General features: G+C 42.4%; 14 protein-coding genes, 1 long non-coding RNA gene and 1 pseudogene across 16 annotated transcripts; 12 read left to right on the top strand and 4 right to left on the bottom strand.

The window, feature by feature from the left end:
• Nucleotides 1-1327: 1327 nt before the first annotated feature.
• LOC127763451 (uncharacterized) lies at nucleotides 1328-5754 on the top strand. The gene is made up of 2 exons (XM_052288154.1): nucleotides 1328-2961; nucleotides 3314-5754. The coding sequence occupies exons 1-2, from the start codon at nucleotides 1915-1917 to the stop codon at nucleotides 5390-5392; spliced, it is 3126 nt and encodes a 1041-aa protein (XP_052144114.1). The 5' UTR covers nucleotides 1328-1914; the 3' UTR covers nucleotides 5393-5754.
• A 7332-nt stretch (nucleotides 5755-13086) lies between these two features.
• On the bottom strand, nucleotides 13087-14746 carry LOC127761521 (cyanidin 3-O-rutinoside 5-O-glucosyltransferase-like). The gene has a single exon (XM_052285828.1). It carries the CDS (start codon nucleotides 14669-14671, stop codon nucleotides 13226-13228), a length of 1446 nt encoding a protein of 481 aa, XP_052141788.1. The 5' UTR covers nucleotides 14672-14746; the 3' UTR covers nucleotides 13087-13225.
• A 14149-nt stretch (nucleotides 14747-28895) lies between these two features.
• Nucleotides 28896-32159, top strand: LOC127762332 (transcription factor HY5-like). Its single transcript, XM_052286810.1, has 4 exons — nucleotides 28896-29097; nucleotides 29280-29460; nucleotides 30841-30997; nucleotides 31153-32159. Exons 1-4 carry the CDS (start codon nucleotides 28911-28913, stop codon nucleotides 31216-31218), a joined length of 591 nt encoding a protein of 196 aa, XP_052142770.1. The 5' UTR covers nucleotides 28896-28910; the 3' UTR covers nucleotides 31219-32159.
• Nucleotides 32160-34025: 1866 nt separating this feature from the next.
• On the top strand, nucleotides 34026-37023 carry LOC127762331 (F-box/kelch-repeat protein At1g55270-like). 2 transcript variants are annotated; one of them, XM_052286809.1, is made up of 2 exons: nucleotides 34026-34312; nucleotides 35492-37023. In XM_052286809.1, the coding sequence occupies exon 2, from the start codon at nucleotides 35532-35534 to the stop codon at nucleotides 36735-36737; it is 1206 nt and encodes a 401-aa protein (XP_052142769.1). In that variant the 5' UTR covers nucleotides 34026-34312; nucleotides 35492-35531; the 3' UTR covers nucleotides 36738-37023. The 2 variants fall into 2 exon arrangements, with proteins under 2 accessions (XP_052142769.1, XP_052142768.1); XM_052286808.1 differs by having other exon boundaries at nucleotides 35466-37023.
• Nucleotides 37024-38399: 1376 nt separating this feature from the next.
• LOC127762329 (protein FAR1-RELATED SEQUENCE 5-like) lies at nucleotides 38400-41895 on the top strand. Its single transcript, XM_052286807.1, has 3 exons — nucleotides 38400-38762; nucleotides 39145-40729; nucleotides 40811-41895. The coding sequence occupies exons 1-3, from the start codon at nucleotides 38577-38579 to the stop codon at nucleotides 41203-41205; spliced, it is 2166 nt and encodes a 721-aa protein (XP_052142767.1). The 5' UTR covers nucleotides 38400-38576; the 3' UTR covers nucleotides 41206-41895.
• Nucleotides 41896-42420: 525 nt separating this feature from the next.
• LOC127764247 (probable serine acetyltransferase 1) lies at nucleotides 42421-43467 on the top strand. Its single transcript, XM_052289101.1, has one exon. The coding sequence runs from the start codon at nucleotides 42459-42461 to the stop codon at nucleotides 43359-43361; it is 903 nt and encodes a 300-aa protein (XP_052145061.1). The 5' UTR covers nucleotides 42421-42458; the 3' UTR covers nucleotides 43362-43467.
• A 332-nt stretch (nucleotides 43468-43799) lies between these two features.
• On the top strand, nucleotides 43800-47105 carry LOC127761340 (uncharacterized). Its single transcript, XM_052285618.1, has 8 exons — nucleotides 43800-44033; nucleotides 44224-44352; nucleotides 44720-44835; nucleotides 45787-45868; nucleotides 46019-46078; nucleotides 46163-46270; nucleotides 46351-46396; nucleotides 46599-47105. Exons 1-8 carry the CDS (start codon nucleotides 43935-43937, stop codon nucleotides 46814-46816), a joined length of 858 nt encoding a protein of 285 aa, XP_052141578.1. The 5' UTR covers nucleotides 43800-43934; the 3' UTR covers nucleotides 46817-47105.
• Nucleotides 47106-49501: 2396 nt separating this feature from the next.
• Nucleotides 49502-54630, top strand: LOC127763427 (uncharacterized protein At2g34160-like). Its single transcript, XM_052288127.1, has 5 exons — nucleotides 49502-49788; nucleotides 50033-50081; nucleotides 53985-54047; nucleotides 54123-54187; nucleotides 54279-54630. Exons 1-5 carry the CDS (start codon nucleotides 49636-49638, stop codon nucleotides 54384-54386), a joined length of 438 nt encoding a protein of 145 aa, XP_052144087.1. The 5' UTR covers nucleotides 49502-49635; the 3' UTR covers nucleotides 54387-54630.
• A 49-nt stretch (nucleotides 54631-54679) lies between these two features.
• Nucleotides 54680-56951, bottom strand: LOC127763426 (adenine nucleotide transporter BT1, chloroplastic/amyloplastic/mitochondrial-like). Its single transcript, XM_052288125.1, has 3 exons — nucleotides 56355-56951; nucleotides 56117-56278; nucleotides 54680-55741 (listed from the first exon to the last, which is right to left on the bottom strand). The coding sequence occupies exons 1-3, from the start codon at nucleotides 56949-56951 to the stop codon at nucleotides 55223-55225; spliced, it is 1278 nt and encodes a 425-aa protein (XP_052144085.1). The 3' UTR covers nucleotides 54680-55222.
• Nucleotides 56952-61487: 4536 nt separating this feature from the next.
• Nucleotides 61488-83916, top strand: LOC127764401 (nuclear pore complex protein NUP205). Its single transcript, XM_052289285.1, has 45 exons — nucleotides 61488-61774; nucleotides 61888-61983; nucleotides 63009-63083; nucleotides 63171-63275; nucleotides 63361-63471; nucleotides 64110-64269; nucleotides 64444-64526; nucleotides 64637-64759; nucleotides 64880-65104; nucleotides 65918-66007; nucleotides 66105-66260; nucleotides 67100-67216; nucleotides 67289-67495; nucleotides 68205-68306; nucleotides 68385-68516; nucleotides 69185-69315; nucleotides 69384-69503; nucleotides 69769-69889; nucleotides 71567-71764; nucleotides 71853-71971; nucleotides 72094-72244; nucleotides 72330-72442; nucleotides 72514-72595; nucleotides 72678-72764; nucleotides 72852-72929; nucleotides 73004-73186; nucleotides 74078-74170; nucleotides 74236-74349; nucleotides 74432-74590; nucleotides 74676-74731; nucleotides 74818-74890; nucleotides 74991-75181; nucleotides 75287-75419; nucleotides 75490-75567; nucleotides 76023-76187; nucleotides 76912-77082; nucleotides 77160-77294; nucleotides 79698-79841; nucleotides 79914-80036; nucleotides 80134-80226; nucleotides 81988-82113; nucleotides 82310-82410; nucleotides 83069-83188; nucleotides 83281-83356; nucleotides 83642-83916. Exons 1-45 carry the CDS (start codon nucleotides 61625-61627, stop codon nucleotides 83723-83725), a joined length of 5550 nt encoding a protein of 1849 aa, XP_052145245.1. The 5' UTR covers nucleotides 61488-61624; the 3' UTR covers nucleotides 83726-83916.
• A 289-nt stretch (nucleotides 83917-84205) lies between these two features.
• LOC127764402 (SPX domain-containing protein 2) lies at nucleotides 84206-87174 on the bottom strand. The gene is made up of 3 exons (XM_052289286.1): nucleotides 86709-87174; nucleotides 86505-86622; nucleotides 84206-85425 (listed from the first exon to the last, which is right to left on the bottom strand). Exons 1-3 carry the CDS (start codon nucleotides 87006-87008, stop codon nucleotides 84989-84991), a joined length of 855 nt encoding a protein of 284 aa, XP_052145246.1. The 5' UTR covers nucleotides 87009-87174; the 3' UTR covers nucleotides 84206-84988.
• An 8581-nt stretch (nucleotides 87175-95755) lies between these two features.
• LOC127762160 (DEAD-box ATP-dependent RNA helicase 41) lies at nucleotides 95756-98910 on the top strand. The gene is made up of 3 exons (XM_052286547.1): nucleotides 95756-95901; nucleotides 96267-96367; nucleotides 97046-98910. The coding sequence occupies exons 2-3, from the start codon at nucleotides 96298-96300 to the stop codon at nucleotides 98584-98586; spliced, it is 1611 nt and encodes a 536-aa protein (XP_052142507.1). The 5' UTR covers nucleotides 95756-95901; nucleotides 96267-96297; the 3' UTR covers nucleotides 98587-98910.
• A 4303-nt stretch (nucleotides 98911-103213) lies between these two features.
• On the bottom strand, nucleotides 103214-105100 carry LOC127762161 (ethylene-responsive transcription factor WIN1-like). The gene is made up of 2 exons (XM_052286548.1): nucleotides 104849-105100; nucleotides 103214-104727 (listed from the first exon to the last, which is right to left on the bottom strand). The coding sequence occupies exons 1-2, from the start codon at nucleotides 104929-104931 to the stop codon at nucleotides 104193-104195; spliced, it is 618 nt and encodes a 205-aa protein (XP_052142508.1). The 5' UTR covers nucleotides 104932-105100; the 3' UTR covers nucleotides 103214-104192.
• Nucleotides 104565-112476, top strand: LOC127762163 (uncharacterized). Its single transcript, XR_008015397.1, has 3 exons — nucleotides 104565-104703; nucleotides 106835-107038; nucleotides 107674-112476. It is a non-coding gene; the product is annotated as an uncharacterized LOC127762163 (long non-coding RNA).
• A 1610-nt stretch (nucleotides 112477-114086) lies between these two features.
• LOC127761682 (putative CBL-interacting protein kinase 27) lies at nucleotides 114087-121892 on the top strand (annotated as a pseudogene).
• A 3519-nt stretch (nucleotides 121893-125411) lies between these two features.
• On the top strand, nucleotides 125412-130248 carry LOC127764375 (calcium-dependent mitochondrial ATP-magnesium/phosphate carrier protein 3-like). The gene is made up of 5 exons (XM_052289253.1): nucleotides 125412-126083; nucleotides 127579-128364; nucleotides 128449-128539; nucleotides 128622-129056; nucleotides 129892-130248. Exons 1-4 carry the CDS (start codon nucleotides 125591-125593, stop codon nucleotides 128812-128814), a joined length of 1563 nt encoding a protein of 520 aa, XP_052145213.1. The 5' UTR covers nucleotides 125412-125590; the 3' UTR covers nucleotides 128815-129056; nucleotides 129892-130248.
• The last annotated feature ends 1683 nt before the right edge of the window (nucleotides 130249-131931 follow it).

Below are 131931 nucleotides of genomic sequence, written 5' to 3'. Positions count from 1 at the left end.
ACGAATTGACCAACGAAATCCCATGTATTCCTAAGAATCCTTTATATTTGAGCCAGTTGATGCCAAGTATAGCAGAAAACACAGATAAAATTTACAATGTTTGCACGTGAGATCAGCATTATATAGAGATAAAATTCAGTAAGCGTGCGTGTGAAATCTATGACATTCGGAACTAGTAAGGTATGGCAAACTTGGACATAGCTACGTCCGGTGCGCCGTCACATGTAGCCGCACTAGTATACAAGTATATTGTAATAGTAAGTACTCTTTTTTCTACTACTACTAGCAGTAGTTGTACAACTCTTTACAAAACCTTGCGCCAGCACGTGCGCGGAACACCACTACCGTTACGGTGAAACTAGACCCGAAGCCCAATGTGGAGGGGGACACATGCATGATCAAGGGTGCATGGGTGGTGAAACTTCACTGTCAAAAAGTTTCAAAGTTGCATTGGATGCCCTTGAGATGCACTCACTGATATTGCCTCGCTCTTGTCTTTACTCCCGACTACTACTCCTCCTCCTCCTCCTCCTCCTACCTCTTTTCTTTTGCAAGTAAAAAAAAGAAAAGAAAATGAAGCAGCAGCAGCAGCAGTGCCATGCATATGCAGCGTTTGCTGATATGCATGAGGAGACGAGGATCCCTGTCCCTGCATGCTGCTGCTGCAGTCAAAAGATGGCTTCGCTCGCCGTCGGCAAAGCCATCTGAGCTGATCTTTATACGTGGCCGCGCGCACGCAGCAGCTTTGGCTCGCTGCGCTGCGCCGGCCGCGTCGCCGCGCGCTTTTCTTTCTCCCTCGCGCGCGCTTGCGTTGCGTCTCCGGCCACTTGCTTTAGCTTCGCCAGCTTTTATCGTGTCAAAGGCGGCGCGGCGCGGTTGCGAGAGCGATCGATCGATCAGCTCGTTGCTGCGGCCGGTCATTTGCCTTTGGAGTTTGGAGATCAACCACCGTCTCATGTGTATGTGCTTTATTATCGCGATATGCTAAACGACGGTATGTATATATCCCGTTTAAATGGGATGATATCTTTGAGGTAGCATCGTTCGATACCTCATAAATATCGGTTTATATCTCGTTCGAACAGAATGTTATCTTCTAGATATTGTCTGATATCTGGTATATACATTGGTTGATACCCACGTTTTAGACGATACCACTAAGGCATCATTCCGTCCGAATGAGATACCGTCGTAGCATTTGTGCTAGGTTAGCCAGACGGGGGTTGCATATCAGCATGTGTGTGTGTATGTATGTATGTATGTATGTGGGTGGTCCCGTGGGCCGTGGCGGCCCAACAGTTAACGGGCCTCGCACGTGAGCCGGGAAGTCGGTCTCGGCTCGCACGCACGCCGCGGATCGGAGAGCATCTGCTGCTCGCCTCGCTGCACTCCGCCGGCCGGAGACGGCGAGCGGCTGACGTGATGTGGGTGGGAAGAACGCGTACTACTTTTCAAATAATCCCCAAATTCCACCTGCTCTCCTGGTCTTCCTCTCAATCCGCTTGCCATCGATCGGCTACCCACCAAACTCCCTCACTCCGCTGAGTGTTTGACCTGCTTCGGCAGCGGCCGCGAGAGCTTCCTTGGGTATAATCAATTCCCCTTTTCCACTCGTAATTGCTGGCTTCTTGCTCGCTATGAATTGCATGTTCTTGATTGGTCTGTGGTTGTGATCCGTCCGTGTTGGTGGTGGATTGGGAGTTTGGGGGAAAGGGGAATGGTTGGTGATGTCGAGGTTGATGAAGGAACGGGACCGGAGGATTCGGTGTTGGAGTTGGTGGCGGCCAGGAGAACGCACGCCATGTGTTCGTCGGATTGTCGCAGCCAGCTCTGAGTATTGAATTCTTGCTAGGGGAGAGATTGGAGCTTCGTTGCTCTTGCTCTAGTGGTTTGTTTGACCGGAAGCGAGGCCATATGGATGCTGTGAATGTTCTTGCCTCGGCGACCCAGCTGGTGTCCGCGATGCTCACCGCGGTCGGCGCGCTGGAGCAGGCGGCTGCCGACTTCGCCGAGGCTCCCAGGAGGCTCCAGGTTCTTGAGGATTTTGTGTCCGACCTTGGGCTGTTGATGCAGCAATCCAAGCAGAAGCACGCGCACAAGATGCACGCGCCGCAGCTCGAGCGTCAGCTCCAGAGCCTAGGCAAGCTGATGGACCAGCTCCATGCCAACATCACAAAGGCGAGGCGGGTGTTGAAGAAAGGCAAAAGGAAGAAGGGCTTGGCCAGAGTTGTGTGGAGCTCGGTGACAGGGGACCCTCTGATGAAGTATGTTCAGCTGATCAGGGATGATCTCAACTGGTGGCTTGAGTTACAGAAGCTAACAGAGAGTGTGGGCAATGTCATAGCGTCTTCAGCTAAGAGTACGCCATCCTTGGTGAGAGTCAAGTCGGAGCATGGCTATCCAGTGTCAAAGAAGTGCAGCTATGTCAGGGAGCTGCTTATCAATGATGGTAGTCATCGAGTTGTCCTGATTGTCGGGTTATCTGGTATTGGGAAGTCGTGTCTTGCTCGACAAATAGCTTCTGACCCGCCTGGTAATTTTGTGGATGGTGCAATTGAGCTTAGTTTTGGGCGGTGGTGCAGTAGAGCGGCATGCAATGGTAATAGGGATGAATACCACAAGCGTCTTGTTCGGAAAATATGTAAATTTCTTGTGCAGATTGGTTCCATGACTGTCAATGAGGATGTGGGCAAAGATCTTGAAGATGTCTGTTACTTGCTTCAGACTGCATTGGTAGGAAGGAGCATGCTGATCCTACTTGATGATGTCTGGGAGCAAGACATAGTTGATCGCTTCACAAACCTATATGATAATGATTGCCGGTATCTTGTGACAACGAGGGATGAGGCAATTTATGAGATTGCAGAAGCTGAAAAGGTGGAAATATCCAAAGATGATATCAAAGAAATTGGCAAGGACATTCTTCTCTATCATAGCCTTCTTACTGTCGAAGAGCTCCCGGTATACTCTTCTATTTGCATCTTTCATGGTTACTGAATACTCCTGCACTTTAGCCTATTTTAGTTTTACCTGATAAAATTGTTTTGCACCCTGCAGCTAAGGTATCATCTTCATGTGGATTGTATATGTGTTTACATTTCAACATTGGTTTCATTTTAATATCCTTCATGTTTAACATGGAAAGTACACAAATATAGTTAGCCAACTATTTATATTCATGTTAGTCTACTTAAAGTAATTAGTTATATGTGTATCTGTCATACAAGAGATGTTCAATATGTAACTTAGAACTTAGAACTACTAAAGACCTAGTTTTATGGGTTTGTATGGTTAACATTCCTGTTCTTTACAGCCTGTTGCGTACGACTTGCTGGATCGTTGCGGCCACCATCCCCTTACAGTTGCTGTCATGGGTAAGGCTCTCAGAAAGGAGACCAGAGTCGAAAAATGGGATAGAGCAATCTCCAACCTTTCCACATATGCAACTTGTGCACCTGGACCGGTTTCATATGTGAATGAGAAAGAAGTGGAAACCACATTGACCATCTTTGGGTCTTTTGAGTTCAGCTTAGAAGCAATGCCAGAAAATTCAAGAAGGTTTTTCATGGTGCTTGCAGCTATCTCATGGGATGAACCTGTTCCAGAGGCTTGCCTTGAATCCATGTGGTCAGCACTCATGCAGGACACTTTATTCCCCCTCGTGGTCTCGAAACTAGTAGAAGGCTCACTCATTATCAAACTGGAAGACCAATCGATGTATCATATGCATGACATGGTTTCGCTTTACCTCGAGAGTAAAACAGACAACGCTGTTCATACTCTTTTGTTCGGTTCATTTCCTGAATATGCTGCATTGGTGTCTCCTTGGCTTTTCATTTTTGGCAAAGAGAGCGCAAAAGAGCGAGCTGAACAGAAGATAAGATCATTATTTTCTTTGCTAGAGTTCATGGAGATAGAGATTTTACTAGGAAGCACCACCCAAGCTCTCATGGAATGCAAATCCATATCTGAATTTGAGGCTAGCAGGCTTCGCTTCAGCAAAATACTTAGTCCTCGAATAGCGGAGTTAATTTCTGTGGGGTCAACATCTCTCATTGTTACTGTCACCAAATCTATTACAGTAATCTTTTTCCAAGGAGATTATGCTAAGCTTGCCCAGTCTCTTGAAACAGCAGGTTCTGTGGATAAATTAATTCATGTTCTTCGTGGCTGTGAAGATTCTTCTACTCTAGCCAATGTTTCTACTGTTCTTGCCAAGATATCTGAGCATGTTGATGCTACAACTGCTGATGAAATTTTGGCAACCATTCCTATGGACCAAATTGCGAAATTACTCTCTCCTGAGAATGAAGAATGGCACGAAATTGTGTTTACAACTCTAGCATCTTTGATAAAGGTGGGAAAGTTAAGGGCTGTTGAGACAATGATCGAATCAGGAATTGACAAGAAGCTTCTTGTTCTTCTAGGCAGTGGTTCTGAGATCTCACAGCATCATGCGATTATCATGCTAAAAACATTCTGTGAACTTGGTGCGCCACTTCAGGGGTGCATGGGACCTGGAGTGTTGACTCATTTGCCTTGGCATGCTCGTCTCAGTTTGGAGAGATTTGTTTTATTTGACCAAAATGTAACTCCATCACCAAAGCCTCAACAATCTTTTGAGTTGATTCTTCACAAGATACTGCAAAGAGACAACAAAGATAACATTGAAGCGATCCAAGGTTTATTACCTCTCGCTGAGAGGGCTAATGATTCAAGGGTGCAAGATCTCCTTTTGGGAAGCAATATGTCCGATGGGTTGGCACTGCTGCTGCAACGGAGAGACATTGAAAGCAACCAAGTGAGGTCTCACACTGCTTTTCTGGTGATGAATTTAGCCTGCACTGGAGGGGAACCATATGTCCATAGGTTCTTAGAGGCTAACATTGTTCATGAGCTAATTGACATGATGCAGTGCAACATCAACGATCTCCAGGATTCAGCATACTATGCCCTTCACCAGATTATCTTTGCGAAGGGGGGATCACTTGTATTACAGAGATTTTTACAAGCAGGAACCATTGAAAAATTGGTTAACTTGCTTGACCGCAAGTCTTCAAAGACAAAGGAACTAACAATGCAGCTTCTGGTAGACATTGCGGTGGTCGGAACCAAACCTTGCATCGAAAGAATGCTCTCGTCCCAAATCATCGAGAAATTTGTGGCACTCGAGAAAGCAGGTGGGTCTTTCAGTGGAGCGGTATCAAGATACGTGCAGGGGTTGAACATGTGCAAGAACGTCCAGTCTGCTGAGAGATCAGTCATGAAGCAACAGATTCTGAGGAAAGTGAGATCAGAGATAAGAGGTCATGATCTGGAAGCAAGTCTAGTTGCCTCTGTGGAAGCTTGCATTTCTGAAAAAGGAGCCAGCAGCAGTAGGAGGAAAAAGTAGAAAAAATTTCTGCCAAATGCAGCAACTTTAAAAGTATAGACCTGATGGCGCCTGCTGCACACTTAGATAATTTACTCAAAACTAATTCAATAGTGAGATTTCTTCACAGGTTCAACTTTATAGTGTGTGATCGTTGGGTCTTGGACGTAGGTACATCCTTGGTCAGGATTTTAGCAATGACCATCCAAGGAATCGTAAACATCATCAAACCAAATGACACCTGAAGAAGATCCCATTTATATGTATTGCTTTTCAGAAATCCAATCTGATGTAGATGATACTGAAATATCCTTGACTGGTTATACCATCTATGCAGGTTGACAACCATTTTTTTTTAGTGCACCGTGGCAATCGTTTCGCTACGTTCGCAAATCATTTCATGGGTCCAAATGCATTTTCATGAGTTGCAAAAACACTTTGGATAATGTTTGGAATGCATAGAATTTTCTGGATCAGCTAGAGTTAAGCTTAATGTTTACTAAATGTTAAACTTCCGTTAAATTTCCACGGTTTTCCTATATGACTATCGGGTGAAATTCTTTTCATCAGTCATCTGTATTAGTTGTAGCTATTATTGCAGAGATGGCAGTAGATCACATCACAACCACTCATCTTGCAGTTGCATTCCTTTCAGATATAGATCCTCTATAGCACTGATGGTGTAGTAGAGGTGGCTGACATATGGGTCTGGATCTATACATCAGTGTCAGTTATTGCCCCACTAGTAGTACATACAATCCTCGCTGATTCCTTTTTTTTTTTGCCCTCGTCATTAGGTTTGCTTATGCGGAAGTGCTAATGGGCGATCGATCGCCCGGCGACAAGGGTAGCGATCGATCCCCCTTCCCCCTCCCTCCCTCCACCTGGTTTTCTTTTTTTGGCACCGCATTACTTTTCTATTTTAGTAAATTTATGCACCTAAAGTTTATACACCTCAAGTTTACACATCTAAAGTTTATACACCTCAAATTTACACATCTAAAGTTTAGAGACCAAAAGTTTATAAGTCAAAAGTTTATATATCCGTTTCAAATTCGAATTTGAATTCAAATATTTTTTTATATATAGTATTTCTATACATCTAAAGTTTATAGACCCAAAGTTTATAAGTCAAAAGTTTACATACCCGATTCAAATTTGAATTTGAATTATATCGGGATTCAAATTTGAATTTGCATTCAAATATTTTCTATATATAGTATTTTTATGCATCTAAAGTTTATACACCTAAAATTTATAGACCCAAAGTTTATAAGTCAAAAGTTTACATACCCGATTCAAATTTGAATTTAAATTATATCCGTTCAAATTTGAATTTGAATTCAAATATTTTCTATATATAGTATTTCTATACATCTAAAGTTTATAGACCCAAAGTTTATAAGTCAAAAGTTTACATACCCGATTCAAATTTGAATTTAAATTCAAATATTAGTTTATAGACCCAAAGTTTATAGGTCAAAAGTTTACATACCCATTTCAAATTTGAATTTGAATTTGAATTCAAATATTAGTTTATAGACCCAAAATTTATAAGTAAAAAGTTTACATACCCATTTTAAATTTGAATTTTAATTCAAATTTGTATGGTGTAGTAGTAAGAGAAGAAGGGGAGGTAAAGTAGTAAGGGGGAGGGGCGGGTGATCGCTTGGGAGGGGAAGGAGCGATCACCTGCCCATTAGGAGTACCCTTGCTTATGTGCTATTTCATATGTTTCAAATTATAAGATATTTTGGGTTTTAAATATATTTACACATTGATCCATGTATATATTTCATATATGTATCCAAATTCATATTTATATGGATATCAGGGAATCTAGAAGATAGAAGATAGATGAAGAGTCCAAAACATTTTATAATGTGGAGCTGAAAGAGTACCTTGTTTAATGATAAAAAAATCATTTTTAGGACTGATCTTCTAAATTTCCTATATACATATGCTTACTCCAGCATCTTGAGATAACTAATAAAAACTGAACTATAGGAGATAATTAATAACTATTAAGAGTTTTCAATGCTGCCCTCCTGATTCATGCGAAAAATAAAATATACCCCACATGGAGAGGTTGGTTGGGACTAATGAAAAACACTGTTGTTCATTCGACATGTTAAATTTAGGCCAGCTCAATAGCTGACAAATCTACTTGCTCGCTGTTTCTTCTGATTCTCTGGGTCGTCCAAACTTCAATAATAAAAATATCCGTCGGCTACTTTAATAGTAATATATACTCCCTCCGTCCCTAAATATTTGACGCCGTTGACTTTTTAAACATGTTTGACTATTCGTCTTATTTAAAAACTTTTGTGAAATATATAAAACTATATGTATACATAAAATTATATTTAACAATGAATCAAATGATAGGAAATAATTAATAATTACTTAAATTTTTTTAAATAAGACGAACAATCAAACATGTTTAAAAAAGTCAATGGCGTCAAATATTTAGAGACGGAAGAAGCATATAGCACAAGTCAAGATTTATGGTTTTGCTTATGCATGTGCTTATAAGATAAAATTTAAATTTTAAGATGTAATTTCATGGTCGATTTTTTTTTCATTGTAAGTATATTCATAAATATTTGCTTATGAATCGTTAAAAGGGACGTATACCTATAAATTATACTATTATTAATAAGCATTACAGATAGGCATAACCAAAGCGAAACACATTGAAAGCGACAATTGGCTGAGACACACAAAAATCCAAACCAAAACAAAGATCATCACGATCCAACTCTATGTGAACGGTCAAAAACAAACAAGATATTTTTTGTGGAAGACTACAAGAAGTACAAACAAGTGTAGATTGTCCTCACGAGACTGACAGCTAGGGCGTTCACAGTGCAATGGGTTGGCATTCAGCCCAAACGATCCACGTCGGTGAAGCGAGGAGAATCTACTGGTATCATCTTTTCGCTTAGGGTGCTAATCAGCTAATTTGAATTTTTAACCGGTCTCATCTTTTCGCTTATGCTGCTTATCATCCAAAAATTGAATTTTTAACGGTTTTTTCAATGAAGTTTATTTTTCAGCATTTACTTTTAGATCACTATGAAAACGTATATTTTATTCACAAATTTCTTTTCATTTGCAAATATGTCATTATCCGTGAATAAGCCAAACAATAGGGCTCACCAACCTGAAGACCTCGCGTTCAAAAAAGGTCACGAGTTCTTTGGCAAAATCAAGGACGCGTAGGATGGGGAGAGAGCGTCGCCGCTGTGCCATGGAGCAAGTGGTTTCTCCATTGTTCCTCAGCGCGCGCTCGCCCCCGATCCCATATTCATCGCGAGTTGGAGGCATGCCGGCGACGAGGATGGGAGCGAGATTGGTCGATTGTGGAGCGACATCCCAAGTGTATCTCGAGGACAACAACGACGATGCGGAGGTTGCGTCGCCTTGAACTGCTCGTTGCTTGCCGGTATTGTCCCGATCTCCTCGTCCCACTCCACATCTGGCGTCGCCGCCCTGCTCCACGTCCAACGCCGTCACCCCGTGCCTAGGCCGTGCCGCCCCTCGGTCTACTCCGGTCGGAGCTCGTCGGTCACGCCACCCCCTTGATCCGCGTCGACCAGAGCTCGCCGGCCACGTCGCTCCTCAAGGAGCAGCCAGATCCGCTCAGCAGCGGACCATGCCGGCCCAACCTCATCGTCGGAGAGGGTAGGGGAGTGGAGAGGCGAGGAAGACGAGGTGGTTCTGTTGCCCGTGTTTATATTCAGCAGCAGCATTTCTCAGGGGCAAGCGCCAGCGCCGGCGACTAGTACGACGAGGAGGAGGTTGGGCTCGCGATGGCGCACGTCGTGACGACGGTGTGCGACACCAAGGCGCGGCAGCTTCAGGACTTTGCATGGGCGTGACGGCAAAGCTTCGAGGCATCGACGGTGATCGCGGCCGTGCGGCTTCGATGCGATCGATGGAAGAGTGGGGGAACATGAGGTCTCACTGACATGTGGGTCCCATGCTGACTCAGCTGCCACGTCGGACAAAACAGGGTCAACTAGAGTCAATATTGCCTAAGGATCTTGGGTGATGTCATATATCTAATTTTTCGATTTAGGGATGATTCTGTAATTCGGTGAAAAGATAAGGGATCTCGGATATACTTTTCCCTATCCCAGAAATTTTGACCCGGCTAAATTTCACCCATAGTGAATCCCCATAGTGAATTTCACCCTAGCTAAATCGTATAACAATAATAAGATTACAATATCCTTCACCCATTGCAATGCACGGGCATTTTTCTAGTATAAAAAAACAGAAGAGATAAAAGAGGAAAAGAGATATCTATCTTCTAACTATTCACCTGTGTTTGAGAGAAGAGGAAAAAGATAGGATTAAGAAGATACGTAAAACGAAGTGAGCTATTAGCATATGATTAGCTGATTATTAACTATTATAAATTAAAAATGAATTAATATGATTTTTAAGCAACTTTCTTATATAAAAAATTATAAAAAGTACCATTTAGTAGTTTAGTAAGCGTGCGCGTGAAAAACGAGGTACTTCTCTACTCTATCCATCCATCTCAAACCCATATACGTCTCTTCTCGTCTTCTCCTCGTGTTACACATGAAAATATGTAGTTTAAATTAGTGAAACTTAGATACAATTGTTGGATCGAAAAATAGACGTCTACCATGAGTACTTATGAGTAAATCTGTGAGTAAAATTTTTACTCGTGATGACGTGAACATTCCACTTTTTCACCACTTATTTTCCCGAACAATCTTGCTCTATTGCTGCTGTTGTTCCACCCATGCTGTTACGCCTATATAAGCCAGAGAAGGGGAGAGAGACAACCAGGGGAAGGTGAAGGAAGAGGGCAACATCAAAATCTTCTCAGATTTGTATTAGCTATGAGGATCATCGCCTCCCTCAAGGATAACCCTTATAAATGACACTCCAGCCTGAGCTGTTTTGACGCTTTGACACTCCAGTAGACCTGACATCACGCCTGACGAGAGCTGAATTGGACTATCTACGCAACATTTGTAATTCGGTCCAAGAAAGCCTTCAAATTACGATCCCACGCTACTAAAAAATCATTTTCGCCGATGGCCGAAAATTGATTTTTCAGGCGACCAACCGCTCTGCCTACGATTAAAGGTAAGTGAAAATCAAAATTTTAGAACCGTTCTGTAAGTCACCCACCTAAAAAACCTAAATTTTCAGGCCGACAAACTTCTTTTGGCATAAAAATAAGAACAGCATATCATCACAGCTCAATGGACAACAGCATCACAGATCAACAGCTCAAGAAGTGAGGGGAATCAATCCGAGGCCGTCGTCTCCATTGCTGCACCGCCTTTGCCGTCATTGTTGCTCTGCCGAGGTGGCCGGATCTGAAGAGCCGAAGACGACGAGCCCCATTAGATTTAGATGTCGCTGCCCTCCCCCCCCCCCCCCCCCCCCCCCCCCGCGCTGCCGACGTGCCACCCCTTGAATCTGGACAGGGCAGCCACCCTCTCCCCGCACCGTTGCTGTCGGTGAGCCCTCCTAGCCCCACTGCTGCATCCCTTCGCCACTGCCACAGACATGCCCTGTTACTACCAGATCTTGACCTCGCTGTCGCTAGCCTCCTCCCCATCTCCACCGTGCTGTCGGGCCTCCTCCACAGCACCCACCGCGCCACCAGGACGCTTCCCCATTCCTCCACCCTGCTGTTGGTCTCATCCAATTTTCCTCCAGCCAGATCTGGGAGGAGTTGGGAGAGTGGCCACTGCCGCCGCTGGCCCGGGCTCGAGTCCGCCGCCCGTAGCCCACGACCCCGCGGCCCGTGCTCGAGATCTACCGCCGGTGGCCCATGCTCGAGTTTGCCACCAGTGGCCCTCAACGCCCTGGGTGCGCCGCCGCTAGGAAAGGAGGGAAGAGGGAGCAAGGGAAGAGAGGCTGAGGATAAGGATAAGACTTATACGGTTGAGAGGAGGAATGTGTTTTTTTAGCGCCTGAGATTTATTTTTTATAGCGACGGGCTACGAGAACCGCTCTTAGGCTCTTAGCCATCCGCCAGTAAAAATCGTGTTATTTTTACAAGCGGCCCTTTTAAGACGATCGCTTGTAAAAGTAAATTTTCACAAGCAGTTTCTAATCAGGTATCTCTGATTGCCCTTTTTACAAGGGTTTCTTATTTTGTCCGCCAAAAGAAAATAAGGTGGAGCCAGGAATAATCATTTTTTTAGTAGTGCCACAAGCCACCCTCGGCCACGGAGCTTCACCTTCCACACTGCCGAGCTCCGGCGAACGACGGTGGCCGGCCGCCTCTGTCTCCGCCATGACCGTCTCCACTCACCTCGTGAGCTTGCCCGTCTCGAGCACCCTGTCGGCGCCGGTGACGGCACACACGCTGACGCCTCACCATGCGTTCCTTTCAGATGGGGAACTATAAAGACGTTACTATATATTTGTATTCCTTTCGGATATAGTAGCAGTAGTTCAGGTGTATATCTCACGGTCTCAGTGTCTGTTATTATACCAACGGTACTGCAGATAATTCTCATTGATTCCTTTATAGTGCCCACAACATTCATATCACTTTTTAAGTGCCCACAGCATTCATCTCACTGATAAACTAAATACCTTCATATCATCCAGAGATCTATCAACCTCCATTACGTACTCGGAGCCAGAAAGCTAACTAAGGTTCAACTGCAGCCAAGTTCCTGAGGCATTAGTTGCGTACTTGCATAGATAGATGTCACTGTAGGTTCCCAATTATGTGTGAGCGTGGCTATCATGGATTAATGACATGTCTACGCCCTGAAATGAGCACCCCAAGTCTACAAGAGCAAGTTTAATGCTCCTACGAGGGAATTAATGGGATCCCACACCATAACAAGAAATCCATGTCCATGTGCATGCAACTGCAAATTAAACCAATACTACAATGAACAACGGTATTGCTGGTAACAAACAACACTCAATGCCAAATTGCCAATAGTGATGTGATCATGTGAAATACAAAACTTGTCCATGCAATTGCAAACCAATACTACATTAATGAACAGCACTGTTGCCTGTATAGCAAGCAACACTCAATGCCAAATTGCCAATGGTGATGTGATCATGTGAAAGACAAAGTGACAAACCCGGGATCCCATTGATTCCCTCATAGGAGTATTAAACTTGCTCTTTGAGACTTGGAGTGTTCACTTCAGAGTGTAGACCTGTCACTAAGGATATGGATTTTTTTTTCACCTAGGTGCAATCCCACCCAATCATTTACATGTGATTTGAATAGGTATGGAAAAATATGAAAGAAAAAAAATGGTAGTATTGATCACAATGGCACAAGTCTATACACAATCGAGCAAGGCTAAAATCAATCTATAATCAGAAAAACAAAAATAATAAACTATCTAGCACAAATAGAACTTGTTATTTTCTTGATGTGCATGTTTGCATAGTGGTTTATATCATCTTTATCTACCTTGTCAAATTTTATGAAATATTTATTTAATTATATAGGTGACATAGATACACCTATGTCGGATTGCTTCTACATGTAAAAAAATACTTTTCCTGCATGCACAACGACAACCCTCCTGTGTGCACATTACGCGGAGGTTGTAAATTATTTCCATTTTCACGTCAGAGGATTAATTTCTTAGGTTAATTTGATCGATGCCATTGTGACTTAATTAATTTAAAAAAATACTATTATTATTTGTTGATAGGATATGCCACTAAAATTTTACAAAATTAAAACCATATATCGTCGTCACGTACTTTTACCTTTTTTTATTCACTTGAAATGACACGCCAACCTAAGCCATTTTGACACTTAGCCAGACATCATCATCATCCCTGACGAACGGTGAATTGGATTATCTACGCAACATTTGCAATTCGGTCCAAGAAAGCCTTCAAATTACGATCCGACGAGCCGCCCTCGGCGACGGCCTCCCGCACCTTCGCCTTCCACGCCGCCGAGCTCCGGCGCACGGCGGCGGCCGCCTCCGTGTCCGCCATGACCGTCTCCACGCACCTCGCGAGCTCGCCCGCCTCGACCACCCTGTCGGCGCCGGTGGCGGCGCGCACGCCGACGCCCCACCCGGCGACGAGCCGCGCGTTCGTGTCCTGGTCCGACCACTGCGGCACCGCCACCATCGGCGCGCCGCACGCCACGGCCTCCAGCGTCGAGTTCCACCCGCAGTGCGTCACGAAGCACCCGACGGCGCCGTGCGACAGCACGCGCACCTGGTCGCACCACTCCACCACCATGCCGCCGTCGCCGGCGTGCAGGTCGCCGTCGCCGTCGTCTCGGTCGTCGCTGCGCACTACCCACAGGTACGGCCGCGCGGTCGCGGCGAGGCCTCGCCGGAGCTCCTCCTTCTGCCGCCTGCTCACCACCGACATGCTCCCGAACGACACGTACACCACCGACCCCGCCGGCTTCGCGTCGAGCCACTCCATGTAGCCCTTCTCGTCGTGCTTGTACAGGTCGCGCGACGCTCTGGCGGCGGCGGCTGCGCCGCCGTCGAGCGAGGTGGCGGCGGGGCCGATGGGTAGGATGTCAAGGTCAGGGAAGGAGGCGGCGAGGACGTCGAGCTCTAGTTCCTCGACGGTGTTGACGAGCACCATCGGCGGCTTGCTGCTGCTCCGGCGATCGATGTCCAGCTGCTCGATCGTCGTCCGGACGCCGTGGAACGCGGCGGCGAGCCTGGTGTCGCCGAGGTCGGTGAAGAAGCTGGGGAGGTCGCGGATCGCCATCGGCGGGAGGCCCGGCGCCATGGCCACCGTGAACTCCGGCTCGCCGGCGTGCTCCGTCACGAGATCCTCGAGCCCGTGGAGGTAGTGGTAGTACACGGCGAGCATGGTCGCCGGCTGGATCCAGTAGAGCACCCGCGGGATGCCGCGCTCGCGCGCGACGTCGGCCGCCCACCACATCAGGAACGCGTACACGACGCACGTGGCGGGGCGGCCGCGCGCGGCGAGGCGGTCCACCACGCCGGCGAACGCCTCGCGGCCGACGCGCCCGAACGTCTCCGCGTGCCGCCACGCCGCCTCGCCGTCGCCGGCGAACAGCCGGAACCCTTCGTCGTAGCCGTCGGAGTACGGGACGTAGGAGATCCCGCCGCCGCCGTCGGCGCCGGCGTCGTGGACCTCCTCGTCGGGGGCGGCGAGGGACGGGAACATGCGCCGGTGCGCCGACACGGCGGCGGACAGGGTGACGTGCGCGCCGGTGGCGCGGGCGAGGCGCGCGGCGAGGGCCCGGGCCGGGTTGATGTGGCCCTGGCCAGGGTACGCAACGACGAGGAAGTGCTGGCGCGCCATGGCCGGAGTTGGGTAGCTAGTGTTCGCGACAAAGACAAGCTTTGGGTGTTGAGATGTAGTAGCTTTGCACTGCCTTCCAGTATATATGGCTGTTTTTCTTACACCTAAGTTGGCCAAGTGTATGCGTGTGACTTAAGTAGTTGTGAAAATTTTGATAAGATTTAACAAGATAGATTATGATGATTAAATCACTATGTAAATATGTATATCTAAATTCGATCTATAGATAAATAAAATAAAAATAACAAATTCTATTTACGGTCTGAGTTTATTATTTTGGTCTATATAATTATAGATTGAGTTTACTCTTTTATATTTTTTTTATCGACTTATATCATCCTAAAAATTATTACCAATTTATTTTCATTTTTTCTATAGGTATTTAAGTTCTGCAAATAACTGGTGCGAATGCACTAGTCACTAGTGCAGTAAAAAACCTTGTCCATGTGGCTGCATGGTGCATGTTACTAGTACTAGCCATTAGTATAAAAAGTCACACCTCGTGATCATAAAACACGTGGTTTTAGACATTTAGATGGTCTTCGAACTACAATTTTATCGCTAATTTCTATTGCAAATTACTTTTAGAAACTCGACTAGTATTATATATGAAAGTAGTATTATTTTGAAATAAATTTAAATGCACGATTTTCCACACTCCAATCCGATTTATGTTTCTTCTTCTTGTTTGAAAGGAAGGATATCTAAACCAATATGTTTTTAACCAGACACCATAACATTAAAGATCTTTATGTAACAACAGTAGGTTTGATGATCTGTGAGTGGGGTACCAATTCTATGAAATAAATTTAAATGTACAATTTTTCATACATCCAATCCAATTTATGTCTCATGTAAAAGAAATGACGTATAAACCAAGATATTGATGTAATGGCAACTTAAAATTCAAGTTTTTTAATATAATGGAATTACATTACATATTTTGAAAATATTCAACATATTGATGCAATAATAATACAAGGTTTGATGATCTGTGAGTGGGCCTCGTTAATTTAAGAGCACTCTTAGTTTGCTGTGTGCTTGCATGTCATACTTTTAAGGTTACATCCAATGTGTTGCATTTAATTTTGTTCTTCCGGTGAGGCTAGTATTTATCAAGTTGGCACCTGTAGCTTAAACCTCTATCTGAGCAACCACTCATCCCCACGTTGTCTCTAGAGGCAACACGGGCAAAACCCACAAACGCCACCCCCCGTCTCTTCTCCTTCTTTCCGACCACTTACTGCTTCACCATTATCCAAGCGAGCCAGTGAAAGTCCGTGCAGCCACAGTGAAGATAGCGGTAGGGCTTCTCTAAGCCGAGTTAAGTGGCCACCACAACCCTTAAGCTAGAAGAGGGTGCGGGTCGTATGTGGCTAGATATGGCATCGACGCACCCGATTCATCGCACCCATGGTCAGATCCGTCACCCCGGCATCGGGGTTGAGAGCGGCAATGATGAGGCAGCAGGATGTAGAGTGGGTAGCCTTGGAGGCGAGGCAGTGGAGTATGGACATGGAGATGAGGCGAACATCTTGGAGACTCAAAGGCGATGTGCAACCAGTGGCAAGGCGAGGAGGCAATGGGGTGCTGCTGCACCCTCTAGACCCTTGGTGAGATGTTGGATGGTGCACTCTCTTCCATAGCTAGCGTGACAGAAGGGCTGGTGGAGGAGGCGGGGGTGATGACGACGTGCACTGGATCAACGTTGAGGAAGGGTTGGTGTACCTATCCCCTTGGAAGATCTAGCTACAATGATTTCTTTTGGTGGTATGCCTACGATGCTTTCAGTGTGATGCATTTGCAACACTAGCATGTGGAGGCAGGAGGGGGGTTGTTGGTGCAATGGTGTTTACGTGCTAATGGTGGGAGGCTGGTTGTGGAGCTTGGAGTGGCAGAACATCAGGGTGGGCGACATGTGAAATTTAGAATGGTCTTGTTGGGGCGACAATGATGATGCCTTTGGGAGTCATTTTCCGTCTTTGGAGCATTGTCAAGACACCTCTCCCTTCCTAACGGGACATCATGATGAAATCCTTGGAATCTCCTAGAGACCATGAGGGACGGTGGTGGTGCTCCCTATGTTGTATTCTCCTTGGAGACATCGTCTAGGAGGACCCATTATCACCAAATCCCGCTTCACACGGTTATGTGGGAAGCTCTTAAATGGTGGTAGGTTGACGGGTCCATGCAAGGGAAAGGGATCTTTTTTCGCTCCCACCCTCTCGGTGTTGGGTGGTATGGTTGTAGCTCCTTATGCTAGCGGCGGTCGGTCACGTATGCTTAGCTATTACCAGTCTAGTGCTAGTCCTTTCCTCAGTTGTGTGTGTAGGCGACGTCGGTGTGTGGTGGTGGTGTTGTATCTATTTTTGTTTTCCCGAATACAACTTTTTAGGGTTTTAGAGTTGTCATTTTTTTTCATTCTCTATTTAATGAAACATCGCATTGTCTAGTGTTGCCCATTAAAAAAAAGACAAAATTTGCTATAGGACACCGTGATTTCGCGATTTTACCTGTTGGACATAGAAAAATCAATCTTTGGGGGAAATACATTACCAAAATATAGTAATTTGCTGCTAGACATCATACCCATTAAAATATTAATTTCTAATTAATAAAATAGAAGAGAGAAACAACGTGAAAGTCAAAAATACAACCAGACCCGCTTGTCATATTGTTTCTCTTCCACCCTAGTGCCAGCAGTAGTACTGTTTTTTTACCCTTTAACCACGTGCTTTATTAACCACTTGGCTCAGCAATATCACAAGCCACCCAGCCGTTTACAAACTCTGGGAGGGGGTCCAACCATATAGCAGATTGACCCGGGTCCCAACTCCTTCCCACTTGGGCTAAATTATGAGCACACAAATTACAAAGATCTAGGAATAAAAGAAATATCAACCCTGACAAACTCTAACTGGATGAGAAGCTTTTATTTCTCGGAAAATAAGGTTGCCCAGTAGCTTAGGTCTGTTTAGATTCTAACTTTTTTTCTTTATATTTTCAACTTTTCCATCACATCGAACTTTCCTATGCATATAGGGCGTGTTTGGTTGGTGCCCTCGCCTGAGCGCTGTCACTGAGGCAGGTCGATCCAGCCGCAGGCGACCGAAATCGAACGCCTGAGATCGACGCCTGAGTCAGGCGTAACTCTCACGGCAGCATCCAAACACGCCCATAAACTTTCAACTTTTTCGTCACATCGTTTCAATTTTTTCGAACTTCTAATTTTGGTGTGGAACTAAACACAGCCTTTGATCATAGTCCTGACTCCTGCGTTTTCAGCGCCGCGAACAGCAATGCCGAATCGGATTCAATTCCAATACCAACTATAAGTGCTGGTAGTACTGGTACAGCGAGGCATGCTTCAGCTTCGGGACACAATGCATCATGTACTGGTTCCATTCGTCCTGTCCCAGCAAAGCATACAGCATCCACTATGACCACGCACCACAAAACCCCATCCTCCAACTTTCGTTGCTTCCAACTTCCAGGCAGGAATCATCAAAGTTTTAAGCTTCAGGTTCCCCTCCGAAGGTTGTGACGAGCTTAGGCCACGTTTAGTTCCCAAATTTTTTTAAAAAAAACATCACATCAAATCTTTGGGCACATGTATGAAGCATTAAATATAGATAAATGAAAAAAACTAATTGCACAGTTAGAGGGGGAAATCGCGAGACGAATCTTTTGAGCCTAATTAGTCCATGATTAGCCATAAAGTGCTACAGTAAACTATATGTGCTAATGCCGGATTAATTAGGCTCAAAAGATTCATCTTGCGGTTTCCAAGCGAGTTATGAAATTATTTTTTTCATTCATGTCCGAAAAACCCTTCCGACATCCGGTCAAACATCCGATATGACACCTAAAAATTTTCTTTTCGCGAATTAAACAGGTCCTTATAGTCTCATCTTTTCGCTTATACTTATACTTATCAATCAAAATTTATTTTTTTAACCTTGAATTTGAAGCTGATTTTGGGGGTTTTTTCATCGAAGTTTATTTTTTAGCCTTTGCTTTTAAATCATTAAAAACATGTATATAAAAGTTTTATTCACATATTATTTCTCGTTCGCAAATATGATATTTGTCTTATTCCCCAAATAAGCGAAATGATGGGACCTTAATCTCCTTCACCATTGATTTAGTTCGATCTAACATGTGCTCAGATTTGTAATTACATCACTGCATGTGTTATTATAAAAGAAACAATATTCGGAGTCGGTTAGGTGAAAACTGTACTACAGGTTAATTCAAATGCAAGGCTATGTCGGCATCAGGGCATCCACAATGTGTAAAAAAAAAAAAAGTAGGTAGTAAGGAGTCCTGTTACCTGGTTCACCATTGTAGGAGTAGGTAGTAAGGTGGGTAATAGTATCATCCGGTAGTAGTGCTACTACCAGGTAATAAGGAATAAACAAATATTAAGACTCTCTCCTCTCTCATTCCTTCTCTTCTTCAACCATCCATTCTCTTAAATGTGGGGCCCAGCTTACTACCTATACATCGTGTGAACTAAAACAACTAGTAAATATACATTGAGGATGCCCTCACGAACGGACGAGCGTCCTCACCACTGAAGACCGAGCGCGTGCAGCGGGCGGAGAGATGAGATATTAATATGCCAAGTGGGTTTAGGGGAAATTTTTCGGTCTTTCTCCTATTTAACTAGTAGAAATTAATATTTTAATATATGTTGTGTCCAGTGTCAATTGTATTCGGAGATCACTTTTTCCATGGCCGTTGGAATGTTGGATCATCAATATCCAATGTCCAGTTGATACTACTCCGACCCATAGAAAAATAACTCTAGCTACAAATCTGGACACATCCCATTAAAAACTAATCATTGCTATGATTTATAGAACGGAGGGAGTGGATGATATGTGCATTCAATAGGTAGAGGACAAAAAAATTGATCTAGATGGAACAAAAGTTGGCCTGAGATATGATATGCTCGGTTTGGCATGGCTCTGGTTTGTAGATTTTTTTAAAAAAAGACTTTATAGAATTAAAGTTGCTTGATTCTCTTATTTTAATCTATGGATAAAATGTCTCACGTAACAACCTTAATCTAACGGTAGCTCTAACTTCAAGATTTTTTTTAGTGGACTATGTACATACATCTGATGATTAATATGGATATTTTTATTAAGAAACAGTCTATTTTACTCCATGAAATATTTCATCGGATCATTTAACCTTCTAAATGATCTATGGACTCATTTTAAACCTTAAATTATTTAAAATGATTCACTTTACGAGAGCCACATTGAGATAGCGAGGAGGAAGACAAAGGCCTAGTCGCGGACATCAACTCAAGACCTACTCGGTGGATCTTCGCGGACATCAACTCGTCGAGACGTAATCAGTGGATCTTAGTCGGCGTGTTAGCTGTTAGAATATCTAACTTGCTTCCCCATTGTAATTAATGTGATGCTTTTAAGAGATATACACATATAACCGGGATGGAGTAAGTTATTACTCAAACCCAAACCCAAACTAGTATAAAAATCTTTGTCCCTATCTTCTTACTACAATCTTGCATATACCTTGGTACCGATGACCCCCATACTCTACAAATATCGTTGCGTCTGATTAGCTAGTTGGTGAGGCAATAGCTTACCAAGGCGATGATCAGTAGCTGGTCCGAGAGGATGATCAGTCACACTGGGACTGAGACACGGCCCAGACTCCTACGAGAGGCAGCAGTGGGGAATTTTCCGCAATGGGCGAAAGCCTGATGGAGCAATGCCGCGTGGAGGTGGAAATATCGTTGTTGGGTATAACCCGTCGACATAAACAATAGGAAAAAATCAAAAAAAAATTAAGAGGTACTCATGCATGTGTCGATGCTATAAACTTTCAATGCAAAATACTTATATGCATAGAAACAAAAATGAGAAAGTGTTAGGAAGTAAAGTGAACCCTTTTTAATGCTTTTGGATGGAGGGTTAATGTTTCCCGATAAATAGATCAGAGGAGTAAAATGGACCATTTTTTCATTAAGACATAAGTATACGAATTGGAGTAACCTAGCGTTTTCAGTCCGGCACTTCTGGTCCATGTGAAAAAATAAATATACCCCGCGTGGAGGGGGCTGGTTATGATTTGTTAAAAATGTTGTTGTTCACTCAATAAGTAAAATAAATAGTCCCTCCTTTTTGCTTGCAGTTAAATATAGACCATGATACTTAAAAAATTAATTTATGAATAAAACTTTTATACAACGATTTAAAAGCTAATATAAAAAATAAATTATGATAAAAATTTAAAATCAACTTAAAATTAAGATTAAAAAATTTCAATTTTGGTTTAGATGAATAAGCTGAAAAACAAACGGTGGAAGTCTACTAACAAATGTTTTTTAACGAACAGCATCAGATAATGTTGTTCATTGAATAGAGTAGGAAAATATTACAAGACTAGCACTCAAGAAAACAATAGCCAGGAACGAAAAAAGAAAACACCACTACCACGCACTGACAGCGCCTACACACAACCCAGGAGAGGCTAGCACCGGGCTAGCCGTCACTAAGCGTGACCGACCGCCGCTAGACCAACAACGAAGTTATAGTCAATCCGCCCAAAACCAAACCCTAACAGACAAGCACCACACTCAACTCTATCCACGCCTTTAGGATTGAAGGAGAGAGGGTGAGAGAGAAGAATAGAACCGCTCTCCCCCACAAGGCCCGCCAACATGGTCAATTTGCAAAAGCTAGAGTGCCGCTGCAAGAGGACAAACATCTAGAGAGATCACACACAAGTTATCAGAGAGACGTTTTGGCTAGGAGACCTCCTAGATGATGTCTCCAGGGAGAAAAGCGACGATAAGTACCACCACTGCCGTTCGTCGAGGTCTCAAGGAGAACCAGGAGAACGTTTTTACTCGACAGCCCCACTAGAGGAAGAGGGACAACTCGACAACGCCCCCAAGGGGGAGAACGACACCCGGAATGACGTCGTTGTCGGTCCAGCAAGGCCGGGCTAGGTTTTCACCTACTTCCCATACCCTGTCATTCGAAGCTATCACTCCATCGCTCCACCACCCGTCATCCTTCGATAGTGCATGGACACCATTGAACCGACCCCCCTGCTGGCCAACCTCTGCATGCCTATGTTCCATACCCACCGTCACCGGCCTCCCTGCTGTCATGACGCCAGCCTCCCTGTCGTCGTCGCGTTGACCTCCCGCATCGTCGGTCGGGCCAGCATTCCTTCCGTCGCCCACACCGACCTCTAGGCACCATCCGTGTCAGCCTCCCGCAGCTATCACCGACTCTGCCGCGGCCGCTGCTGTTGTCGTGTTTCTACCGCGCCGCTTGGCCAGATCTGTCGTAGGGTTCCCGCGGGATCGCTCACTGCACCGGCCACCCGCCACCGCCGGTCACGCCTCCTCGTCGCGCTCACTAACCGCTCCTCTATAGCCTCCCGGCGAAGACACCGCCGGGACGTCGAAGTCGGTTGAGGGGGGTGGATCCGGCTGCCTTGCCCCCGATCCTCTCTGCCTCGAGCCGCCTCATGCCACCTCCACTTCCATCGTCGACAAGTCCACACCGGTGACCGAGTTCTAAACCTGGGCTGGAGGCACTAGATCTGGCTGGCCCACCGCTGTTGAGCTCGCCTGGGAGAAGTGAGGAGGTGGGAGCAACCACCTCGTAGCCTGTGCGTATTTGCCACCTCGCCGCACGCCGCCATCTTGCTCAGCCTTACGATGCGCATGCGCCATCGCACCGTCTTTCACGCACAAGGGACAACTCGCCAACGAGAAAAGACCTCACCACGACTATCATGGCTCACCGCACGGTTGACCAACGACTTACTCCGACAGCAGCGAGGTGGATGACCGGGGGGAGGGGTGCCGCAGCGGCAGCTAGGGTTTTTTTAGCCCCAAGCCGCCCGCGCGGGGAACAACTCGTGGGAGCGTGGAAAGGTTCGCCCATAGGCCCTGCTGACAAATTTACTTGACTTACTGTTTCTTCTTATTTTCTGGTCGTCCAACCTTCAACAATAAAATCTACTCCCTCCGTCCTAAAATATAAGTATTTTTGGACTGTGACACAGTCTCCGAGATGCTATTTTGACCAACAATATCTATAAAAGTAAGATGTTTTAAATAAAACGAGTTGCATATTATGATAGTTTGTTTAATGATAAATCTAGCAATATCAATTTTACATGATTGATCTTTTTTATATTTTTGCTATTAATAGTCAAAGTTTAAAATGTTTGACTTTTACTATGCTAAAATGTTTATATTTTTTTGACAGAGGGAGTATGTAAGCTACTTGGATAATGCAACATTGAAAACTATAATTGGCTGACACACACAAACAGCCAAACCAAACAAAGATTATGACGATCCAACTCTTCGTTTGACAGTCAAAAAGAAAGAAAGAAAAGATAATTTTCTGTGAGTACTACAGTCTACAAGTACAACTGTGCGAGTGAGTACTTCTTTATGGATAAAGAGACTGGTAAGATGAGTACGAGTACAATCTCGTCAGAACACGCAATTGTTCACCGTACCAAACACTTGGAGTTGGTGACAAGTATTTGTGTGTGTGTTTAATTAATATACGTTGAGATCACGGCGACCGGCGGTGGTGGTTGGCTCGATTGATACTACTCCATCTGACATCGTAGTTATATGAACTGGTGGTTGTTTAAATTATATGTCAAATTTGATTTTGGATTTATATATTTTGAATGAAGGGAGTAGTACCGCGTGGTTCATTTTAATATGGCACGGGTACGCAGCACAAAAGGATCTACCTTTGCCCACCCAGGTTGAGGCATTTTCCAATTTCCAATTATCTTCAGGTTTATTTATCCGATGTTCTGGTTCATTGCCTGACGTGTACGTGGCTGCTTTGCCCTCACCCGTTCACATGCCATGATTTTTTTTTCATTCCCTACCTACACGAAGCTCAAAACAAATCTCACTAGTACAAAAAATCGTTTTCCCAAGCAACCAAAAATCATTTTTTTTAAGGTGGGGGAAAGGCCTGCATGTAAGCATAAGTTTTCGCAGGAGGCATTCACAGACACCATAGCCACCCGCTTGCAAAAATATTTTGGGCGAATAAAAAAAATTGACACCACCCCCACCTCATGCCCGCCCGCCCGCCCTACCCACCTCCAGCTAGGGGTGAAAACGGAGCAGATTCGGACGGATAGTTCTCATACCATATCCTAAACCATATTTTTTAAGTGGATTCGGAGCGGGTGCGGATAGTATACGGATGTGGATGCGGAGCGGATTTTTTCAGATGTCGGAAATGGTGCGGAGTCGGTGCGAAATCGGTTCGAAAACGGATTAAATTTATCGGATGTTACGTGTATATGCAATCAATGCAACATCGAGTTAGCAATCCAAGGAACAGTAATACAATAATCAATAAATGACCCATCGTAATAATTATATAATTAAGTGCTAAACAACATGAATACATGATGTCTATAATATAAAAAATATAGCTACATGAGTGTGACATGCGACGATAAAAGCCTTAGACTAAAAAATCTATGTTTTTTTAGAATTACACAGTACAACGCAGACACTCACAACGCACGCGCACTCACCCCTATGAACACACGCACGCAAACCCTACCCCTATGAGCATCTTCGAAGATTGGGCTAGCTATATGAGTGTGACATGCGACGATAAAAGCCTTAGACTAAAAAAATCTATGTTTTTTTTAGAATTACACATTACAACGCACGCGCACTCACCCCTATGAACACATACACGCAAACCCTACCCAATCTATGTTTTTTTAGAATTACACATTACAACGCACGCGCACTCACCCCTATGAACACATACACGCAAACCCTACCCCTATGAGCATCTTCGAAGACTGGGCCGGCGAAGTCACCACAGGCGGCGTCTCGCTGTCGACGGGTACGTCGCCTACCACTAAAATCACAACAACGGGTACGTCGCCTACCACTAAAATCACAACATCGTTAAATCCTAGAAAAATCGCTCCTATGGGGAGTAGAACTCAGGACCTCAGGTGCTACTGAGGCTCTTGTAACCACTAGGCTACAGGCTCTTTCGCTTAAAAAATCTATGTTAATTGATAAATTTGGGTATTGGATATACCAACTTATGTTATATGCAATAGATAGAGTGGTTATATGTGTTGATAATTTTGGATTATCTGGCAAACGGCTTATCGGATAATCCGATATAAATGTCGAATAATCCACATCCGCCGGATTTTAGAGATACCATATCCGCATCTGCATCCGCCTTGTACTATCTGCATCTATATCCGACGGATTTCTAAAAGCTCATACCATATCCTTGTTTCGGAGCGGATCGGATCGGATATTATCCGATCCGTTTTCATAGACAGACCCTGCAAAAATAAAGGTATTTTTGCAGGCAGATCTCTCCTATGAAAATCTATTTTCACGAGCGGATGATAATTTTTCCCACGGTTGTCATTTACATAGGCAGCCATTTAGCTCTGAGAGGCCTACCCGCATGGGAAAAAATGTCATCGTCTATAAAAATGGTTTTTCTAGTAGTGTCTAACGGTTCAAATTACATAAAATGATATAGTATATACTTCCTCTATTTTTAATATATAACGTGATTGACTTTTTAAGATATGTTTGACCATTCGTCTTATTAAGAAATATGTAATTATTATTTATTTTATTGTGATTTGATTTATTATCAAATGTTATTTAGGCGTAACTTTTTTGTAAAAATTTGTCAAAAAGTTAACGATGTCGTATATATACTTAAAAAACGAAGGTAGTTCTAAAGTTTTTTTTTATGAAAGTTCATCGATAGATGTATAGCAAAATCGTGTTGGATATGGATTCGGTCGGTACATAAGTTTATGACAAACAAATGGTGAAGGCCTAAGATCCATAGGAGTAGTGGGCTGCTCTCCTCCTTCCAGCCCAGCAAAGAAAGAGGTTCGGCCCAGCATCACGGTCGTCGGCTGCCCCAACCAGGCCCAGTGGAAGCCACCGCCGCCGCCGGAGAAGACGAGTCCCGGGCGGGCGCAGGAGATGGTGCCGGCGTGTTCACCGTGGGCTTCGCCGGCGATCGAGTTCTCTGTCCCGGCTATCTTTGCGCGCCACCCACTGGCAGTGCTCTTGCCGCTTGCTCACCGCCGGAATGACACGTCGTGTTTGTAACAGGCCCAGTGTGGATAGACATAGGTAAATTCACATGGAATAAGTCCACTTTGCCTCCCTGAAAAGTGACCCGAATATAATCCATGACCCTAAACCGCAAAACCAGATATCTCGACCCCCAAACTATTGAAACCGGTGCAATTTGACTCCCTTAGTGGTTTTGGAGGGTGGTTTCGCTGACGTGGCGCTGATGTGGCGGTGTTGACCTAGTCTGTGGTGTTGACGTGGCGCTTAGGTGGCATTTGAATTAAAAATATATACTTCCTCTGTTTCACAATATAAGTCATTCTAGCATTTCCCATATTCATATTGATGTTAATGAATCTAGACATGTATATCTATCTATATTCATTAATATCAATATGAATGTAAGAAATGCTAGAATGACTTACATTGTGAAACGGAGGAAGTATGTGGGACCCGTTTGTCGTTCAAACAAAAAAATTTGTGGGACCCACTGACATGCGTACCCCACACATCATCCTCTTCTCTTTCTTCTTCCTCCCTTCTCTCTTTCCCTTCCCTTCAGCCGTCCGCGGGGAGCACGGAATGGAGTGGCAGCGAGCGGGGGCCTGAGTGGTGGCGGCCGGCGGGAGCTAGCTGGAGCGACGGCGGTGGGCTGGAGCTGACGCAGGTGGTGGAGGAGGAGAAGGAGGCGGCACCTCCTCGCGGCGGCGATGCGGAATTGCCGATGGATGCGGGGAGGCGACGGCGACAAGGGAGATGGCGATGGTGCAGTGGATATTTTCAAGTTGTATTTCAAATATTCTCAAGGTGTCACCGAGCTCGAGCGGCGGCAAGAGCATCAACGAGGATGGTGACGCCGCTTGCAACAGCTATAACCCGGTGACGGCTACGTAGCACACCGCGAGCGCGAGTTCCCGGCGGCGTTGGCTTCGGTGAATTCAATGGTCGAGGTAGTAGACCCTCTTGTCGCCGTAACCTGTCTCATTCCAGTCGCCCATTTGGAAGATTGCAGATGCGCCATTTGATCCCTTTCAGTATCAACAGCAAACCAACAACCATACAGTGTCAACAGCAAATCGGCGATTTCAAGAATCATACACATACCTTGAAATCGTTCTCTCTCGCATGGGGAATATTGATGGCATTCTTGATTTCTCCCGGGGTAGCAATTGGAGGCTTGCAGCCTTATTCCACAGACAACAACAGAAGACTTGTGGCTCCCTGAAATTAAGGTTTGGGTTATTCTGCTCTGTGTACCCACGGCCACGGATGTGGCGGTCCGGCAATAGCGTAGGCGAGCTTGGACTCAGCAGTGAAAGAATCAAGCCAGATGCGCAGGCCGCGCAGGGGGCGCGGATCTCCGCCGCCCACTTCTTCCACAACGACGACGATGACACGGGCACGAGGCTCTCCTCGTACAGGCCTAGCCGCCGGGAAGTGCGTGTCCTCAAACTCGCCGGCGGTGGCCTCGTGCTCATCCGGCCGGAACAGTGTTTGCCTGCACGCCGCCGTCGTCGCTCCCGCGTCTCCGTGCCTGCAAGCTGCCGCGCCACGCCCGCGTCTCCGCTACTAGCGGCACTCTCGAGCCACGCCGGCGCCCAGCTCTTGGCCCGCCGAAGGTCGACCGCCGTCCCCCGCTCGATCTCGTCGGTGCTGCCGTCCTCTCCCGCCTCCTTGCCGGCCCTCGAGCGCCTGCTGCCGCTCCAAAATCCGCGTCAGCTCCAGCCCACCGCCACTGCCGCTCCAGCTAGCTCCCGCCGGCTGCCACCACTCCGCCCCCCGCTCGCCGCCGCTCCATCCCGTGCTCCTCGCGGACGGCCGAAGGGAAGGGAAAGGAAAGAGAAAGAAAGAGAGAAGGGAGGAAGAAGAAAGAGAGGTTGACATGTGGGGCCGCATGTCAGTAGGTCCCACAATTTTTTATGTGTTTGAATGATAAACGGGTCCCACATATATATTTTTAATTCAAATACCACCTAAACGCCACGCCAACACCCACTGACTAGGTCAACATTGCCACATCAGCGCCACGTCAGCGAAACCGCCCGCTAAGGGAGTCAAATTGCATCGGTTTTAATAGTTTGGGGGTCGAGATATCCGGTTTTGCGGTTTAGGGTCATGGATTAGATTCGGGTCACTTTTTTTAGGGAGTCAATGTGGACTTATTCCAATTCACTTTGATTGAACGAACTTTTATAGCAGACTCTCACTAAGGCCCAGTTTAGTTCCCAAAAAGTTTTTCTCAAAAACATCACATCAAATCTTTAAACACATGCATGAAGTATTAACATAAAAACAAAAACTAATTGCACAGTTTGTATGGAAATCGCGAGATGAATCTTTTGAGGCTAATTAGTTCATGATTAACCATAAGTGCTGCAGTAGCCCACATGTATCAATGATTGATTAATTAGACTCAAAATATCCATCTCGCGGTTTTCAGACGAGTTATGAAATTAGTTTTTTCATTTGTGTCCGAAAAACCCTTCCGACATCCGATCAAACGTCCGATGTGACAAAAAAAATTCTTTTCGCGCCTGAATTTCGTTCCTCACGCCATTGCCGCCGTGAATGCGAGCCCTGCGACGCATGGCGACAACACGCGCATCTCTCACCGATCCCCTCTTTCCCTCTCCCGCGGCACGCGCGCCAGGTGAAAGCGCCCCGCGCGAGTCGCTGACGCATGGGCCATACCGTACGTGGGCCCCGCGTGTCGGTGTGATCGGCGGGGGCGGGAACGGCCGCGGCGCCTCCACGTAGCGGGCCTCCGCGCCTTTGGATGGTGCCCCCCGCTGCATGGTCTCGCGGGTGGCCACGTGGAGGCGTTCGGGGCCGTCGGATCTTGCCTGGTTCGACGGCTGGGATCGCGCGGCTTAAAACCCAAACCCCACGGACGCAATAAATGCCGTCGCTGGGGGATGGGTTTCCATGTAACCCCTTTATCTCTCGTACAATCATCAACTAGCCCTTTTTCCCTCTCCACTTAGACAACATAAGGACTAGATTGTAAAATTGTAAGGGTGTATATGTAGAGTACTTGTATTTTTAAGGGGGTTGTTTGTGAAATATACATGTGGAGTTAAAGCCAAAAAGCTCTCATGGTCCATGCTTCACGCAGGCAGCAAGGACGAGAGGAGAGGACAGAGTGGGGAAGCTGAAGCTGAAGCAAGCGGAGGAGTGCACGCGAATCCCTCCTCGCCGGCGAGAATGCAGGAGCAGGCAACGAGCTCGCGGCCGTCCAGCTCCGAGAGGTCGTCCAGCTCCGGCGGCCACCACATGGAGATCAAGGAAGGCAAGGAAGCGCCACTTCGATCCCTTCCCCTTCCCTTCCCTTTCTTGATTTCGATTTTGTTTGCTCCTCTTTCGGGTTCGGATTCTTTGGTTGTGTGGACTTGTCTTTCTTGGAAGAGAAATTTGTTTTGGTTTTTTTTTTGGGGTTCTTGTGTGGTATGGGAGATTGATTTGGTTTTGCAGGAATGGAGAGCGACGAGGAGATAGGGAGAGTGCCGGAGCTGGGGCTGGAGCCGGGCGGCGCTTCGACGTCGGGGAGGGCGGCCGGCGGCGGAACGGAGCGCGCGCAGTCGTCGACGGCGCAGGCCAGCGCGCGCCGCCGCGGGCGCAGCCCCGCGGATAAGGAGCACAAGCGCCTCAAAAGGTGCCCGCCTTTATATTTACTTGAGTACTTTTGATAGTTCTTCCCTTTGTGTTTATGTATACAAAATTACAAATACAGCTGTTGTTTGCTTATAATTCTTTATGAGATTAAACCAAAAGGGTTGTGATCATTGGAGTAAGCTGTGTATGGCTATCTATATTTAATACTCAGTGGTTAGATCATATTGAATCCGATGGAGATTAAGATATGAAAAGAGTTAATGCTTGTTGAGCTTGGGCTCATGCATGGTTTAAGATTAAACAATATGGAGCAAGAACACCGAATTTGCGATGATAATCGATCGAACCGGCGAGCTCTTGAAGTATGACGTGTTGATTGGAAGTTTGAAGTTTGGATTTTAGGAGTGTTGAAGAAAAGAGGGGTTGAATTAAAATCCTGATGAAATCGATGGGGTTAGGTTACATATCTCTGTAAAGCATTGCTCCTAGCTAGCTAGCTTTCATGGTGAGTTGGATGCAGTGTACGATCGATGTCATGTGTCGCATGCGTGCTCATCCAGATAGTTAGGTAGGGAAACAAGTGGATGGGAAGAGAACAGTTGTGGGCACATCATATATGATACTACTGATATCTCACTATAAATCGGTCCCCCCCCCCCCTCCCCTCCCCAACCCATCTCATTCAGTGTTTCAAATCGCAATGCATGTTATGCAGCCAATTTTGAGCTTTTGATTTCAATGGGAGTAGTGTTATATTCTTGTAAAAAGGAAAGGAGTGTCACGTTATGTTTGCATCAGTATAATATAATGTGCTTCCATTATATCAATAGTTTGTTACCACATGAGACTTGAGTTAGTTATCTCAGTAACATCAACAGTATGACTGCACATTGATACACTCACATAAACACGTAATATTGTAATGGACAAATATATTATTTTAGCTAAGACTATACTATGTTAACCTGCCGATGTTTATTGTAACAATTTGTTTGAATTAACATAATAAACTTCTCATTATGCCATCCAAAGGCAGGTGACAGCTTTCTTTGTGCTGTATTTGAACTCTATTTTTGAATTGGTTGTCATAATAATATGAATTGTATGATAGCTTAGAGTATATAATCTATTTTTTTTTCAATTGTTTGGTCCTGCAATTGTACCACGAGAGTATGGCCCTTTGATTTGCCTACTGTAACTTCTTTGAAATTCAATACAATCATACACAAATCTTTTGCATATTCCTGAAAAAATCTATTGTAAAATTTATCAATCTCCAAATTTTTATTCTTTGGACAACTCTTTTTAAATTAATACATTTGTGTACATTTTAGTTTAGAATAAAGACATCTGTGTACATTGTTAGTAATCTAGGATTTGTGTCAAATATGGTTTGCTTATTGTGTCTATAAATATTAAGGTTGCTGAGGAACCGGGTATCAGCGCAGCAGGCAAGGGAGAGAAAGAAGGCATACTTGAATGATCTTGAGGTGAAGGTGAAGGACTTGGAGAAGAAGAACTCAGAGTTGGAAGAAAGATTCTCCACCCTACAGAATGAGAACCAGATGCTCAGACAGGTAAAATTCCTAATTCTAATGCATCGGTCGCAAATTCTTTTTCGTGTGGTACAAGTTTTACAAGTTTAAATAGCTGTTTCCTGTTTATTTCTCTCCTTTTAAGCACCATAGAAAATGATTCCTCAGATGAATAATGTTCTGGATTCCTTGTGCAGATACTGAAGAATACAACTGTGAGCAGAAGAGGGCCAGGTAGCACTGCTAGTGGAGAGGGTCAATAGAGGAGAAGATGACAGCAAGTAGTAGAACACTTTATGCTCGAATATGCTTCTGGGTTTGAATTGATCCTAGAACTTGGAACTTAATTTGGTTGGATTAACCCAGGGAAAAAAAGAGATTTTTTACGGTACATTCTACTTGAAGTATATACTACCAGTATATTTGATCTAACGGTGTAAATTCATCTGATATTTCTCCCAATTATTCTGCAGTATAAATTGAATAGGGTATATTTATCTTTTTATCTATTTGCGTGAGGGGTAATTTTGTAAATTCGCGTTTCTCACCTAGTCAGATCTGGCCTTTTGCGCCCAGTCAAAGAGAATTTTTCTTGAAGCCGCGCGCATGGGCCACCGCCGTCGCTGACTGCCTCTGCGAGCACACCGTGCCGCGCGGCCCGTCGACAACCACAATCGGCGTCGCTGCCATCGGGAATCGATTCGATTTCCCTCCCCCCTTTCTTCACCCAAAATCTAGTTCTTCCAAAAATCCCCAAATCGGGTCTGCGGGAGGCGGCGCCAGCGGGCTGCGGAGGTTTGCGGGAGGCGGAGGGCGACGAGCAGTTTGTCCTCAACGGGTTCACCGCCGCGAATCTCAGCTTCGATGGCATGGCGACGGTGACCCCGAACGGGCTGCTCATGTTGACCAACGGCACGAACTAGCTCAAGGGCCACGCCTTCTTCCCGGCGCCGCTCCAGTTCCACAGGACGCCCAACAGCACGGCGATGCAGTCCTTCTCCACGGCCTTCGTCATCGGCATCATCAGCGCGTTCGAGGACCAGGGCAGCGGCAGCCCGGCGGCGGCAGGTGGCAGCGGCAGGGCGGCATAATTAGCATAACTAATGTAATTAGCATGGTTACATACCAATATAACTAATGTATACTAATGTAATTAGCATGGTTACATACCAATATAACTAATGTATGAACAATTCTGTGACTACTATCCATTCAACTCCCACGTTCCCGTCTTCTAGAGAAGGCCTTGAAAGAAGAATGTTCAGACAGCACAATTTTTTGGAGCAATGCAGTATAGAGTTGGGCTGAAATAAACAGCTGTTACAAGCTCAAATTACAAAGCAAAAAATTGCTCAAATTACGTGGATCACGAGATCCAGAAAAAAACAACCGAAGGAATTAAAATTCACCCGATGAAAATAAATCTCTAATTTAAATGACTAAACAACCCTTTTAAGATTTTTAACAAATACCAAATCTACCTATTATATACTGGTATATATACTTACATTACAATGTACCGTAAAAGTTCTCGGAAAGAAACTGGGGTAATTAAATGGGAAATATACTAGGCTGTGCAGATGGTGATAATATACCAAACTACCTGATGTTTAGGACTATTTATGTTACATAATCCAATGTTCAGAATTCCGAAATGTAGTGTTCGATTTGCGTTACATTTACATGACATTTTTGTGACGAATGCATGCACAGTCTACACTGAACTTGATTTCCCTTGCTTCTGCACAGTTTTGTGAGTTCAGTAATTGTCAATCTCTGTTTCATTTTCACCTTTGCTTTGGTTGCATTTTTCACCCAGGCTGATGCGTACTCGTGCTCACAGTTAGCAGAACCCATGAATTTCCATGCAATTATCGCGATTAACACACGAAATTTGCCGGTTTTTTCACGCATTTAACGTCGTTTTAGGCTTTGATAAATCCAAAGTCATGCTGGAACAGTAAAATAAACATCAACGGTCAAGTGTCAATTTAACCAGGCCCCCTTTGAAAAGGTCTCTCGTGCATATGCCAAAATAGATCTGAACCACTCACAGATGTGTCGACACATTTTAGGATGATTTTAGTCAAATTTCTTCTTCATTTTAATCGATAGGCATGTGTTGACACGTCTTGGGATGATTTTAGTCAAATTTCTTACGATGTGAACATCACTAAACCGTGCATGTTGTTTTTTTTTACCGTCCTCCCTGACTCTCACAAATTTTCACTCCCTTAATTCCAAAGTGAATCAACTTCTGGCTACGTATCTGGTCTATCCAACATTTTTTAAAAAAAACTTCTGAATACAAATCTAATATATCTACCTGAAAAATAAATTAACTTAAATTTTGCACAATCAGAACCCCACACATCTGGTGTTGGCAGGTGCAGCCCTGTGACCTGATACCCCTTTCATCCATCCATTCCTCCCCTTGTTTTGATCCCAAGGAAGTCAAGCTGATGGCGTGTGCTTGTTCTAGATCAGTTACAATTTTGACATTAATCTCTTGGTGTTCTTCTCTTTGTCTGCTTCTGCCACCTTTGAAAGGTTCGGTCATCATGCACCAGTTTCTTTGCTAAATGTTCTTTGCTTTGCCATCATCATGCAGAAGGGGTCAATCATGCATAACCAGAAAGTGATGCTACTGGCTAGGAAAATTGCAATCAAGGCCCCTAATAATAAAGAAATCAACTTGCAAGAACAGCAGCAGGCAAACGTACAGACAGCAACAGGAACAAAGAAACTGTCACTACCTAGAGGGGAGTAGAAGCTACTTTAAAAAAAAAGTCACATTTGAATAACAGAAAGGAGAAGAGAGCAGCAAAGCATGTTGTTATGGTGTGCATAAAAAAAATTTAAAAAATAACCCAGGGGATTATCCTGGGAGAGAGAAAATTTAACGAAGCAAACAAACAAAGGTGGTTGACCTGTGAAGCAAGAGAAAGGGTTGAAGATTTGTCCATGGCCGTGCTGTAACCTGAGACTGTGCAGTGGGCCCCACATGTCAGGCCCCAGGCTTTTAATGTGAGAGGTGGTCTCCATTTATTAGTGCCACCACCTTCTCATCTGATGTCTTCTCCTTGACCCTTCTTCTTCTTCTTCTTCCTCCTCCTGATGATCAACCAGCATAAAGGAGAGGCTTCTGGTTGGGAGGTTTTGCAGTTCTCTTACCCTCTTCTATTCATGAATCATGTGCAATGGGTGTTGGAGCTGTAGAAGCATGGTGATGATTTTGGTGTGATTATGTATATATATATCTGGGTGATTGGTGGTGAGTAGTTGTTCTTGCTGCTGTGGTTTCTTGATACTTTGCTTCAGGGACAGGCCATGGACAGAAGGAACCAAGCTCCTCCGGTGAGTAGTCTTACTTTCTTTTTTTTTTTCTTCTCTGTATTTGTTTTGTGTTTTTCTCCATGAAATTGTTGCATGTTTCTGCATGGATGTGCCATCCTAGGATTGATTTTGTTGGTCAGAAATTTTAGAGGGTTTCATGGCTCTGTGTTGGACTGAATTTTTCAGCTTGCTTGGCTGGTGTTTTTGTGTTAGAAGAATAGAAGATACACCATGCCTTGTGCTCATCAGTGTGAACTGTGAAGTTGTTTTGGTTGATCAGTTCACATAGAGTTCCTCAGAGCACTGCATATTGAAAGAACCTGAACTGTTTGTGGATAGGAAAATCCATTTCATACTTCAAATTGTAAATTAATTAGGTCAACAAATTACTGGGTTTGCATGATTGTATCAAAGCAACTTTCTTTTTCTTCAAGGGAAAATCTCTTCAATTAGCCGTGCAAACTCCAAAATTAGCAGGATGGTAACACTAGATTTGGGAATAGTTGGGAGTGCTAATCATTTATTAGAAGGTTAGAAATTGAAACAACAAGAGACATGGTCCCCCACAGGGTAGTTCAACTGTTTCTGTAAGTAGCTGTTGTTTCATGACACCATTGTCTGTCATATGTTCTTGTCTCATCATTCTAGGTATCATTCACCAATTAGCAGTCACTTTTAAGAAATAAAAACCAGGATTTTTCATCCCCGAAAATAACCAAAATTATGACACATACGCATCCATTGCCTGAAAAACATTTTGCCTACCTCACATTGTTTTTTTTCTTTCCAAACACGCAAAAGATTATACGCGACATTGTTGCACTACAAATTTGCATGCAAAATTGCAATATTTGTGTAGCTACCCGAACTCCTTTTCTTGTCTTGTGAAGTTGTGATTGCAAAATGTAAATTATGTAAACAAATTACCAGGTTTGTATGACTGTACCAAAACCAAAAAAAAAAAAATCCCCAAATGGCACAAAAATTATAACACACACATCCATTGTGTGAAAAACATTTTGCCTACCTCACATTGTTTTTTTTTACTTTTTCGGACACGCAGAAGATTTACGCGACATTTTTGCACTACAAACTTGCATACAAAATGCAAAATTGTGATATTTTGTTCAGCTACCTGAAACTCTCTTTTGCTTGTGTTTGTGATTGGATATAGGTTGATAGCTCAGCATGCTTGTGCAGAGTGGAGAGATCGGTCGCCGGCGCCGCCGCGGCGAGGCTGATGCCGAGGGCGAAGGCGTGCGCGCAGCCGAGCCTCAGGGCGTCCATCCACCCGCTCAAGCCCAAGAGATCGCCGGGGCGCGACCACCGCGGCGGCGGCGGCGGCGGCCGGCAGTGCCCGCTCATCCCGGGTCTCCCCGACGACCTCGCCGTGGCGTGCCTCATCCGCGTGCCGCGAGGTGATCACTGGAAGCTGAGGCTGGTGTGCAGGAGGTGGTCCCGGCTGCTCGCCGGCAACTACTTCTACGGCCTCCGGCGGCGGCTGGGCCTCGCCGAGCAGTGGGTGTACGCCGTCAAGCGCGACGGCGAGGGGCGCGTGTCGTGGGACGTGCTCGACCCGGCGCGGCGGGCGTGGCGCGCGCTGCCGCCCGTTCCGGGGGAGTACGCCGGCGCCGCCGGGTTCGGCTGCGCCGTGCTCGGCGGCTGCCACCTCTACCTGCTCGGCGGCAGCGACCCGCGCCGGGGGCCGATGCGGCGGGTGGTGTTCTACAGCGCCCGGAGCAACCGGTGGCACCGCGCGCCGGACATGCTGCGGCGCCGGCACGGCTTCGGGTGCTGCGTGATGGGCAACCGCCTGTACGTCGCCGGCGGCGAGGGTTGCGGCGTTGGCGGCGGTGGCGGTGGTGGCCTCAGGTCGGTGGAGGTGTTCGACCCGGCCAAGAACCGGTGGTCGTTCGTGTCCGACATGGCGGCGTCGCTGATGCCGTTCGTCAGCGCGGTGCACGGCGGGAGGTGGTACGTGAAGGGGCTGGGCGCGCAGCGGCAGGTGATGAGCCAGGTGTACTCGCCGGAGGCGGACGCGTGGTCGGCAGCGCACGAGCTCGACGCCATGGTGACCGGGTGGAGGAGCCCGAGCGCGTCGCTCGGCGGCCGCCTCTACGCCGCCGACTGCAAGGACGGGTGCCGCCTGCGCGCCTACGACGAGGCCGCCGGCGCGTGGAGCGGCCGCGTCGACGGCGGGCAGCACGCGGGGAGCTCCCACGCGGTGGAGGCGGCCGCCATGGTCGCCCTCCACGGGAAGCTCTGCGTCGTCCGGAACGACATGAGCGTCTCCGTCGTCGACGTCGCCGCCGCAAGCCCGCGGTGGGAGACGGTCGTCGGCAAGGGGCAGATGAAGGCGTTCGTCGCGAATCTCCTCTCCGCCATCGCCGGCGGCCGCGGCCGCGCCAAGAACCGCGTCCTCCATTGCCAAGTCCTCGAGGCCTAAGCTTCACATTCACACAGTGATCGATTCTGCTGCTCTCATCAACGTTCAGAAATCAGATTTTTCTTTTTTTTTCGTGTTCTCTGCACATTCTATTGTGGCAAATACATCTGAGCTGAAGAACTCCAAAGCATGATCCGATTAATGTACAGTATTTTTTTCTCTTTTTTTTTGGGTTTCTTGAACTTTGATCGGTGTACAGTTCGTACAGAAATGGGAGTTGTCCGGTGAAATAATCATGAAAAGATCTGGGTTTCTTTTGGGTCCTTGTTGCTGAATCAAGGAAAGACTAGGCAAGTTTGTGAATGTGCTCCTGACCTGACAAGATGTTCCAAGTCAGTTGCAGTCCATGACCACGCAGTGAATGCGACTGACACATGACGAGGAAGAAACTCTTCTATGGATGATTTTTCGTAGGATCATATGATATCATATCACCGTCGACGTCTCGACGGCTAGTATTCTAGAAGTGCGAAAATGACTGCACGAAATGTTCTAACCATTAACAAAAATACTCCCTTGGGGGAGGATATGATGGTGAAATCGTGGGTGCATGACTCCACCAACCAGGATTCAAATCCGTGTGTTAGCGGATAGGGGTGAAAATGGTCACGGAAATTCCCAATCGACCGAGTGCCGTTTTCGACCATTACCCTTTTTGGCTATATATAAATTTTGTTTTTTCTAATTTCTTTCTAAATCATAGTGATGTCGATATTGAGTAGTTTAAATGATAATTATGATCAATTACCGGTTAAATCAAATGTCGTTTCCGAAGAGATGGTACGATTCCGACCATTTTCACCCCTAAGTGCATATGCGGGGTGTGAGTGTAATTTTGCATGTGCAGTGGTGTGTATCCGTCATGTAATTAAAAAAAATACTCCCTCGGATTTTAAATTTGAGAGAATGTCAACTGCTAGTACCACCATACAAATTATAAGAGCTTTTTTTTTAAGCACAGACGTAAAATGCTTGTATAAACGCACACGTGCTCTTCCCTATAAACAAGAACTATATTAATTTTACAGTCTAGAAACCTAAAAGTTGTTTCAATTTTCTTGTGTAATCCAAATAAAGTTTCGATTTTGCTATATATTTATCAATAAATTATGTCCTAAATATTACAGTATAATCGTAGTGTAACTTTTATACAATTACACCGTGACTTTTATGTAACTTTCGTGTGATTTTGAATAGTTGGATTTGCTTCATGATTCGTGCAAATAAGGAAGAGAAAATCACAACATGCATATAGGTGAAGGGATTCGGTCCCACGACCTCCGATTCGTGGAAATAGCATGATACCGTTGGGATTTTTAAAAATTCCATACAAGTAATATTCTAGTTACATGTACTGTATTTATATACATTGTTGGGTTCTCATCTATCCTTATTAGAGCAGGTACAATAGTAGACTATAAGCCATCTATAAACACATTTCGAGAAGATAAAAGATGAGAGAGATAATCAACGGGCTACAGATTTATAGTCAGTTGCAGCACGGACTCAAAATACATGTGTTTATGACAGATGGGACCAGATATTAATTATGTAGTATATATTTATATGTAACTATTATATGAATTGGCTATTAAATCGCCTGCAGATGATTTGGAGCCCACGGTAGGCTATACTATTAAACTTGCTCTTATCTCAGGCACAATATCTTCCCAGCACACCAACTCATTCGGCCCATTTGACGGAGGAGCGGAAGTGAACAACCGCACCACGCCATGGGGCGAAGCGAGTCGGCGTCCGCAGGATTTCCCTCTCCGCCCGTGCCCTAAACCGCTCGCCGCCGGCGACGTTGCGCCCCCGACCGCGAGTGGGCCGTCGGCGATGTCCGGCCCCGTCGTTCCCCTCGCCTCGACGGCTCAAGGGCCCTGCGAGCCCTCCCCTGGCTCTGGCCCGCTCCCCGTTTCCGCCGCCGCTAGCGATCCGCCGGCGCCCTCCTCGTCGGTGCCCGCCGGCGGTCGTGAGCCCTCCGCTAGCGGGCTGCCCCCCGCGGTGACTCCTCAGCTTGGGGTAATGACCTTTGGTTTGGCTTGATTTTGATGTCCTCTTGATATTGCTCATTGTTCATTTGAGGTATAGCAGTAGAATGATTTTGCTTGCAGCAATTATGTACTTACTCCGTTTCATATTGTAAGACTTTCTAGCATTGTTCACGTTCATATAGATCGTGGACAATGCTAGAAAGTCTTATATTGTAAAACGAATGAAGTATTTTATTAAAAAAATAAGTGGACACGTGTACCTGGATATTTCTATGTTCAATATACACGAATTTGATCTTTCGGTGTCACCAAACCAAATTATTCCTTGACAGTTTGAACATTGTTAGTATTTTTGTTGTCCCTAAAGTGAACATCTTTCTTATTTTTATTTTACCATCCATGTTGTGTAGGATCATGATCAAGGTGGTTTACCTAACTGTGTGCCAAAAGTGGGGATGACCTTTAATTCAGAGAACGAAGCTTATGATTTCTACAACTCCTATGCTAGAAATGTTGGGTTTAGTATCCGGAAGAACCACGCAAATACTAGGGCGGATGGGAGTCTTTGCTCCAAATATTTCCTGTGCAGCAATGAAGGGCAGCCGGTGGCAAGCACTACCCAGCCGGGGCGGAAGAAACGTTCTTCAACAAGATCTGATTGCAAGGCTCGTCTTCAGTTCTATATTTCCCGAGAAGGTATCTGGACAGTGCAGAAGGTTGAGCTCGATCATAACCACTATCTCGTAAGTCCTGATAAGTCACACATGTTAAGGTCCCAGCGCCGTTTGACACCGTCATATCAACAGATAGTGAATGAAATGCGGCAAGAAGGTATTACAGCAGCTGATATGCAAAGAGTATTTCGGCAATGGTCCAGGGGAGCTGAAAATGTGCATCTTCTGAAGAAAGATACTCAGAGAAAGTACCTCCAACCAAGTTATGCACAGAAATTGCTTGAGTATTTGAAGAACAAACAAACAGAAAATCCTTCATTTTTTTATGCAGTTCAGCTGAATGATGATGGTCGAATAGCAAACTTCTTCTGGACAGATTGTCAGGCTATTGTGGATTATGCTTGTTTTGGTGATGTCGTGTCTTTTGATACAACATTTGAAACAAACAAGTTTGAAATGCCGTTTGCTCCATTTGTGGGGACTAACCATCACAAACAACCCATTTTGTTTGGAGCTTCGCTGATATATGATGAATCTTCAGAGTCTTTCAATTGGCTGTTTCAAACCTTCCTTACGGCAATGTCTGGGAAGCAACCGGCAACAATTTTCACAGATCCCTCTGCTGAAATAATAAAGTCTGTTAGGTTAGTGTTTCCAAACTCAAGTCACCGCCTGTGTTTGCGGCATATCTGTCATAATGCTGTTAAGCATTTGAATCACGTAATTTGCAACCATCCAGAATTTCTATCTGATTTTAAGAGACGTATCTTTGAAGAAAGGTCTGTAACGTTCTTTGACTTGAAGTGGAAGGAATTGGTTAACGCATATAATCTAGACGGCAATGATTGGATGAATAATTTATATGCAATGCGTGAAAAGTGGGCTGCTGTGTATTCCCGTGACTCATTTTACGCTGACATGATGACAATCCAAAATGCTGAAGGCACAAGTGATGCATTGAAGAATTTTCGGAGGAAACTCTGCCTTCCAGAATTCTTAGAGGAGTATGAGAAGTGCATAACTAGTTTCCGCCAAAATGAACTAGAAGCAGATTATAATTCCCGTCAAACCAGTCCGGTTCCCTATGTTCCTGATTTGCCTATGTTGAAGACGGCTGCTGAGTCCTATACAAGGAATTTGTATTCGCATTTTGAAGAAGAATTCAAAAAATTGTTCACTCTGTCTTGTTCGTTGCTATCACAAGACAGAACAATCAGTACTTACAAATTGACACCTTTAAATTCTGAAGAAGAAGCGTATGTTGTTTTTAATTCTGAGGATACAACAGTATCATGTTCTTGCAGGATGTATGAGTGCACAGGTATGCTACCATATTGGTTATGTTTCCAAAACGTAAAAGTTTGATTTTCTTGCTATAATCGGAGATTGCATGTTTTTGTAGGTATGCTATGCAAGCACGCGCTGCGAGTCCTTAACTACAGCAATATTTTTACATTCCCCTCACACTATGTTTACAAAAGGTGGACAAAATATGCAAAAGCCGGATTATTTGGCTGCAGAAACAATTCCCAAAGCGGCAATGGAAGTTCGATGTTAAGATGTGCGCGTATATCTCAAAAGATGCACTCAGTTGCTCTAAGATATTCGATGTCAGAAAAGGCGCTTCAGTTTTTGGAAAGTGGGGTAGATAAGTTGACATGTGAAGTAGAAAATTTACTTAGTCACATAAACTTAAATGGAAATGGAAATGATACCGGTCAATCTTCTGGTTTTTGCAATGGTGCAATGGCAGAAAGTTTAGGCCATTCAGAATCAATGTACAGCGAAGGGGCCTAACCGCCTAACCTGCAAAAATACTAGAAAAAAGTGTTCTCAAGGAGGAAAATGGAAATGCACTGCTAGAAGGAGAGGCACCTACAATCAACTGTTATTTTCTGTTTATGTTAAATTCAAATCTCAGTTCTTAACTGTGTGAGGCACTACTCCAAAAAGGAAAAAAAATTCAAAGAGAATCATGTTGGTCTCAGCATAGATAGAGGGCATCCAATTCTCTAGTTGCTGTAGTTCTCGTAACTTTTTCTCCTCTTTGTTCAGGGATGAATCATACATAATTCTGGGCATATCATCAGCTCTCCATCTACTTGGAGTTAACTTCCTACCACTTCCGTCTTCGTCCAAAGCGAGGCAGAGTCCATAAAACTCTAGTTCGGTGATTTGCCGATGTTGTTTCGCCATCTGCGTTTGAACTGCTGTGCTTAATTTGGTGATCCGCTAGAAATGCACTCAAAATATAGCAGCGTAGTAGCAGATTAGACATAACCCATCATTACGAATCAGGATAGTCCTAAAAATGTCTGATATGTTATATTTTAGAACGAAGAGATTAAGTATGTACATGTAAGGAACAAGTGCGTAGGAGCAGTAACTTGTTTAGGAGTAGCTCTGCACAATGAAAATAGTATTCTGGTTCTCTGTTGCCTTTCTGCCTATATACAGTACTCCCTCGGTTTTTTAATAGGTGATGTTATTGAGTTTTCGGTTTTTTAATAGGTGATGTTATTGAGTTTTGAACATACGTTTCAATTTCATCGTTCGTTTTACTTAAAAATTTTATGCAAATCATGCTTAAAAGACTTTAAGTGATAAAACAACTCACAACAAAATAAATTGTAATTATTCCAGTGAACGGTCTAGATCTGATGCTACAGTGCTGCTGCTACAGTAGCTCTGCAGTTTTTTGCCGACGTGAACAGTACTTTGTAGATTCTGGACCCTTGGATTTACATCAAGAGTTCGACTCGCTAGGTGTTGCACCGGATCCAAATCCGTTAGTTTCTGTTGGCTATCAAGGTTGCTGTCGACCAGAGTCTGCCGCTGCGTGCCCTCAGCCTAGGTGCAGCTCGCGCCGTTGGATCACTTGGTCGAAGCGTGTCCGTGTGCCACGTCATCGTGTACACCACACCACACCAGCTTCGAGCTCTGATTGGTTGGCTGACGTGTCCGTCTCCACGCCTATTTATTCGCTCTTCCCGCGCGCGTCCCGCCCGGCGACGGCGACGTCACCGGCCGACGACGACGAGACTTCAGCGATGACCACCGCCCAGCCACTCCAGCACGAGCATGACCCGTCCCCGCCGGAGCCGGACGCCGCCGCCGACGCCGACGACGAGGAGGAGGAGTCGCGTGTGTGGTCCCAGATCAAGGCCGAGGCGCGCCGCGACGCCGACGGCGAGCCGGCGCTGGCGTCGTTCGTGTACGCCACCGTGCTCTCCCACCCCACCCTCGCCGGCTCCCTCGCCTTCCACCTCGCCAACAAGCTCGCCTCCTCCTCCACGCTGCTCTCCTCCACGCTCCTCTACGACCTCTTCGCCGCCGCCCACGCCGCGCGCCCCGACCTCCGCGCCGCCGCCGCCGCCGACCTCCTCGCCGCGGGCGCCCGCGACCCGGCCTGCGCGGGGCGCCTCTCCCACTGCCTCCTCGACTACAAGGGCTTCCTCGCCGTCCAGGCCCACCGCGTCGCGCACGCGCTCTGGGCGCAGGGCCGCCGCGCCCTGGCGCTCGCGCTCCAGTCCCGCGTCGCCGAGGTCTTCGCCGTCGACATCCACCCGGCCGCCGCCGTGGGGAGCGGCGTCCTCCTGGACCACGCCACCGGGGTGGTCATCGGCGAGACCGCCGTCGTCGGCGACGGCGTGTCCATCCTCCACCACGTCACGCTGGGCGGGACCGGCGAGGCCGTCGGCGACCGGCACCCCAAGGTCGGCGACGGCGTGCTCATCGGCGCCGGCGCGACCATCCTCGGGAACGTCAGGATCGGCGCCGGCGCCAAGATCGGGGCCGGGTCGCTGGTGCTCGCCGACGTGCCGCCGGGGGCCACGGCGGTGGGGAACCCGGCGAGGCTGCTGCTCGGCGGGGACCAGCGCGGCGGCGCGCCGGCCGGTGAATCCATGGACCATGCCTCCTTCATGCTGGAGTGGTCGGATTACACCATTTGAGTAGGAGTGGCATCGTACGGACTACATTTGTACTACTCCTTAGCCATGTGTTTGTACTTGCCTGTAAATGCAAGTGTGTAAGCAGAGTTAGCTTGTAACCACCTGAATTTCGTCGAATTTTACCAATTCTGCTGAATCCCATCGAATTATACCAATACGCGCCCTGTTGATAAGGTCGAAAACCGAGCAGTTACTGTCGGTTTTGTGAACCTTTTGCTTCCGACACATGTACTGAAAATTCACCTGTAATTTCGCAAAAGTTCCTTGAAATTTCGGCATATGTGGTTTTGATTTTTAGATTTTCTTTTACGAGCAGGGCCTTCTGTGAATCCGGCCTGTAAAACCGGGCCTAGTTTTCACATCGGAAGCTGGGCCTATGCTAAGGCCTGGCCTACAAATCCAGCTTCATTTCTCAGTCTGACACTGCGCCCCACCTGCCAGTGTCTGCGGCTTCCACGGACTGAGCTGCCTCGCCCGCCTCCGAGCAGTTGGGGAAGAGAACCGAAGCACAAACCCTAGCGGCGGCGCAGCTCAGCCGGGGTTTGCGGAGGAAGGGGAGGGGCACCGCCCGCGATGCTCGCGGCGTCGGCTCGGCGGGTGGCGGCCGCCGCCGCCGCGTCGTCCTCCCATTCCAGGCTCGCCAACCAGCTCGCCCACGCGCTGAATCCGCAGGTGAGGCTGGGCGTCAAATGGCACGGCTTGGATTTGGCCATCTTTTTTGGTTTCAATCTCATCTCCCCCAATCGGGAATGCTGCAAAACCTAGCGGGTTTTTTTTTTTTTGGCGCCGCAGCTCGGGCGTTCGGTGATGGATTTGACGATATAATGGGTGATTTTTTTCTGTACGTGATTATGCTTTGTAGAGGTGGATCCATGACCGGAACAAGAAGGCGATGGAGTTGGTGGCCAAGGGGTGGAGCGCCCTGCAGGAGGTTGATCGCGTCATCGACTACGCCGACCGCAACGACAAGCGCCTGATCCCACTTCTCAGGGTACAGCTCTGGATGATTCGTCTTTGTCATTTGCTCCATTTATTCACGATAGTCTAAGTGCCCTAGAATTAAGCCCTAAGTCTAGGAAATGAAACTTTGTGTTGCAGTGTTGAATGGTACTTAACCAGCTAACCCGATTGTTTGGACCTTTATTATTTCCAATCGTTCATTTGCCAATGTGTACCAAGTACCAATTGGTTCTTGCCATTGCCAATTGAAGTCTGGAGATATTCTGTGCCGAACTGTCTTGCTAATCTTTACAAGTTGCACACCACCTGCATATAGTGTAGTGCGTCAGCTATTGGTTTGGACCAATGTTTTTTTTTTTACGTTCTGTTGTGTAAATCTTCTCGATGCTATGCATTAGGGTGCAAAGGAAAATTTTGAGCTGGCTCTGGAGATCGACAATATGAACACTCATGCGAGATTATGGCTTGCCAAGATGCATTTCAAGTATCATGTTCCTGGAGCTTGTAAGGCCATGTGGGTTAACTTTCACTTCTGGCAATGTTAGTATTGCACAGCTTTCTTTGCTATTATGTCTTACAAGTTGCATCGTGGTCATTTTCTTATTTCCTATTCATTCTTATTCCAAGAACCTGCAAGCACATTGCAAAAGCTAGCTTAGTCACTGCTTCTATTGTTGTTTTGAGGTAATTGAAGAATTATTTTTAAGTACTGTTGTTTTGAGGTAATTGAAGAATTATTTTTATGTTTAGGTAGTTCCTTCCAGTGGCGGGTTTAAAATTTTATCATGAGCCTGGGCAAGACTAACAACAAATGAAGTATATACAAGTCTATATAATTCATATACCATTTTAGCGTGAGCATTTGCAGTATAAGTTTGTGTTAAGCATGTTTTCTGCTGTGCTGTTTCTTCATACGGCCTTGCCAGTGACTAAGCAAGGTTATTAGGCATTAATCAATTGGTGAATTGCTGCATGCTCCTGGTGGAGCCTAGGCCATTTCCCCATGGTAGCCGGCCCTGGCTCCGCCACTGCTTCCTTCTATAAGAGCCCACATAAATTGAACATGTCAGTAGGTGTTGTTTTCTTTTTTTATGTAATCTGTAGGAGTTGATATGGCTCCCAAAGAAAAGATGCTGACATGTATTTTCCGTTTAATGTGTTTCTCATTTACTCATTATTGGGTGCACATCCAATTGACTGCATCAAAGTTCACTACCACAGCAGTTAAAGCTGGCAAAAACTGGGTTACAAAATATTTGAGTTTAGCATCTTGACTTAACAAAAATAGTTAGTAAGTGTGCTGCATGGATCAGCTCAGGTAGGTAGTTAAGTTCTAGAGGAATTCTCTCTCTAGGACTTCTTGTTGAACATTATTTAATTTGCTGCAAGCACAGAACTTACTGTTGATAGATTTGCACACGGATCTTTCGATAGTCAATTCTCTCTTCACTTTTCATGGGTGCAGTGGTGCTGCTCTGTTGGTTGAAGCTGCAAACATGGGTGATCCAGATGCACAGTATGAACTTGGATGCCATTTGAGAATTGAGGTTTTCATGCTCTGTTCGCACTTTTCCCTTCCACTTAATTGATTAAATCATGCAGTTTTATGTTATGCTATTGAGCAATTCATTATACAGATTGATTCACACAGACATTGCATTACTTTAATTGATGGTTTACCTTTGTTTCTCTTGTAGAATGACTACGTTCACTCTGACCAACAGGCTTTTTATTACATTGAGAAAGCTGTTGACCAGGTTTGCTTCTCTGAATTTTGAACACATCTTTCCATGTATGCTTCTTGCTGAATCTTCTCAATTACACTTAATGCTTGATTGCAGTTGCACCCTGGTGCTTTGTATCTTCTAGGTGCTGTATATTTAACTGGAGACTGTGTTAAGAGGGATATAGCTTCAGCAATGTGGTGTTTCCACAGAGCATCAGAAAAGGTAGGGATTTCTCTTGGACTTGCTTGTGAATAGAATATCAACTCAAACTTGATTTTCTTTGTTCTGCTCACCACCTGCAGGGACACTCTGGAGCTGCAATTGCATATGGATCACTTCTATTAAAAGGTTTGTACAAAAGTAACCCTCTAGTGCGTCATGACTAAGGAGCAAATCACATATAACTATTTGTTGTGGAATATTGATCATTTGGCTCTCTAAAGCTGGCGGTGAAGCTATGTATCCCACCATTAAAAACTTGTTAGCTGATTCTATGAAAGTTAATGTTGATAGTATTATCCCGAAGCTCATTCATTTTGTGATTGTTCAGGTGCTGAAGTGCCTGAGGTTATTACCAGGTTCAACTCAGGTAAGAGTCCATCAACTGGAAAGATGCGAAAAAGGCCCATACAGCAGGATCCAGTGAAGCTAGCAAAGGAGCAGTTTCAAATTGCAGCTGAAGCTGGATGTGATCTCGGTTTGCGATGGCTGAAGAGGCTTGGGGATTATGAAAAGCAGCAAGAACAACCAAAGCAAATCCAGCAATGACCACCTTCGAAATGATTTGCTTCACTTCGGCATTGCTCTATGTTGACATGCGTTTGTCATACACACTATACAGGTAGAACGTCAGATTCTCAACTGTAATCATGTAATTGGATCCAAGCACTATGTAAATTTTGATATCTGGCCCAACTCCTTGAAAAGGTATACTTGAGTTGATCCCCTTTCTCTATGAAGGATTTTTATCGTACCAGTCCTTATAGAGTTCGTTACTTTGTTTTTTCACTTTTTCTCCCCAACTGTCTACTGGTATAACCTGTTACATGTCCCTTAATTATTCCCCGGTGTGTCAGAAAAGTGTTTAAATTCAAGCATACATGAAAAAACTGGACTTTTTCCGTTTGTCAAGTACTGTCACGGCTAAGGACTATTATGAATCCTTTTTATCTCTAAGGATTATCCTGAGAAACCCCCAAAATTAGGCCTCTTTGTAATGTAGGACCTTTTAAAATCTTACGGAAATTGAGATGATTCCTATTAAAACCCAGTAAATATTTTGCGGTCGGAAGGAGCTCTTATATCATCTGGTTCTCCTATTTTAGCCTGGTGAAACTTAGAGCATCTCTAACAGCCTCTTCATCCTACTCACCAAACCAAAATTTAGCAACTTGAATGAAAATTACATTTCAACAACATCTCCATCCCACTCTCTAAGCCATCCAGATGATCAAACTTCTTCCTTCACATGCCAAACTTGGCTAGCCTATTTGCTATCCATGGGTCCCACCACCTCTTATTCACTTTTCCTTCGTTCGGGAGTAGCGTGAAACTTAGGCCATCTCCAACATCCTCTCCATCCCACTCTCCAAATCAAAATTTTAGCAACTTTGAACAAAAATTACACTTCAACGGCATCTCCATCCCACTCCAAGCCATCTGATGATCGACTTCTTCCTTCACTTGCCAAACTTGGCCATCCTACTTGCCATCCATGGGTCCCACCACCTCCTATTCATTTTTCCTTCATTCGGGAGCAGCGTGGCCGAGGGGGAGAGCCAGTGTCCGGTAGCAGAAGCTCGATGATGGTGAGATCTCCAACGACCCGATGGAGGCAAGGGACCCGGTCCACTCAGACTGGCAAGCCAACAGCGAGATCTCTAGAGGCGGCGGTGCCCCTTAGGAGAAGTCGGAGAAGAAGCAGCGCGCCCTACAGGACCACCATTGCTGTTCGTCAGCCTAGCGTTGCCACTGCCCTTGCGGACACGAGCAGGAGGTCTCGCGTTAACCATTCGCCCGAAACCGCGTCGTCATCGTCCTCCCGAATCCACGTCGCCGCCATTCGCCCGAATCCGCGCCATCGCTTCGTCACTAGCCCATCCACGTGCGGCCTCCACCGCCTATGCCCGAGACAATGAGGACGGTGGTAGTGACCGCCACTACCCCACCCCCGCACGGCCTCCACCACCACCAGCCCTGCGCGGATTCAGCCGGTGGTGCGACAGAGAAAAGAAAGAGAGAGAGGAGGGGTGAAGGAGAATGGGTGAAATAGTAAAGAGGCTGGCAGGTGGGACCCACTTTTAGTTTCGATAGTATAATAGAGGTTTTTGGGGTGAAATGTAAATTAGACTACCATTTGGTTTGTCAAACTGACCGAATAGGCATTTGGAGAGTGAGATTTGAAGATGCTCTTAGTTGGCCCGATATGTCATTTACACAAGACAATAAGCACTCAATTTTTTGATATAAAAAGAGAGTATGCGCTCCTCATTGTTTGCTTGTTGTCTTACTAATGTCATTTCAAGATTTTATCGTAGTTTTATCTTTCTTTAAACCTCCAATAACATAAATATAAATTTTGTGCCCATAAACTATGGCTTATTAACTGTAGATCAAACAATTAGACCATATTTTAAAGATATTCTAGTTGTGCACTTGCTAATAAAAAGAAATATGCTCTAACGTGGATCCATTGTTTCGGGAGATATTTGATTCCTGGTTTGAGAAATACAAGGTGTTATATGCAACTTGCAATCATTGGCCTTAGACCCATTACATGAAAAATCTTGATGTTTTGGCCTCCACGTAGCTACTTTGGATTGTTTTACCCACTGGAGTTGAATCCGACACATGAGCCATAACCACACGGGATAAGAATCTATACTAACTAGTTCTTACTACTTATTCTTTTATTTGACCCTTTATTGTCTTTTTTTATTATTATATTGCCTTTTCCTCCTCTTTCATTCTAGTTACCATTCTTCTTTCTTTAACCTTTAACTTGAAAGACTCCTCTTTATCACAAATGGTCGAGCAGTCATGATATTTTAGGGAGGATATAGTGGGAGACTTTGTTGTAGATGAATAGGAGCATTAATGGGCAGTACAATGATGTGGTGGAGGGATGGATACTGATGTAATACACTTGCATGTTAAGCTTTATAAGTTAGTGAGTATCAATTTTACAGTAAGATATGATTAGTGGTGCCACGTAAATGTATTTAATATGTATAAAGATATACACTTGAATTATATAAGAGTGTTGACAAGTCCAAAAATAATCACAAATATAGCATTCCTACTCTATTAAAAAGTAAATGAGGTTATAGTAAAGTAAATGAGGTTATATTTTGAGACTAGGGGAGAGTACAGAGCTGAGTCGATTCCGAAAACAGAAATGGGGAAAAACCGAAAGCCTCCAAACCGTAACCCTACCCCGTATAAAATCCCACACACGCGGGCGATAGGGCTCTCCCCCCTCCCTCTTACCTCCGTCGCCGCCGAAATCCTCCACATCTTCTTCGCCCCCTCGCGCTCTCCGTTTCACTCGCGCGCGGTGCTCCGCGGGGACTCGTCGGGCGGCGGCCATGGAGGAGGTGACGGAGGCGGTCGGCAACCTCACCATAGCCGCGGGAGAAGCCGCCGGGGCGGGCGGCGGCGCGGCGGAGGCGCACAAGAAGAACCGCATCCAGGTCTCCAACACCAAGAAGCCGCTCTTCTTCTACGTCAACCTCGCCAAGGTAAGTGGGGGAGAAAGATTAATCGAGAGGCGAGAAGAAAAGCGCCTTGTTTCATGGGGATTTTGATTTGTTGCGTTTCTTGGCTTATGAGGGTATATATTTGGGATGGGTTTTTGCTCTGCTCTCCGTGGGGTTTATCTAAACCCTAGATAAACCCCGCTTGCGGTAGGGCTCATGGCTGCGGATTTGGCTGGATTTGAAACGGAGATGGCTAATTTGGTGCTTGATGTTTGCTTTGTTGCAGAGGTACATGCAGCTGCATAACGAAGTGGAGCTCTCGGCACTCGGCATGGGTATGTGCTTTCCTCCGGATGCTTTTCATGTTTATTGATTTAGGCGCACCTGTTCTGTTGATTTAATCTCACTAAGCTACTTCATTAGTGATTAGTTGAAATATAGATCAGAATTACCTTTTGGTTATAGAAACACCTGCAAATTGGTGGGTGATTGCTAATTTATAACTGTTCGTGTTTTTAGAGGTCTTTCAAATGTAGGAATTTTGCAGGCTTTTCTATTATGGAAACCCACTAGCTTGAGAAGTATAGATAGATAGATAGTGTCTGTATTACTAAAAGCATCAAATTATTGACCAATGGATCAGTATTTTCTTTTATAACAGTAGAAATTCTTGGGGTTACTCTGCCTAGGCTTCCCGGATGGAATAATGTGCCCAATCGTCAGTATTTTTGTTCTTAACAAGCAAAATCATAGCAATTTTTTGTTTCTGTAAAAAAATGATTTGTGTTGATCCTTTGACCAAATCCGAAACTACCAATGTCATGTTCACCATTTTTTTTTTTTGCCCTCCCTTGTAGCTTCTTGTTGCAATTTACGATTGTCTGGTCTACTTGAATAAGGCAAAGTGATAAGTTACTTATGCTATGGCATGTTTTTGGCACCGAAGGATTGCAATTCACATTGATTTTAGTATACCATTTATATATAAAAAAGCCTTAATATTGGTGTTAGGAATTGGGCCGGCTGCACTACGACCCAACACAGTGAGTAGCCCAATCCTTGGCCCAAGCAAGCCCAACAGAGAACTAGAAAGGAAGGGATGCTGCACTCTCAGGAGAAGGACGAACAGAACAGATCAGGCAACGGCGGCGGCGGCGGCTTGGTTCGGTGGAACCTCGTCGATCTCTATTCCTCCCTTACTCTCTCGTGTTCCTCTTCACTGCCACTTCTAGAAGCTTTCCTCTACTTCTTCTCATTCAATTCCTCTTCTATTTTCTGAGATTGTATTGAATTGGATTGTTCTTGAGATTACTGAGTTTTGAAGAAGAGGGTTGCTAACAATCTGGTATCAGAGCCGCTCGATTTGTGGGATTTGTCGTCATGGAGGTCTTGGGAAGGCAATAGTGCAAGGTGGAAGAAGAATTGGGCAAGGGCGGTGTTCAAGAATCTAGCGCACAACCTGTTCGACAGAATGCCAAGCCAACATAAGGTGTTCAAGGATGATGAAAGGATAGCAGAGCCCGTTCCCATCAAGTCCACCATGAACAAGGAGGGATATCCATGGATGAAGCTTTAGATCGGATTCTTGAGAGGCTTGAGTTGATGGAGGCCAACCGTAGACAAGAGGAGAAATTCAATCAAATACTACAGAAGTTGGAGGAGGTAGAGGCTCGTAGGAGCAAGGCTGCCGAGGAGACAATTGCAGCCATCAAGGCAACCACCGCTGTCCTCAAGGCTACATCACCTACAACACCCATGGCACCACCTACTCCAGCGCCTACCAAGTGTTTGACAGAATGCCCCAACAACAACCTCACTTGGGCAATGGCGAGTTCAAGTCACATTAGTGAGGATACTGCTCCAACAGCTGCCTGGGAGCTAGGAGACAACAAGTACAAGGGCCACGACCCCGGCGTTGTCACCAAGGACTCACCCGAGGTCACGCCCACCATGTGTTCGACGAAATGCTCCGGTCCTACCGTCGAGCCTATTTCACTGTGGCTGCAGTGGTTACATCCGCCACCACTGCAGCGGCCTCTATGGAGTTGGTAGCTGCTGGGAACGCAATCGGTGCCACTTACATCAACAATCTTGACCACCCCAAGGTGACGCATGCTAAGTGTTCGATGTCTGGCTCCGGCGTCAAACGGGCCACTGAACAAGTTGTGCTTGCGTTCCCACTCATGGCTAGCCCTGTGGAGTTCACGACATCATTGGTGGAACCATCTCCACCCACGGGGCTGAAGCTTGGTGCTGCCATCTGCGTGGGAGATCAGGTGCCTATGAAGTGTTCGATGAAATGTACTAAGAGTGACAACAAGCCACTGATGGAACACCCCAAGAGAAACCCATGGCCACCTGCTTGGTTAGGATGGAAGGAGTGGAATGTGTCCTGGACTGCAGTCAATTATTCTGAGATGAGATTTTATTTCATTCCACCATGGCCACTGCCACTTAAAGTAGGTTGGCTTGCATTGGTATTTTCTGAATTTGGAGCAGCTCATACTGACATGATGGATAGAATGTTGCATTGGACTGATCTGAAACCATGGCCTCCACCAAATCAAAATTTCAGAAGTATCATGGTGCATCTATTTGCTTGGAAGCATTGGAAAGTTAGTGTGGAAGTGAGTCTATTTGCTTGGAACTCTAAACAATACATGAATAGTGTGCTACTTATTACAGTTGGCACCAAATGGTTGATTCACTTTGCAGTCAAGGACTATTTTCTCCAAGGCAAGCCATTCAAACTTGTGGACCCATTGGAACTCATGCAAGTAATTTTGGTGCTATTAGTGTGGGATCCAGATGCTGAGATGTTTCAGATTGGCAGCTACTCCCTACAACCAGAAAATTATCAATTAACTAACTACTTGATGGCAGGACTATTGAAGCAAGGTAATCTGAAACAGGTGCTCGATGGTGTGGATCAGAGCAAAAACATTAAGAAGAGTGATGTTGATGTTGGTGTTGGTGAGGACAATTCTGGTAATATTAGTACTGCAGCAAAAATGTTCATTGATGGTCTTGGTATCAAGGAAGATTCAGAGATGCTTTGTCCATCAGCCTAGTACATTGATAATTGGCCTACTAAGCTGCTGGATGAGATAAGAAACGGGTGCAATATATATCTGTTAGTAGCACTAATAGATGATGAGCTTAATCCATGGTGTTTCCTCATAGATAAGAGATGGTTTGATATTTTGGTGCTTCTATTTTTTACTGGGGCTACATGGAAGGTTGAAAGCTATGCACTTCCAATTAAAGATGTTATCCATATGGCTGTCTATTTTGTGCAACCTTTGCAAGGTATTATGCTCCAAACAAGGCAAGGAAAGATAGAGCATCCTGTCATTTTGGACATAAATTCAGCAACTCAAACCGTCAAGTTTTTGCTCTGTTACAAGTCAACTATTAAGATCCACCCAAGTTGTTCTTCCATGGTACAAATTTCTGCGAGTAAATTCAGAGCTTGTGGGAAAGAGAACATATATGCTACATGCTTCTATTGCTTGTGCTGAATATTGGTGCCTGCACTTCTCTGAGGTTGTCCAACATGCAATTTGTATTGGATGGATTATCAATTGGGCTGTTCATTTTTGGATGGAGCAAGCTGTATGTTCACCAAGGATTATTTTGCAAATGCCATGGGATCCGGGTGGTGGTAAGCTTTCCATAGCTTCAGGCTGCCGGCTTGGGGACAAGCCGGATTCAAAGGAAGGGGTATTGTTAGGAATTGGGCCGGCTGCACTATGACCCAACACAGTGAGTAGCCCAATCCTTGGCCCAAGCAAGCCCAACAGAGAACTAGAAAGGAAGGGATGCTGCACTCTCAGGAGAAGGACGAACAGAACAGATCAGGCAACGGCGGCTTCGGCCACGGCGGCGGCGGCGGCTTGGTTCGGTGGAACCTCGTTGATCTCTATTTCTCCCTTACTCTCTCGTGTTCCTCTTGACTGCCACTTCTAGAAGCTTTCCTCTACTTCTTCTCATTCAATTCCTCTTCTATTTTCTGAGATTGTATTGAATTGGATTGTTCTTGAGATTACTGAGTTTTGAAGAAGATGGTTGCTAACAATTGGCGTGAAAACATTTTCTGTATTTTAATGTTTCGGACAAAGTGTTGATGTGAACTTGGTTCGTTGTGCTTTCCCTTTTCTCCCCCTTGGACTTATGCTTTGTTCATATACATGATATTCCTTTATGCTCTCCTTACCTGTTAACTTTCTCCCTGACAGCTATTGCAACTGTGGTGACTGTTGCTGAAATTCTGAAAAATAATGGCCTTGCTGTCGAGAAGAGTGAGTCTTGTTTCTCATAATTGATAACTTGATTGCATCCTCCTGTTCTCATAACCTACTCCAAAATTTGTGCAGAGATCATGACATCTACTGTTGACGTCAAAGATGATTCGAGGAGTCGCCCTATGCAGAAAGCCAAGGTTAATGTTCTTCCCATGTTTAACGTAGATCTTTACTTTTTCCAGATGTATAAGTGAGCGTTTCCTTATATCCTATGATTGTCTTGGCCAGATTGAAATAGTGCTGGGCAAGACGGACAAATTTGACGAACTGATGGCAGCAGCCGCAGAAGAGAGGGAGGCCGCGGCAGCTGAGGCTGAGGCCGAGGAGCAAAGCTAATATTGGAAGCCAAAATGCTTCCTGTTGTAGCTTTAATTTTAGTATTCTGCTGCTAGGTGTTGTATTTGGAACTCCTTGATGTATCCAGGGCTTGTTTAATCAATTAGGGGCACAGCTTATTTGGTGTGCTTTTACTTGATTGGTTAGGTTTTGATGCCAACTTATGACAGAGAAGGTGTATGAGTACGGTGCTCATCTTGATTTGCCCCAATTTACATTTGGAATATGTCTAATTGCTTTGGAAGTCTTGTTCTTTGTGTTGTTGATGGAAGAAGCATAGTGTCCATGCTTCTGTCCATCATGCGCCAAAAGTGAAATCAATCTTCAATCTGGAAATACATGTATCAGATGCATCACAGCTGCATCTCCAGATAGTGAAATCATGTACTGGGAATGCAAAACTTAATTCATGAGACACATAAACCCATCTACAAATACTGAAATTAAATTGAAACATTCAGTAGAGATCCAAATCACAACAAACCCATCTCCAAATGCAGAATACCGTCCAATACATCGCAGGTACATCGGTCTAAAAAGTTGAAATTGAACTGGAAATACATAGGTTTTATTGAGAACAAACTTGAAATGTAATACATAGATATATTCTGAAAACAAACTTGAAATGCATCACTTCATTGAAAACACACCATATGCCTCCTGAACAGAGGAAATCAAATCCTACGATGATTCATCCAACTTCAAACCACAGCAACCACAAACTTCTCTCCATTTTTTGCTTCTTTTTTTTTTTCTTCTTTTCTTGCATGCTTCCATCATCACACCCATGCACGATCAGCCACCATCTTCTCCGGCGCCGGCGAGCCCAAACCACTTCACGCAACCTTCTCCTTGATCTCCTCCGCACACTCGGCCTCCAGCTCCGGCGCCGCCTCCTCCTCGACGAGTACCTTCTTGAGCGCCTCGTAGCACATGAAGGAGATGCCGGCGGCGGGCATGAGCTTGATGCAGCTGGGGCCGAGGCCGCGGTAGAGGCCCGCGGCGCCCTCGCCGCGGAGGATGCAGTACATGGCGTGGAGCACGTGGCGGTACACCTGCCGGCCGCCGACGGCGCCGACCTGCATCTGCTTGCGGGCGACCTCGAGCGGGAAGGTGGCCGTGCTGGCGATGGCGCCCGCCGCCGACCCGATGAGCAGCGTCGCGGCCGGGCCGACGTCGGCGCGCCCCGTGGCGCGGCGATACAGGCGGCGCAGCGTCTCGTAGGCGTAGAAGTTGGTGGCCGCGTAGGGCACCACGCCGATCAGGCTCGGCGCCAGGCCGCGGTACAGCTCCCCCGGCCCGCCCTCCCGCACGATCTTCACGAACGCGTGCAGCACGTTGTCGTACACGTCCTTCTGCAAGAAAAAACGCAACAATGGCGGTGGTGATTAGTTGGAAAACTCAATTTGGGATATCTCCTTATTTTTACATGTCACTTAAAAGATCATTAAAAAATTTTAGTAGGATAGAGATATGTCACTTCACAAACATGCAAATCTAAATTTAACTTGTACGAGTAGAACGCGTAATTTATGGGTCAAATTTGTTATTTTTGTTTCGAATTGTATAAGTTGAATTTTAACTTGCATATTTGCAAAAGATATATCATGTATTGAATCGCATACACAAAACTAGGGGATGTCATCTGGAGAGGGAAAAAAATCCACTTTCGTGATTAGTTTGATCGATTTTGAAGGTTTTGATGGGGGTTTGTGTGTGTTTGTGTTTACCTCGATGGTGAGGCGGGTCTTGACGAGCTCCATGGGGTAGGTGCAGAGGGTGGAGGCGACACCGGCGAGGGCGCCGGCGACGAGGGGGACGGGGATGGGGATCTTGGCAGGCTCGCCGTCCTCCGGGGTGAGGTACTTCTTGGCCGTGTCGTAGGTGAAATGCTGCAGGACGCCATGGATTCGATCACGAGAAATTCAAAGAAAAACAAAGTGGAGGGTGTGAGGTTGAGTTGGTTGCCTCGATGGCCTTGCTGGGGGCGACGCGGAGGACGTTGACGGCGTTGCCGCGGAAGAGGCCGGTCCAGCCCTCGGTGCGCATGATCCAGCGGAAGACCTCGGCCATGGAGCCGGCGCCGCAGCTGCCGACCATGAGGTGGGTGCGGATGGTCTCCAGCGGCGCCACGAAGGTGCGCGACACGGCGCCGGCGATGGCGCCGCTCACCAGCCGGCGAAGGTGCGGGTTCCCGATCTTCACCCTCACCTTCCTCAGCGACAGCAGCCCGCCGCCGCCCTTCATCTTCCTGCCCTGCCTCTTCTTCCCCGCCGCCTCCTCGGCCTCCGCGGCGGCGAGCTGCCGCGCGACGTCGCAGTTGTCCCGGCCCTTCGCCGCAGACGGCAAGCTGAGCCCGACGCTGGCGAACAGCGGCGGCGCCGCCGCCCGGCGAGGGAACTCCAGCCTCTTGCTGCTGCTGTTGATGCGCTCCCCTTCCACCGAGCTCCACGGGAACGACACCTCCGGGACGAACCACCCCTTCCTGTCCACCACCGCCACCGCGCCGCCGCCGACGGCGTTGTTCCTCGTCACCATCGTCGTCACCGCCATCATCGCCGCCATCGATCACACCAAAATTAAAACTACTTCCTGCTGCTACAAGCGCAATCAAAATTAAACAAGAAGAACTAAAACCGATCGATCAAATATCACAACTACGCACCTAGCTCGAGGAGGAAAGAAAGAATCAGAGCGAGCGTTGCTGCTTCTGGCTTCTGATTCCTCGCTGGTGTTCTTGGGATTCTTGGCAATGGCGCCCCCATTTTATAGCCATTCCGTCCCGTCCACCACCTGCACGGTGGCGTGCACTCCTCGCGACGAAAAGCCCCCCACACAGCTAGCAAGCCCCGCTCCCCGCCGGGCACTCCACCAACGGCATCCATCTCCCGGCTTGTCTCATCTGCAATACCGGCTGCACGATGCCACTGATCCGCAGGCTGCGCCGTGCCGCGCATGATCAGCGCTTCGCTTTGCTTTGGTTGCTTCTTTCTCGCAACAGAAACGGGCGATGCGATGCTAGCTACTGCGTGCTGCGTGCGCAGTTCGATCAGTTGCTCCTTCTCGAGGAGGAAGAAACGGACAGTGGCCGTGGTCCTGGGCAGGTGCATTCATGTGCTCTGCGATTTTCGAAGGTAGGCATGCAAGCAATGTGCTACTGGTTGTTAGGAGGCTGGGATGGAATGGAATGGAAGGCGTGAATCGAAGCATATATATGTGCATTGGCAATTTGGCGTCGGGCAAAGAAAGAAAGAGCATGAGCTGCAAAGAGCAAGGGAGGTTTTGGGCTTTTTGGCGGTGTTCATGGAAAGCGGAGCTGGTAGATTAGCTGTACGTAGTAACGTAAAAGGCCGTAACGTAAGGGGCTAGAATAGATAGGTGGCTGGAGAGCGGAGCACGGAGCCGCGCGCGCACGCGCGGGGGCACGTTTGGGTTGCCCGGCGACGAGGCTGGTACTCGCGCGCGGGGAAGGTTGTGGCCTTCTGTGCGTGTGCGCAGATGGTTTATTACGAAACCACTTGGTTTTCGCGGAAACTTAAATAGGTTTTTTTTGTTGGGTTGAGATCACAAAACCGCTCAGTAAATTGGTCGAGCTAGGAAAAAAGAGTTTAACTAGATTTTAAAGTTTTAGTAAAAGTTAATTGAATTTCACGGCTAGTCAATGGTTTTTAAGATGGTTTTCGTGAAAAGCAGAGGGAACTGACTCCATAGCGGTTTTGGAAGGTGATTTGGTTTCGTGAATCCATGCAGACTCTATGTCAGAATGTATATATGTGAATGAATTGTGCGGACAAATATCGCACATCGGTTGTCACCATCTAGGTAATCTTGTGTATGGCCACACAGGTCTTAAAGAGTGGTTTCGATAAAAAAAAAGAAGAGTATCGGTATCCTAGCAAGATGATATTCAGCTGGTTACAAGGTTTTAACAGACAATGTAAAAATAAAAACTCTCATTTCCTGTGATACAATTTCAAAATTGAAGGCGAGTTTTTTTCCCTTCTGAAGTGAAATGATAAATAGTAATATTGTAAGAAAATAAGACGTAACTGATAAAAAAATATCCCTTTGGACTAGTAACGAGCAACCGACCATTAGATTAGGAGCTATAGTTATCACCAGGATTTCGATCGTAGTGTTTAACTAGTGTTGGTATAGAAAAACTATTAGTGGTACGGTTGACAAAACCCACACAGTGGATATGCCACTGCTCAAAATGTGAGATTTGTTCTTTTCTCACTTGAAACTTTGGGTATTGCATACATTTATGCCACTACGATGATAGAATCTGACAAGGACCATCATCACTCCAACTCACTCAACACTTATACTTGTCTTTCCTTCGAATGCTTATAGAGGATGGATTGATTTTATGAGTGATGGATTGTTATGTTAAATTCAAGTGTTATTGATATAATGTGATGAACACATGATGGACCTATTTGTATGAATACACGAATGAATAGCACACAACTCTATGTAAAATTATTATGGGACCATAAGATCGAAAAGGCGATGATGCAATAACTTAGAACTTATTTCATCCTCATGCCACCAAAGATTCGCCTTTGGCACAATTTTTTCTCGTTGTCATGATCCAACGCAACTACACGCTATAAGGTGATGTATACATCAACCTTTAACTTCAAAGGTAATTAACTATTATGCTGTTTTTTTATGCTATATGTGTTGTCATGTATTGTTACCGGCTCATCGTCACTAAGGATGCCTTTAGCTCCGAGTTAGCCGTTTCACCAAACTCATCCTAATTTTATACCCATACTGTTGTTAAGAGTGAAATTCGGTAAGCCCGGAATAGTCATCGGCTTAGAGTCAGCGTTGGCTTCGAAGTCCTGAGATTAGCCCGATGAGAGTTTTCAAGTCGTCAGTTGTCAGATTCTTGCTATATTCAGTTAAGGAAATTGATCTACTAAAGGAAGCTTATCCAGAAGAGACCGAGTTCAAAAAGGATGCGGTATGGCAAGTTATCTATTAATTAGGAATAGTTTGTTAGTTTCCTTTTATCTTTAGGAAAGTGTGTTTAGTGTCCTATAAGGACTTTATCTTTTCCTTTTATTTTTAGGAAGGTTTCTTTCTTGTCCGACAAGGATTTTTATACCCATGGGTATATGTACACCCGGGGTCTATGTAATCTATCGCTACGATCAATACAATTTGGCGCATCGCGACCCTTTTTACTTCTACTTTTGTTTTTACGTTCCGGTGGAATTTGGCACCCGACGCGGGGCTGCATCGTCTTCGATCTCCGGCGAAGGGATAAGTCCAATGTTCCACCGGTCCAGGCAATTGTATCATTTACGTCGGCGTCGTTCAAGGCTGCATCAGTACATTCGACCTCTCGGATTACTCTGGTTTGGATAATATATTTGCCTGGCTATTTATCATATGTCTATGTTAATCTAGTCCTAGCATCTCAATTTAGCTCTATCGGCTGTCTCTCGCTTTAGGGTTTCTGCCGGTATCGGCTAAATCGCCTTGCTAGATTAGATTAGCTTAGGCATCTACCACCCTGAAAATCAGTCAACGGCTTGGTTGTCTAGATATTGTGTTCCTTTCATACTTAGTGTTGCATCAGTTAAGTTTGATCTACTAATTCGTGCTTAGAACCATAATCTCTAGCCTGCTTTTTGACTGCCAATAAGGGTTTCATCGGGGTTTCAGCCGATAAGTTATCTAGGCGTTGCATCGGCTTACAAGGATTGTATACATATTGGATTTAGCCGATCGCAATAAAGATTTAATTGTTTAATATAATCTTGTGGATTTTATGACATCGGATCTCCAGCTGATGTATGCTTTAACCTTCGAATCGATGCTTATTTATCATATCATTATTTGCCGATTGGTTTATATTGGATCATATTGTTATATACATCATCATTAGCCGATTGTCTTTATATCATTATCTACATTGGACATATAGCCGATTGCTTAAACCCTATCGCTATCGGCTGGTATCGGCATCGGTTATTTATCGGCTATCGGCTGGAACTACTCCGTCGGCTTGTCAGCTGATCGACTGTTTGATCTACTATTTGCATATCTTGTCAGTTGCAGGATCAAACTGACTGGCACGCCCGCATCTCACCAACCTTTGGACCTGCACAGGAGTTAAGCAGATCTCCCAGGCTAGTGTGTTCGATTTTTTTGTCAACAATTGTGACGGTTGGTTATATATGAGTTTAAAAAAACTCGACCTGAGAGGGGTAAGCCCGGGCACTTTGCAAAGGAAAAGACCTTCTCAAGCTGTTAGATAAAAGCTCCGAACCTTTGGCCCACTCTTACAAAAACGACACCGTAGCATGTGTGAGAACGACAAGCGATTTAGGCCGGGCCCTAGACCTATGCTTAGGTGTGTGACGAACGAGGGAATTTTTTAAACCCTAGCTTGAAATTCGCTCCCACGTTTTTTTCCTTGGATATACACTTGTATCGAATAAGTTTTGTCCCGAGACAACATACACTGCCTACCTTTTTTGGCTTACATCATGTAGGCTGGTGAAACATATTTGAATTTCATTTCCGCAAGGCAAAAACCTTCATTTTGTATGTTTAAAGACATGTCTCGCAAAAAAAAAAAGAACTAAACAAGATGTTGCCATATGTTGTAGGATAGGGTAAAGCTTGTTGTACCAAACCAAACATATTTATATGTGCTCCTTCACATTCTTCCATGCTCCATATAGCCTATGGCTATCTTTTCCCATTATTTTTTTCACATAGTGTTTGTTCTCCTACAGTCTCATCACCGATTGCTACTCCTATTATGGAGATCGCACGCTTTTTCAGTGTATAATATAATTAGGTGTTATTTTTAATTATGATTGATGTTTTAGATTCTACTAGTTCAAACTTTTGTAATTTTTGAAAACACCAATGGATCTCGTAGCATCAGAATTCAGAAACCCTCTAAAGGAAAAAAAACTTATAAAACATCACGACAACAAATTTTAGACGGAGCGGTTAGAACCATCCAACAGCGATAGATTTACGGCCACATTGTAAGGGAGCTTTTAATTATTTGCCACTGTTAGAAATTTTGGTCGCGCGGAACAACTCACGATGGCCTCAACTCAAAGCTCCCCAAAAACCCAGAAGCCGCGCCGCGAGCTCGCCTAGGGTTTTAAAACCCATCTCCCATCCCTCCCCCGTTCCGCCGACCACCTGCTCCGCCACCTCTCCTCCTAGGGTTCCGGCGAGCGACCTCCACCCCGGCCATGCCGCCGCCGCCCCCGCCGCGCGAGCTCCTGGCCGTCGTCGAGGCGGCGCTGCTCGGGCCATCCCCGCCGTCGCCGGCTCAGCGCGTGGAGCTCCTCCACGCCGTCCGCGATGCCGCCCCCACATTCCGCGCGCTCCTCTCCTACCCGGTGAGCCCCTCGCCGCCCCTAGCGGTAGGAATCGTTCGGTGTTCGTCCGGGAGCTCGGTTTTGATTTCGGGGTGTTTTGGGTTTTTGGGCGTCTCTGTGGTTTGTGTTGGTAGGGGCCGAAGGCGTCGGATCGGACTCAGGTGGAGGCCAAGGAAGTGCGGCTCCCGGACATGCCTCCCATAACGCTCGATGACACCGACGTGCAGACGGTAAGCTCCCTCGCCAACCATTTGGTGTGATGCGCTATGCATTTACCTGGTTATGCTTGGAACATGTGAGAAATGCGTAATTCTTCTGCTTAAGGTGAGCATCACGTGATTTATGTACCCCTGATGTTGGGCGAAACTTGAAACTTTTGATTAGTCTCTGGTAGAGATCCTATGTGGGGTCATAGTTGCAAAATAGTATCAAGTCTGTTGAGATGAGCTGTAATTTTGCCCGCGAGATAGTGCGATTTTATCTCTTCCTGAGTATTCAGTTGATTTAGTGCTTTTGTTTCTTTGTAGTTTTACAATGAAATGCTTTCTATAAAATCTGGTGGCTTTGTGGTCAAATAGGTTTCTGGAGGTGATTTTTTGGGTGGGAGGTAGCTTGTTATGCAATGTATCAATGACAGACATGTATCTTTGGTAGGACAATTGTTCAAATTTGTGAACTCTTGAGCTGTGACCTTATCTTAAGGCGACTAACTGAGATCGCATATGACACTACTTGCTTTAGGTGCCTATTTCCCTCAAAACAAATGCTAATTAACACAGTGAAGTAAAATTAAGACTAGAGCTTGTTGATTTTTTTAATTGATACTGGCCAACCAAAGAACCGTTAGAAATTACTGTTGTGCTTCAAATACAGTAAGCATCAACATGGCTTATGACACCCCTCTTTTTATGCTTAAGATATATGCTAGAGAAAACAAGCCTTAGTGCCCAACTGCCCATCCAGTGCAGTGTTTGAATTCTTGAACCTATTCTGACAAGTCTTTACATGTGCACTACGTCTGCTATGCTAGTGTGGAAACATTACCATTTGGTTGCATCACCCATTATTTGCTTCTTTATATTGAAGGATCAGATCTGGGATGGCTGTTGTTTGCACACTTTCACCTATAATGTAGATCCCCGTGATTTATCATTTATTTGTTGATCATCATTTGTCCCCAGATAAATGACATTATTTTGAGGGCTCTTCCTTTTGTTTTCTTCACTCAAGTCAAAGCTCATATACATTTTTTCAGGCCCTGAAATTGAGTGATGAACTCAATCTTAATGAGATTGAGTGTGTTCGATTGCTAGTTGACGCCAACAGGGAGGTACACTTTTCAGTATAATAGTTATCTCTAATTCTATACTATCTATGTTTACTTCACCTGACCATTTGTGCGGTGGTGGTTTTATAGTGGGTTCTATATGGCCGAGAGCCACTGGAAATATATAGGCTCGCAGCTGGCCTTTGGTACATGGAGAGAAGGGATCTTATAACCTCTTTGTACATTCTGTTACGGGTAGTCTATTGATCGTGCTCATTCGAGTTATTAACTTGTCTGAGTTTTGAATGATGCATTTAATAGTTCTCTTTATCTTCTGCAGTCTGTTGTACTTGACCAAGGGCTTGATGCTGATCTGATGTATGAAATACAAAACCAAATGGAGGCTCTATTTATTGAGGGTCTCGGGCAGCGTATAATTACACTAGTAAAGGTTAGATTTGATGGAGCTTGTGTACTCTCTTTCATGTTTTATTTAATGAGCAATGTTGAACACGAATGCTGTAGTAACAATGAGAAGGCTAATGCAGATTTGGAGTCTTCTCTTGACAGATGCAATGTACGGGCTTAACCTATTTTTGTGATAAATGTGGAAAACTGGAGAGTGCATTTGAACTCTAGCTTGTAGGCTTAAAAATAGTTGAAGCAATTGATGTGGGTAGGGAACTAGCAAATATTGGTGCTGTTCTGACATTTTCTATTCATATCATGTTTGCAGTTCAATCTGAAGTTATGACGTTCCATCAGCACTTCTTTGGAACTATTAAGCACTGAAAAATATATAGCAATTTTATAAGACTTCTAGTAAACTTTCTTAGCTTTGATTTATTTATATTTATTTAGGTTCGTACCTAGATTTTTATGAACATTTAACATACCATAGTGTTTCTTTAATTATTATTCTTCGACATATTTGCACTCTTGTTGGAAGCTGTGTCATGTCTGCGGCATCACTTATAACAAATTTATTTGGGAAAATTTATTGTGCTGTGAATATGGAAAGGTTTCATATCATCTTTTTTTTTTTGGGTGAAACTAAGATTGACGGTTTTAACTTTTCTCCCCATAAAGGAACTTAATCGTGAAGAATCAACTGGTGTTGGCCAACCAAGCTCTGAGCATTATGTGCTTGATTTCAGAGGGGCTCTTGTGGAAAGGCGTGCCATTGTTTCTCGCGAGAGATTAAGTTTGAGCCACTGCCTTGCTCTTTCTGCACTTATTAAATTGATGAGTAAGTTAAATGCTCTGTATAGTTGCTAATATCACCTGATTTGACCTTCTGATGTGTCCGCTTAGTGACTTGAGTGACCATCATTTCAATATTTTTCCCTGAAATTCAAATATAGGAAGCTCGATAGTTTTTCTGAGTGATAGAGAACCATCACTAATGATGAACTTTATGTAGGTCCCAGGGAGGTTAAGGATGTATTTTCATTGTTAAAAGACTGTGCAGCTGAAGTTAATGAAAATTCTAGCGTGGAGATTCAGGTTTGAAGTTTGAACAAATGACTTTGAAATTGCATTTGTAGACATGCTATTGGTATAATTTGAATTGTTTATTGTTGTTGTACAACTCTTACTATCATTTATTGTTGCAGATCACCTATGGCGTTCTTTTTTCTCTTGTAGTAACTTTTGTTTCTGATGCCTTAAGTACTTCCCATGAGAAACCATCTTTGTCATCTTCCGATTCTTCGTTCAGGCGTGATTTTCATGAGCTGGTAATCTTTACAGATGCCCAACCTGACTATATTTCCAATGAGTTCTTTCCTATTATTTGTTTAGTTGGAACATATGGAAAAAAACATGCTCATTGCATGCTTTCATTGTTAACATGTCAGGTGATGAGGTCAGATAACAATTTGACTATTGAAGGATTTGTTGGTGTTGTGCGACTTGCATGGGCAGTTCATTTGATGTTAACTCAAGATCGAAGCAGTGCAAGAGATACTCTCACTAGTTCTTCGAGAGATGTGACAGATATATGGGCATGTCTGGAGATAATCTGTCGCCAGAATAGTTTTCAATTTTTGCGGGAACGTATTATGCAAACAGCTGCCTACAAGGTATTTATTACTGTCTTTATGCTAGCATCCTGGGTTGTCGGGTTAAAGAAAGTATGTTGCTACCGTGCATAAAAGTATGGATCATGTTATTCCCTATCACTCTAATGTGGCTTTGCCTGTTTGACCTGTAAGTATGAAGTAAGTACGTTGCTGCTTCCCAGGAATTTGAGTTCATGAAATTTTGCATCATGATTCAGGAGATCAGAAGGTGTACTGCTTTTGTTTGAGCGTAAATTGAAATAGAGCATGCGATTTTGCATGGTTGCAGATGATTACAATGGCTATATTAGTACTTTCAGTTAGTTTAATGCCTTAAAACGAAGTGCTTGGCCATGTTAGCACAAGTAGTTGCTGGATAGCATACGCCATATTCCCACACCATAATCTAAAATATTGACATTTTTAAATTTGTGCGTATAATGTGTTCTATGAAATTAACGTGAACTACATACTATGCATTGATTTTATGGACACACCAAGCATACATATCCTGTGACATCTGTTGCAAATACAACTTCCTACACTATGGGTGCTATATCCCAGCCTGCAATCACCGCTTTCTTGGCAGCACCTACTGCAATAACTGTTATTTTTTTCCCTATCATATTTGGCAAACTCTGATCACTAATATATGCATAAGTATGTAGATTGGACACATGAAGTGAGTTCAGTATTTCTTGTTGCCTGTCTTTACGCTCTTCATATATTATATTGGTCAAAGTTTCTTTGCAAGAATTCCAAACATCTGTTATCTAGATATGGAGGTATCATATAATTTTCTAGCTATTGCTGTTTCTTTCTCATTTGATGCAGAATGACGATGAGGACATTGTTTACATGTACACTGGCTACATGCACAAGTTGATGATGTGCTTTCTTTCCCATCCAACTTCTAGAGACAAGGTTAGAGTAGTTGCTCAAAATACGGCTATATAACGAGATGTTTAATGCCTTTCTTGAGTTCATGGGTGCCAATAGTGACATGTCTCCTTGATAACAGATAAAGGAAATAAAGGAAAAAACAATGAATGCCCTCAGTCCATATGGGTCAATAAGAGATCATAGAGAAGACCCTAGCAGAACTGGAGAACAAATTGGCCAGCCTACCAATCAGCCTTTCATATCTCTCCTGGAATTAGTTAGAGAAATATACCAGGTATTGTTTCTTACATCAATATATTCAACAGTATCAACCAAACTGCACATACATGATTTAGTTTGATTTTCGTGGAACTATGGAAGTTTATATACCCCTTTAGTTTCACTAAGTATAATTTGTGTACTCTTATTTCTGTAAGACTATAACACTTGTGCTGGTATGATTGTGCTTTGGTGCTTCCTTATGAAACAAACTACTGCAATTCCAAACTACAGGTTCTAGGGAGAAAACTTCACAAGTTCGACACAGTTCTAGGCAATTGCTCTGTCAATTCTGAGCATATCTGTCTTAACCACAGTTTGACTTCTAAACAGATGCAACCTTTAGTTTGACATAGGTATATATATCTATGATATAACTGTATGTAGATGTTGGGCAACCGGGCAAATCACAAATGTGGCATGTGACAGTTTTCTAGACAATAATGCTTAAAAGATCTGTAGAATGCATAAAATAGGGACTCTTGCCAATTGCTGCGTAATTTAGCCATACCACAAATATTCTAAGTTGAGTTAAGATGTGAGCTTGAGTGGTGCCGCACCATTAAAAAAATTCTTCTCTAGCTGCTGCTATCAACTCTTGTAATTTTGAACTGGATGGATGTTTTTATATTATTGAGTTATGACAACCTTGATCTGCATTTCCTAGTTGCGAAATTCTGAATTTTTGGACATTACATGCTCGCACTGTTCTCTTTTTTCTTCTTTTTCTATTACAGAATATGTCTATTGCTGTAAATAGAAGGCGTTCAAGTATGCTTTCCCATGATGTTTTTCACTTTACTAAGCTCTAATTTCAAGGACATCACTTATTTGATATTTATGTGCTCTCGCCAGAAAGAACCTGAGCTAGTGCATGGAAACGAGGAACTTTGGACCTTTGTCATATCTGCAGGAGAAGATCACACCAATACACTAACTCTTGTGGCATTCCTTGGACTTCTTAGTACTTTGGTATGCAAAATGTTGCATAACACTGCTGCACATTCAATCTTTTACACCGTTTGTAACAATCTGGTCTTGTAGGCTTCCAGTGAAGTTGGTGCTGCCAAAGTCTACGAACTGCTCCAGGGAAAAGTTTACCGTTCACTTGGTTGGAGCACTTTGTTTGATTGCTTATCTATTTATGAAGAAAAGTTCAAAGAATCCCTTCAATCTTCTGCAAGCGTGATGCCTGAGTTTCCTGAAGCGGATGCACAGGCACTTGTTTCGTATTTAGCTGTTCTCCAGAAGGTCTTCACTTCTCAGCATACTGTCATATTATCTTGGTTCCATCCAAACATATTCTAGCAATGCTGTGAAATCTTTAAGGACTTTGACCTATTTTTTTTACACAATGCTTTTTTTTTTGCCCAGCAAGAGCATTGTATTCCAATGGTTATTTTCACCTTACTTATGTGCTCTTGTGGTGGATTTCATTATTTTGATCTGACAAGTTAATTATGGCCTAACACTCTTCTTGTGAAGAAATACTGACTATATAGTAAAGTAAAAAAAGCTAGAGAAACTGTACTCAAAACTATAGCTAGGAAATCATACCTAGTCTTGTAACTCCTTAACTGGTTATGCTATTTCCCTCAGAGGTTATCATGGTAGGATTCTTGTCAACTGTTAACATTTATCTTAGCTATTTATTCTGCTTTTGGATTCTTAATAACTAGCATGTTCTGGCCCAATTTGTGCTTAGGTCTGACATATGTTTTACTCTCTGTATTTTGGATTTTAGCTAGATGACTTTTCTCCAGTCTTGTTTACCTTTTGTCTCAGATGCATTCAAACGTAAATTGGTCTGTGTCGCTTTTGTTTCTAACGTTCATGCATATTCATAATAATCTGTTCCTGTTTCTTCTTTTGCCAATGGGTATGTTCTTTATGATGCAATAGTCTGCAATACCCACATATATCTGTTTGTTTTATTACATAAATTATGAATATGCTGTAGGTTGTTGAAAATGGGAATACTACTGAAAGAAGGAAATGGTTCCCTGATATTGAGCCTTTGTTTAAGCTCCTCAGCTATGAAAATGTACCACCATTTTTGAAGGTACATTTTTTTTTTTTACTTTTGATATCATTTTGTGGTTTTGCTTTTAAATTCATGTATACTAAAATTCATGAACAGGGGGCTTTGAGGAATTCGATCACTGCATTTATCAAAGTATCACCGCTGTTGAAGGATGCTATTTGGAGTTATCTTGAACAATATGATCTTCCGGTGGTTACGCCTCCACTTGGTCAGCATAATGCAACACAGGTATCAAGTTTGCTGTGTTGCTACACTTTTATCTTTTGAACTTGTCTGAACTCTGAATGATATCAAGTACTACGGGGACAAATTTTCAGACCTATTTCCAAGTGAATATTTCTCTGATATTTAACTATTGGATCTTTTTGATGCTTTTGTAACTAACACATATATAAAATGGATATAAATCTTATTAGTTACACATGTCCTTGTTTTGTTTCTCTGCCATTTGAGGACCTTAATCTATGTGCTGTGACTGATGCCAGATATCAAACTACTGAATGTGTTAAATTTTATAGAGTTTACTATAGTTGGTGTGGAATTTGGTATTCTTTTTTGCGAGAAGCCTAGAACAGCTTTCTAAATTTTAGTGTTTTGGCAGATGTTTTTTGAGAAATAAATTAAAAATGGATATTGTGTTCTAACAGAAATTTGTCTGCCACACACAACCTATCTTGTGCTTTTTGAGCACATGCCTTTCAGATACTTTTGCATTGGCTGCATTACTCATCAGATAAGTTGTTTAGTAGTTATTACCTTACCCTCAGGTGGGATTAGTCTATCCCTTGCAACTCTGTTTAAATTAGGAGGCATTGCTGTTCTTGGAAAAAGAAGGCACTTTGGCAGGTTGATTAATGCTGTAAACTAAATTGCTGATGGAAGAATGTGTTTGGCAGATCTATGACATGAGGTTTGAGTTGAATGAAGTTGAAGCAATGAGGGAGAGTTATCCATCCACAATATCATTTCTCAACTTAGTCAATGCTCTAATTGCAGAAGAAAGAAACATAAGTGACAAGGGCCGGAGGTACTAACTATTCTATATTTTTGCTAGCTCTTGAAACATTTTAAAGATCCAGATTCTTTTGTTAACAGGTTTATGGGTATATTTAAGTTTGTTTACGAAGATGTATTTGGGCCTTTCCCTCAAAGAGCCTATGCCGATCCTCGGGAGAAGTGGGAACTGGCAGTTGCTTGCTTGGAGCACTTCCGCATGTAAGCATAATGATTGGCATATGTTCCATTACTTGCATTTTTTTTTTCTTTTACCTTGTCATTTTTTGGATGACAAATAGTTGGGAACCCTATTGATATAATATATTCAAAGAAATGCACATCAAGTTGTACACAAAGTGTTCAGAGTTTTCATCCCATTAGTTTGATGTCTTCCTCAAAGAGAACAAGCCATCTTCAGTACTTATGCATATGTGTTATACAATGCAACGGTGCTCTAAAAAAATTGCCAATTGATAATGTGCAGGGTTTTAAGCATGTATGACATCAAGGATGATGATATTTATGCTGCTGTTAACGCATCTGGACCTTCAACAACATCTCATGCCTCAATCGACAGACAGCTCCCTGTGCTTGAGCTACTCAAAGTATGTTCAATTGTTGATCTCATGTGGCTTTAACATCTTAAGCAAGCTGAATGTGAATATTGGCAAGCTTACTATAATTTTCTTGCAATAAAAATATTTTGTTCCTGAGTTTGTTCTGTTGCTGCTAGTAACCTTAGCTTTTCCAAATGGCCAAAAATGGCCTCATGGAGGTCTAGTCACACACAGCATACTGGCAAGTGAGCAAGGGAGGGGTTGGGGAAATGAAATCGAGGAAGTGACTAGGGTGTTATGTTAATGATATTGTGCATTAGCAGTACCCTCATACTGGCAGGGGAACTCTTCCTCTAAATGGACCCATGTGCCCAATTGTAATCAAGAAACATTGAAACACAGTTAGATTTAGCTTGATCAGAGTATTCTAGCTATTGGGGATAAGCTCATTGCCAATGAGCGCTCATAGGCCTGGCAAGGTGTATATTGTCATTGAGTTCCACAAATGGTGCCAAAATTGATGGCAATGGCTTATTATTATAGAAGGAAGAGAGGTGGAGTTGATGTCGTATTGCAGACATGGAGCAAACTTTATTTATTTTCTATTTAATTTTGGGGGCAGGAACCAGGCAAACTTGATGGCATAGTATACTTCTCTTTTTTATTGCACTCATTGTCCTGTGTGTTTATCCAGTACATTTTGATTTGGCCCAGGACACCTTTAGTACATCATACTGCGCACCTAGTGTGTACTTTACATAACTAGAAAGGTTGAGCATCCTAATAGAAACAGTACTACTATACATTGGATTATGGCTGGAAAATGGACATCGAGCGCAGTTGTCAATTGGTGGCCTATGAGCTTTGTTTCCACGTATTCCACCTTTATAACAATGTTGTCAGTTTGAAAAAACAACAATTGACAGGAATTTTACTACCTGTTGATTCTGCATTGCTCAGCTCATGTTCTCAACAGATTAAGGTCCTCTTTGTTTAGGCTTATAAACCAGCTTTTGAGCCGAAAAGTCTAAGCCTAAACAAACAAACGACTTTTTCGTTTGGCTTTTTTAAAGCCATAAGCCACTCTTACACTATTAAGCCAAAAGCTAGGTTGGAGAAGCTTTTTTAGCTTATGTGAGATAGAGGTATAACTACACCACTAAACTTAGGATTTCAAATCCATTGCCTTGTAAATCATATAAGCCGAAAAGCTAACTTAAAAGTCTAAGCCAATGAGCCTAAGCCTAAACAAAGAGGCCCTAAGGCTCCTTTGATTTGAAGGAATTTCATAGAGTTGTTTGGAAGATTTCATTTCTTGGGAAAAGTTTATGCAGCCTTTGGAAGAAAGGAATAGAATCGGGAAAAACCAATATGGGTTGGTTTCTTATGCCTCTATTTCACAGGAAAATAAACATGAGCTTATAGCTCTTTACTTTCTCTTTTTAGAAGTCCTGCACTCTATCCCTCCCACATGTGATTTTGTCTGCAATTCCTGTAATAAAGCATAATCCTGTAAGATTCAGATAACACGTGACAATCAATTCAGTTTATATGAAGCTTATGTGATTTCTTGGTTGCTCTTGCTTTATGGGGTATATCAATCTCACTGATACATCTAATATTCTGATGTTTCTAATAATGTTTAATGATATGTATATTTTGTTTGAACTTCTATATGTGTCTATGTGTTCTGTATAAATATTGGGTTGTAAAATTCCAATGCAGGATTTCATGAGTGGGAAAGTTGCTTTCCGGAATATTATGAACATCGTATCAGTGGGTGTGGACACTCTGATTAATGAGCGAACTACCCAAACTTATGGGATTCTTCTGGAGAAAACTGTCCATCTATCATTTGAAATATTTATTCTTGTGATGGAGAGAGATCTGGTGCTTGCTGATGTTTTCCGTCCACTCTACCAGGTTTTCTTTCTTTATGTCAATATCTTTCTTTTGCTCGTCATGCCTCTCTCTATCTAATGGTGTGTCTGTTACTCTTTGCACTATGCAGCCGTTGGATGTTGTGTTAGCTCAGAATCATAGACATATTATAGCTTTACTGGAGTTTGTACGATATGATTATCTTCCTCAGATTCAACAGTGCTCTATAAAAATTATGGGAATTCTGAGGTATATCCAAATTTATGTTCCAGATTACTATTTAGTGAAGTCTACCTTTTTCCATGTTTACGCCTGCAATCAGAGTAATTAAGATTAATGTGCCAATCTTTTCACCATTTTGTTTTATGCAGTTCTAGAATAGTTGGTCTTGTCCAGTTGCTTCTGAAAGCAGATGTTGCTAAATCGGTAATTGAGGATTATGCTGCTTGCTTGGAGTTCCGCTTTGATGATTTCCAGGTCATAGAGAACACAAAAGATGATGTTGGTGTCCTAATACTACAGGTCGTTATTTCAGCTTTAGTGTTTCTTTTATGTAGTGTACTTAATATGCCTATCTTCTAACTGTAATAACCATTTTGTCATGCAGCTACTTATCGACAATATTTGTCGTCCAGCTCCCAACATTACACATCTACTCCTAAGATTCGATGTCAATGGATCCATAGAACGGACAGTTTTAAAACCAAAGTCACACTACAGGTTAGCTCGAGGCTCTTTGTTTTTTGTATAGCCATAAGGTTTGTTTGACGAATTATCATATTGTGCCACAGTTGTTTAAAGACAATTCTTGACAATCTTGAAAAGGTGACAAAGCCAGATATAAATGCTTTACTGCATGAATTCGGTTTTCAGGTTTGTTTTCTCAGGGATAGAACCCACCTCCTTATTTTAATCCTTTAGTGTCAAAATGTACGTTTGACTCATTTTAATTCAGCTTCTCTACGAGTTATGCCTTGACCCTTTAACTTGTGGGCCTGTCATGGATCTCCTGAGCACAACAAAATACCAGTTCTTTTCTAAGGTACACATTCTTGTTTTGTTCTTTTAAATTAAAATAGCTAAATGTTGAATTGGAAGTCATAATTCTTTTCTTGCTTACTGTTCCCAGCATGTTGGAACCATTGGTGTGTCACCACTTCCGAGAAGGAACAACAATCAATCTCTTCGTATTAGCATGCTCCATGAGGTATGATTTGTAGGCACAAACTTCTTGATGCCACCCATTTTTCGTCCTGTTAATCTACAACTTGTTAATTTCAGAGGGCATGGTTGCTAAAGATGCTAGCATTGGCATTGCATGTATCTGATATATCATCGTCCTTATACCGGGAGTCCTGTTTGGCTATTCTATGTCATACTTTTGGCCATTGTGCTGAGAACTTAAGGAGTGCAAACCTGTTACAATCTCCTGGCAGTAGCAATTTAGCAATGAATGGAAACAAGGTAATGCTTAATAACTTCTATCTGTCTATTTTTTTTATATGGCCCTTTATTGGTGCGCCATGTAGTTTTATTTGTACAGGCCTTTGCTTGTATTCCTTTGTGCTTCTATCAGATTTTGATCAGAAATCTTTAAGGGAAATCCACAGTCAATGCATTCCATCTTTAAGGGAAATGTGTACTTGTGAAGAAAGTTTTTTTTGGGGGCAGGGCCTACAATTTCTTATGGTACTGCAAGCCTTTCCCATCTACTCAGAGCACTTGGATTATGGAAGTACTGTACTTCTGTTTCTCATGATTAATAACACTCCAAAATGCATGTCAGTGTAACAAAGCTTGCATCTAGTGGGGTCATCTTATTCCCTCTGTCCCATAATATCAGGGATCCAAGGATTCAAATTTTGTCCCAAAATATATAAGGGATTCTAGAGTACCTACTTCCCCCAATCAACCACCCCTCATTTAATTTTCATCCAATCTTACCCCCAACCACCTTCCCACAATGGATCCCTTCATGGTTCAAGAAGGCGCTAGTCAGGCCTAGGCGGCGGCTAGTGGGTGCCTAGGTCGGATAGTCAGATCCAAGAAATTAGCAAGCATAACATGAAAATTAGTTATATAACACCAAAATAGCAACTAAATACCACCCAAGCAAGGTCAGCTACCTAATGCACCATATAGGGGGTGCCTAGCGCCAACTTTTAGAAGACAGTCTCCGTATATTAGGGATGAAGGGGCTAGATGGCTATGTTGAGGTCTTTTTGGAGCAATTATGATGGCACAACATTCAGGAGTCAGGACATCACAAACTCCATAAATATCCCACTTGGCAAATAAGACAATGTTAACTATGTTTCCGTGCTGCAAATCTCATGTGTTATTTTTTTCACCCAGGTTTTGGATTTGCTTGAAGTTGTCCAGTTCAGATGTCCGGACACTTCCATTAAATACCCCCAGATGCTTTCTAACCTGAGACTTGAATCAAAGGTCTGCCCTTTAAACATCAACTTTTTAAGTTCGATTAGTTATCATCTGATTCTTTCTGCTAATAGATTGAAGAGATCCTAAGGAATTCCGCGACATCTGAATTTGGTGGTGTATATTATTATTCAGAGCGAGGTGATAGATTGATTGATCTTGATGCATTTCATGAAAAACTTCTCCAGGTCATTTTTTCATCCTTATTCGTTGTTATTACACTTTTATGTTTCCTATGGTTTTTTTTATGGATTGCTTCTTTTATTACAGATGTCTCAGTTATTGAACCCACAATTAAGTGAATCTGAGAAAAGCGAGCTAAAAGAATCATTCCATCAGATGCTGAAATGGGCCTGGAGATATAACAAAAATCTTGAAGAACAAGCAGCCCAGCTTCACATGTTGACTGGCTGGTCTCAAATTGTTGAAGTTAGTCTTTTGTTTGTTTGTCTGCTTAGCTTTTCTTAGGGTGCGAATTTTTATGTAGATCGCTGCTATTTTTCTCTAATTACAGATAGCAGTATCTAGAAGGATGTCATTACTTGAAGATCGTTCTCATTTATTGTTTGAGTGAGTGTTGTCTCCCTTCTCTAAGAATACAAACTCTTACTGTCACAAATGTACCAGCTTTACTGATTGCATATTGCATGCTGCAGGCTCCTTGACGCTTCATTAAGTGCCACAACATCTCCAGATTGTTCAGTGAAAATGGCATATATTTTAACCAATGTAAGTTTGTTGTTTATCGGCTTGTATCAAGTGTTAACCTCTTAATAAAGTTCCTCGCCTACTGCAAACTTGTAATTTTATGCATGTTGATGTTTTCAAGGTGGCATTGACTTGTATGGCGAAACTGCGGGATGAAAGATTCATATGCCCAACCGGTGCCGATTCTGATGCAGTTACTTGCCTTGACATCATTTCAGCAAAGCAGTTGTCAAATGCAGCCTGCACTTCATTATTGTTCAAACTCACGATGGCAATACTAAGAAATGAATCTTCTGAGACCTTGAGAAGACGGTAACTTCCCTATCATTAGTGACTATGATCATTAAAAACATTTCTGTTCCATTCGTTATTCTCTTTCATACAAAATATATGCTGACTTTAAATTCTCTTTTGCAGCCAATATGCATTACTGTTAAGTTATTTTCAGTACTGCCGTAGCACCCTTGACTCTGATGTCCCTCCACCAGTTCTTCGGTTCTTACTACTTGAAGAACAAGAGGGAGATGATGATGAACTTGGTCTTCAAAAGGTCCTTTCTATTAATTATCTTTGTGTCTTGATGGGAATATTTCCTTTTCCTTACCCTTTTCTTTCTAAAGGTTCTCAAGGAACAAAATGAATTAGCACACAGCAACTTCTCTATCATAAGGAAGGAAGCTCAAGCAGTTATTGATTTGGTATGTCATTCTTCTATTTATGTAAAAAATAGTTGAAATGTTTTGCACAATGCTTATGTTTATAGCAGCGGTGTTGCATGTCTATGTGAATATACTTGAGGGTACAACATAAATTGCAACATAAGAGTAATTATCCTAAAATTTAAAATTGAGTATATGATCAGAGACAGATTATCCAGCTACTTATGCACTTGTGCAAACATTTAGTCAAAACAAAATGCAAAAAGTTTTCCTCAAATCTTAAATTTGTATATGAACATTAGATCAATTATCCACCTACACGTGCAAGGCTCAAAACACGCCATTGAAAAATATGAAATTGCAATGGTGTGATTTGATCTCATGTTACCCCATAAACCTAGATCTAATATGAATTTTGAAATGGAGATTATTGCTTTCTATGAAATTGCTACAGTTATAACTCAAACATGAGATCAATTTTGTTTCCATCACAGGTTGCCAAGGATGCGATCCATGGAAGTGAAGCAGGGAAAGCAATTTCATTCTACGTTCTTGATTCACTGATTAGTATTGACCATGACAAGTATTTTTTGAACCAAATTCAGAGTCGAGGAATTCTCAGATCATGTCTAAGTGATGTTAACAACTACTTGTCTAAGGTCTAGACTTCATTTCCCTTCTTACTTCTTCCCAAGAATCTGCTGTTATAGTTTTAAGGCATTGTTTTGTCATGGTCATGCAAATCACATTTTTACATATTCTTGAAAATGTCTCTGCCAAAAAAAAAAACTTGAAAATGAGCTGTGGCTCTGCTTGTAGACCTCTATAGAGAACTTCCATTTTTGTGCAAAGTATGAGGTTAGGAATTTAAGATGAAATTGTTTAGTGGTCTGGATATTGATGGATGCTTTGTACTGCCAAAGTTATGGGGGGTATTTAAAGGTGAAATTGCTCAGTGTTTTTCTGGGTATTATTGGATGATCAACGCTAAATCATCAAAGCCTGGCCCATTGGCTAGTAATGTTACGCCATCAGTGTTACTTCAAGGCGACAAGGATGGTTTCCAGTTGACCTCTTCTGAAAATTAAAAAGTTTGGTTATGCTCCTTTTTTTTTTTCCTGAAAGACTGCACACAATCATTTTATGAATCTTTCCATTTAATTTTCATGTAATACACGTGCTGAATATGTAGTTATGTGGGTGGACGGTTGACGGTACTCCACAGTAAGATTGTTGTGATAATCTGTTCTTTTATGTTTCCATATTTGCAGTAATTTTGTACTATCAGTTAGCATATCAATGAGTGTATTAATTCTACCAGTCCTCTTTCTCGCGTTTATACCTTTGCCATTTGTCATTGACTTTCTTTTTTATTTTTATTAGGAAGCATCATTCTCATCAGAGTCTTCACAGCGATTTTGCACTATTGATGCTCAATTGTCATTACTTCTGAGAATCAGTCACCACTATGGGAAACATGGCTCCCAGATTCTGTTGTCCATGGGTGCTCTACATAATCTTTCGTCGTGCAACCTGATGGGTTCGCAGAAAAAGGTTGACTCTGTCTCTCTGTTACCAATGTGAGTGCTTATCCTCTCTTCAAAAATACTTACAATATCTTTATGTTTTAGGCAAATTCAAGGCTCAACTCCAATGTAGTGAAAGAGCGAGCTGGAGAAATTGACAAGAGGAGATCACTTACTGCACCGATACTTAGAATAGTCACATCTTTCACCTCACTTGTGGACTCCGCTGATTTTCTTGAGGTTAGCCAATTTTTGGAGGTTCCATATTTTCTGCATCACACTTGCATTTTGTCATGGGAATTGGGCATTTGGGCCGTGAGGCCAAGGCCCATGGAGCCAACTCTAGGGCAGATGAACAGCGCAGTGGGTACTGTGGCAGCGGATTAGGAGATAAGATTAGGGAATTGGGAAATAAGATAAGGATGGGATTGTATTCATTTGGAGTTAAGCAATGAAAATCAATTAGTCTAATCTCTTCCCCTAATGTTCTTCTCCCCAACCTAAGTCTACATTCCTTCTCCAAGAGCCAACACCACCTGCTATCTCTCTGAGGTGGTTATCCTGTCATGGCCTTGGGTCGTGGCACATCTGGAAATCAAAATTTGTTTGCTCTATAATGAAACGATGAAAACATAGCCATTTTGGATAATCGGGAGTTTGGAGCGCCCTACTGAAGAATCACTTTTTAAAACCCATATTTTACTAGAGGAAACACCATATTGCCCAGCCCATTGTACGGCCAACTCTTTGGTCCTACACTACACCTACATCATTGTTAATTTGTCATTACCCCACAGCACTTTTGGCCAAATTGGATCTGCAGGGACTGAGGTAGTCTCACCTCAGTCCCTGCAGGAAGTGAGGATGTTGTTAAAAGCTAAGTTATTTGCTGGGTGTGGTGTTTTCCTTTTTCCTGCTCTTATTGATAGTAAGTTTTTTAGGCAGGTGTGAAGGAATAGCATCATTCACAAGCTGCATTGGATAGATACTTTCTTATAATAGCTTTATTGAATGCTGCGGTACATTTCAAGCATTGTTTGCTTGTGGGTTATAAATGCAACATATGGTATGGTGAGAACCCATGAAAAATGTCTATGGTTCTCCATAGTTACATCAACCCAGTTGTAAAAGAGCATTATCATTAGCTATTAGCTCAGGGTGAAGTAAATATTTGCATATACTGCTTTATCCTGAATTTTATCATTTCATGACTTGATATTTCATATTACTTTGTAGTTGTGCTAGGCCTGGTATTATGAGATTCTGGCCTACGGAGGTACCACATCAGCTAGAACTGATTGTCCATGGCTTGGGTTTGATTTGTGCTTGGTTTATTTTATGGACGCTGATTCATGGATCGGGTAATGGTCTGAAGACTGGGATAAAGTCCATATCATTCTCATTGGCATTGGCTTGTCCGATGTTCAGGAGACTCTGATCAATCTACCTAAGTAACCTAACTTTATGATTTTCCTGCTTAATTAATGATGGGGTACATGGGCTCCCTTTATATATAAGAAGGATTGATTTGACATCTGAGGAACAAATCTATAATATTATAGACACTAATCTGATCTATCTCTAATTTACTGACAAGCTTCATCTGTCTTAACTAGATAATCTCCTACCTTTATTTGACTTATTCCTAATTTGATGATTAACCTGCTAATTAGCTGTAAGGGCTGTCCTGGCCATGCCATGACATTTATCAACAGTTTGGTGAAAATTGACAGGTTTTTAGAGGATGAAAATTTGGCCTCAGGTGATAATTTTGTCAAGAGAGGTAAAATGGACTTGTTCCATTACTTCCTGGAAACGTATTTGGAAATGTTGGGCTTCCCTCCGGTGCAAATTCTTCATTTGGCTGGCCATCAATAATAGGTGTTGGACAGCCGATCGTCTAGCTAAGCATGGGCTGCAGCACACAGTGATCTGTCCCCTTTGTGATCAAAGTGAAGAATCCATCCAACACATTTTGATCTCCTGTGTTTTTTCTCGCCAAGTTTGGACGGCAATCTTTTTGAGACTAGGGTTAGCCGAGGCTGCGCCTCAGCCCTCTACCGACCGCTTTCTGAGGTGGTGGAGCCAAGCAACGAAGAACCAGCCGAAGGAGGTGCGGAAAGGGATTAAGTCCTTGGTAACATTAGTAGCTTGGGAGATTTGGAAGCACCGCAACGACTGCGTTTTCAATAACGCCAATCCTAGAGTAGCGACGGTCTTGCAAGTGATAGAAAATGAGGGCCATCTTTGGGGTGTTGCTGGAGCTTCTCGCCTTCAAAAGCTCCTTAGTGGGACGGCTAACCTAGGCAACTAAGCTCCCCGGGTTGTCTAGTGTGTGTGGGTCTTGGTAGGAGGGCTTGGGCACTCCTACTTTGTTTTTTCTTTGTGTTGTGTTTTTTGTATTGTTTTTTCTTCACCTTAATGAAATGAAATGCAGCTCTCCTGCTTTTTCGAGAAAAAAAATTACTTCTGTATAATATTGTTTTACCAGTTTACCTCATTGGTAAACTTTTTGTCTGTTCCATGTTGGGGAATTACATGGAGCTATTACTTGCCATGAGCTTTATTGAAATGCAATATTTCCATGTTCTGTAATCTCTCTATATGCCATTCTTCTTTATACTAATTTAATCCTTTCCTCAGGTGAAGAACAAAATTGTCCGGGAGTTAGTAGACTTCGCCAAGCAGCATCAGCCTGTTTTTAATATCATTTTAAGAGAGAGTATATCTGGAGCTAATATATTCAACTTGGAGCGGCTTAATATGGTGGTCTCTATTCTTGGCAAGGTTTGCTATTTGCTTCTGATTTGATTCTGGTCTTTTTCGTAATGTGTCTTCACAAGCGCTACCACTTTATAGGTATGGGCATATGAGGAAAATGATGAATGCAGCTTTGTCCAAGATCTATTTTCCATGATGCAATTTCTTTTCAGTCTTGATATTGGGTCTCTCAACTTTATGCAATCATCAAACATGATTGAGGTACAATCTAGTTCTCTTTAACATAGCTTCATTACAACTATGCATATCCATGCACCCTGAGACTTTTCTAATGCTTGCAACTGTTGTTTCTTACCAGAATCAGAAGTCAGAATTGATAGTGTTTGGCTTGTGCTTCAGCCTTATCTCCTACCTATATGTTCTGGCTACAAAGAAGGATATGCGGTTTCAAGTAAGATATTTTTTCTAGCAGCTCCTATTCAATTTTCATTAATATTTTCATAGTCTGGTAACACTGCTCCAAATCTCCCGGCTCTTGCTTTGGCCATGAGCCATGATAACAAAGGGGGAGACCTTTTCTGAATAGTCGATAATGTAAAAATTTGTTTTGGTTAACTTTGAATTGTTAGTGAATTCTTAGTTAGCTACACTACATATGATTCAAATCGATATTTCCAAAATTTTAAAATTGTGAAGAAGCATTTGAATCAGCTTTTTTTGCTTTACATCTTTAAGCATTGAATTGAATGTTTTAAATACCTGTAGGTACATATGCATTAATCATTTTCCATGGTTCTCAAATTATATTATGAAAAACCATTTATGTCATTATGTGTACATGATTAGCTTCTGAACTTGACTTACGTGAGAACTTTGAATGACTGAAATTGTAAGGAGTAGAAACCATGGCATACATTCATCTGTGCTGATCATTTGCTTCAAAACCACAAAAAAGTTGGGACCACCAATTGACTGGGTAACCTGTGGCTTGCAGACAGTGCTCTTGGGACTTTGGATAGTAGAATTGCTATTCTATGTAGGCATGTTGAATAGTCTTCTTATAGTAATGTGCTAAGAACCTGCATGATCATAATATTGTGAAATGAGGTTCATTACCCATTGCAAAGTGCAATTTACTCTACTAATACTAGAATCTACCACGTGATATGTAATGCTAACTTCTAACATATAGCTAGGTGTAATCGTTCAAATAACTTTGGATGGAGCACCAGATAAACATGGAAAATGATGAGTAGTTTGCTCTCTGTCATGTGCATGAATTATTCATGATTATTTACCAGCGGCAGCCGCCAATGATGAGTCAGTTGGCAGGGCATGGTAGATAGAAGATACTCTCTCCATCCCAAAATATAAGGGAGGTTGGATGAGACACATCCTAGTACTGCAAATCTAGATAGGCAAAATCCCTTATATTTTGGGACAGAGGGAGTGCATAAATAGATGTTATATGAATTTTATTTTGTGTGTTCAAATCTTTTATAGAACTTCATTTTTTTTTATTAAATGTTATGAGATTTGTTGCTGTAAAGATCTGATAGTTTGAACAAGTGCTCTCTGTAGCTAGATTAAAAACATATAGCTGTTGCTGTAAAGATCTGATAGTTTGAACAAGTGCTCTCTGTAGCTAGATTAAAAACATATAGCGTGATTGTGTGTATTTCCACTGTTTCCACATCAGCAGCTAACATACACACAATACATGACTACATGTGGTTCCACAGGGGCTAGCAAAACGATCTGATAACCTTACTTTAGCCATATACTCAAATTTCTTGGATTTGATTTTGAATCTATGATGCAATTTACACCAAAGTAATTAAGTATTTAATAGAATATACCTTGATTGAATTTCAGTTTCAAACTAAAAGTACACCAGAACAAGAACACTTTAATTTCTTATTTTACTTCCAATTTTTAATTTGCTGGTTATTTTCCTTGTCTCGCCAAATACATTTTCATGCAATATATTCAATATACTACATTAAAATTTTCCGTGATTTTTATCTGTTGATCTCATGCCCAAAAACAAGTGATATGGCCCCCAATTTACCTTTGCAATTTCTCTTATTGTCAAGTGGTTGTGGGGGTTGCATATAAAATTATGTCTGCATGCAATTTCTCTGTTAACTGTTTGTTGATATTTTCATTTTTGTATATCCAAGTTCGCATAATCAGCTTCTTGAACTTGCAGATTTCGTATGATGATACTACTGAAGGTCAGCAGCAACCAACACTACAACTGATTTCAGATCTTCTAAACTCAATAACAGTTGCTATGGAAAGAGTAGCTGAAGAAAAATATATGTTGCTAAATAAGGTATCCGATGCGAATATGTTTACCTGTTCATTATGTATGCTTTATTATTGGGGAAATTTCAAGTTTTGAAAGTATGTGCTAAATCTAAAGTTTGAGGTTGAATTATTGATCCACAGTAGGAGTTCATTTGAACATTTAGCAGAACATAATGATTTCAGTGCAACTATGCATTAACTGTCTGTTTTGTCCTGCACAGATTCGTGACTTAAATGAGTTATCTAGGAAGGAGGTTGATGATATAATAAAATTATGCATGAAACAAGATTGTATCTCTCCCAACGATAACATCCGTAAAAGGTACTTGATGCTTTCATTTTTTCAACAATTGTCCATAACATTCTTGGGTTAATAATGAAGACTTCATTGTCATTTGCTTTTTGTTGATCTCTGATCTTTGATCTTACCTGTAACCACATAAAAAGCAGAAATATATTTAACAATGTAAAACTTTTTCCTAACCCCTCCACCTTTCCTCATTCTGCTTGGCATGGCAATACTCAACAACAGCCCATTGAAGACGAACTATTTTAAGCATTGAACTATGCATTGTTAAGTGGTAGCCATGAATAATCTCTTTTATCAGCTTGTGATGCATCATGCATGCATGAGCAATCGAGTATAGCTACTCCGATATTATGTTTCTACAGGATAGCGTGGTTATGGCTTCATTTAGTCCATTGGGATAATAGGAGACTAAATGAGTGTCTAGAATCCTGGGAGAAATGCACCACCTCAGTCTCTAACGATAAAAAGAGAATAAGAATATAACCAAACAATTCTTGGTAAACTTCTTATCTGTTAACGTTATACAATAGCTGCATGCCACAGTGCCCTGGTTGACCCAATGGACATGATTTTTTTTTGCCTTTTGGAAGATCTTGCTGCAATAGTCATCTACTCCATGCAAGGTTTTTTTATACATGTTGCAGTACATGTAACATTTTTTCTCTTGCAGGAGGTTCATTGCAATGATAGAATTGTGTTGCATGGCCGGCAACCGAGGCCAGCTCATAACCCTTCTACTCCAAATCGCAGAATGCGCTGTCACTATTCTCCTTGTTCATTTTCAAGACGAGTATGAATAATTGTTTGTTCTGCAGAGGTTTTACTGTCTTGGTCCTTTTGTTCTTAAGCTTAAGAACTATTGCATTTCTGTACTTTTTGTAGGTCTTGTGCAAAAGATATTTCTTCATTTTCTGATGAGTTGCTTCCTATCCTGGAGAGGCTAGAGCATTTTACGGAGGTATAGTGTTCATAAATAAATTGTGGATTGCTCTAGTCTTTTCATTTGCTCACTTAGCTAGTGAGTTCTCATATTTGTGCATATCTGCATTTTTTTTTGTTAGGCCTAATAAATTTTTAATTAATTGTATGCAAATGCAATTATAAAGATATACCCCTGTAAAATGTGATGTATTACCATATTTTCTGCCTAAAGATGTTTACCAACAAATTTCTCATATACTTGAAACTTTCATGCTTCTATTTAATGTGCTCTGAAAATGATTTTTTTTAATTGGCTGGGCAGGACAAGGTCGGGCGTAGCCTCAAGCTATTTCACCGATCTGTAACCACTCTAAAAGAGATGACCATCAGAAGCATGTCATTGTGATTTGTGAAGAACGACTGAAAGATGTATACGATGTAACTGTTTTTTGTAGCATAGATTTCAAGCTGTAGAGCCCTGTTGTTGTATAAGGTTACAACTGAAATATAATGTTACTTGGATGATACTGCTTTAGCCAGATGTAAGTTTCCATCTTTTGAAGGTAAGCCTGACCGAGATCACAGTTTTTAACTTCAGCTTGCTGATCTTGTCTTAAGATTGCATACCCTGAACTCTTTGCAGCTAACAAGTACGGTTTATCATCATGCGCCTGAGAAACCTATAAAATATAGAATATTTGAGTTCTATCTGCTCCATAAGGAAAAATCTACAACGACATGATCCCTAAATCATCAACTTGACAACTCTGCGGGTGCAAAGATTAAATTGCCAGCTCCAAAACACCAAACAAGAGGAACCAGCATCTCATTCTCTTTTTTTTAATCAGCAAAGTGTGAATCTGTGACGTAAATGTAGGAACCACAAGCCACACCAACCAATTTCTGACCAAATTGTCTCAGTACATCGTAAATGTACTCGTGCAGCATTGTACAATGCATGATAAAAAAAATGAATTACAATTTGGATCATATTTTATTGCCCTAGTTTCACTTTGGACCACCCTTAAATCAATTTTTTTTTACTTTGGACTGAGTAACTTTACTATTTTTTCAGTTTGGACCACCCCAATCAACTTCTTCGACGCTCATCACCAAATCAGTTTCGGTGCAATGGTGAACTTCCTCGTTTATATGCAACTCATATCTTTACCAGAACAAAGGATACACATGAATAATTAAGAGAATTGGGTGCTCCAAACAAAAAAAATAGCAAAGTTACCCAATCCAAAGTGAAAAGATTAGTTTTAGGATGATCCAAAGTGAAACTTTGATAATAAAAGATGACCCAAACTGCAATTTACTAAAAAAATATATATATACAGCCATACAAACCATCTAACAAACACAGAAGCACATAAACAAAAAAAAAAATCATCCCATCAAGTGACAAAGTAGTCAGGCTGCACATTGAGATCTATGTTTACCCTGAACTTTATACTAATCTATTTTTCCCTCTCATTTTTACAGCAGGTGGGAAACAAACAGATTACACGAAAAATACCCAAGTTAAAACGAAACATGAACTGATAGCCAGTTACAAACTCCTACCAAGTGCCAAGATCACTGAGCATTTGAGCAGAAGTGCAGGCGAAACAACGATACCGAACGCAGCGTCAAGATCATTTCCTTTTCTTTCCCATTCTCGTTTTCACCTCCCCGGTTCATCCTGCCCATTGCTGCCGTGCAGAGGCGGCAGGGAGAAGACGCTCACCGTCGAGCTCCCGCTCCGGATCTCTCTCAGCGCCCTGAGCGCCGCCGTGACGGTGCTCTTCATGTCCGTGCTCCTCTCATCCTCGGCCTCGGCCTCAGCGTCGGCCTCTCCCGGGACGGCTCCACCGTTGGCCGAGGAGGAGGAGCTGGGCTTTGAACCCTTCTCCTCCCCTTCGCTGTCATCTTTCCCATCTTCGCTCGCTACCGAGTGTTCGTTCGTCGGCATGAGCTGGTCCAGCATCTCCTCGCATTCCTTCACGAGCTTGTAGAGGAGGTCGGTGGTGAAGAAGGGTTGCTGCAGCACCTTCTGGACGAAGGGGAGACGGATCATGGAGCCGGTTCTCTTGTCGTACTTCTTGAGGATTTTAACCAATCCTGCACAAGAGGAACATGTGTAACATAAGCCTTTGCACCAAAAGGGAATTTTTATATGTAGAAGCATATCCAGAAATAAGAGTACAAAACAGAAATAACAGCAAGCATATCAAGCTAGAAATGCCGGTAATTTAAGCCAAAAATCTGCGGAATATTATAACATTGTTATAGGCATCATCAGATGTAAAAGTTATAGAAAGTGTAATATTATACTCCCTCCGGTCACAATTTTCTGTCGTTTCCAACAGCTAAAAAGAAATAGGTGCAAGTCATTTCAACGGCATGAAGCGATAAATATTTCCTTCCTTAGGGAGTGCAAGCAAGTATGTTTCTCACAACAAAATGACGAATCCAAGATCCCACAAAGGAAAAGACATTTTTTATTGGTCCCTCCCATTAAAAATATGCTAGAACAAGTTTATACATTTTATAGTACTAGAAAAGCATCTAACTACAAAAAGTAGATTGCCATGGCCCACATGGTCCTATTAAAGTCAGCGAGTTTTCAACTCCAAGATTTCTTTATGGAAAACATGTCTTATCTAACATAGTTTAGTGGGCACCACACTTATTTTTATCAGCACGCACGCTTGATGTCCCATAAAACGATATTAAACAATTGCCTGCCCCTTTTCAGGAAACTTGACCTTTCTGAAAAGGACAGGCGGCACCCACCTCTATCCTACTTGGATTTTATGGACTATATGGATTCAGTCTGAAAAGTTAGAATTCGTTTAACCGTTTAGACGAATTATATGGGTTCCAAATTGTACTACTGACTCACAAAACTTATCAGCTTCACCTATTCACACATCCTGACAAAAAAAATCACACAAAAAAAATGCTGCGTCGTGACAAAAACCACACAAATGCAGGCCCCAACAGCTTCAATTCCCATGTGTCCTAAGAACTACAGTAGAAAAAAAAAAGAAAGTAAAACTAGCCATGTTTCTATCATGTGAAGTGCCATTTCACGAATACAGTACGCGATAGCACCTGACATGGATAGTACAAAAACTCTGAAAATTATAGAAACTGCTGCAAATTTCAGTGAGAAAAATTCAGTGTGGGCGGCTCACCGGTGTAGTTGAGCGCGCTGTAATTCTCGAGCAGCACCATCTCGCCGTGGAGATCGACGATCTCCTTCCTCACGCGCATCACCTCCTCCGCCGATGCCATCTTCCTCTCCCGGAGCTCCTGCGCGCGCCCCGTCGTCGGAACCAATCAGGAACAGCGACGAACGCGAAGCGCGAAGGGGAACACGGAGGAATTCGAATTTTTACCTTCTGCTTGATGACGTACTCCTCCTCCTTCTCGAGGAAGAAGAAGTTGAACTTGTCGAGCTCGGCGTCGAGGAGGCCGACGAACCCGGCCTGCTCCAGCGTCATCCCGCCCGCCGCCGCCGCCGTCACCGTCACCGCCGTCGCGCCACCGACGCGACGCCGCTTGCTCGCCCTCTTCCCGGCGGCGCCGCCGGAGATGAGGTTGAGGCGCTTCTTGAGGTCCTTGTAGGAGAGGAAGTTGTCGCGCCACTCCGGCTGCATCTCCACGATCTGGCTGCTCAGGCTCTTGCCGAACTTCATCGATCTCTCCAAAAGATTCACACACGAAAACCGGAAATTGGGATCGAATTGTGTGGGATCGAGGGGGAAATGGAAATTGCAAGGGGGGTGGAGGAGAGGTGGAGGAGATGATGGCGATAAATAGTGGGGAGAAGGAGGAGGAAGAGGAATATTCGTGACGGGGATATCTCGCGGCGTGGCGCACTGCCGCTTTCCCCGACGAATTCGTCCGGGTTGAAAGGTTTTTTTGAGGGGTTGCGATGGGAAATGGTAGGTGCACCGAAGAGGCTTTTTTTTTTTTTGGGAAATACTCCCTCAGTTTTTTAATAGATGACGTCATTGACTTTTTCTCATATATTTGACCATCCATCTTATTCAAAAAATTATGCAAATGTATAACATATAAATCACACTTAAAGTATTATAAGTGATAAAACAACTCATAACAAAATAAATTATTATTACGTAAATTTTTTGAATAAGACGAATGGTTAAACATATGAGAAAAAATCAACAGCGTCATCTATTAAAAAACGGAGGTAGTACTATATATCATTCGACAGAAATTGTTTAGTTTACACTAAAAGAAGTTTGATTGAAATTGGAATGATGTGACGGAAAAGTTGGGTGTGTGTAGGAAAGTTTTGATGTGATGGAAATATTAAAAGTTTAAAGAAAAAGTTGGGAAATAAACCAGGCCTTACATATTTTGGACCATTGGATCTGTGTTAAGATTCGTGCATTGACTTCTTCTCCTCCAGCTTCGAGAAGGATTTTTTTTTACCCGACATTTATATCCAATCGAATATATGCAGTTTTTTTTTAAATTGGTAGATGATAAATGAATGATGGATAATGGACGATTCAGATAATTATTCGACGGCATGTATGAAAAGAATTAAATGTTATAAAGTTGAAAACTATTTTTTAAAGGAAAATGTTACAAGTAAACGGTGATCAACAAAGTTGTCGGAGAAATTATTTTGATGAGCTTGAGAAGTGTGGCCATGATAATCCATCGTCCATCGAGTCATCCGAACAGACCCTCACGTAACGTGATAAACATTTCGCTTATAAATACAAAGGCATCACAAATGTATATGGCAAAAGTGATCCATATAGATGAGAACCCACGTAAAGAGACTTTAACTATAGAGCATTAGGAGATGAGAGAGAAATAGAGATAGATAGTACTCCCTCCGTTTCGAAATGTTTGACACCATTGACTTTTTAGCACATGTTTGACCGTTCGTTTTATTCAAAAACTTTTGTGAGATATGTAAAATTATATACATACATAAAAATATATTTAACAGTGAATCAAATGATAGGAAAAGAATTAATAATTACTTAAATTTTTTGAATAAAACGAGCGGTCAAACATGTGATAAAAAGTCAACGGCATCAAACATTTCAAAACGGAGGGAGTATTATTCATTCCTTATGGGTAGTCCTTTTGTTATTTTCTTTATGGACTAGTTGTACAATAATAATAGGTAGCTGAATGGAATATAATATTGATTATGGATTACTTTTGTTTCATATTGTGGATGCCCTTCTTTTTAACAAGTAATACAGCCATCGATGTTTGAGATATGGTAGCAAGTAATACTGTAATAATCGGGGGTAACCTGCACATAAGATTTATAATAACTTTTGTTGTTTTTACTTATAGTGGAGTGGAGCAAATTATGATCATATACTTAGAATTGGAATTGGAATTGAAATAGATGTGGCCAAAACTAGTAGGAAGCCAAATACTCCTAAGTTGCTAAATCCAATTAATTCCCTCAAAGATCCATTAGTTAGATCCTGATCCACGAGTTTAGTTATTTCCTCCTAATCTGTCAAATTACCCTTCTTTTTAACAACTGGTTAATTTAGCTAATTAACACAGGAACGAAGCATAAACGGTTATGCCCATCCAACAAAACTAGCTGCGTATCTAGCTGTAAGTTTTGTCCAAATTATCAACTGCAAATTGCAGTGGCAACAAGAAATACTCCCTTTTTTTTATTGTGGCGAGACGTTGAATTTTTCCCATCGAATATTCTACTCTTTAGAATAAGCATATACTAGTAATTTATTAATCAAAGATTAATTAAATTCTGACGAGATATCGCACAACTAATCGAAGTGGTATCTTCTCCTTCTCGTGCATCGGCGTTGACGATCACAACGATTTCGATTGGTCACTCGTTGTAGGTGGACCACGAAAATTTTAAATATTAACTTTTCTTCTATATATAGGTTCGTAATTAAATTAATCAGATGCTATTCTGGTTAATCAAGCAAGCTCCTGACATAAAAAAAAATCCAGCAATTTGGCGTGTCACCATGGATGTCACTCGTCTCACATAATCCAATCAACGTGCTTCTGTACATTGACTTTCTCTAACAAATTTGAAAATATTATACAAGCTAGCTATCCAGTACAAGAACGACACGGCCGTATTAATTCATTATGAATTACTTTTTTTTCGCGCGAAGGGGTAATTATTATTTTTTTAACCGTTGTCAGACTGTCAGTACAATAATTTAAAGGTGGAAAAAAAACGGAACCACATGTTATTATACTCTATGAGAAGTGAGACGATTCGATTAGTAATTAGCTGCGTTAATCCAACGGGAGAGATCAGATAACTACTGATGCCAGAAATGCTACAGTAGTTAGTACAGTAGTAAGCTCGATGTGAGGCTAATCTGGCGATTTTTCCCTCGTACACAAAAAAAGACAATAAAAAAAACTGGGGCACATCGTACGGCGCCGATGATTCGGAGCATATTCCTTGGTGCGTTTTCCGGGTGGAGGAATATCCAGCCGGATATCCCGTCTCGCTTCTTCCGATGAATCCAATCCAAACGAATTCAAAAAAAAAAGAGAAGAAAATAAAAATCAACGAAGCATCTGCGCTTCTCCTGCCGGTGGATATCCCGTCGAAGCCATGGCCCACGCGACGCCGGCGTGGATGACGGCGACGCGAGGGTGGGGCTGGGCCCACACGTCAGCCAGACGCGGCGGGCTGACGCCGTGAGTGGGCCCAGCCGGGTCAACCGGCCCGGCCACACGTTGACTGGATCGTGTGCTCTTGTATGCTGGAACAGTGATGTGACATGTGAGGTGAGGGGGCTGAATAAATTATGGGGCCTATAAAGAGATTCCTTAAACGAAGATGTTTTGAAGTGTGTTTTCTCGCGAGTTCTCGTGTGTGTGCGACGATCTATAGTCACTCGAGTGAGACTGGGTTATGATAATGTTTTCTTTTGTCCCGTAGTGTGGGTCGTGGCGAAAAGTGCGCTGAGATTGATATTGGTCAAGTCTATGTGGTCCACACGAAAACATATTATATTATTGTCACGTGATGTATCAGCGGTGATATCCGGTCACTTAGGATAATAGATTCTAATACGAGAATCCTACGATATCGTGGTACTATTTTAATATAGGTTTTGTCTAACGGCGGAGCTTAATAGAGAGGTCAACGTAACTGTTGTCTTCATGGTGTTTTGAACCTTACACCCTCTGTCCCATTAAAAAATGAACTTCTGGCTACGAATCAGTACGTAAGTTAGATATCGGAAGATCAAGGACATCAAAATATCTTTTATTATCAAATTAATCCTTTTCGGTTAAGGTGTTTCATCGCTATGCCTCATGGATTGCTCGTGTTTTAAATATTGCATATCATTACACCAATAAAAATTAATCTTTATTAGTTGCATGCAACACATTCAATGAAGCACATTTACTCTTTGCACAAATAAACAAAGAGACACTTGTTAGATGTTGATCATTTTGAGAAGATCTCATAATCCTCAGGGGATAATCAAAATGAGATAGATGGAGTAATTGATATGATATATTCCAACCTCGCAATACTATGAAGTTTGAAGCAAGAGGAAAAGCTTGGAGCTTAGGGTGTGTTTAGTTTACGCCAAAATTAAAAGTTTGGTTGAAATTGAAACGATGTAATAGAAAAGTTGAAAGTTTATGTATGTAGAAAAGTTTTGATGTGATGGAAAAATAAAAGTTTGAAGAAAAAATTTGGAACTAAACTCGGCCTTAGATTTATAGTCTTCGTTTTGTTTGAGACTAGGAATATGCACTCGTGTTACTTTGGTTGCGTACATGTCTACTTATAAATATGAAGGTCGGATTTCCGTTCATTATTAAAAACCACACACATTACTTATCAAAATGTTTCTTATGCTTGAATTATAGACCTTTGACCATTCTGACAAGCCAAGTAGCCCTACAACAAGCTGATTTGAACTATGGAACACAGGCATAACAAAATTCAAAACAGCTACTAAATCAAATCTCAAGTTTGCATAAAGAAGACAAAAGGAGAGGCAAAATTGGTCATATAGCATCAAAAGTTCATGTTTTTTATTTTATAGCACCGAAAGATACCGGTTCACCCCGTTTCATTTTTAACACTTCCATCAATTCTTGATCGTTTTTCGTCTGCCTTAATCGCTATTGATTTAAGATATGACGTTTTGCCAAAGGAGAAAAAAGAAGTAGGGAGAAACAAAATAAACACTCAGCATGCTGCATGCATGCAGTCCATTTGGCAGCCTATCAGTCACAGATGGATAGAAAAGATCAAATCAGATTGATTGTTGGCTTGGTTTTCTCAGCCTCTGGGAGCAATCAGCGCAGAGCTTTTCGATCCGTGAAGCAAGCGACCGCCCACAGCTGAGCTGCTGATGAATCAGCTGAACCTTAGCTATGATAAAACCGGAAAAATACTCCTTGCATATTCTCATGGGGATATATGATGAATGCTGAATGGTAACTGTCCGGAATCATCCCCTCTAGCTGAAACCAAAGAGTCGCCTTTCGTAACCAATCGCTTGTGTGATCTACAGACTCCAGCGTGGAATTGTAGACTTTTAAGCCTTGCTTGGAGAAGCTTACACCTTCAAAAATTTCCAGCTCTTCTAAACGGGTCGAAGAATTTGTCTAGGGAGTTCAAAGTTCTGAGAAACAGCTGATTGGTAATTAGTTTTTAATTATTTAAAAAACTAGATTTTTCAATTTCTGGCTTCTAGCTAATTTTTTGGATTCTATAGCTATAGTTTGTCAGAATTTAGATAAAAAGCTAGGCTGTTTAGAAGAGCTTATGATTCTGGAAGAAACTGTAGCGGCTAGAAACTCCTCAAACATGCCATAAATTCTAACTTAGATTTTGAGAATCAATATACCTATAAAATAAAAAAACTAAAAGCCATAAATCGAGATATTTAGCTTTTTCATACTCTTAACAACTGGCGATGTACGTATCGACTGCTTCTGAGAATCTCAGCGCAAAACAACCAAAAGCTAGAAGTCTCTAAATTCTAATCAGTTAACTACTCACTAAACTGCTGCTTGTTAGAGTCTTCAGCTCTAAGCCTCTAAATAGAGCTTATAATGGTGAAAAGTTGTAGGGTTAGCTTCAATAGGCTGTACTTCATCCATCCCAAAATATAAGGCACAACCACTTTTCTCTCATGTCTCATACTCTCTCCATCTACTTTTGATAGTCATATTTTATCTTGTCACACAGACTAAGGATAAATAATTCTACTTATCATTTATTTAAACATGCTACTCCCTCCATCTACTTTTGATAGCCATATTTCATCTTGGCACGATGACCAAGGATAAGTAATTGTACTTATCATCCATTTAAACAAGCTACTAGTTATTTCTCGTAAACAAGCAATTCATTAATATTTACATTTCTCGATGCCCATGTAGCCAATCTTGTGTGGAAGAATGAAGAGTCACACATTAAATCCGAGAAAGTCATTAAGAGGAAATGTGGTTGGATTGAAATATGTCTATGAAAAGTAAATTTTTCAGATTTAAAAATATGTCTATCAAAAATAGATGGAGGGAGTACTAGTCATTCATCGTAAACAAGCGATTCATTAATATTTATATTTCTCGATGCCCATGTAGCCAATCTTGTGTGGAAGAATGAAGAGTCATGCATTAAATCCGAGAAAGTCATTAAGATGATAGGTTGTTGAATTGAAATATGCCTACCAAAAATAAATTTTTCAGATTTAGAAATATGACTATCAAAAGTAAATGGAGAGAGTAATATAAAGCGTACATGCATGCATACATTAACTATCATCTCTTGGTCTTATAAAATTGATTTGTTTTAAATCTTATACCATCAAACCTCCCAATCACATTGCTTGCATGCATCAAGATGATTCAACCAAGAAGATGATTAAATATTTTCTTGGTCTTTGTGTTTTGAATGGTTATGCCTTATATTTTGGGATGAATGGAGTATTTGCATCTCTGGTTACATGCTTATCTGCCCATTGAATCTTTCTTGGATTTACTCTAGAAATATGCACGCGTGGTAAATCTTTCTTGTTTTTTTATTATTAACAAAGACTCCCTATGACATCTTATATATGATTTATAGAGCGAGCCTATTTGGTAGAGCTCTAACTTCTAAATTTAGCTTCAGGAGTTGGGTCTGGAGTAGAGTTATAGAGCTGCCTAAATCTAGCTCTACCTCTTTAGTTTATTTTGTGAGAGAGCTTCACCTAGTTCCGCTTCCATTTTAGGTGGAGTTAAAACTGTTTGGCTTAGCTGAAGCTATAGCTATGCCAAACATGCCCATATTATGTAAAACAAAAGGTAACATAGAAAAGAGCATGGTAAAAAAGCAAATTGTGCCTTCTTGTTCACCGCATCCATCGATTCTACATCCCCGCCGATTGCTATCGATGGAAGAGAGGAAAAATAAAGAATTAAAGTACAATCTGGACGAACCTCAAAGACAAAGAATCCGATTAAAAAAAAACAGAAAGCAAAGTTGAAAATAGCCTAGGCATAATTCCCAATTAGGCCTTCTTTGGCAGGCCGACCAATAGACTGGAGGGCGGGTATACAGGCCCATTTTTTGAAAAAGAAAGCCCATTTTATTCGGCCCGGAAGTAATTTTCCAGCCCAAACTCGCAAAATCTCACCACATGTCCTAGCTGGGCCTGCTAATGGGTCTCTCGCCGACCCGCCGCCACCGCCATCGCCGGCGGCTCGTCGTCGTCCGTAGGCGTGCTATGGCGCAAGGTTATTACTACCTCCATGGACGCCGTTGACTTTTTTCTAACATTTGACCATTCGTCTTATTTAAAAAAAAATTATGTAATTATCATTTATTTTAATGTGACTTAATTCATCATCAAATATTCTTTAAGCATGACATAAGTATTTTTATATTTACACAAAAATTTTGAATAAAGCGAATAGTCAAACGTTGGTCGAAAAATCAACGGCGTCATACATTAAAATACGGAGGGAGTACAAGGTAAGCTCGCGGGTGCATGCTACTTGTTGCTTCTCACGAGCAAAATTATTATTATTATTATTATTATTATTATTATTATTATTATATTATGTTTTTAGCCGAATCTATCTAACTATATATTAGCTGAAATCAGTATTCGAATATTAACATATCATGAGATTATCAGTAGTAGTTAAGTAAAACGTGTCGACGGGTGATACCCGTAGACCGGATATAGAGGGTATTGGGGTACGTTGGTACAAGGATCTACGTAGTACGACATCAAGCAAACAAAAGACAAGAATTATACTGGTTCAGACCCCTTGATAGGTAATAACCCTAATCCAGTTGATGTGGGATTATATGGTAGAAAACACAGGTTACAAAGGGAACAAGGGAACTTGTCGGATCTGGCGAGATTGTAGTCGAGTTGTTTCGACTAGCTCTCGATGACTTGGCTCCTCGTAGGCTCCGGCTTCGTAGGCTGTGTAGGTTGTGTTGGCTCTAAGATTCGATGCCCTAAACCCTCCCCGGGGGGTCCCTTTTATATCGCAGATCTGGAGGTCTCCACGTAGAAGTCGGAGGTATCAGACCCTATACGATACGCCAACGACCCAGTTCTGCCCGAGTAGGATTCTTCCCGTCTGTAGATTCCGTTAAAGGTTTCCTTAGAATATACAGGAAATATCCGCATGAGCGTGGGTATGCCATATCGATATGTAACGTATATCGAAAGGTAAAGGGTATGCCCAACCCGTAACCCTGACAGAACGGTCCAATCATACTGTTTAGATATGGACAACTCATCTTTAATTATGCTGCTGAAAAATAAAATACTTAAAAATTTTCATATTATATCATCGTTTATTTAACGACAGCTAACTTTACATTTTTATTTCAATTCGAACTACCCCCATTCTATACATCTTTAAGTCCAATGACTTCACCGCCGCTCCACCTCCAAGTCCAGCAAGTCCAATAACTTTGCCACAAACTTCACACACTAACTCTCTCTCCCTCCCCTTTTTCTTTTTCCCTCCAATAGTTGGGGAACCACCAGATCAGTAAAAAGGAGCCTAGATCTAGCGTGTTCGCTCTCCATCGTGTCAGCTCCTGCCTCTTCGAGTTCCTGCAAGCCCGACACCTTTGGCCTCAACGACGATCATGACAATAGCATATATGACGAACGAGGAGGAGAAGACAAATATTGATGGCTAGAGGATATGACTGTGCATGCGAAGGCGGAGATGAGGAACGATGGTGGCTCATGGATAAAGAGCGGTAGTGATGGTGTGTGGAGCGGTAGCTAATGGTTGCCGGTGGTTTTGTTTACCGTCGATACAATTCCTAACCGAGCTTGTATTTTTTTAACGTGTGGGCCAACAATCATTGTAAAGATTAGATAACATAAGCTAGTTTTAAAGTGAAAAATTTAAGATAAAACGGTGGAGTATCTTCCCCTTCCTTCCCTCGGCGTAAAAGAAAGAGAAATCTCCCGTCTCGTCGTCTCCTCCGCTCCTTGCGCGCCAAGACGAGTTGCGCGCGGCTGAACAGGGGAGGGGCGCCGATCTCCATCCGGCGAGCAGAGCAGGGGAGGGGAGGGGATCCTGGTGAGCATCCATCCACATCCTCTTTCTGATTCATCTCTCTCTCATCGGGACTACTTTTGTCTGGAATTTGCTTTGCGTAAACCCTAGCTTCTCTTATAGATTTGGAAGAAGCTCTTCTCTTAATTTCAGAACCTTAACCTTAATACAAGTAACAGTTTGTTTGTTCCCCCAAAAAGTTTGGGGGTTCAACTGAAACCCCAATGTCCCAAGTTGGATCCGCCCCTGATAAACATCCAGTGCGCAAACTCGCTTTTACTAGTTTCTGATGAAAATAAATGAAATGCTGGTTATGATGCATGCACAGCCTTGCCAAGGTTCAACTTTAAGGTGTCTCAGCTGAAATTTTTTTCTTTTCTTCTGTGCAGTTTTGTGGATTTATCTTCCAACATCAATAGAATGGAGCAAGAAGAGAATCATTCAGCTGATCACTTGTCTGCTCAACCTGGTAATGGCAACGAATTGGAAGGTACTTGGGTTGTACTATTCTTCAATTCGTACAGATGTAAAAACCACACAAATTGAGTATGCATTGTTCATGCACAAATAATGAAATAAATAGCAGAAAAAAACGTGACAAAGGATTTTCTTTACAGAAAATGCATTTCATGAACCTCGAGAAACTTTAGAAGGAAATTGGCAAGTTTGTTTTCAACGAAATGTCTCAGGAATTAGTTCAAGAAATCCAATCACAAAAGCTCATGTTCTATGCCTACTGTTCTTTTCTTCTTCCTTTTGCTTTATTGGCTGATGGCCATATTGTTTATCCATTTATGTACTTCTATTGTTCTTTATTCTTACAAACAAAATGCCATCCTCTGCAAAACATGCCCCGTCATTTCTAAGAACAAAAATTAACCATACATATTCTAATATTGTCCAAATCAAATGAATGTGTTCTTTTTTCAGTTTGTTATATGCGTGACAATTCAGTCCTCTTGGACCTTTCCATGCTAAATTTGAGCTAATACTTTGAGGGCCAATTGAAAAAATGCAGTCACAACCACTGCCATCTTTTGAAAGAGTAAATGTTTCATGCTGGCTGAATGTGTCACATGCACCTCCTTTGTGTTATAAGAACTGCAGATCTTCTGTCTGTTCCTTGTATTTCAATCAGTGAACTGATATATTTTCTTCCTTATTACAGAATCATCTGTAAAGGAAAGGTGTTTTGAGCAGAGAGAAGCCCTTGTTGGGGAGCCTCGCTGTGTTATTTGTGGCCGATATGGTGAATACATATGTGATCAGACTGACGATGACATATGTAGTGTTGAATGCAAGACAATTCTTCTTTCCAAACTTTCTGCTGAAACAAGGCCAGCAGTAAAAGCAGCAAAGCGTGTAAATCTTCCTGTTGGCGACGAGAGCTTCTGTATTAGGGACGAAAATTTTCCTAAAATACCCAGTATGCACGATGGTCAGATTGCTTCACTGAGAAGCAAACTTGATATTTGTGTCAAGGGTGAGGATGTTCCAGATCCAATCATGTGTTTTTCTTCCTCTGGTCTCCCTGAGAAGCTTGTGCTCAATCTTGAGGCTGCGGGATATGTAATGCCTACTCCAGTGCAAATGCAAGTCATCCCTTCATCAATATGTAATAGAAGCTTACTTGTCTCTGCTGATACTGGTTCAGGGAAAACAGCTTCTTTTCTTGTTCCCATAATTGCACATTGTTCACACGTGCGATCAGAGAGATGCACAGACAAGCAAGGGCCATTAGCTATAGTCCTTGCTCCAACTAGAGAGCTATGTCTGCAGGTGGAAGAACAAGCAAAAGTGCTTGGAAAGGGTTTACCTTTTAAGACTGCTCTAGTTGTTGGTGGAGATCCCTTGGCTCAGCAAATCTACAGGATTGAAAATGGCATCGAGTTGATTGTTGGCACCCCTGGGAGGCTAATTGATCTACTCATGAAGCACAATGTTGATCTTAACAAAGTTGATGTATTCGTTTTGGATGAGGTGGACTGCTTGCTAGAGAGGGGATTCAGAGATCAGGTCATGCAAATCTTCCAAGCACTTTCGCATCCCCAGGTTATGATGTTTTCGGCAACTGTAAATTCAGAAGTTGAGAAGATGTCAAACTCACTGGCTAAGAATGCGATACATATTTCTTGTGGAAATCCAAGCAGACCAAACAAATCAGTTAAACAAGTGGTCATTTGGGTGGAGTCTAAGCAGAAGAAGCAGAAAATTTTTGAGATAATGACAAGTAAACAGCACTTCAAACCTCCCGCTGTTGTTTTTGTGAGTTCTAGAATTGGCGCTGATCTGTTGTCCGAAGCAATTACTGTTGCTACTGGATTGAAGGTGGTTTCTATTCATGGTGATAAGACAATGAATGAGAGAAGAGAAAGCTTGAGAAGGTTTCTCACAGGAGAAGTGTCTGTTGTTGTTTGTACTGGGGTATTGGGACGTGGAATGGATCTCCTGAAAGTTCGTCAGGTGATATTATTTGACATGCCAAATTCCATTGATGAATATGTTCACCAAGTTGGAAGAGCATCTCGAATGGGTGTGGAGGGTATGGCTATTGTCTTTGTTAATGAGGAGGACAGGAATCTTTTCAGAGAGCTTGTTCAGATTCTGAAGACTGCAGGTGCTCCAATTCCCAGGGAACTTGCAAATTCAAAATACACAACCGGTATACCCCTTGGTGGTGGTAAGAAGAGAAAGCTGAAGTCTAGGTGACATTCTTGACCAGGGTAAATATCAGAGTGGCGGTCAATCTTTCTTAAGGATGGAAAAATTGTATGCCTACCTGGAATGTTAGCTATGTTTTTATCTTCATGGGAATGCAAATGCATCTTATCATCTCTGGTGGATAAGTTGGATATGTCTAGAATTCAATCTTGTCAAATTTCCAGGCATTTCCTGAGCCAACACGATTTCTCAGGGCAAGTACATGAAGTCATGAAATCAGCGTACGTGGCAAATGTAAAAGAATCTATGGCACATGTAAATGTCAGCAAATTGTAAGTTAAAAAGGCTCTGTCCAATGGATTTGCTTGCATATCCTTTGATTGCACTGTTCATTCTTACATTATGGCTTTCAGGCTCTGGTTCACGTATTTTACTTTCTATGCTTTCATTTGAATCATTTTTTACTGGGTCATTTGCCAAGTTAAATGCTACATTTGCACAGATGTCTTCACCTACTAAATAAAGAGTTCTCCAGCATTCTATGTAATTTTTTCTGCTGGGGTTTTAACTGCTTTTATGAGTAGTTTAGCCACCCTCCAAATAATCTCTAGTAGCAAATTTAATGTCAAACGCCAATTAACTTTGGTGTCGTCTTCCTCATATACTCGCAGAATACTATCTCCCATAAATTCTTCTGCCGCCAAACTCAGCTAGACAAATGTCCAGTAGGGTTGAAAATGAAGTCTTAATATTTAAGGTCCTGGAGCAACAATGGGAAGTGAGTGCATTTGATAACTTGAATGAAGGAAGACTCCACTGAATTGGAAAAATTATTGAAAGCTCCTTAAGTATTGATTGTTCTGTTCAGGTTCAATATTACTTGTGTTCAATAATTCAATTCCAAAGAGAAGTATGGGCAATAAATATCTCATTATATAGATAAATCAAGCATCAATAAACAATTTAATTGCACATATAATTAGCAAAGTTTGAACAATACCAGAAGTCTGGGGCCACATTATTATACTACTGAACCCTATTGAATGAGGCAGGTTGGATCCTAGACTTTAGTGGTAGTGGTACTCATACCAAAGGTATAGATTAGGTTGATAAGCTGTCTGGAGCTTGTTGCTGACCAAAGAATGCTGTGTTAAATATGGCAGTTTAACTTGCTGGATAGGGATGAGCGCAGGCTGATCCATGATATTTTAGTTCATTTAGTTGAACTAGAGTAGGTCAAGGAGGACTTGTGGGTCGGCTCGTGCCTATCGTAATGTTGGATAGGTGATTAATCTAGCTAGACTTTTTTTCACATTTGATTCAAACCCTTGTGGAAAATTTCCAGTTTTTTAAAAATATTATTTGCTGTTTGCTTCTTGCATATTTGATGTATGCGTGGGGAGCATGTTGTGATTGTTATAAGCGCAAGCATGCTACCCATATGAAAAGCAACATATCACATGCAACTATCATGTAGGGCACTTAGGATTAATCATGGAATTATCCCTTGTGAGCTGCACAATTGTGGGAGAACAGCACAAGTCTAGATGGCTTACTCCTCTCCAACTTCAATGTAAAATTTCAGAAACCCTGCCCACAGCCTTACTAAGTTGTGAAGATCTGTCTCCCCCTCCTCAACCCACATTCACACAGAACATCCTCCCCCAAATCATGTGGCAGGCTAAGGTTTGAGTCTGGCAAGGTGGCACTAGCAACAGATCTAGTGAAGCTGACACTGGTGGTATTGTCACTCAACTCGCCTGGTTTGCCCTGGCAGGAAAGGTAGCATGATGTGCAGATATGGAGATGGAATTTTGACGCTTGCTCTGCCTGTGGCGATCAAGCATTGTTGAGGACACACTGAGCATGGGACATGAGGTCCTAGTAAGCTGTGTTGATGGTGGCTAACTCTCTGATGTTGGTAATCCTAGATTTTGGGCTGTGGAAACCCTATATCAATCTCAATATACTGACAAGAGGCGGAGAATTAGAGAGGACAACATTGGCCATGGCCACCCCTGCATTTAGACTAAGTAGCAGCACGAAGGATCATGTATTGATTTGCTATGTATAGCCCCCCGTTGAATCGGCTGAAATTTTGCCATTGGAGCTGATGGTTGCCACAGCCCATCTTTGTATGCACCACTACCACATGGTTTGCACCTGCCTAACTTCATCTGACCACCACCCTGCAGCCTCCACCCTTCTCCCTGCTAATCACTCTGATTACTACTTAACCTGTCATGAGAATCCACAGTTCCACACTGCTGTCATCTATCTATGCCACAGTTGTGCTGCATTGACAACATTGGCTTGGTTGCAGGCTTTGCATAGCTTTCTCTTTGCTCCTTTACACCAAGTTCATGATTTGGGGAGCCTGGTCTGATGGGTTGTGGTCTTGTGGACTTGGGAACTGCTGTCAGGTGCTTTTTTTTCTAATTTACCAAGGCTGTGCACAGTATTTCTTTTAATATGATTCTTTACAGCCATTACAACTTATAACATATTCTGTCAATTAATTCAATACCTGCTGGTGCTGCAAACTGTATTTGTTGTATCAGTAACCTTTTGCAATTGCGATGACAGTTTATTTACACAAGCAATTCATGTCACAACAAGATAGAAACCAAGTTTCTTTGTATAGGGAGTAATTTATTTCTTTGTTAGAATTTGAACAGGCTGCAAGAACATGACAGTTATTTAAACAGGCTGTTGGAACCAACAATCTTTAATACATCTATTGGATATTCTAGCATACTTCAACTAGAACATGATTTATTTTAAATGTGATTTGATTTGTCAGCTTATTTGAATCTTTTCAGGTAGATCCATTATATAACTATTATCACTGCTACAGAGCAAGTAACTTAACACTGAATGCATTACTATCTTAATTAAGATGATATCACTGATTGATTTGAATAGGATTGAAGCAAAGGATGGAGTTAATGTTGGGGACCAGAAGTCCATAACAGCTATTAGGCTGGACAAATTTATTGCATCCTTTCGCAATATGGAAGTTCATTGACCAGCTAATGTGGTACCAGAAAAAATATTGACCGCAGATTAGTGGAAAATTTTGGGTGTTCATCTCACTTCTAAATCTTGATGCTAGAATTATGCATAGACAATACACTGCTAGTCAGAGCATAGAACAATGACTTAGAAATAAGGCAAATAATGTTACCTGCACTGGCTGAAGAAATAGGTTTACAAATTTTGGTTGTTGCAACAAATATGTCTGAGATTTGAAACAGTGGCAGTAATTATAGAAGCTTTTGAAAATTATCAATGCATAAATAACTGCCTACCGAATGAAATGAGGTCATCAAACAGAACCGGTATAAAACATGGATTTATGATTAAGGGTAAATGGGAGAGCACAAGAGTCAGTCAGACACAAGTTAAAAAGTTTCCATTTGGTATAGAGAGGTGATGATAAAAAAGGAGCAACCTAAGTAATATAAGAAACCAAATTCAAGTTTGCTATATTTCATAGACATATAGGTCTTTACTCAAATTCTATTTTGTCATGTTATGTACAATGAATGTAATGCCATTTGTTCACTAGTACTTGTTGTGAAGCAGCTATGGTTGGCAGCTAGTTTCCTTCTATGTTTATTATTTCTGTTTTTTTTTATACAGTCGTACCTTAGGCTTGATCAACTAACTGAATTGGGCCCTTATGCATTGACTGCATGCCTTGCACCAACCTGTAGGCAACATATCCTATGCACACAGGCCCTCACGTGTACACACGTGCACACCAACTAAAAAATGTCACCAAAAAATCTAGAAAAAATCATACACATACTTTCAATTGTATTACACCTAGGGTTAAAATCTTAACATCAAATTCATTATATTTTAGCTGTAACAAAAAAAACAAAAAATCTGACAGTTTTAAGGTTGCAATTTTGTCAGAATTTTATCTTTTTTTTATTCTCTATGTAGAATGAATTTGAAGATGCGACTTTGCACGTAGATGTAATACTATTGAAAGTACATGTATGAATTTTCCTAGAATTTTTTGTGATAATTTTTAGTTGGTGTACACGCGAGGGCCTGTGTGCATAGGATACGCTCCCCCAACCTGTAAACCTCAATTACAGTGCTGATACTTGTTTCTTTTGTCGTTCATATGTGTTCTTGCTCTGAAGCTTGGAAAGAAAAGAAATGTAGGGGACCTTGCTCTTCATTACTCATTGTCTATCTTTATACTTATCGTTTGCTGTTTCAATATCTATACATATGTAGTATATATGAACTTTTCTTTTACTTGCTAGTGTTTGAGTTAGAATCCCAACTGAAAATCCCAGACCATTAATATTAAGGTTCACCCGTTTCAGTATTTTCTTGTAGTTGCCAATGATTGCCGAATGGCTCTTAACTACCAAAGTACTGAATGGGGATGATAACCACTAACCAGTATGTAATCTAGTTTCACTGACTCAGCTTCTTAGATGTCTGTCTTTTTAGCACATAAATGACATGAGCTTGAGGCCTTGAGCTGCCCTTTTCTTTTGGTCTATGTCATAATTATCATTTCAAGGCTAATACCAGATGTTCCTTGTCTGAAGGCAAATGTTTCGATTATCTTGATGGCAGCCTAACATGGATATCATTCATGTTGCATTTCCTTATTGAATGAGGGGAAATACAACTTAAAGGCCTTTGAGGTGTTTGCTGTACACCTGTACTCAAATAATCTGTTGATGGTCCATGCATTTAGTCCATAGTTCACACCCTTAGTTTAGCATTTGATGGTTACATGATGTTGGTCATGTTATTATATATCAACACATGGACACAAGATTGGCATAAAGAAGTATCGGAAAAGAAATCTTTCCTCATTTCTGTTATGGTAATGCAGAATGGTACATTGTCATTCAGAATGTGTTGCCCTTGATATGCATATGGAATGGTATCACCAGAGACCCAAGCATCGAATATAGATGACTTAATTTTAGCAAACTAATTTGCATCTAATTGTCCTCACTGAATTTCATTCATTTATCTAAGTTCATAGAGCCTAGAAAGGCTAGAATTACTCATTTACTGGTTGATAAAAAGTGACATGCTAGTTGAGACAATGGAAGGACTGTGTGTTCATTTATATCACTTTAGCTGCTTTTATTTTGTCTTATTTGCTTTATAATTGTATTTTCTCACAATAAATGCATATATAGCTGGCATAAATACACAAAAGCAATTGGTGTTTTCTTCTCATATATATTTTGTTATATAAAAAAGTCCATGGTCCTTTTGAATCATTATGTCGTTTAAAGCGGGTCTTTTTCACAAATATCACCTTCATCATATTCTTGAGATTTGTTGACAGAGTCCAACATTGGCATCTGAACAAAAGATGGACGCTAACACAGAATAACAATCTATTTATTTCCTTTATGAGAAACTATATAACTGACATTGATGTGTAACAAAGTATGTTGATGGAGACTGCGTATATATAGCTTTTCATAAACACATATAGCTACACATAGTTGCAAACTTATATGTCTTGTTACTTGTCTGAAGTAATAGATATTTTCTATTGTACTGAAGTAATCTGAACTGCCTGTGTACCAGCAGGAAATTCTGGAACCATGGTCTAGAGTGGTGACTTCGTTATGCCGTCGTTTCATCCAAGCCTTTCAGATGACAAAGCTACCCTCTCCCTCTCCATGTGAGGGTGAAGCTGGACTGCTCCTGCTCAGCAACTCCTCGATCATTTGCAGCGCAATCTTTTCCTCATCATCCATTGTCACTTGCGAAGCTGTTGCTGTTGATGTGGGCTGAGCTGCAGGTTCAGTTGGTTCTACCTCTTTGTTGAGCTCCACCGTCATCACCCAGTTGGAGTCAGCACGGGCCCCTGCGCGCTTTTGCCACACGCCAATGTGGGACTTCTCGGGGTCGAGGCGGAGGCAGGTTAAGGACGGAGATGGCGCCTTGCAGCACTTGCGGAGCTTAGCACTGAGAATCTGTGACAGGTTGCCCGCGGAGGAGTTCCTGCTACCGCCATTGCTACGGGCGTCCCGGTCTGCGGCCGTGGCGAGATCACCGGTGGAGTTCCTCTGCACGGGGAAGTTGGTCTTGGCGTTGCGGCCACTCATCAGCACAGCAGCCTCATCGTAGGCTCGCGCAGCTTCCTCGGCCGTCTCAAAGGTGCCCAGCCACACCCTCCTTTTACTGCATTAGTTGCAAACACCATATGCATTGAGACTTATTACTTATTAGATTAGAGTATTAGACACATCAAAACATAACATTATTAGCAGAAAATTAGAGGGATGTTGATAGAAGAGCTTACAGGAGGGGGTGTCTGATCTCAGAGACCCAGGAGCCCCAGTGCCGCTGCCTGACTCCACGAAACTTCTTCTTTGGCTGTACCATTTTTCCAGCAGTGGAGAGATTCTCTGCCCCCAGAAGGACAGGGGAGGCAGAGATGAGGCAATGAGCTGCTATTGCTAGGCGCCTCTGAACTGAACGGAGGAGGTGTGGGGGAGGAGGAAAGCACTTGTTTGAGTGAATATAAACTGCCGCGGCCTGTACTTGCGTCTACAGTGCCGCGTTAAATGTGGTGAGACGTATAGGTGGTCAAATAGTACGTACCAGAGATACAGAGATAGAAAGAGAGAATCAAAGAGATTGTGTTTGGCCTAGTTTTCACTGAACATCACCAAGGGCTGGGTTCACAAGCAGTAGCAACTAGCAGGTGTGTGCCAAGGGATAAAAGTAAGGCAGGACTGGAGATACTTCCCTCTATCCCAAAATAACTTCATTTTTTACCATCTTATTTGTCTCAAAATAACTTTTATCTTTTAAGTAAATCATCATATTGAATCTATGGAAGTGGGAGACAAATGCATTGGAGTTTGTTAAAGTGGGGTAAAATTGCATTGTGATTTGTTAAAATAGAGGACATTATGGTATTTTTGTCTTTGTATTGGTATGTACGGGATAGGTGAAAAATAAAGTTATTTCGGGACAGAGGTAGTAGAGGTGAAGAGAGAATTCAGGGGAGGGGCAACTGAAGGTGAAGGTGGTCCAGTCCACAAGGCCCGCAGTGGGGGCTGTCGGTGAACTGTGCGGGTATTAGCATAACCACCTTCTCTGCTAGGACATTGGTAATTAACACTCTCACCTACGCCCATGGTAGCCACATTAATTGTGGGGCAACCCCGGGTTGATTCACATTAGCACATTAGCTCCTAGAGCATTAGTATAAGCTAGGCTAGTTGTTCTGCAAAGCAATTGTGCATTTGTGTCAGATCAACTCCATGGCCATAATTCTTCCACAGCTATGGTGGGGTGTGGATATGGTCCAGTCATGAGCTTTGAGTGCCAGTGGATGCATGGACGTTGTTCTTAACTAGGCGTCTCATATGGCAAGACTTATGCTGCAAACTGCGTTTGGGAATATCTCGTGCTTTATTTGTGATGACGTGTTCAGTTTTCTCTCGTCTTATTGGGAAACTTTCTTCATATTTCAACACTCAAGTCTTGTTTTGCGCTATAGAACTGGAGTTTGAAATGTGTAAGAAAGTGTTGCCTTTAGTGTGTGTGTGTGTGTGTGTGTGTAAATTTAGAGTTTTTTTGGTTAAGACTTGTAAAGTTTTTTTTTTCTTTTTCAAGTTTTCCGTTGTCATGAGCTTTTTGATCTGGGACTGCTTGGAGTTGGTTGGCATTTAAGCTTGTCTAAGGTAGCTCCATGTACACAGCCTGGTTATGATGATGGTGTGTGCTCACTGCTGAGTGTTGCTCGACGCTCTTAGCTGGTGAATCATTTATATTTTTTAATATTTTCTGACACGTTTATATTTCTTCATGATACAGTTAGAAGTAACTCCTTACTGGGTGCAGAACATGATAATATATTTTATTCAGAAGTAGCAGACATCAGGAAGATGAAGTAGGAGCAAAGAGTAACACTCTACTCTTTGTGCCTATAATCTTTCATTGATCAAATAACTGAATTCTTGTGCTTTCACCTTTTTGTGGCTTTCCCAACATATTTGTTACCTTTTCTGTTTGGCAGCTACATGTTGTTTCACGCATCTTGTTTGCCATTGAAGTATTTGTGTAACGTATAAACTGTAATAAGTTCGAGGTGTGGTCTGTTTCTTTTTTTGCTCTCTTCGCCCATTTGAGGAATTATGCTCTCTGTATGCATGTCACTCCTTTATGTAAGTCCGAAAATTCTAGTATGTAATTTGTAATGGACATGATCCAGCCTGGATTCTGTATTTCTACGGATATGAGGTGTTCCTGACTATGACCTTTGATCTATTTACAGGCTTGCAGTCCCATTTCATGGCAAGAGTACTTCGTACACCGTATCAACATTGAAGTATCTGAACAGTCTGCCTGCAATAATTGGCGGCTCGTCATATTTCACTAATCAACTGTCCTTTGCTGCTACAGATGTGTTCTGTAAAAGTGATTCAGATTGATGGAAGTTCGTTGCCCCTGTCGACTGATTAATTAATGAGAGGAACAGGTATGTACAGTGCAGCATTGGTTTTACTGTTTTGGCTCCACAGACATCTGTGCCAGAGTTCTTACTGGATAAGAAGCTTCTGTCTCATATCTTCTTCTGACACTCTGTAGTACTTTTCCTCCTGCAAACCACTTAAAGCAAAAGTACAGAGTCAGAAATATGATCATGTACTAGTAATAATGTAAGGGGGTGTTTAGATTCAGGGGGTGCTGTAAAGTTTTGGCGTGTCACATCAGATATTATATAAGGTGTCACATGGGTGTTCGGGCACTAATAAAAAAACTAATTACAGAATCCGTCAGTAAACTGCGAGACGAATTACTGTAGCACCATATTATCAAATCATGGTGCAATTAGGCTTAAAATATTCGTCTCGCGAATCAGTCACAATCTGTGCAATTAGTTATTTTTAGCCTATATTTAATTCTTCATGCAGGTGTTCAAACGTTCGATGTGATATGGTGAAATAATTTGAGGTGGGATCTAAACAGGTCTCACTTGATCATTTGAAGCTTGTCAAGCGATTTTATCTCTAGTTTTCTCTGTACCTGAGATACGTCTTGTGTTCATGTGCCATTTTTCATTTTTCTTTATCTTGTTTCTAACATTTTTTTTGTATATTTTGTGCAAGATAGAAATATATTATCGATCATGATCGTTCCATGAATTATTCCCGGCAAAATTCTGGACCTTAGCGGGATATCGGAAGCTGGCCGGCCGGTGTATCTTGCTCTCTGGTCTGCTATACCAGGTGTCTGATGAACTGGTGTGGACCTCGTCAATCGATGACTATGATCATGATGATACATTTGTCACCATCTGCGGCACAAGTACTCTGCAACTCTACGTATGGTGATATGGCGTACACTCTTTGCTTTACAATTTCAGTCTCAGCATTTTTCTTGCATCATGCTTCTCCTTAACTGTTACTATTACTCCCTCCATTGTAGGGTAAGGTGTTTTAGTTTTGTCCTAATTCGACCAATCTTATAGGAAAGTACACCAACACATATTACATCAAATTAGATTTATTAAAAATTGACCATGAAATATATCTTGATAGTGTATTTATTTGGCACTATAGGTGTTTATTATTTTCCTAAAAACTTGGTCTAATTTATATTTTTTACTTTGAAAAAAACTAAAACACCTTACAATGTGGAACAAAGGGAGTAGTAGATTAAAAAGCAAGATGTTAGAACTTATGTGGCATAGGAGGGTGGTGGATATATAGAGAGGGTTACTGTAGTTGGCAATGAAGCGGGGGCTGTAAGAAAGGGCGGACATGTAGAGTAAATGGGTGGTGCTTGGGAGAACGTTTTGTTTTAGGATTATATAAGTCACATTTAGCTTTCGGCTTTTGTTCGGTTTGAAGGAATTTTAACCCATAGGAATAGAACAAAAAAATGAAGGAATATAAATGCATGCACTTCATAGGAATTTTTTTAAAATATTTGAGTGAATGGAAAATTTCCTACGTTTAATTATTATCTACAACTTGTAGGAAAGAAAAATTTTCTTGGGTTTTCCTATACTTCATTCCTACAAATTGAATCAAGCTCATAGGAATTAGTTCTTAAGAAATCAAATCCTTTACTTTCCTTTAAACCAAACAAGCCCTTAAATGAAAGATTTTTTAAGGAAGATTCCTTGAACACCCTATAAAATTTTTACATTCCAAGGGATCCTTTAGAGGAGGTTTTATGAGCAGCTAGCTACCTAAAATGTCTTGTCTTTTAAGCAAAAGGTCTGCCAAGTAGCTTTGGAAAAAAAAATACTACTACATGCTGGCACTCAAAATGAAACCTAGTAGCTAATGCTAGGAAACTGATTTCATTAGCTTGGAACCTGATCGAGGGACATCCAACCCCATCGTTTCAGATGACGGAGGAAAAAACGAAACGACATATTTACAAATGAAAAATAATTTGTAAATACAACTTTTATATACGTGTTCTTAACGATCTAAAAGCAAAAAACTGAAAAATAAACTACGGTAAAATTTTTTTTTAAATCAACTTAAATTAAGGTTGGAAATTTAAATTCTGGATGATAAGCATAAGCAATGAGGCTGATCGAGTGGTTGGATGCTTCCCAACTTTACATTAGGAATTAATCTCTTAGCTTAATTAAATAACTTCTTGCCGTTATTAGTCTGTTGGCCGTGCTAAGATCTGAACATCAAAGTATATATATGGTTTGGTGAAGGAAATAGAAAGGGGAAGTAAGTAGGATAAGTGCAGCTGTGCGTTGGTACTACAGTACCCACTAGCAGCTTTCTAGCTACCGTTGAGTACTGTAGTACCATACTTGCTCTGCTATGTTTGTTCTAAAGTTGATGAAAGGACAAATATGGGGACAACGCAATAAAACGCTCTTTAATCACTCTTATTATTAACTAGATCTCCAATTAATTACTGCTTTCCCGTTCTCGTGCATGCACGCCATCACAAACGTTCGTCGTCGAAGAAATGTTTGGAACCGTACGTATTGATCCATCTATGCCAAATTATGTATTGATTTCAAATATAATGCAGATCAAAAGCGAATTTGCCCTGCATTTTGGTCATGTCTTGAATTATGTATCTTGCCCTTGGTTAATTAGGAAGTTTACAAACACTATAAGAATCCATAATTTTCTTAGCGGTCAAAAAACCGCCAAGGTTAATTATTCCATTAGCCGACCGTCAAGTAAACACTGCTAAGTCTAGAAAGTCAACGATATTAAGATTTCTTGGCAACTAACCATAAGGAAATGTCTTATTGGTAGTCGGACTGCTAAGCAAATTAAGAAGACTATGAACTCTTGAAACCGCCAAAAATATATTTAAACTCGCTGGCTGTTTTTTTTGGCCGCCAAAGAAATTAGTTGGTCGCCATGAAAATTATGGATTCTTGTAGTGAGTGCAAGATTTTGTGGTTCACTATATATAATTCGGGAGAACTAGGTTCAGAGTGTACCGTCCATAATTGTGCACAACATTGTATACACGTTGGTAAAAAGTTAGCAAGTGCTATAATCTCGTGAAAAATATATTCTTTGTTTTTCTCTCATTAGTTTTGTTTCATGTGTTTTACATATGTATTCCCATCAAAATTATGTATTTTTTTTTCTATTCATCTGGTTTTTAATGATGTGTTTTAAAGTAGCCCTAAGTGTATAAAAGACATATAAGGACACATACTACGTTACTTATCACAAGAAAATATGCCATGCAAATCACATATATATAGTAGAAACCTAGAAATTACCGTTGGGTCGAAAATGAAAGTCTGAGATTTATTCATGTCATCATGAGTAAATTATTTTACTTGTAATGACGTGGATGAATCTCAAACGTTTATTTTTCAATCCAACAATAGTTATCATATTTCTACTACATGAGTAGTTTCCACTTTCCAGCGTATATTTTCCCTCCTTTATCACGGTTGCTACGTATACAGAGACACGTAGCATGCCGTTCATGTGCTTGTCCCAGCGTATAGCATACATAGAGTTCACACTTTTTGGAATTTTTGGTATATATTCTCTCTTCGAATTCCTAGTATTAGAATTTATCGTATCTCATATCATATTTGTTTTTATAGAATGAAAAGAGTACATGTACTAGTTAGCTAGTAGTAGCCTAGAGGGAATAGAGGAGGTAGCTGCGTTGCATTGGATTTATCGATCGTTCAATCGACGAATGAATGTATGATTCATTCCCGAATGACGGATGACAGTTCGATTGCTAGCCGCCGTCCATTTCTTGATTGACCAGAGATAGACGGAAATAATTAATTGTTCTATTGGTAATTAAGTAAGAAGTTTTAGAGGCGGACACGATTACTAAGAAAGTAGGTTGAAGTGAGTGGTGGAGGGTTGTGATTGGATGAGTAGTGGAGGTAGGTGAGAAAAGTGAATGGTGGAGGGTTGTGATTGGTTGAAAAGAGAATGTTGGTGGAGAAGTTGTTATATTTTGGGACAAATCTTAAAGAGCGAGTTTAATATTATAGCCAACTACTAGCTCCAAAACATCAATAGCCAATTTAATAGCCAATTCATACAATAGTTGCTTACTATACTATTAATACCTGGTCCTACATGTCACACACATTACGTCTTGAAATCCGTGCTGCAGCTGGCTGCTCTTTTCTCTCTTCCTTTATCTCTTTAAAATATGTTTATAGCTGGCTTATAGCCTGCTATTGTACCTGCTCTAAGGGCTAAAAGTTATATTTTGGGACGGAGGGAGTATATTATTTTTTTTAAATAGTTAGATTACACAACAGATGGACACGCACACTCACACCTCGGATGCTTTAAGAGACGGAAACGAGTGGCACATCCCTAGCTAATCTCACTGAAGCCCTATTAAAGTCTACCTATATGTGCGTAATATTCGTGGGCATCAAGAGCTGCATGACTCTACCACCATACTACTACTATAGTGCTTCCTTATTTTGAAGACAAATCTTGTATATATGATTTCCATACCTCCAATCCAAAGTACATAAAAGTTATTAATGATCATTTTAAAGTAAGTTTGATCTTAAATTACCGTTGAGTTGAAAATGGAAGTCTGAGATTCGTTCACGTCATCATGAGTAATTTTTTTTTACTTGTGAAGGTGCGGAATGAATTTTAGACGTCTACTTTTCAATCCAATAATAGTTTTCATGTTTCTATTGTATACACTGGTGGAGAAACCATCTTTGGTCGGTCGACCAAATTCCACAATAGTTCCGGTTGCAATAAAAACCGGGACTAAAGATAATCTTTAGTCCCGGTTGAAAAGGTTAGAGCTACTTTTTGATCTTTAGTCCCGGTTCAAAAAATGATAGGTGATGTCAGACCCCTCTAATATCTTTAGTCTCGGTTGGTTAGTCCCGGTTGGTAACACCAACCGGGAAAAAAGATCGGCATGCGTGGAGAGATCGAGGCGTATGCGTGACTCAGATCGAGATAAATATCTCCTCCTCTCCTCCTCTTCTCACACCCTATCTATTCTTCTCCTCTCCTCCGATCCCCTTCTCCTCGCCATCTTACGCGCCGAGGATCCTCTCCTTCTCTCCTCTCCCCCACTCATCCTCTCCTCCCCTCCCCTCCCCTCCGGCGGGCGGCTACGGAAGCAGCGGTGGGATGGAGGCCGGCTGGTGGCGGCCCGGCGCGAGGTGGCGGGATGAGAGGCCGGCCGGCACCGGCTGGGCGCGGGGCGACAGAATGGAGTCCGGCCGGCGGCGGCCCGGCGCGGGGCGGCGGGATGGGAGGCCGGCCGGGCAAGGGGCGGTAGGATGGAGGCCGGCGTCGCACTCCCCTCCCGGGCCTAGATCTGTGGATGATTTTTTCTTTTCTTTTTTGATGATTTGTGGATGTTGATTTCTGAATGTTGATTTGTGAATGTGTTTGCGAATATTTATGTGAATGGTTTTGTGAATGTATATGTTGTGAATGAATCTGTGTGAATGTATTTGTGATGTTGTGAATGAATATGTTTCCTGTGAATGAATCGATATGAACGAAAGAAAAAACTGAAAAAAAATAAAAGAGAAAGAAACGAAGGAGGAAAAAAAAGTCTTTAGTCCCGGTTGGTAAGATCAATCGGGACTAAAGATGCCTGCGTCAGTCACGTGGCTCAACCATCTTTTGTCCCGGTTGGATTTTTAGTCCCGGTTATTTCACCCGGGACTAAAGATAGGTATTTTTAGTCTCGGATTCGTAGTTCCGGTTGTATAATTGGGATTATAGGGGGGTTCTCAACCGGGAGTAAAGCTCCTTTCTCCACCAGTGATAGGTAGTTTCCATCGTATATTTTTCCACCTTATCACGGTTGCTACTACGTATATAGAGACACGTAGCATGCCGTTCATGTGCTTGTCCCAGCGTATAGCATATATACGTAGAGTTAGCACTTTTTGGATTTGTTTTAGGTATATATTCTCACTTCGAATTCATAGTATTACAATTTTTACCACATCTCATATTATATTTGTTTTTATAGACAAAAAGAGTACATGTACTAGTTAGCTAGGAGTAGTTTAGAGGGAATAGAGGAGGTAGCTGCGTTGCATTGGATTTATCGATCGATCAATCGACGTATGAATGTATGATCCATTCCCGAACGACGGATGACAGTTCGATTGCTAGCTGCCGTCCATTTCTTGATTGACGAGTGATAGACGGAAATAATTAATTGTTCTATACTCCCTCCGTTTCACAATATAATTTATTCTAGCATTTTCCATATTTATATGTCTATTCATTAACATCGATATAAATATGAAAAATCTTAGAATGACTTACATTATAAAACAGAGGAAGTAGATAATTAGCTATATCCTCTCAGATGGTCGCAAACACTTGTTTCCCTCGTTGGTTGAGCTGCCGCTTTATAAACCAAGAAAAGTAAACGAAGCAATATAATTTTTTATAATAGTTAGATTGCACAGCAAATGCACACGCACACTCACACCCCGGATGCTCTAAGAGACGGAAACCGGCGGTAGTACATCTCTAGCTAATCTCACTGAAGCCCTATTAAAATCCACCTGTATGTGCGTAATATTCGTGGGCATCATGATTTGAACCCTAGTGAATGGAGTCACGCACCCACGACTCCACCACCATATTACCAGTGCTTCCCTATGTTGAAGACAAACCTTGAATCTATGATTTCCATACCTCCAATCCAAAGTACATAAAAAGTATTAATGATAATTTTAAAGTAAGTTAATTTGATCTTAAACCATCTTGGGAATGACATACACTGGTGGAGAAACCATCTTTGGTCGGTCGGCCAAAATACACAATAGTCCCGGTTACAATAAAAATCGGGACTAAAGATATCTTTAGTATATCTTTAGTCCCGGTTCAAAAGGTTAGAGTTTTTTTTATCTTTAATCCCAGTTAGTATTACCAACCGGAACAAAAGATCTATTTTTAGTCCCGGTTAACACCAACCGGAACAAAAGATCCCCATTATCTTTAGTCCCGGTTGGTGTTACCAACCGGGACTAAAGATCTATTTATAGTCCCGGTTGGTAACACCAACCGGAATAAAAGATCGGCATGCGCAACATGGGCGGCGGAGAGTACGAGGTCAGATCGAGGAGGAGGAGCAGTTAATATATCCTATCTCCTCCCTGGCCTTATCACTTCCTCCTCCGTATCTCTTCCTCTTCCTCCTCTCCTTTTAACTTCTCTCCTTTAACTCCTCTCCTCATTTTTCTCTTTCTCCTCTACGAGCGCCGGCGGGCCTAGTGGCCGGCGGCGTGCCGGCGTGGCGGCGCGGAGGCCCGGGCGGCCTCGCGGGCAGCGCGGCGCTGGGCGGTGCGGCGGCGCGGTGGCTGGGCGGTGCGGCGGCGCGGCGGCCCGGGCGGCCTCGCGGACGGCGCGGTGGCTGGGGGCGGTGCGACGCTGGGTGGCGCGGTGGCGGGCGGCGCAGGGGAGGGCCGGGCGGCCTCGCGGCGGCCGGCGCGGCAGCGGCAGCGAGCTTTTTTTTTTTCTTCTTTTTAGAATTTGTGATTCGGATTTGTGTATTTGATTTGTGTGTGATGTGAATGTGATGTATCTGTGATGAATTTTGTAAAATTTGTGATGTATCTATGATGTATCGATTTGGGGAGTTGAGGATTTGAGGATTTGGGGATAATTTATTGAGTGAATTACACTTTGGGCCATGTTTTATTACTAAAGTTTCACTTCGGACCACCCTGTACACTATCTTTTCACTTTGGACTAGGTAACTTTGCCTTTGTTGCATAATGGACCACCCTAACTCTTTACATTAGTGATGTCTAGCGTCTCTTTTAACAAAGGTATGGCAAGCATTTAGGTATGAAAATTTGTTGGCATGTCGTTAACAATTTGCTCGAAGTCATCGAAGAACTGAAAATGTAGTTTGGGGTGGTTTATTGTGCAACAAAGGTAAAGATACCTAGTCCAAAGTGAAAAGATTGGACAAAAGGTAGTCCGAAGTGAAACTTTGGCAATAAAACATGGCCCAAAGTGAAATTAACTCTAATTTATTTAGGATTTTGGGATGGGGATAGGGTGAAATCAATATATTAAAAACAATGAAGAAAAGAAAATAATAATAAAACAACCGGATCTAGATAGCCTAACTCTATCTTTAGTCCCGGGGACTTAAAAAAAGGCTTTATCTTTCACCAACCGGGACTAAAAATAGGTTTTACTCCTGGTTTTTTTACCCGGGACTAAAGATAGTGATCTTTAGTCCTATATTGGTAGGGAGTTACGAACCGGGAGTAAATCCTCTTTCTCCACCTCCACCAGTGATAGCATATATCCTGCGAGAGTACGTGTCCGAGCTAGACTACTTGCCCTCTACGTTCAGCTCCAGATTGCAGCAGGCATGAAGCATCCAATGCAACAACCAAAATATGTACTGTATGAGGCTGTGAGCTACTGCACTCTGCGGCGGCTACGTTTATAAGTTCCTCGATTCCATCGACGGCGTTGATTGCTAGCTCAACAGGATAAGAGAGAGCGATCGAGAGGAAGACGACGACACAATGAAGAGGTTTATACATATATAAAACCGGACTTCGAGAACTCAAATCGCTTCGTTTACCTATCAAATATTTTTAAAAAATCAAACAAAATTTTATTCTTGACAAAATTTAACCTGATTCTACCAGAGTTTTTCGTGAAAACCAAAGAAAACCATTAGCCTCTGATTTTTGGCTCACGAATAGTTTGGTAAATCCTAATGGAGATCTATTCAGAGGTGTTTTTAGTTATTACAGCTTCTCTCATAATTAGAAGCTACCTCAAACAAATAGTTTAACTTTTAGTTTAGATTCTAAGAAGTTATAGTTGTAAAATCTAAAAATAAACTAAAAGTCAAAAACTGAGAAACTATTTTTCCATATTCTTAGAAACTTATTACTAACTCATTACTTATTAGAATCTTAAACTCTTCTAAACACACCGAAATTAAGAACATATCGAAATTGCGGACTGGGTCTCCATAGAGAGCTCTTGCATGGTATGCAGTCAGCGTCAGGTCATGCCGATATCGATCGATGAATCGATGGATGGATGGATGGATGCAGATGGACGCGCGCATGTGTCTGGCTCGTGACCAATGCAATATGAAAACGACCGTGCACCTGACGTGCCATATATCGTGACAGTGCACGTGTCAAGCGACGTACGTACGTACCGATATACTCGCGTAGTACTTGTGTAGATCCTCCGTTTGGATTCTAGTTCTACACACATGCAACAATCAATTAAGGAGCGTTATTTATTATGGAAGATCGACACTAATTTGAATTTGACGGGGTTGATCGATCGGAGTGTTTAAAGCGATAGTGACCTAAGCTAGCCTCGGTCATGCGTACATGGAGGACCGATCCACTTAATTAACTTAATTCGATCGATCGATCGGCACTACGTACGCTGCAGTCGGAAGAGAAATTAAGTACGTAGCCAAGCACGTATACACTCCCCCGTCTCTAAATATTTAACGCCGTTAATATTTTTAAACATGTTTAACCATTCGTCTTATTCAAAAACTTGTGCGAGATATATTAAACTATATGTAGCATAAAAGTATATTTAATAATGAATCAAATGATAAAAAAGAATTAATGATTACTTAAAATTTTCTAATAAGATGAACAGTCAAACATGTCTAAAAAATTAACGGCGTCAAATGTTGAGAGACGGAGAGAGTAATAGATAGTAGTAAGTTATACTCCCTTCAGTGACAAATAAGTAAAGTTTAGAATACGTGCAGCCAATATGTTTAAGCTCTGTCCATCAATTTCTTTTCAAATATTCAGCTTTTGAAAGTGATATGGTTAGGCTCGTCTTTAGAATAGTTTTAAAATATTATAACGTTGTTACAATTTTTAAAAGCTTGGTGGCGTATCAATCTAGATGGTGGCTTCATGGTCCTGAGGAAAAAAAATAGGCCATGTTAAAGAAAGAAAAAAAAATCTTGAGAGGAGAAAAAAAACTCTTATTATCACTATGCAGTTTGATCAATTTCTATACTTATATTATATATTTTCCTCCTATATTTATGATATATTTTTAAAAAACATGTAAGTTTGGACCGCAATATATAAAATCATCTATATGTTCTTGATAAAACAAGATGTTTGTCTCAAATATTGTAAGAGAGTAGTCTCTAAGTGATACTCCCTCTAGTTTTATAATTCTTGACGTTTTATATAATGACTTGATCTTCAAAATATATCTTTAACTATGTTTTACTATTATAATACACACACATACATTATTACTGTTATTATATTATTTTGTAAGATAAATCAATATATGTTATTCTAGTGCATTAATATTTTGAAAGTTATTAATAATCAAAGTTATAAAAGTTTGAACTCGATTTTATCCAAAACATTAAGAATTATGAAAGCGAGAATATAGTATATATTAACTAAAAGTCTTTATCAGAATATATCTTATTTGTGCATGCATGCACTTAATGATAGCGTTGTTGTCCAAATATTCTTCCATAATATATTATTTCTCATCTAAATTTCTTCCCATCTTAATACTCCCTCCATCTACTTTTGATAGTCATATTTTATCTTGGTACATAGACCAAGGATAAGTAATTCTACTTATCATCCATTTAAATATGCTAGTAGTTATTCCTCGTAAATAAGCGATTCATTAATGTTTACATTTCTCAATACCCATATAGCCAATTTTGTGTGGAAGAATGGAGAGTCATGCATTAAATCCAAGAAAATCATTAAGATGATAGGTTGTTGAATTGAAATATATCTATCAAAAATAAATTTTTTAGATTTGGAAATATGACTATCAAAAATAGATGGGAGGGAGTAGTATCACTTATCCTCTTGCATCTATTCATTCTACATCTAATGAGGGGCATCAAAGTATTTTTTTCCCCTTTAACTTCAATATCTACTACTTTGATGTTTACAGATGGAATAGGTTTAATTTGATGCAGATCAAATGAATAGGAGTAGTAGATATTTCTCAAAGTAGAAATGTTTACAGAGGGAATAGGTTTAATTTGATGCAGATCATCAAAATGGGTGTACATGAAGACAAGATCAATTAGGCTGTTACGGCCTAAGCCTGCAGGCACCCAATGTACGTACGTACACGATTAATACTGCTGTCTCCTCGATCCATCGGTGGTTGATCTATGCGCTGTACGTACGTATATATCAGCTGAGATATATATGTAATTAATCAACTTGGAGATCTAGCTAGCTTAATTAGCCAAGCATTAATCACTAGTACATCGAGCGAGCTATAGTGGTATTAATTTGCCCTTGCGTTTCGTCTAGTCCATGTCTCTCTCTACATATCGCTTTCAACCCATGAGTAGGAGTGATAATCAATTAAGTAATTAATGTATTAGTCTATAAAAAAAAGATAAACCCTGGCTATAAAACTGGACACGCATATATCCAGGTTCGTAGCTAGAATTAGACTTTTTTTAGGACGAAGGGGTAGGATGTAGGGGTACGTATATGCGTTAAATCTCGGTTAACGTACGTCATGCTTGTAGGCAGCCTGTATTGTCGACGTGATTTGTCGGCATGTGTACGTCGTTAATAAGTACTTGTTTGGAAAATACAAAATATAGGTACTCTATCCGTTCCAAAATATAAAGCACAAACATTCTTAACCCAAAGATCAAAAAATAATTATTATATTATCTTGTAGTAGTTTGGATCATTCTAATAAGATTAGATAACATGAGAGTAGAGGATTTAAATTATAATTTAATAGAGAAGATGTCATAGTTAATTGTATGCTTGCATACATGTCTTATATTATGGAACATTTAAGAAAAGTGGTTGTGTCTTATATTATGGAATGGATGGAGTACTTAAAATTAATTTCTCTTTCTGGTGTTTTACAAAATAAACACTATATATAGTCATGTACACGCAAATGCATTTTCAATAGGATTGTAATTTGATGATGAAGAATTCGTCAACAGCATCTGTCTCTTCAGCTATATATTACACATGAATCAGAACAAGTTTTTTACTTTTACACACGAGTATAACTAATCACTTATCCAGATTCACATATAAAAGTAAAAGTAATTTTGGAACGAAGGTAGTATTGTACATAGAGTCTTGGCTTAATTAGTACTTCCTCCGTATTTTAATTTTAATGTATGACGCCGTTAACTTTTCGACAAACGTTTAACCATTTGTTTTATTTAATTTTTTGTGTAAATATGAAAATATTTATGTCATGCTTAAAGAATATTTGATAACGAATCAAGTCATAATAAAATAAATAATAATTAAATAATTTTTTTAATAAGATGAATGGTCAAACATTAGACAAAAAGTCAACAGCGTCATACATTAAAATATAAATATGGAGGTAGCACTGTATATACGTACTATAAATGTTCCGGCCGTCTTTCTGGATAGTTTCTCATGCACAGGGACTAGTCGTCTCCCGTCTTTGTCGATTTTCTTGTCAATCAGATCATATCAAGGATCGAGCAATCTAACCAGTTTACATCTTTACTCCGATGTCTCCATTTTAACCCCCGTCCGTCACGACTCATGCCGTCCTCTAACCAGTAGTGCCATAGTCAAACTCAACCATGCTAAATAATTAAAGACGTTGGAAATTTTGGCACTATTAATTCGGAACACAATATAAAAATAACTGTTCGTATGCACACACCTGCACTCATCCTTATAAACAGATGTATTACCTAATATGAGCATCTCTTAAAACTAAATCGGCATATCTTGAGGTGACAAAGTCACCACATATGCTCTTGTTGTCGACGGGTAAAAGAATGACACTACTTACTTTGAAGTCAAAAATATTTAGCATCCACTTTATATCTTCATAAATTTAAGCTTGGCCAATATTTAGAAAAAAGAAAAGGTGTCAACAAAACGAAAGGCAACTTTGCCAATATTTAGGCATGGACAAATTTAGCTATTACTACTACCAATTACCAAAGAAATTGACAAGGTTTTAGTGTTTACTAATGGATCAACCAACCCTTAACACCATCACGTATCCTGTGGATGCCGGGAAACTGAAGTAAATTATATTTACAAAAATAATTTTCTATTTGAAAAAAGTTATAAAACTAGTCGCCCATCGCTCTTTGAGAGGCGATTTTAAAAATCATCCTCCCAGAGAGCGATTTTGCTGATGTGACAGACGGCCGTGGGCCCTCCCCTAACGGCCAGCCACCGAGGGAAAATTTGCATGTGGCCCCTTGCCGCTCTATGAGAGAACGATTTTTACTGTGCTGCTTGCAAAAGGGCGGCCTGGTATTTTTGCAGTCTCCCCCCCAACATAGTCGAAAATCGTCCTCCCAGAGAGTGGCAAGGGGGCTGCTTGCAAAAGATGCCACTCCCTCCCGTAAAATAGAAAATCGCTCTCCCAAAGAACGGCAATGGGGACCGCCTACAAAAATGCTAGGCCACCCTCCTAACCCTTTTGCAAGCGGCCCTCTAGAGCCAAAAACCACCCTCTAGGAGGGCGGCAAGGGAGCCGCTTGCAACATTTCAGCGCTCTTAGTGGATTTTAGCGTTCTTGGTGGCCGGCTGTTATGGGAGGGCCAACGGCCTTCTGCCACGTCTCGGCAAAATCGCACTCTGTGAGGGTGATGGGCGACTAGTTTTGTAAATTTTTCAAATAGAAAATATTTTTCTCTAAATATTTTAATAATTAGAATTTAAAAAAATAAAAAAATCATTACTAGCCCATCCTCAGGACTGGGCTTTTGTGAACAAGGCCTTAAAAAGCGCCAAACACAGCCTCAAACTGTATGGGAATAAGTTCACTTTAGGTCTCTCTATTTGTCGTCCAATCCGATTTTCGTCCCTTGACTGCAAAACAGGGTATGACCCATCCCCCAACTTACGAAAACCGGTTAAACGTGGTCCCTCAGCGGTTTTGAAGGCGGTTTTAGCTGACGTGGCGTCTACGTAGCTTGTTTGACTAGGTCTTCATCCCACGTGGCATGAACGTGGCACTTACGTGGAAATTATACCTTGGAAAAATAATAAAAAGCGTGACCCCACATGTCAGCTGTACAAAAAAATAATTTTAAAATGGTGGGGCCTACGTGAGCCCCACATGTCAGCCACACTCCTCTCTTCTTCCCTCTCCCTTCTCTCTCTTCTTCCCTTTCCCCTCTCTCTCTCCCCTTCCCGGGCAACGGACGGCGCGGGTGGACAGCGGAGCAGGCGAGCTCCGGCGGTGGCGGAGGGCGTGGTCGGCACCGCCTCCTAACAGGAGCGCCACCGGTCCGCGTGAAGGCAGATCTGGGGAGGTCCGGTAGCCAGCGCTACGGCAGAAGCTCATCAAGATGCTGCTCGACCCCAACCCGGGCACCCGCATCACCGTCCCCGGCCTCCTCGAGACGCCGTGGTTCCAGAAGACGGCGCCTGTCCTGCGCCCCATCATCGCCGATCTCGTGCCAGCGCCAGTAGACACGCATGGCAATGCCACCCGAGGTCTGCACGTGGTTCCACCTGATCTCCCTGTTCGAGGGCTTCGACCTGTCGCCGCTGTTCGAGCATGACCCCGCCGCGTCGTCGGGGCGAGCCATGGCGCGCGCGGGTGGCACGTGGTTCGCAACACGGGAGGCGGCAAGCGGCGTGGTTGCGCGGCTGGAGGCGCTCGCGACGGGCGGTGCCATGCCCACGCGCGTGACGAGGAGCAGCGCGCGCGGGGTGCGGCTCGCCGTGGCGGCTGATCGACATCTTCAGCGTGGCGCCGTCGTTGCTCGTGGTGGACGTCAAGAAGGATGGCGGCGACGCCATGGAGTACTGGTCGTTCTACAGTGAAGAGCTCCGGCTGGCGCTTAAGGACATCGCCTGGTCGCCGGCGGCGACCTGACGACACGGCGGGACGTCGCTGCCGCCATAATTGCACGTCATCGAATCGTATCCGTTGCTATCCATCGGGGTGCATTATTGTTTGGTGCCGATGTGATGTCTGGCTCGCTCGTTTGTCCGTAGCAACTCGAAGTCAATGGCTGTTGCAGCCTGCTAGTGTTGCTGGCTGGAGTAGCTTGCTGCCGCGGATGTAGTAGTAGGTCAGTATCAAGATCATGGGCCTTTTCATCTCCAAATGGCGAGGGCGGGGACACGGCGGTGGAGGCGGCGAAGCAGGCCATCGCCACCGGGCACGTGGAGGCCGAGAGCGTGGCGAACGGCGTAGGCCTCACCATCGGGGAGAAGGGTGGCGGACGGCTAGACGAGCGGCGCAAGAGAGAGATGGCCGCCACCACCCCACACGCCTCACGCGCCGTTGCCCGCCACCGGCCATGCGCTGTCCGTCGCCGCGCCGCCCGCCGCTGCCGCGGTTCGCCGCCGCTCGCCATGCTGGACACCGCCTGGCGAGAGGAGGGAGGAGAGATGGGGAGAGCCGGAGAGAGGAAGAAGAAGAGAATTGGATTTGGTCATTTGAGAATAACATGTGGGGCCCACGTGGGCCCCATCATATTTTTTTAGCTGACATGTGGGACCCACCATTTTTAAATTATTTTTTCTGTGGCTGACATGTGGGCCCACGATTTTTATTATTTTTCCAATATATAATTGCCACGTCAGCGCCACATCAATGCCACGTGGGACGGAGAACTAGTCAAACAAGCCACATAGACGCCACGTCAGCCAAAACCACCTTCAAAACCGCCGAAGGACCTCGTTTGCCCGGTTTTCGGAGGTTGGGGGACGGGTCGTACCCGGTTTTGTGGTCGAGAGACGAAAATCGGCCTGGGCGACAAATAGAGGGACCCAAAGTGAACTTATTCCAACTGTATGAGAGGACGAATCCACTGCTTGTGGGCTCTAACAGTACGCTCATTGCTTGAAAGGCTAGGGCCCAAATTCTACGTATTTTTATCCCGATTTTCTGATCCATAATTAATACACTGGGCAATAGAATTTCCATACGGGCTTTCTGATGTGCAGCTTGCCATTTTGTTTGACGCTTGTGTTATGCTTGCCAAGCTTTTTGTGCGTCTCAGGACATTCGGAGCTGACAGGTGGGTCCTACATGTCAAGGCCCTGTTTATATTATGAGAATATATGATTGTAAAATCCTCAACTCCTCTAAACAGTCCAAATTCCCATCTATATTATGAGAATATATGATTGTAAAATCCAGAAAAATAAACTAGTAACTGGAAGCAGGGATACCCAGCATTTAACATCCTGTTTGGAGAGGTTAAGATTGTGAGAAATAGTTGGTTAGAAGTTATTACCTTCTAAAAAATAGGTTTCCCACCTTCTGACTTTTAATTCATTTTCTGAATTCTATAATTATAATTATAGACAATCAGAATCTGGGTAAAAATCTAAACTGTTTTGGAAGCTGAAGATTCTAGAAGAAACTTACTAGCTGCTAAAAACTTTCCTACACATGGCATATTCTCACTAGCTAGCTACTCACAAGTTGCTTATTGCTCCCATTTTAAACTCCCCTAAAATGGACCTAAACCTACAAGTGGGCCTCTCCAGAGTTAATCGTATTTAAGATAAGTTCACCAAATTTAACATGGTTCACATACAGGTGGATCGCACACATGACAGCCCAAAAGAGGTTTGCTATTGCTAAAGGAGAAGCTGGTGATCTCCAGAAGCCTGAAGAGAAGAATAATACAGTAACACACCTAGCACATTCCATTCTCCTCTGGTCTGGTCTTCTTTGGAAACAAAATGTTGTGTGATACTCCCTCCATTTCGTTTTATTTGACACCGTTGACTTTTTAGCACATGTTTAACCGCTCGTCTTGTTTGAAAAAATTAAATAATTATTAATTCTTTTCCTATCATTGATTCATTGTTAAATATATTTTTATGCATACGTATAGTTTTACATATTTCACAAAAGTTTTTGAATAAGACGAGCGGTCAAACATATGCTAAAAAGTCAACGGTGTCAAATAAAACGAAACGGAGGGAGTATTATTCTTCTTGGACATGATCTGATCCTCCTCCCACTTGTTGCTAACCTTTAATTCCCTTGCTAATTCAGTTGTTCTCCACTCTGATCCCTTTGCCCCCTCCTAGAGACCATCCATTAATTCTTCTAAATATCCTTCAGCCTAAGCACTAGACTTCTCCATACTTTGACATTTCCTTGTTCTAGACTTTGAAGTGCCATTGGAAGCCCGGCATTTTCATGCCCTTTTTGACTTAATCAGTTTGAATTGATATATTGATGGTGACTGAAGGTTTAATTTTTGTGTATGTGATTGTACTCATTGAGGTATATCAATTATGTGTACTATATTTGCATATACTTAAAAAGTGCATTTAGTATAATTTGAGAGGTTATATTTAGTCTGCGTCAATTTGAGCATATGTTTAAAGAGGCATATTCATAAAAGGGGGAATGTGCTATGAATGTTTATGCATTCCTTCAAATCGAAAAGTAAGTTGCCAGTAAGATAACACTACTTTGCTTGATTCTTCTTGGGCTTAATTCGATCCCTTTCTTTTCATTATATACTAAACTGTTCCATTATATATTACATTACATAATATAGTGTTGCTTTCGTATATTAGGTCAAGAATTACTCATCTTAGAGTCGTTATTTTTAGCTTAAAAGATGTTATTTCAGAAAAAGAAAGAATAACTGCATGTACTGTATTGCCCAATAAGCCCCTGAAAAATATACTCCATTTGTTATCATTTGTGTTGTTGTGACTTGTTTTGTGGTATTTTAAACATGGTTTATATTTCTTATATTTTCATAAACTTTCTAATGAGACAAAAAAAGTTCGAAAAGTTACTGACGTTAAATATTTAGAAATAAATATTCTTTTCAAATTATTTGGTAGATTATTAAAACATATTATTTATTCGCTCTTCAAGAAAAATACATTTTTATAAAACAAAATCTTATACTGCACTATCCAGATACTTCCTTCGTTTTCATAAGTATTCTACTATTACGAATATAAACATTTCATAGTATTAGAATGTGCCATATGCCGTATTGGTTTTTCTATAGGATGGATGATGTATTTGTTATTCTCTCCGTCCTAAAATATAACAACTTTTAGGCTTTAGGATTTGTCCCAAAATATAACAACTTCTCCACAACATTCTCTTCCCAACCAATCACAACCCTCCACTATTTACTTTTTCCACCTACCTCCACTACCCATCCAATCATAACCCTCCACCACTCACTTCTACCTACTTTCTTAATAACAATGTCTAACTCTAAAACTTCTTATATTCTGGGACGGATGTAGTAAGTTTATATCGAAACATTTATTTTTTTTCCTTACATTACAATTGAATAGAAAAATCCGCAGAAAGATCCGTTCACAACAAACCTTTTCAACTAAAGCAACCACACCACATGTGAGCGTGGCAGGCATATGCATAGAGCATAGTAGTAGTAGCGTTGCAGGGAGAGAGAGGCTCTTCTCCTTTTGATGAGCAAGCAGCTCAAGAGCTCATCAGCAACAGCATCGCCATCGTGACAGAATATTCCCTTCCGACACCACCTCCGCTTCACCCTCGCATCGCCCTCACCGATCACCCGCCCCAAAACCCTCGCCGTCGCGGCCGCCATGTCCGGCGCGGTGGCGACCCATGCGGCGGAGCCCCCCCGCCCATCCGCAGCAGCAGCGGAGGTGGCGGTGGCGGGGGGAGGGGGAGGGTGCGGGGCGGCGAGGAAGCCGGCGGCGACGATGGAGCACGTGCTGCTGGCGCTGCACGAGACGGAGGCGGAGAGGGAGGCGCGGATCCGCGCCATGTTCGGCTTCTTCGACGCCGCGGGGCGGGGCCACCTCGACCACGCGCAGATCGAGGCCGGCCTCGCCGCGCTCCACCTCCCGCCGCCGCCGCCGCCCGAGGAGGGCGGCGGCGGCGGCGGTGGCGGCTACGCCCGCGAGCTGCTCCGCGCGTGCGACCGCGACCGCGACGGCCGCGTCGGCTACGACGACTTCCGCAGGTACATGGACGACAAGGAGCTGGAGCTCTACCGCATCTTCCAGGCCATCGACGTTGAGCACAACGGCTGCATCCTCCCCGAGGAGCTCTGGCACGCCCTCGTCAAGGCTGGTAACTAACTAGAATACTTCTTAGTTCTTCTGCTGCTGCTCCATCCATCCATCCTCCTCATAAATCCTAATGCGATGCTAAATGTGCTTCACGTGACACCATGAGACCATTAGTTGTATCTAGGAAAAAATCCAAAAAAAATGGTGTCCAAATTTAATCATGATGGGAGTTGCTCGAGCAAATGTGGCACGCGGTATTGACAAATTGACATGCAGTAAGCCTAGGCTTTGTGATTTTCCGAGGTAATTTAGTTGTGCAACTTTGCTTTCTAGTTCACCTTCACATGTTGCTAGCACTGGAAGCTACATTGGGTCCCATGGAAGTCGAAGCGTATGCAATGCATGCTTCATGAATGGAATAGGCACAGCGGATGGCTGTTATGTTGCATATTAGTAGTAGATACCTTCTCCGGGGAGTTTTAGACGTGCTTTGATGCTTTGGTCATGCGAAATGCAAAATGCAGTTAAGAGTGGAGGCGAAGGCCTCAAGGCCATGGAAAATTTGACCGAATTGGGCGTACCAGGGGTGAAACCAGGGGAGGCAGGGACATTCCTGCTCGAGTTACAACCTATGAACTTCTCTGGAACCTTAGATCCAAACCTCCTAGTTCAGTTGGAGAACCCAAGTTTTGACCTCCGAGAAATTGCCTTGACAAGTTGACATCATATAAGGATAATATTGAGCAGAAAAAAAAACTCAAGAGCAAGGAAAGAATATATCATTTCAGTTCATCTGCACTTGTATATGAAATGGACAAATGGATTTGATGATACATTTCATGAGGATGTCTTGCAAAAACAGGATACATCCGACTTCAACTTTTCAACTTATTTCTCATGAAACAGCAACTAAATATGCCTTGTTAACTAATTTCTGGTCATCATGGTTTATTGGGTTGTTCTGCTGATCTCATTTAGTTTGAATAACCTGAACTCCTTTCTGCCTTTAAACTGTTGATGGTAATAAAATATTTTAGGGATGAGTATGAGCATTTCACAGCCAAAGCTATTGAGCCTGTTCCTTTCCGTTAATCACAAATTTATGGGCGTGCTTGAACACCATGAAGCAAGATAGAGAGAAAAAAATCCATCTCAGTTGATTGAGCTGAGCTTGCCCACTGCCGGACATATACATCAAGTCTCTTCTTTCTGGTTTCTAACAGGCTACCAGCACTAGATCAAGAAGAAAAGAAAGCATAGTACTACTAGGATCCACCCATAGCAATTGCAGTGTAATAATTATGGCTGTCTGCTGATGGAATGAATTTGATTTCTCTTTTTTTCATAATTTCTTACCCGATAACAAGTCAAATTGAAAAATCTGCTGCTTAGTATTCATATTGCAATGTCCCAAATTCGGTGGTTTAAGTTCCAACCTTAAAAGTGAAAATTAGCAGGTTTTTTTCCCTATTATTAAATCACTATGTCCTGGGAAAGCACCTGATAATTGTAGTCCTTTTGATGTCTTACAAGTAATATCAGTTTGCTGTTTGCAGGCATAGAAATTGATGACGAGGAGCTTGCAAGATTTGTTGAGCATGTGGATAAGGATAATAATGGAATTATTACTTTTGAAGAATGGAGGGACTTTCTTTTGCTTTACCCTCATGAGGCAACCATTGAGAACATCTACCATCATTGGGAAAGAGTCTGCCTTGTAGATATAGGCGAGCAGGCTGCTATACCAGAACGAATAAGTAAACATGCAAGCGCAAGCAAATATCTAATTGCAGGAGGTGTTTCTGGTGCCACATCCCGTACTGCTACTGCACCTCTTGACCGTCTCAAAGTCATCATGCAAGTACAAACAAACCGTACTACAGTATTACAAGCAGTGAAGGATATATGGAGAGAGGGCAGTCTGCGTGGTTTCTTCAGAGGAAATGGATTAAATGTGGTAAAGGTTGCTCCAGAAAGTGCAATAAGATTTTATGCCTACGAAATGCTAAAAGAATACATAATGAAAAGTAAAGGAGAAAATAAGAGCGACATTGGTACTTCTGGACGTCTGATGGCTGGTGGTTTGGCTGGAGCAGTGGCACAGACAGCAATTTATCCCATAGATTTAGTAAAGACTCGACTGCAGACTTTTGCATGTGGTAGTGGTAAAATTCCTAGCCTTGGTGCACTATCAAGAGACATTTGGATGCAGGAAGGTCCTCGAGCATTTTACAGAGGCCTCGTTCCATCATTGCTTGGTATGGTTCCGTATGCTGGAATTGATCTTACTGTTTATGAAACACTGAAAGAAATGTCCAAGACATATGTCCTCAAGGATAGCGGTAAACTCCGTGCAAAAAATTCTGTTTACATCACAGTCCTCTCAATTTTCAATTGATTTCGCTAAAGTATAATCTTTTATGCAGATCCTGGTCCTTTAGTCCAACTAGGTTGTGGGACAGTCTCAGGAGCTCTAGGAGCAACATGTGTTTATCCTTTGCAAGTCATCAGAACAAGGTGCGCAGTAGCTTGTCAATAGAAATCCATATTGGTAAGAGGGACACCTCTTCTGACCTTGTTTACTGTATTATACTTCTAGACTGCAAGCTCAACGAGCCAATTCAGAGGCTGCATATAGAGGGATGTCTGATGTTTTCTGGAAAACACTGCAGCATGAGGGAATTTCCGGATTCTACAAAGGGCTTGTACCAAATCTTCTCAAAGTGGTTCCAGCTGCAAGTATAACATATCTTGTTTATGAGACAATGAAGAAAAGTCTATCACTCGATTAAATTCTTCTGTCTATTTTCCATACCAGCCATCATTATTGGCATGGCTGACTGTAGAGATACTGTTGAAGCATGGGGTTATTGGTTGGGTAGGTGCTAACTTTTCCCCCGAAGTGAAAGATGGTATTTTGCCTTCAGGATAAGAGTTGAAAAGTCTTGACCGCAATGTTTCTCCTAAATATGAATGGAAGAAATAAAAAAGAGTAGTACTCATCAGATCATCAAGAGCCCATGATGAGACACAGGTATCTCTGCTTACTACTAGCTCTTCACTTATATGATTTCTGGATCAACTTTATACTTAGAAAGTTTATAGCATAAAGTTCTTCATTTTCTTGTTGTACAGCACTGAGCTCACACAGAGGATATTATGGCAATTAAACTGTAGTTACTGTACCATATCAACTTAGCAAGCACCAACTAGGCAATTCATGTTCGCCAGGCAGTGGCCTCTGCCTTTCAGTTGTTTATTCTTATAGGCCGCCATGAATGTTTCATCAATATAATCAGTATTTACTAGATATTCAGTTATTTGTGGAACTCTACTGGAAACTATTGGCATGGGAGCATGCGAAAGTATCACGGATTCATGTTATTTAAGCTCCATCAAATAATTTAGATTCTCCATCTTAGATTCATGTTCGAGATTGATATCTCAAAGAGGTATCATTTGTCATCATACTAGTACGCAATTATTTTTCCAAGAGTTGCTACAAAAATTATTCCCTGTGTTTTAAAGCAGCTATTGGGTCCTAGATTCCCAAGCTGAAAAGGAATTCCTATGATTTTAAGATTGTCTGGTGGATTAAATCTGGATTTCCCATTTTCACGTTCTTTAATATTTTCCTTTGGTGATTCAATTCCTTTTATATGAATGTACATTCCCTCTTTCCCTTATCCTTATTTCTAGATCTCAAATCTGGAATTATATTTGAAGGTTTGTTATGTGCTCGTTAAAGTTAGATCAATCTTTTCGATGTGTTGGATAGCTAGAACTGATTTGTGCATCTTGATGTTGATCTCACAATTCCTAAAATTAAATATCTATGTTTTGACGTTGGCTTTCTCATGTCTTTGCAGTGGGCATTCCCGGGATCTAGTTAGTTGTTGAGTTATGATCTGCTGAAGGCTCCTTTTGCTACTGAATAAGGGGGAAATTTTGTTCATACAAATTGAGATCATCACACATTGAAGGAAGAACTCTTTCTGCTCCTGAGCTTTGACAGGAGCATGAGGTGTGACCTTCACCTTCCTTGAAGCTGCCCAGCAGGGCATTGCTTTACATGTACTTTGTACCTTATATACCTACATATATGTAACGACATGATCAACCTGGGCATCGTCTTCTGGTGACCCACTGCATCATGCAACATAATAACCTAACTAACAAGAGAGAATGTAAGAAAGCGGTAAGCTGCTCGCTCTTTTATATGCTTATCTACCGGTCTCGTGGATCACTGTGTTTGCATACTAGCTGTTTTCTTTTTCCATCTATTTCATCGTTCATCAACCTAATTACCTAACCTGGTGTTGTCTATGGAGCTTGACTTTTGGAAGTACTAGGAGATAGTAAGACTTTGTTTTGATAATATAATAGATTTTGTTGTCTGAGCGTTCATATGCGTTACTACTCCAGTACTCAAGTGGGGAATGAAGTGAACATTGCTCGCTGACTTGAATTTTTCACATGTTCTAGTATCCGCGTATCTGGGTCTGACGGGCACATCTGAATTCGATCAGAGATGGATTTCCCTTTTCTATACAGATCTCGGTGGAAACTTCTCGGTAAGATTTGAGATGGAGCTCTGAAGAAGCAAACCAACCTCTCTGCAAGTCTGCAGTTGACTGTAACGAAACAAAAGAATGTTATGAGTAGAAGTTTGGTTCATGTTAAAATTGAAAGTTTGGTTGAAATTGAAACGGTGTGATGGAAAAGTTGGAAGTTTGTGTGTGTAGAAAATTTTTGATGTGACGAACAAGTTAAAAGTTTGAAGAAAAAGTTTGGAACTAAACCAGGCCTTAAAACTCTGTTAGGTCAGCACATGCATCACAACAGGAAGCCAGGAAGCCACAAAAAACCTCTCTTCCTTCAGATAAAAAATCTCACGCGTGGTTCGAAATTTCCCCCCATCATCGCGGAGGAATTGGACATGGAATTCGCCACGAAAACCGTGCAAACTCCAGCGTTTGCTGCGCACATCGCCCGCGCGCGCCGCGCGCCGTCTCGAATGCTGCCTCCGCTGCGCGGCGTCGCGCACGCGGCGCGCGGCGGGGCACCTGACAGCGACGGCGGCGCAGGGTGTTGGTTTGGCTCGCTCGCTGGGGTTACGACAGGTGGAGGCACGCGCGGCGCTGCCGACCGACGGGACACCTGGCGCGGGCGGCGGCGACAAGTGTCCGCGACGGCGACGCGGCGTCGAGCGCCCACCGCCACCTCGTCGTCGGCGAGAGAGAAAGCGACGGGAGAAGGAGACGAGGCGGGGCACACGAGAGGCGTCTCCGAGCGAGACTTTTTTGACGAGTTTTTTTTCTTTCTTTTTCGAGTGGTCGGCGAGGGAGGGGGTCTACTCCGGCAAAGCCGGCCGGTGGCTGACGTCATGGGGGAATGGATGATGTGCGGTAGGCGCGGCGGAATTTACCAGGAAACTGTTCCGAATTGAACCGAAAATTTGACAAAATACGAATACTATCAACGCATGAATCTCCTTTTTTTTTGCTTAAAAAAAACGCATGAATCTCCTTTTCCTTGTTTTTTCCCTCGTGAGGGAGAGAATTATAGGGTTGTTGGGAGACAAATAGCCATGCCATTCTCTTGACAATTTACATAGCAATGACATGAAAAACTGTTCACGTCACTGCTGTTATGGTGTATAGGACTTGTTTAATTTGCAACCATGTTAAAATATTGACAATATCAAATCATGAGCATGCTAATGCCAACATTTTGATACTATTTGTATGGTATTTGCCAAACATTTTCAAAATTACTATTTAAAATATCAATATTTTGATATGGCATGTTTTGGCTTAAACCAAACCAACCCATGATCTTTTCTTGTCGATACACAAATAACTCGTATTGTGTTGTTTATAGCATAATTAGTGATTTAGTTATATAGA

Source organism: Oryza glaberrima, chromosome 2 (assembly GCF_000147395.1).
Source record: "Oryza glaberrima chromosome 2, OglaRS2, whole genome shotgun sequence".
Classification (NCBI taxonomy): domain Eukaryota; kingdom Viridiplantae; phylum Streptophyta; class Magnoliopsida; order Poales; family Poaceae; genus Oryza; species Oryza glaberrima.
The sequence above is the reverse complement of the archived record's forward strand: the minus strand, read 5'-3'. Positions and strand labels throughout refer to the sequence as shown.

Bases quoted from the DNA above. Each gene is read 5' to 3' on its own strand.
- LOC127763451 (XM_052288154.1), top strand. From the start codon at position 1,915: ATGGATGCTGTGAATGTTCTTGCCTCGGCGACCCAGCTGGTGTCCGCG. The intron at 2,962-3,313 runs GTATACTCTTCT...TGTTCTTTACAG, and splicing joins TTACTGTCGAAGAGCTCCCG to CCTGTTGCGTACGACTTGCT.
- LOC127761521 (XM_052285828.1), bottom strand. From the start codon at position 14,671: ATGGCGCGCCAGCACTTCCTCGTCGTTGCGTACCCTGGCCAGGGCCAC.
- LOC127762332 (XM_052286810.1), top strand. From the start codon at position 28,911: ATGCTTCACGCAGGCAGCAAGGACGAGAGGAGAGGACAGAGTGGGGAA. The intron at 29,098-29,279 runs GCAAGGAAGCGC...TTGGTTTTGCAG, and splicing joins CCACATGGAGATCAAGGAAG to GAATGGAGAGCGACGAGGAG. The intron at 30,998-31,152 runs GTAAAATTCCTA...TTCCTTGTGCAG, and splicing joins AGAACCAGATGCTCAGACAG to ATACTGAAGAATACAACTGT.
- LOC127762331 (XM_052286808.1), top strand. From the start codon at position 34,286: ATGGACAGAAGGAACCAAGCTCCTCCG. The intron at 34,313-35,465 runs GTGAGTAGTCTT...GATTGGATATAG, and splicing joins GAAGGAACCAAGCTCCTCCG to GTTGATAGCTCAGCATGCTT.
- LOC127762329 (XM_052286807.1), top strand. From the start codon at position 38,577: ATGTCCGGCCCCGTCGTTCCCCTCGCCTCGACGGCTCAAGGGCCCTGC. The intron at 38,763-39,144 runs GTAATGACCTTT...CATGTTGTGTAG, and splicing joins CGGTGACTCCTCAGCTTGGG to GATCATGATCAAGGTGGTTT. The intron at 40,730-40,810 runs GTATGCTACCAT...ATGTTTTTGTAG, and splicing joins CAGGATGTATGAGTGCACAG to GTATGCTATGCAAGCACGCG.
- LOC127764247 (XM_052289101.1), top strand. From the start codon at position 42,459: ATGACCACCGCCCAGCCACTCCAGCACGAGCATGACCCGTCCCCGCCG.
- LOC127761340 (XM_052285618.1), top strand. From the start codon at position 43,935: ATGCTCGCGGCGTCGGCTCGGCGGGTGGCGGCCGCCGCCGCCGCGTCG. The intron at 44,353-44,719 runs GTACAGCTCTGG...GCTATGCATTAG, and splicing joins GCCTGATCCCACTTCTCAGG to GGTGCAAAGGAAAATTTTGA. The intron at 46,397-46,598 runs GTTTGTACAAAA...GTGATTGTTCAG, and splicing joins TGGATCACTTCTATTAAAAG to GTGCTGAAGTGCCTGAGGTT.
- LOC127763427 (XM_052288127.1), top strand. From the start codon at position 49,636: ATGGAGGAGGTGACGGAGGCGGTCGGCAACCTCACCATAGCCGCGGGA. The intron at 49,789-50,032 runs GTAAGTGGGGGA...GCTTTGTTGCAG, and splicing joins TCTACGTCAACCTCGCCAAG to AGGTACATGCAGCTGCATAA. The intron at 54,048-54,122 runs GTGAGTCTTGTT...AAATTTGTGCAG, and splicing joins TGGCCTTGCTGTCGAGAAGA to AGATCATGACATCTACTGTT.
- LOC127763426 (XM_052288125.1), bottom strand. From the start codon at position 56,951: ATGGCGGCGATGATGGCGGTGACGACGATGGTGACGAGGAACAACGCC. The intron at 56,279-56,354 runs GCAACCAACTCA...GGCGTCCTGCAG, and splicing joins CCCCCAGCAAGGCCATCGAG to CATTTCACCTACGACACGGC. The intron at 55,742-56,116 runs GTAAACACAAAC...TTTTTCTTGCAG, and splicing joins AGACCCGCCTCACCATCGAG to AAGGACGTGTACGACAACGT.
- LOC127764401 (XM_052289285.1), top strand. From the start codon at position 61,625: ATGCCGCCGCCGCCCCCGCCGCGCGAGCTCCTGGCCGTCGTCGAGGCG. The intron at 63,084-63,170 runs GTACACTTTTCA...GTGGTTTTATAG, and splicing joins TAGTTGACGCCAACAGGGAG to TGGGTTCTATATGGCCGAGA. The intron at 80,037-80,133 runs GTACAATCTAGT...GTTTCTTACCAG, and splicing joins AATCATCAAACATGATTGAG to AATCAGAAGTCAGAATTGAT.
- LOC127764402 (XM_052289286.1), bottom strand. From the start codon at position 87,008: ATGAAGTTCGGCAAGAGCCTGAGCAGCCAGATCGTGGAGATGCAGCCG. The intron at 86,623-86,708 runs GTAAAAATTCGA...GGGCGCGCGCAG, and splicing joins AGTACGTCATCAAGCAGAAG to GAGCTCCGGGAGAGGAAGAT. The intron at 85,426-86,504 runs GTGAGCCGCCCA...CCTCTTGTGCAG, and splicing joins CAGCGCGCTCAACTACACCG to GATTGGTTAAAATCCTCAAG.
- LOC127762160 (XM_052286547.1), top strand. From the start codon at position 96,298: ATGGAGCAAGAAGAGAATCATTCAGCTGATCACTTGTCTGCTCAACCT. The intron at 96,368-97,045 runs GTACTTGGGTTG...TCCTTATTACAG, and splicing joins TAATGGCAACGAATTGGAAG to AATCATCTGTAAAGGAAAGG.
- LOC127762161 (XM_052286548.1), bottom strand. From the start codon at position 104,931: ATGGTACAGCCAAAGAAGAAGTTTCGTGGAGTCAGGCAGCGGCACTGG. The intron at 104,728-104,848 runs GTAAGCTCTTCT...CAACTAATGCAG, and splicing joins GAGATCAGACACCCCCTCCT to TAAAAGGAGGGTGTGGCTGG.
- LOC127764375 (XM_052289253.1), top strand. From the start codon at position 125,591: ATGTCCGGCGCGGTGGCGACCCATGCGGCGGAGCCCCCCCGCCCATCC. The intron at 126,084-127,578 runs GTAACTAACTAG...TGCTGTTTGCAG, and splicing joins GCACGCCCTCGTCAAGGCTG to GCATAGAAATTGATGACGAG. The intron at 128,365-128,448 runs GTAAACTCCGTG...TCTTTTATGCAG, and splicing joins ATATGTCCTCAAGGATAGCG to ATCCTGGTCCTTTAGTCCAA.